A 144,179-nucleotide genomic window follows, 5' to 3' on the forward strand; every position below is an offset into this window, starting at 1 on the left:
AATTCGACATTTACTGAGCTCTTACTATCTATAAGGCCCTGTATTAAACACTGACTAGGGGTACAAAAATGAGAAAAATGCAGATCTTCCCCTCAAGGAGTCTCTAGTCTTATAGTCAAGAATGACTTACTTTGAGACCAAAAAAAAAAAAAAACAAAAAACAAACCAAAGATTTTATATGGGAAGAGATGACTAGCCAATAGTTCCTGTGGGAGAAAAAAGACCTGGAGATTTACTGAACTGCAAAGTTAGTATGTGGCAACAATGTGAAATGGAAGCCCCCAAACTGATGTAATTTAGACTGCATGAAGGGGGCATGGGGCCAAAACAAGAAAAGTGAAGGTGCCATTGAACTTGGCCCTCATCAGACCACATATGGAATATAGTGTTCAGTTCTGGTCGCCATATTTTAGAAAAAGCATTAATAAATATGTCCTAGAAAGGTCCCCAGTGATGGTGAGGGGACTTATAGACTTGCTATGGCAGAAACTCCTGCCATATTTATAAGAGCAGTAGTTAATGGAATTAGGTACATTTAGTCTGGGAAGAGAAGATGGGGGAGAAGTCCATGATTGTTGTGAAAGGTTTCCCTGTTTAAATGGGTCTGAACTTATTTTATTTGATCCCAAAGGACAGAATTAGGAGCAAGAAATGAAAATAAATAGTATCTGGCACACAGTAAGTGCTTAATAAACACTTGCTTGATTGTATTATAAAGAGGTGGATTTAGATTCCTAACTATGACTGGGTTACAAAAAGGTATTGTTGCATAGCATAGAACATAGAGCTGGTCCTCTGGAATATAGAAGAAAGATCCTGATTCAAATCCTACCTCTAACATATACAGTTATATAGGCAACTCTCTGACACAATGGATAGAGCCCTGGGTCTGGAGTCAGAAAGATTCATCTTTGGGAGCTTAAATATGGTTCAAGATATTTTACTGGCTATGAGATCCTGGGCAAGTCACTTCACCCTGTTTATCTCAGTTTCCTCATCTGTCAAATGAGCTGAAGGAGGAAATGACACATCGCTCCAGTATCTTTGCCAAAAATACCTCAAATGGGGTAACGGAGAGTCAGACACAACTGAAAAAGACATCTGACCAACAAAACCATGTAGGATTATTGACAGTATAAACTGGTCAAGATATTGGTCTCTCAATGCTCTTGGCAAAATTCTAAGACCAAGGATCAAACTTCATTTGGTGGGGAGAGTTTCCTCATATGAGAATATCCAACAGGAAAGAAGTTTGCTTTTGCCAGTAGTTAAAATAATTGAAAAAGAGAATCACAGGTTTTCAAATGGAAATTAAATGAACACTTGGAGATGAGGAATCCGTTGAAGCAGATGGGATTCTATGTTTCTGTGATTTAGGGCCCTTTTGTGAAAAAGGACTTCAGCCCTTTTAGACTAAGAGAGACTTCAGGTTCTTACAAGATCAACTCAGTCATTAAATCCCACTGACTACCTCCCTCAGCCTAGGCACAGGTATAGAGGGGCATTTAAGTATATTCTCTCAAGTCAGCATTATTCTCCATAGACTTCGGTGAGGGCAGCAGTTTATTAGGGTGGAGTTGTTTTTCCTTGAAACTGCCTATTATAGAACAATGAATGATTAGAACACAACTGGGAGGGATTTTATGAAATATCTCCCTGATAGATCTTAAATGACTGCTTAGGTGCCTAAGGCCTAAGAAGTTGGAAAATTACTTAAGTGCCAGGTGTGACTGTAAAAGTCATGAGACTGATGAAAAAAAAATCCAACAACCCCAGGCAGGAAGGGGACCCTCAAAGCCACACCTTTGCTCAGTTCCCCCTATTTATTATTGCATTTGTACCTTCAAGTTGCTGGGGGGGCAGGTCCGTAACTTTTCTAAGCCTAGTCTCCCCATGGACACTTGCTTTTTTCCCTTTGGCTCACTGGGGCTGGGACTGAGTTTTCCAAAAAAGAATTCCATTCTAGTCACTAAGGGGAAAAAAAAGGAAAACTAAAACAAATTTATAGATAGTGAAATTGACAAATTTGGGAATTGAATTCGAAGAACCTGACTCTGTTATGGACTTACTATCTGGGTAATTTAGGACAGATTAGTTTTTCCAATCTACTTCGTGTTCTACTTCCTGTCACAAGGTATTGCCATCTCTGACCTCCATCCCTTTGCACTTGATGTTCCTCATGCCTAGATCTGCCCACTCATCTCTAATCTTAGTTTACCTGACTTCCTTCAAGACTGAGTTCTAATCTCACCTTTCATAGGAAGACTCTCATTCCTCCCAGCTGCCAATGTCTTCCTTGCTAAGATTTCTTTCCATCCATCCTATATAAATATTGTTATTTCTTTATTTGTGTGTTGTTTCCTCATTGGAATGTAAGCTCCTTGAGGGCAAGCACTGTTTTTTTTTTTACCTTTCTTTGTATCTCCAGTCCTTAGTATTCAGTGTCTGATTCATAGAAAATATTTAACATTTGTGCTTGTTGACTGATTGCTCCTGGGGTTCAGTAAAATGAAGGGGGTTAGGTTAGATAACCTCTTAGATCCTTTCCAGGTCCAAGAATCACAAGTGACATTCATATGGTGCTAAAGTTTGCCAAGACCTTTATTAACATGATTTGATCTAATCCTCCCCATAATCCTGTGAGGTATGGACCATAGGTAGGATAAAGAGGTAAGGTGAAAGGAAGGGACCTGACCACAGTCACATAACTTGTATCTAAGCAATATTTGAACCGATACGGGCACTTCACCTACCACGGGATGTTGCCTCTCTTAAGTCCTATGATCCTATGAAGGAAGGAAGGAAGAATGAGTAAATATCTGAGATGTATTGTAAAGAATTCAACATGGCTTTCAAAATTGGAGGTTGGTAGGGTGAGGATGGAGGAAGCAGTAGGCTTGGAAAGACAAGAAGTTGGCACTCCATTATTTTAAAGGATGTAAGAAAAGTCCGCTCTACAGTGAACATTTATATAAATTGACAAATATTTATTAAATACCTATGCCTTGTCAGATGTAGGGTGATAGGAGCACAATTTCATAGTCAGAAAGGAACTTTGAGGCCATATAATCCAATCTCCTTCATTTTACAGATGAAACAAAGATACTCAGATATGTTACATGACACTCTCATAGTCACACAGTTGGTTAATCAGAGGTAAGATTTGAATCTAAAACTTTCTGACTCCAAGTCAGGCAGATGACCAATGAGAGTCAGCTTTTAAGAAATGTGTTTTTATTGATGTCTTTTGTTTCTTACATCATCATGGTTATCTTCAGTGTTCTTCCCTGAACATACACATGCATGTACATATGCATACATATAGCATACATGTGTACAACACATGCGTTATATACAAGACACATACTCTTCTATTTTATGCCATATGGAAAACCTATATGTGCACAATATACATGCTGTTTATGTACATAACATATAACCTATATATCCCATTTAACAAATAATATCTTTTAAGAGGAAAGAAAATCAACTTGATTGATGCATCGACAAAGTCCCAAAACAATACATAATACCTGTAGATCTTTGAGAATAATTTGTATATGTTATAAGTTTAAAAACTAAATAAATAAATTTACTTTGAGTTAATTAAAGGAGTCCTGGCATCTTAACTCTAATAAGCACTCCTTAATTTGTTAGGAGAGTTAACATTCCTCTAAGTGCCTTCACAGCACCTTTCTTATAATAGTCCTACAAAGTAAATAATGCAAGTTGTAAATAATATTCCCATTTTACAGGTACAGAAACTGAGGGTTGCAGAGGCTGGAAGTGGAACCTAAGTCAAAGTCGAGAGAAAAGGAAAGGAAACACTTGGAAGTCGATAGAATTGGGGCCTTAGTCTCAGTTCTATCTATAACTGCTTGACCTTTTAATTGCAGCTTAACATCTTTGGCCCCAATCTTTCCTTCTGTGCAAGTCAGTTCTTCAAATAAAAGACAGAAACTTTGCAAAGTTTATAAGCATTTTGCAAATTTAATATTATTGTTGGTCTCACCTGTGGCATTAATATACATATATAAAAGCATATTCAACTTCTCAGAGAAATTTCATTTCCAGAAAAATTCAACTCATGATTCTAAGAGCAAAATGATTTCAGTTTGGTCAACTTCAGCATCTTGTCCTTCCTCCACCTATCCCCAAGACCTGGTATTTTAGGCCTTGCAGGGAAAGATTTGCGCTTCAACCTTATTTTATACAGCCCAAACAATGCCTCCTTAGGGGATTTTCAGGCGTGAAAGCAGTAGAGCTTGAAGCCCCCACACAATCATACTCTTGGGGACACTGCTCTGATCTAGGTCTTCCCTCCCAGGGGCCTCTGTTTGCTCTGTGCTGGCCCAGTTTGGAGGAGGAGGAGGAGGTGCACGGGGGCAGAGGCTCCCCAAAGGAGGACAGATGGGCCGGCTGGCCCTAGAGTCAGCTTTTCCAACAACCTTTTTGTTTTTCAGCCAAACATTCAGGCCCTCAGCTTCCCCTCCACCCTCTAGCTCCCAGCAGCTTCCCCCCTCCCCACCCCCCACCATCGACCCTCTCTCTGAGTATGTCCAAAGGAGCCCCTGGTTTAGAGGAGGAGGGGAGAGGCGGGGATGGCTTTCCTTTATGATTGTGAGATGGATGAAAAGAGGCTTTTTTTCCTGGGGGAACGCAACTGGTGTTGGGCAACTGTTGCCATCTGTCCAGTGGGACATCAACAGGGAGGGGCTTTGCTTCACTCCTTCATGCACTACTGGGCTTAGACCTTTGGTCTGGTTGGGCCTGAAGGGAAGGGGTGGGGGTGGCAGCTAGGCAGCCCCTGGGAAGGGGGCCTGGGGGGAAACCTGTGAGAGCCAGGCTCTTTGTGTCTCTATTTCACACAGGTCGGGGCCAAACTTTTGGTGACTCACCACGATAATTTGCATGAGGAATCTGCCTCAGACCTAAATAGCCCAATGATTGGCAGCCCCAGCCCCCCATTCTCCTGAACTCTCCCCTCCCCCTCCAACCCAAATAACCCTCTGGGGTTAAAGGGAGTGGTCCCAGTTCCCCCAGCAGAGCTGAATAGCAGGAAAAGCAGCTCTGGTCAACTCTCTTCCCTCCTCCTTCTCTCCATCCCCTCCCCCTTCCCCTCTGTCTCCTTCCTGGTAGATGCAAGCACAGTGGTGATGGATAGGCTCTCCTAGCCCACTCCTCTCCTTAGGATGCCGTGCTTAGAGTCCTGCTTCCTCTCCGCCCCCAGCAGCTTCACACAGATCCTTCTCTTTTTGTTTTGTTCTGCTGGGAGAGGCCCATATGAGTAGAGGGCTAAAGGGAGGAGAAAGGGACCATTAGAAGCCCAGCAGCTGAGCTGGAAAAGAAAGACACTGAATAGAAATGCTGCCATTGGCAGCTAGCCAGACTTGCTCAGGGTCTTTGAATAACACCCCAGGAGAGGGGCCAGGGATTGGGAGCAGGAGAAGGTTTGGGCCATTTAATTATTTAAAGGGCTCAATAAAAGGATCTGAGTCCCTGGGGAGTGTTGAGGGGTGAGCAGGCAGATGGTGTGCCCAGGGAGTCAGGGAATTGGGTGCAAAGTGGGCGTAGGATGAGAATGGGAGAGGCTGGTAGGGGTTAGTAAAAGCTTTCAATGTGAGAGGAAGGGGAGAATCTGTCTTCTCAAAATGAGGGGGGGGAGGGATGGGGGGGCAGGGACTACTCTTCTGATCCAAATAGATATCATCAGGTACCTTTTTCTCCATGGCATATCCCTTCTTCCTATTCCTCTATTTCTTAAATTGATAGCAGGGTCCAGATGCATGAGAACTGGAACTGATCCTAGCTCTCTCAAGGATTAAACCTTGAGATTTAAGATTCTATTCTCTAGAATGAATATATATTTAAATTTTTTCCTGAATTATTTATTTTTTGAACGATTATTAAATTTTTTCTGAATAAGAGTTAATATAACATTCTAGTAAAGCTAAATCTCTGAATGTCCAACCATCCATCTAGCATAATTCGGTATACTGAGGATTTTGCTAAAACACTGTGGGAATACAAAGAATATTACTCTTTGTCCTTGCTTTTAGAGAACTTGCAACCTAATTGGGGAGACAAGATTTACAGATATGAAGAATTAAATAGTGATAAAAAATTAAATAGCAACCTGAGACAATGATATAGAAATACCTGACAAGGAAGTCACAGTATGTAAGATTCTGATCCCAGTTCTGCCATTCCTATTGTATGACCTTAGGTAGAACACTTCCTTTTCTGGACCTCAGTTTATTTAGCTCTGAAATGGGGAAAGGAGGATTAAACTAGATGACTATTGATATACTTTAATGACTTCTGAATTGATTCTGTAATAAAACAGCATGATATTACACTACCATTTCTCCACTTAACTAGAATTCTAGTGATGCCCCAAACTGGATTAAAATGATTAGGTTAGGGATAGATGTTTTTCATTTTTTTTTTTTAGCATGAAAGTGTGGGGCAGTTTTATTGGAAGAAATAGATTCTGAATCTTGCAGTCACTTAGAATGATTCCTTCCTGAGGTTGAATTGGCCAAACCAAGCTAATTGGACATTACTGGGACTTGGTGATTAATGGTATCTAGTGTACTCTGTGGATGTTTGAATCCATAAGCAAAAGAAGAAAAGCAGGAAAGATGGTAGAGAAGGAAGCTGAGGGAGGTAAAGGAAGTGAGAGTAAACTTTTGGAAAGAGAAACTGTTTTTGTTGTCATTGTAGCCTCAGGGGTTAGTAGTATGTCTGGCTCCGTAGTAGACAAAAAATATTTGTTGAATATTGGATGAATGAATGAAGTATTTCATATTTTTATTATGACTGTTTTTATGCAGTGCTTCCTAAGCCTTGAATGTCGACCTTTTCTCCCCTTCTGTGCCTGCTGAATGCCCATCCATCCTTTTTTAAAAAATTTTTTACTTAAGGCAATGGGATTAAGTGACTTGCCCAAGGTCACCCAGCTAGGCAAGTATTAAAGTGTCCTGATTCTAGGGTTAGTGCTCTATCCACTTTGCCACCTAGCTGATCCACACCTATCCTTTAAAATCCTCATCAACCATGTTAAAAGTTTCCTAATCCGTCCTGTCCTGATCCCTCATGTTTCACATAGACTTTGCTTTGTAACACCCTCCTTGTTTTAATGTGTATCATAGACATCCATGTCAGACCTGATTCCCTTTATAAACTGTGAGCTATAAGTTAATAGGTCCTATCCAAACTTTGGACTTTTCTGATGTCTAAGACAGGGCTCTGCTCTGGTTTATTGTATTTAAGTGAATTGTGTTGTTTAAGCATTAACAAGGGCAGTCACAGAATAGAGGGTGATAGCATGGACACACAGAATAGCCTCAGTTTTAGAAACAAGGGAGAAAGCCCAGCCTGCAAAGTTCCTTCTAGGAGGGTTATCTTGGCCCGGTTTATGGAGGCCTTCCCTCCTGGATCCTAAGTCCCAGGATCTTTGGTCCCCGCCTCTTTGAACGGGGAGGAAACCTTGAAGGGAAGGCATGGGGATGTTCTCAGGACCATCAAAAGTTGAGGGAAAACCAGGTTGAAGGTATGAAAATGTGTGTGTTTATAGGGGACAAAACATCAAGCTCCCTGGGCTAGACTCGGGGGTCGGAGAGGGGTTTGGGGGAAGGAGGCTTCCTCTCCTTGCCTTCTCCTGTGCCCTCTCCTCCCCCTTAAGTCCGGGGGTCCACATTGACAACGTTTCTCCAGTCTCGGCTCTTTATTTTCTTTAGAGATAAAAACCTTGGAGGTCTTTAGGCTCAACTTTTCTACCAATTCCTTCCCGCCCTGCCAGACAGTGAGGGGGTCCCAGATTCCTTTTTCTCCCAACTGTTAAGCTTTGGTATCTTCCCCACCTCCCCCGACCCCCCATCGGCGTTTTCCTCGGTCTGCACCCCATTTCCTAGGTGGCTATTGTCCGTAGGACGACCCCAAACAGAACGGCAACCCCGCTTTCCTTGGAGACCAGAGGCTGGCGGGGGCACGTCATGGCATGAATGAAGGGGCTTTACTGCTTCTGCATTTCTTACACTCCTAGCTTCACTTGGCACCCCCCCCCAGTCTATCAATCCCCTCAGGGTAACTGAGCATTGATCTCCAGTCTGTTGGTGGGGTTTTCACCCCCTCTTTACTTGAGTTGGGGCAATTAAAACGATTAATAGTAATGATGATGATGGTGATGGTGATGATGATTAAGTCCAGCGCTTTATAAGCCCTTCTCCTCCAAGTGCTTTTTTCAGAATAAACTTGTATGGGAGATGATGGTGGAGGAGGTTTTGCCCACGTCACAGGGCAGGGGCTCCTTTCCTGGCAGGAAGGGCCCCCCAGCCCGGGGCGCCTGGCATCTTCATGAGGAAGACTCCCGGGCGGCTTGGCCAGCGCCTGGGCCGCGGGCCGCGGGAGGAGGGGCGGCGATGCCGGAGGCCGGCAGGTGCCCGAGCTCCTGCCCGGTGGCAGGCGGGGGGGGAGGGTGGGCAGGGGTGCGGCCTCTGCCCAGATCTGCCCGCCGCCCCGGCAACAGGCCGCAGCCGCCCCCCGCCGCCTCCTCGGGAGCCCGCCTTGACAACAAGCCTCTGGTTGGCCGGCGGCGAGACCCGGAGGGCCAATCAGGACGTGCCTCGGGGTGCGGCGGCGATAAAAGGCGGGAGCCGGGCTCGGCCCGCAGGGGCGATGGTGTCGGGGCGCCCCGGGTCCCCGAAGTCTCCCCGCCCTTCCTGCGCCGCCGGGGCCTCCGTCGGGCCGCCTGGGGGCTCCACTGGGCCGGACTGGAGGTCTGAAGCCCGGCCCGCCCGGGCCCTCTGTGGGGGGCAGCAGGGGGCCCGGGCAATGCCCCCTCTGAGACTCCGCAGAAGGCAGCGGACCTGGCCGCGCCTCGGAAACAAGGCTGTGGCCTGTGCTTGCTTTACGGTGCCTAGCAAACGGGCCGCAACTGTGCCACTCCTGCTTGCTCATGGCACTTTATTAATATCTCATTTTTCGTGTGTACTCTGTCTCCTCTCTTTTTGTCTCCGTCTCCTCTGAGTGTCTTGTCTCTTTTCTCTGTTTCTTTGTCTCTAAGTCTGTCACTCTGTCTGTCCCTCCCTATCCCATCCTCCCCTCCCCAAACAGAAACTCTCCCTTACATTCATACTCATGGAAAACAAATGTACGCATGGGCTGAACTTGAAGCCCCAGGCTTAATCCTTCCCCTTCAGCCTATCACTTCTCTGCCAGGAGGCGGCACGCATCACACACAGCAGCTTTCTGCCATCATCACTAGTTATTACATCACCTTCCAAGTAATCTTCCTTTACATTGTTGTGCTTATTGAATAAATCTTTTTTCCTCTTTTTCATTCTACTTCGTGTTAGTTCATACAAATCTTTCCAGGATTCAATCTATTTTGTAATTTCTTACAGCAGCATAAAATTCCGTTCCATTCATATAGCTTGACGTGTTCGACCACCTTTCAATTTATGGGTACCTACTTTGTTTTCAGTTCTTTGCTTTAACAAAGAAAAGGACTGCAGTAAATATTTTTGTACATGCGAGCCCTTTTCCTCTGTCTTTGACCTCAACACTACTTGTTGCTGGTTCCCCTGGGGAAGACTCCAGTCTGTGACTGACTAGATGATCCTGAGTCTTGTTCTGGATCCAATATATCACAAGAAGACAATCTTGATACAATTTAAAACCAACACTAAATTTGAGTTTGGAACCAGTGGTTGAAATTGTATATATATATATATATATGTAATATATATGTATTATATATATATATTTATGTGTGTATGTATATACATATATATATATATATCTATATGAAATAAATATTCAAAAGATTCTTGGGTACAGAGCCCTATTCTAGACATTAGGGGAGAGATGCAGGGAGATGAAAAGTTTAAATTACAAACTTGTTAGCGCAGTATGCAAAGCCCTTTTCACCTTGGACCATTTATCCTTCTAACCATTTTTGCCACTATTTCCCAGTTCCAGAATCCTGTGAGTACTCAGTGACAGTGGTTGATCAATATATATTTGTTGAATTTTCCCTCACTAATTCTTTATCCTAAGGAAGACATTTTTTTGCCTCTTCTTTTTTTAATTGTTGTTTGAATTTTACAATTTTTTCCCTCAATCTCACTTCCCTCCCCCCTACCTCCCACAGAAGGCAGTCTGATAGCTTTTACATTGTTTCTATGTTACACATTGATCAAAATTGAATGTGTTGAGACAGGAATCATATCCTCAAGGAAAAAATAAAATATAAGAGATTGCAACATTACATAATAAGATACTTTTTTTAAAAATTGAAGGTTAAAGTCTTTGGTCTTTGTTTAAACTCCACAATTCTTTCTCTGAATGCAGATGGTATTCTCCATCACAGACAGCCCCAAATTGTCCCTGATTGTTGCACTGATAGAGTGAGCGAGTCCATTAAGATTGATCATCAACTAGGGAAGACATTTTAAATTACCATTGGTAAGTAAAAGAAGATTTGAACTAATGAATGAATGAATGAATGAATGAAAGAGCATTTATGGTAGCTACTTAATGAAGTTATCATGAGAAAAGTTGAGACAGAAGCTTATATTCTCACAGGAGAGACTGCATATTTAGAAAAGCAGTAGCCAGGAAAGAGTTCTTGTCTGGTGAATCACAGAAATGGTTAGTGGAACCAGAGGGTAGTTAATGGGCATGCCCTTCCCAGACACAATGGTAGTATTGATTTGATTATTGTTTCCAGAACAAATAGCAGAGAGATTCAAAGTTTCTGATCCTAGCACCAATTCACCCCATTTTTGGAGGGGGAGAAAGTGGGAACAGATCTTTTGTTTCATCCATATTCATCCAGTGCAAACTAGTAAGAACCTGCTCTACAACTTAATGGTCTTAAAGAACCATTTTAGAAGACATTTCAAAGAAGTTAGGTGACTTGCTCAGGGTCATCCATCTAGTATGTGTCTGAAATAGGACTTGAAGTCAGGTATTCCCAACACTAGGGCCAACTCTATCCACTCTGCTTCAGCTGCCTCTCTTGAATTTCATAATACTTTTTGTTTGTATGATGCTCTATAGTTTTAAAAGCAATTTTTAATATACTAGAACAATTATGTCCTAGACAGTGGTGGTGTTACTTACTTGGGTGTGTCCTCAGGACTTGCTTATCTGGAGACATTTATAGGGATATTTAAATATCCTTTAATTATTTGGAGATATTTAAACCTCATTTACTGGGTTATTAGATTGGGATCTTTGTGGTTTTGAAGATGAAAAGGAGAAGGGACTGAATGTTGATCCATCATTGTGAACACTTGTGCTGTGACTATTGTACTGCAGCCATATTTGGTCATTTTTTTAAATTAAAGATATTATTTGAGTTTTACAATTTTCTATTTGGTCATTTTTAACCTTGACTTAGGAGGGTGGTATGGACAGCCAGACAGAGTGGATGTTCAGACCAAGAGCAGTGGTATTCACAAGCAGAAAAATAAACTAGGGCAGAGACCAGTGAGTACACATATATTAAGACATGATTAGACTTTTCAGTAATCTCTGAGTTGCTCCTTCATGGCTATCCAAATACTCACAACTTAAATCTACCCCCCCCCATTTCCCTATCCTAGTGTCAGCGCCATCATAAACACATAAATACAGAGCCTCATACATTTCATCTTTCATTGGTAAAGAAAATAGAGATATGCAATCCTCTGTGGTCCCTGATCCTGCTGGCAGCACTTTCTAGACCCTTGGCCTGCCTGCCAGAGCTGATGCTGAGAGTAGTGTCTTAAGACTTGTTTCCCAGGAACAAAGAGGATGTTGTGTTTGAAGCATCACAGTAACTTAGGAAGGTGGGGGCCACATGAAAGAGAGGAATTCCACTGGGATATGAACTGCCCAACAGGAGAATCTTGAACTGGAATTCAGGGTATCTGTCTTCTTGTTCCAATACTATGATTTGGGGAGAAAGTCACTTTTTCTCTCTGTTTTTCCTTTTTTTAAAAAAAATGGAGAAAGAGGCAGCTAGGTGGTGCAGTGGGTAGAGCACTGACCCTGGAGTCAGGAGGACCTGAGTTCAAACATGACCTTGGACTCTTAATAATTGAGTAGCTGTGTGACCTTGGGCAACTCACTTCCATTGCTTTAAATAAGAAGAAATTTAAGAATAGAGAGAATCTTCTTACCTTCTGGGCATTTGGGGCAAGGAAATGAGGTTGCAGACACTTATGGCACTCCTTGGAAGTCTTCTTGACTCCTGGTCCAGCACACTAATCATACTAACTACCTGCTTAACATATATTTATCACCTTAAGTAGACAATCATGTATTTGGAAATATAAAACCAAAATAATTAGAAAAATTATGGAATATAGCAAATGGTAATAACCATTCCCCTGCTAATTGTTTGGAAGCAGCTAAATGACTCAGAGGATGGAGCACTGGATCTGGAGTCAGGAAGACCTGAGTTCAAATCTGATCTCAGGAATATACTACTCTGTGACCCTGGACAGATCATTTACCTTCTGATTGCCTCAGTTGCCTCATCTGTAAAATGATCTAGAGAAGGAAATGGCAAAATACTATAGTATACTTGCCAAGAAAACCTCAAATGGGGTCAAGAAGAGTTGAACATGACTGAACAAGAAATAAACAAAAGGGAGACAGTGATGTGGGTTGGTATACTATATATAGAAAAAACTACATGGAGGAAACAGGATTTGAGTTGAGCTTTAAAGAATTTATAGGATTTGTCTAGGCAGAGATCAGGAAGGAAGAGGGTATTCCAAGTGGGGGAGAGAAGCCTGACTATAACAACAACAATAACAACATTAAACATTTATATATCATTTAAAAATTCACAAAGTACTTGACATTGAACTATCACAAGCTTGGGATGTAGGTACTATTATTATACCTTTTTTCTAGATGAGGAAACTGAGGCAAACAAAGGTTAAGTAAGTGTCACCTAGAAAGTGTCAGAGGTATAATTTGAACTTAGGTCTTCTGGACTCTAAACTGATTCAGATCCAGGGCTCTCCCTTTTTTACGAAGGAAACAAGGAAGCCTAAAGCCTGGCAAGAGAAGTGTCCTACCTATTTTGAAGATTTCAATTCAATTCAACAAACTCTAGGCATTGGGGAATAATGAAGATGATCAGATAGGTAAAACATTGAATAGTATACTAGGCTAACATAATGAAAATTTGCATCATGGCATGATGGATTGGCTACTGAACTTAGAGTCAGAAAGACTTGGATCCAAAACTTGCCCCGGAGATTTTTGACTCTGGGCTAGTCACTTAGCCTCCCTTAGCCTCAGTTCCTTTATCTGTAAAATTAGGGGGTGGAACTTGATGTCTTTCAGTATCTTTACCAGTTTTAACTCTAAGCTTCTTTGATCAGTTCATCATGGTTTGAAGGGGAAAAGATTAGAGATAAGGTTGCTGTAGCAATAAATAGTTAAGTTCCAGTTGAGTGAATATACAGGAAAAAGCAAATCCAAGAAACATTTTTCAAAGGGAAAAGGCAACCTGGCTTAACGATTGGGTCTAGGGTTTAAAGGAGGTCAAGGACAACTCTACAGTTTTCTGTCCAGAGAGACTGGAAAAGGAAAGGTAGCACTAACTGCAATGGGGATTTTTGAAAGGGAAGCCAGTTTTAGGGGTAAGATGATGAGGTGAGTATTGAGTTTGAAGTGATATTCAGGTTATGTAGCTGTAAGTAGGTGGCAGCATGTTGATCTTGAAGACAACAGAACATAGATGATAATTGAAACCTGGTGAGTAGTTCAAGGTAATGAATGAAGATGAAAAAGAAAAAAGCAAAGGTCCCACAAGGTGAATAGGGAGAAGAAGAGAAGATGAAGGAGAAGTTAGAGAGGCAAAATAGCTAGGCAACTGCCAAGTCATGAGAGCTAAAGGTCCTAAAAAGAAGGAAGATTCAGAAAAGGCTGTTCAAATTGGCAAGAAGGTGATCACTGGCTATCATTTGAAAGACAGTTCAGTAGATTGTATAGAGTTCGACATCAGTAGGAATAATACTAAGAAGGTCATAATAAGCTGAGGTTAAAAAAATACTACAGATAGCCAAAAGGGTTTAAAAAACTTGTGTTTGGTATAGGAAGAGTAAGGAAGGGATAGTTTAATTTTTTGAGGCATAGGACCTAAAGTTTATAGATGGCAAAGAAAAAGTTCAATTAAATAAATATTTATTAGGCACCTACTTTGTGCTAAGATATAAAAAGAGGCAAAAAGATAGTTCTTACCCTCAAGGAGCTTCCTATCTAAAGAGGGAGACAACAAGCAAAGAAATTTGTATAAACAACCTATGTATGGATTAATTAGGAAATAATTAAAAGAAGGAATTAAGAGAGATTGGGGAAGGCTTGGAGTGTTAGTTGGGACTTGAAGTCAGGGAAGTCAGTAGTCAGAGGGAAGGATGGAGAGATTTCCAGGCATCGAGGGACAGTCAGAAAAAGTGTGGGCAGCCAAAAGATAGAATACCTTGTTTGTCTAACAGTCAGGAGGCCAGTGTCACTTGATCAACTCATACATGTGGAAGAGTAAAGTGTAAGAAGATTGGAAAGGTAGGAGGGGACTGGGTTATGGAGGGAAGTGAAATCAGAATTACTCTGCACCTATTTTGTGTACAGAATTATAGAATCTTGGAATCAGAGGGGAGCTTCAGGTTCAGAAATACTTGAACAGTATTTCTTCCATAACATCCTTGACCAATGATCATCTAGCCTCTGCTTACATATCTCCAGTAATAGGGGATTAACTTCTTGAATCAACCTTTTCCATTTATAGACAACTGAAAATGTCAGAAAGTTCCTCCTTATATTTAGTCAAAATCTGCCTCCCTCTAACGTGCACTAATTAGTCATGGTTCTCTTCTTTATAGCTCACTTAATAAGTTGAATTCCTTTTCCATATTATAGCGCTTGTTTTGAAGGCAGAGATCATATTGAACTCATGTCCCTCTAGTTTGAAGACTGAATTAACCTTTGCTCATCTCCAGATGAGCGATGATAAGTTATTCAGCAATCCACATGTTCTTTCAGAGTGTGATTCATTTGGGTCAAGGGAATTGAATACATTTAGCGTTTCCAGTTACTATCTTACTATGACAGTGTTGGTTCTCTTTTGGCCATATTTATTCTACATTTTTGAGTCTGTAACTCATTCTCCTTGATAGAGAATTCAGAAATGATAGTAACATGGAAAAGATGATTGAGCACAAAGCAAGCTTTCCAGATCTTCAGTCTACATAAGGTTTAGAATGAGTTAATACTTTGAGTATCCAAAGAAATCAGCCAGGGCTGAAACAAAGGATCATATATAAAAAAGATCAAATTTAACAGGAACACATGTAAAGCCTTGTGTTAAGGTTCAAAAAGTCTCCAATATTAGCATAGAATTGGGCATTGCTGACTATACACATGGTAGGGTAACAATTGAACATGAGACAGTCATATGATGTGATTGGCAGAAAAGCCAATACTCCTGAGGATGGCATTAGTGGCCAGAACAATTGTGTCACAAGTTTTCTCTGTACTCTTCATTTGTTAGACTGAAATTAGAGTATTGTGTTCAGTTCTGAGTCCAGTTTTTAAGAGGCACATTGACAAATTGAAGTGCCTTCATAAGGAAGGTGACCAGAACAGTAAGGTGTCTTAAAAATCTACCAACTGTTGACAAAGGAGGAAAAACCAGGGGCATCTGGAATGAAGACTTTGGGAGTATGTTGGAATGATTTTGTGGTTGTTGTTCAGTCATATCTAATTCTTTGTGACCTCATTTGTTGTTTTCTTAGAAAAGATACTGTATAGTTTGCCATAACCTTTTACTGGAAGAAACTGAGTTAGACAGGATTATGTGACTTGCTCAGGGTCACACAACTAGAAAGTGTCTGAGGCTGCATTAGAACTCAGGTTTTCCTCACTCCAGATCTGCCACTCTAAGCATGGGCCGCCAAACTGTTTGCTAGGCAAACATAGATTTACTAGGGGCTTCCTCACACAGAGAGACAAAAATGAAAAACAATTTTCAACTTCAGTCTACTTTGGGAACAGCATTTAGGCAGCTAAGAACAATATAATTTGAGGAGAGAGAGAGATAGAGATAGATAGATAGATAGAGATAGAGAGAGAGAGAGAGAGAGAGAGAGAGAGAGAGAGAGAGAGCGCAATAACTACTAGGGAGATTAGGAAAGTCTTTCTTTAGTACAAGGGCTTTCAACCAAAAAAGGCCGCTAAGGGTCAGAATGGATCTAAGTTCAAATTCAGCCTCAGACATTTACTAGCTGGGTGACCATAGAAGAGAGTCATTTAACCTTTACTTGCCTCAGTTTCCTCAGCTATAAAATGGTGTGGATCCTAAAACAGTACCAATCCTCCAGGATTATTGGAAGGATGAAATGAGATAATAAATATTTGTGAAATACTTTGCAAACCTCAAAGCAATATATAAATGCTAGCTATTATTGTTATTTTTTAAATTGTGTGACTGTTTTAATATAATTGATTTTTTTGTATTCCTATATGTTTTATTTTATGTATTTAAAACTATTGTTCTGAGAAGTCCAAAGGGTTACCCAGACTTCATAGGGGTTCATGGCCCCTATGTTAAGAAATGTTAAGAAAGACTGATTTAGGAAGTAATACTCTGGTATTGAGCCCTGATGGAATCTCAGGTTTCTAAGAGGCAGTCATGGAGAGGAGTCCTTTTGGGGCTAGCTAGAATGTCAAATTCACCAAATAGCAAAAAGGGATAGACTTTGAGAAAAACATATTTGATCCCCTCAGAGATGGTTTGTAGATGTATGGAGGAAGGGTGAAGCATCAGTCTTTGTAGATGGTGAGGCACAAGGGTTCGAACTTGCACCTGACTCATGGGGTTCATTCTGCTTGGGTTGTGGGAATACCTGATACCTGTCAAAGGCCACCCCTTCTCCAACATTCTGTATTTCATCAGTACATTCATATCTGGAAAAAGAGTGACCAAATCTTCCCTTCTTTTCAGGATAGTGTGTAGTGACTACATCACTGATACCATATCTACCAACCCATGCTTTCCTCTCTAGATACCTGGCTAGTCCACTGCTGCAGAGAAGTTTGCCCTAATTTGGGTCACATCTTCTTCACAGGCATCTAAGATGCTAAACTAGATTCAAAAAATGTGGCTTCAAGTATTGAATGAAATAAGATTCATAAATCTGGCGGAATAGAATACTTCTCTTCTCCCTTTTCCTTTTAGCAGTAGCAAGGGACAGGAACTTTTGTACATTGATTTTGGTACAATGACTTGTAAACAATAGGACTTAAATTTTTGTTGAATAAAATTAAATTTCATTTAGGCATGACCTTTTCCTATCCTCTCTAATATTAAACTAGTTCACATGTGGTGACTATGTGACCTTGGTCAAGTCACCTTATTCAGTTTCTTCATCTATACAATGAAGGGGTTGGACAAGATAATTATCAAAGTTACTTCTGGATCTCAAAGTCTAGGAGATGTGTAAAGTTATTATGGAAAAAAGATAGCTTGATTTAAACTTTTCACCTATCACTCCAAACTCCATAGAAGGCTTCATCTGTTCCCTATTTCAAAGAATGATTAAAAGTGAGTCATAGCTGCAAAGGAATTCCATAGCAGATTCTTCCCCCCTTTTCCAGAAGGCTTCAGGATGACTCTAACTTTACCTTGTCACCTCCCCCTTGAAGTCTTCTAACCCAATATAGATCTTTTCACCTCTAACTAGGACTCTGACCCCATTTTATACCTTTGCTTCTGTAACTAGGTCAGAAGTAATCCAGGCTTCTATTAGACTCCCTGGACAAGTGGATGGGAATATTCCTTTTATCTCAAGCCCAGGATGACTCAGTTGGGTTGACTTTGGTCCTTGTTTTCTTATTTTTCTCTGTGTCCTAATTTCCCTTTGCCTTAGCTCCATGGGAGGTGCCATCCTGGGCACTGCTAAAGAGCACGTTTCAATGGATTGCAGCAATTTTTCCCAACTCTACATCTGGGCTCTATCCCCAGGATGTGACCTAGTTTCCTGGAAGAATCATTGGTCTGGAAGTGCAGGCTGCCATGGACTTGCACAATATGTTTACCCAACATGGGCACTTCATAGTTAGTGGCTTGGGTTCACCTAGACACTTAGATAGGGATGTACATAAAGCCTTTTCCCCTTCCCATTTATTTCCTTTTATTATTATTTTTATTACATTATATTATTCCCTATTATTTCCTGCTCCTCCTTCCTCAACTTCATCTATACTAATTGGTTTCTCTAGTTTATTTGAGCATGACTACAAGGGCCATATGGGGTAATGTTGAGTAGATCAGAAAAGGTCCCTTGAGACAAAAATCAAGCATCCCTTTATTTAGTTTAGAAAAGAGAAGATGTGGATTGATCTAGGAGAATTTGGAGGGGCATGGGAGGGCAATGGGTAATGCTTTGAATTTGGAAATCATTCTTAAAGTTCAGAAAATTGCAGACCTAGATAGAACCTTCTAGATCTAACCAGGAGTTCTTAAATAAAGTCTATAAACTTAATTTTTTGTTAATTAGTGTATTATAATTGATCTCCTTTGTAATCTTATGCATTTTAAAAATATATTTGAAAAAAGTCTTTTGAGAGGAAGATTCACCAGATTGCTAAAGGGGTCCCTAAGAGATTAGCAACATTTGCCCTAGACCAGAGACAGAATGGCCCTGTATTTGGCGCTACCATGGGAACTACCAGAAGGGACTTGAAATTCAATAAATCTAGGAGCTTTTTAGGGGTGAATTAATTAAGTGTTTGACCAGATATAGCAGGTGAATGATGTTATAAATATCCAAATCACCCTTGGCAAAACAAAAAGGTTCCTCACCCCTGTTCTAGACTAATGCTGACAAAGTCAAATTGAAATGAGGGACCACTAAATTGTATATAAGGATCCCTCCTGGGGTCATATTGACCCAGAACACCACATATTAATAGTTTCTATGTTTTATTGTGTTTTTATTTGTTTTTTAAATAGTTCCCAGTTACATTTTACTCTAGTCTGGTGGCACTCCCAGAGGGTTGTGAACTGCACACAAGGCAATTTTTTTTTGTTATCTCTACTTTAGACTATTTCCCTAATTTTCTGGATGACTAAACCAAGACAGAAAGGTCAAGTAACTAACTAGAGGTCACATGGCTATGTGATAGCCCAGAAAGGACCTAAACCTAGGTCTTTGGGCACTAGGAACAATATTTCCCCTGTGGTCTTACTCCTCTTCCGGGAGGTCAATGAACTTATAGTCAAGGTCTAATTTTTCCATGTAAACTTTATTGGTGATTATGCCTTGGATTGTCAGGGAGAGAACAGGAATAGGCTTAGAGAGGGTGAGTGAGGGATTGTCAGTGAGTCAGTCAACAAACAATTGATAAGTGCCTTTTATGTGCCACACATTGTCTAAGGTCAAAAACAATAATTAGGGGAAAAGTCCATGCATCCATTTCAAGGTCTTCTCTCTAATTACCAGGTCTGGGTGTCTCATATGCCCTTATTTTCATCTGTGTCTGATTTTTCATGACCCCCTTTAGGGTTTTCTTGGCAAAGATACTTCTACAACTCATTTTCCTGATGAGGAAACTGAAGTAAACAGGGTCAAGTGATTTGCTCAGGGTCACACAGCTAGTAAATGTCTGAGACCAGATTTGAACTCAGGAAGAGAAGTCTTCCTGACTCCAGGCCCAATGTTCTATCTATTATGCCACCTAGCTGCCTCATAAGCCCTCAGAGTGATGCCCTCAGTAATTGGTTTGTGAAGGCTTTTCCTGACTACCTTAGCTCATGGCCATCTTCTCTCAGGTCAATTGGACCCCAGGAGGGATCCTTATATACAATTTAGTGATTCCCTCATTTCAATTTGACGTCGGCAGCATTAAGCTAGAACAGGGGTGAGGAACCTTTTTTGCCAAGGGTCATTTGGATATTTATAACATCATTCACTGGCTTTATTTGGTCAAACATTTAATTAATTCACCCCTAAAAATCTCCTAGACTTATTGAATTTCAAGTCCTGTTGGTAGTTCCCATGGTAGCGCCAAATACTGGGCCATTGTATCTCTGGTCTAGGGTAAATGTTGCTAACCTTTAATGTTAGGACCATTAATTTATCACCTGTTTTATGCTGTAATATTTTCTTTTGCAAATCTTCAATATCCTCTACAAATTTATTAATTTCTTTAGGATTGTAGTTTGGTTTGTACCTCTTAGAAATAACTAAAACTATTTTAATAAGCAGGATTTAGAATCAGAAGGAAATTTAGAGATTATTTAGTCATATCCTTTCAATTTTCAGATGAGGGGAATTGAGGATGAAAGAAGGGAAATGATTTGACTACGGTCACAATATTTTGGAACTGGCAAAGATAGAACTGGAACTCAAGTGCTTTGAGTTAACCTAGTGCACAGTGTCATACTTAATTATTCATCTATTCACTCATTATATTAATAAATATTTGTTGGGGGCAATAATGGCCACAAGCCTAGTACAGTGATTTGTATACCACGGACACTCAATCAATTGTCCGTATATATTATATTCTTAAGTGGAATACCCTGTACTGACATCTTTTTTTGCTCTTCCCCTGATTTTGCTAAGACAGTTCTCTCTTCCTTAAAGGCCATTTCAGTGGAGTCTTAAAGGCATTTTATCATGGTATTTAGGAAACTGGGGACTGGCAAAAGCAGCCTCTGAAGTGAGTGGGCATAATTAAAACTTCAAGGATGTGATTGAAAAAGTCATGCTTTTTCATTCAAGGTTCAATGCTGCCCTCTAGTGTTGAATTATTCAATTCGTGACACCATAGCAAGCCAATATTGTCCATGGAGTTTATAGCCATTTCCTTCTCTAGTGTATGAAAGCAAACAGGAATAAGTGACTTTTCTGGGGTCATTCTGCTAGCAAGTACCCTGGACTATATTGGAACTTGGGAAGATGAATATTCCTGCCCAGAACTCTATTCACAGTGCCACTTATTTCATGAACCCTACTTACATCAATAATTCAAAACCCCATGAGAAACAACAAAATTGGAACAGGGAGAAGACTATAGTAGCAATGGAGTACTTCAATGATTCAGATAGCTGTTAGAAATCTTATGCCTCTAATAAATTTCTGAGTTCACTTGGCATTTCCAGTTTTTGGCAAGTTGAGGAAACATCCATTTAGCAAAAGAGACTTCTACTGGGATCCCTAATTGTGAGCAAGAAGAATAAATGGATTCATGGAGTTTGAGAAGAAATAATTGTGATTTCATAGGTTTTGTAATTACTAAATAGAGGAATCCTAGGAATAGTCAGATTTATACTCTAGATTTTAGGAAAATGAAAGAGATCCCTTTCAACAGTAATATGCTACTGCTCTGGTTCCAAGGAACTTTCTTCTTTAAGTGGTTCAATACTTCAAAACAGCTGATTTCTTTCATTGGGGTGGATTCTTTTTCTCAATGACATAAATCACTTCTTCTTCATGCCTCAGTAGTGAGGTTCATGAATTATTTTGGTCAGTACCTGCAGATTCAGACACTGAAGCTGAGAGGGGAAAGTAGATGTGTTCCAATTAAGAGATCATAATTCAGAATTTGAAGGGACCTAAAAAACCCCATCAAGTTCAGCCTTCTGTAGGGAAACTGAGATCCAAATAGTTAAGGAATTTATCCAAGATCACATAGGTGAATGTAAATAGTATCATAGGCAAGATTTGAAACTGGGAATTGCTGACTCTCCATCCATCTTCCTATCTTCTACACCATACTGTTCTGAAGAAGGAAAGCCTTGTCCATTCTGTTCATGACAGGAAGGCTGCAGGGTTGATTGACTGCACTGACAGCTCCCACAGAGATACTCATAAGTGATAGTTAGTCATCAGTCTTTAATGTTTGCAAAGGGCTTTCCTAATAATAACCCTGAGAAGTAGACAGACTTAGAATTTTTCCTTTACATATGACAAAACTGTGTTAAGTAAATTGTCTAAAATCATAGGTAGTAAGTATCTAAGGGAAGATTTGAAATCAGATGTGCTGATTTCAAGTCCAGAACCCTGTCCAGAATGTTTAACCTCCTTCCCTCTTCCCCCTGCCATCTCCTCTCCCCTGTCCCATAAGTAGGGTAAGTAGGAGCATCATCAATAAACTTTTGTGTTTCACTCACTTTTTAGTCACATGGATTTTTAATGACTACATTTGGGATTGTTTTGGCCAAAATATTGGAGTGATATGCCATTTATTTAATTCTCTAACTTGTTTTATAGATGAGGAAACTGAGCTAAACAATGTTAAGTGATTTGGTCAGGGTCACATAGTCTTCCTGTTTCCAGATCCAATTCTAGGCTCTATCCACTGTGCTACCTAGTTATCTCACCTTAATAATTGTCTTTTAATGCATCCATTTATTTATTCAATGAGTGTCATGAAAACTAAGGGAAAAAAAAGATGGAAGAGCAAGGAAGAGGGACAATGCTCCTAGATGGCTCAGAGCAAGCATCATTGGTAAACTCTTGTTTTGTCTCCATCTTCTCTATCAAGGAGAATGATCTTTAGATTATAAAACAAAACGAAACAAAACAAAAAGTTTTGATTCCATCCTAAGTAGTCAGGAGAGAACTAAAGCCCATGAAGAGATCATGAGAGAACAACTTCCCTCAATGAGTTCAAATCAAATGGTCAGCTATTTTTTCAAATGTTATTGCTGAACTGTTACTCTGATCTTCAAATAATCACCTATAATATTCAAATGATCAAAGAAAATAAAATGGGAGAGGATTAGAAATGAGTGAAATTTCTGTTTCAGAAAGGTATGTTCTTTGAACTATAGAGTTTTGAATTTGAAACCTACCCCTAGAAAGTCAGATCATTAAATGAGCAGATTATGAGCATTTAAAAAGGGGAATGGTGATCTTTGGGAGTCAGAATGGGAACCAACTTTCATTGACAGGATTATTATCATCAAATTTCTAAATGTACTTGATACATATTCCTATCAATTTAATTTTAGTTCCTTGTTTCAATTTGTCAAGATATTTTTGAGGTTTTTGTTATAATTTCATCTATTAATCTATTCACAATGAAATGAACTATTAATCATCTATTATTGAATCTTTTAATTGTTATGAAGCAATTAATCTTCATCTTCAATTCAATGATTAAATATATTGAACAGGATAGCACCAAGAGCAGAATCCTGTAATACATCACAAGAATTCTCTCTACATTGAGTTTTGTCCCTTAATCATCACTCTTTCAGCGTCCAACTGTTCAAATAATCTCCAATGCAACTAATTATTTTATCATCTAATCCTAAATTCTTCATTTTACCTACAAAGATACTATGAAAGATTTTTACATGCCTTACAAGGAGGTAAATTTTGGCTCAACCCAAGGAAGATCTTCTGACCAATGGTTGTTTAGTCATTTTTCAGTCATATCAGATTCTTCATGACCCTATTTGGGGTTTTACTGGCAAAGGTACTGGAGTGGTTGGACATTTCCTTCTTTAGCTCATTTTGCAGATGAAGAAACTGAGGCAAACAAGGTGAAGTGACTTGGTCAGGATTGCACAACTAGTAAGTGTTTCAGGTTGGTTTTGAACTCAGATCTTCCTGATTCCAAGTTCAGTGCTCTATCCAGTGCTCCCATCCCAATAGAGTATAAGTCTATGAGACTCTCCACTGTGCCACCTAGCTGCCTTCCTAACAATTATTGCTTTACAAAAATGGAGTGGGCCATTTTGGCATCACTGATCCATGGAAGCTTTCTAGACTTGTATGGTACTTAGATACCATAGAAGTCTTCTAGACCAACTTTTCATTTTATAGAACAGAATGAGAGAGGTTCAGTGACTTGCCTATAGAAAATAAATGCCAGAGATCACGTTTGATCTTGAGTTTTTTGACTTAGCTAGAAAGTTCAGTGGATAAAATACTGGGTCTGGAATTAGGAAGACCTGAGTTCAACTGTGACCTCAGGCAATTGCTAACTATATGACCTTGGGTAGGTCACTTAACTTCTGATTGCCTAAATTCACCAGAGAAGCAAATGGCAAACTATTACAGAATCTTTGCCAAGATAACCCAAGAGAGCTAATGAAGAGTCAGACATAACTGAAAGGCACAACAACAACCTTCTGTCTTCAAGTCCAATGTTTATCACCAAAATTGCTCAAGAAGAGAATTGAAGACCACTTACTAGGGATGTAATAGGAGCATTATGCATTATGCTTGGGATTGGAATTGAGTATCTTTGACGCCTTTGCAATCTTGATATTCAATCAATCTATGGCTTTGTCTGCAGCAAAATCCATAAGAGTTTATATAGTCCTTGGATTAGAAAAGAGGAATGTGTTATAATTTTGAAATTTATGAAGCAGGTGTGGATTTTTTCATTTCTTGGACATGACATTCATTGGAACTAATAAACTGAAATGCTATTTTGAGAGATTATATGATAAATTTGTTTGGGTTTTCTTCTCTGAAAAGTGGAATAAATCCTATGGTATCCTTATTATCATCCCCTGGGTCCCATCTCATTCCTCTAGTACTCTATGTGGCCATCTCATTGGCCTTCAAAGGGAGAACTACAAATAAAGTTACCATTTATGCTTTGTATCTGAACATCTTTCCTCCCCCTCCTCCTCCCAAAGGCAAGGTTAGTGGTTCTCACTTTTCTTCTTTTTTTGGATTCAGTTCCTCAAGAAATCTTTTTTTAGGTTTTTTGCAAGGGGTTAAGTGGCTTGCCCAAGGCCACACAGCTAGGTAATTATTGTCTGAGACAGGATTTGAACCCAGGTACTCCTGACTCCAGGGCTGGTGCTTTATCCACTATGCCATCTAGCCGCCCTCCTCAAGAAATTTTACCCTAAAAGTTTCCAGTATAACATAAAAAACAAGAAAAGCATAACATCAATGTGACACATTAGAAAGGGGTTATAAGTTGTTGACACACCCCTTGTACAAGACACATCCTTTCTCTGGGTCTCAGTTCCTCCATCTAAAAATTGAGAGGATTGGATGAGATTCTCTCTAAAGATTTTTCCAGTTCTATGAATGTATGCAAACTTTTTTCTTCCTTTTTTTGTATTATTTGTAGATTGACGATATCTGTAGTCATTTGAATTTATCAGTTTTTTTTTGATTTGTAGACTTCCTCCCTGGTGCTGGAATTGGAGTAATGGTATAATTATTGATGAGGTGATTACTACATGGGTCTTTGGTGAGTCATGGACCTGACTAAAACATTAAAAGAAGGGAGTTTGATGAAAAATTAACTAACCCTGGAAGTGAAAAGGTGAGCATCTGACCTCATTTAGTAAAGCCCAACTTCATTCCCCAAAGGGAGTCAGACAGATTAGTTTAGACGAATTTTGTAACCAGTTTAGTTGGATTAGTCAGTTGGCTGTTTAGCACTTTGTGTATGTTTGGAAACTTTTCTCTTTAGTGTGAATAAATAATCCCTTGCTCAACCCAAGTGTGGTTTAGATTCATGAAAGGGAAAGGAACATTCTTAGTGACAGCATATGGGCTAAGGGAATAGTAAGGGATGAGGATATTCTAGAGATTCCAGTTAAGATTGGTCAGAGAAGCAGAACTGAAGAAGAGATGCTGACAGGTTCCAAGGCCAAACAAGAAATTATTCAAGGTCTCTGGGAACTGGAAACTGTTCTTTCAAAGAGCTTAATAAAAATACCATCACCTTGGATCTTAATCAGTATAGACATACACTATCTAGTCAGAGCACTATTCTTGACTCAGGGAATTATCATGGAAACACAATGCTATAGTGGAAAGAGTTAGTGCTAGTTTGAATCAAAGGACTTGGACTTAAGTCTAAGCTCTGCTATTTACTACTTCTATGATTTAGATAAATCATTTAACTTCCTTAATGCTTATTTTCCTAATCTATAAATAATTATTGTATTAGATGACCTATTTAAAACCCATAGCATTATCCAGCTTAAATCATTTACCCTTTTTAAGACTCACTTTTCTCATCTGTAAAATGATTGATTGAATTAAATGTGATGGTCTTTAACTCCCAGCTCTACATCTATAGAAATAATTTGTGGATTAAGATGCAGATGTGGCATTTTAAGGGCTTATCTATTAGGAAATCACCCCCAGAGAGAAGACTACATTAAAAAAAACAAACCTTAACTTGCTCTCTCCCTCCTGGACCTCATCTGTTTTTATGACTTTCCTGACCCTTTCATTTGATGATGTTCTCTGCTTTTTCAATTTTCCTCGGCCAGTAGTTGTCTGCATATATGCTGCATATACCCCTCCCATCCCAAAAGAGTGTAAGTCTACGAGACTAAAGATCATTCCAGTCCTTTAATCCTCAGTACAGCATCTGAGGTCATATGTCCTTATATAGAATATGAATGTTGGTCTTCCAGCAAATCCTTGAGTTCAGGGGATCAGCCACTAGAGGACAGCAGAACCTCAGGTTTCTACACAGAACTAGGTCTGCTTTTCTCTGTTGTTTCTCTTTCCCTCCGTCCCTCCTCTCTCTCTTCCTTCCTTCCTTCCCAGATCTTGGGTCCCCTTTCCGCAATGGAATTCCCTTTACCAATGAAGGTCAAACCCAATTCTGTAATTTATACCCTAGCAGAATTGACTGGCAACATGAAAATGTTAATGGTCAGGACAGCTAGGTGGTGCAGTGGATAGAGCACCAGTCTTGGAGTCAGGAGGACTTGAGTTCAAATTTGACCTCAGACACTTAATAATTTCCTAGCTGTGTGACCTTGGGCAAGCCACTTAACCCCACTGCCTTGCATAAACCAAAAAAAAAAAGTTAATCGTCAGTGTGCATGTGTGTGAGGTTGTGACTCTTGGGTCAGGTCTCTCTCTAACCCACTACATCATGCTGTCTTCTCAAGACTAGAATTTCAAAGTTGATGATAGAAGATGATGGGGAGGAAAGAGGGTTATTAAAATAGAGCTACAAAACTAGAGATCATCCATCTACTTTCCTTTATACAGATGAAGAAATTGAAGCTCATTAGTGCTGAATGACTTGCCACCCAGGTAGTTTGTGGCAGCACTATTTTTTTTGAGAGTTCTTCAGTCCTCCAACTGCAATCATAAACGGGTTTTATTGATCAGGATAGTTACCAGTCATGCTTTGCCAATAGTACAATGTCCTTTATATGGATGCCATAGAATTTTACATGCAGATGGTTTCTGGGGAGCACTGGATTAGGAGACAGCACTTGCCTCCTCACTCAGAAGCTCCCTGACCAAAATGAGCAGGTTGTTTGGCTTTTGCAGGATTCAGGACCCATAGGCCAAGAATATAATCCAGGTATCTTTCTTATTTTATAAGGCAAACTTGAAAGCAGATACCATGGATGGGGGTGGTGTGGTGGCCATGGGCTGGGGTGAAGGGAATTATGGAAGTAGGAAACAGACATCAGACTACATTTCATTAACTGCACTCTGGAAATAGGCAGCTTAGGGATCTTCTCTCCATTCTCTAAGCCTCACAGGAGAGAAGACACCTCATGTAAGAGAGGAAGCAAGGGGAAGAGCTGGAAAAGAATATTCAATTTAGAATGAAAAGAAATTGCTAATTATATTCTCCATGCCAAACCAGGAATCTTCAGTAATGAGGGCAGCCCAGGGATGCCAAGCCCAGACAAGATTTGACAGTCTGACTTGGGCACAATGAGCCTAATGAGCATTTCCAGATAGGTCTAGCACATTATTCCCAAGCCCTAAGATGACCCAGCTAACATGAATTACCCTTCCCTTCTCAGGAAGCCCTATAGATGGACAGCAACAAGGAGATGTTTAGACTTTTATTCTAATTTCTAGAGAGAATCTGAGAAGTAGGATTCAGTTTAATCCAACTCCCCTGATCTCTGATCCTGAGAACCATAGCCAAGGGGGTCTGCTGAACTTTGTTTCCTATCATGTCTTAAGGATAAACCTTTTTAATACCTGATTCCCAGAGGAACCAGGGGCATCCAAAGCCCCTTCCACTGATCTTCCTGGACATTCTTTTTTCTTTTTTTTCATACTATGTAGATCTAATGTCAGAAAAGAATGCTGGAAGCAGAGGAATGGATGAAACTACTAATGTCTGTGAGGACAGTGGATTTGTTGGCTGATTTCTGTTTGCCTGAAGAACTGAACAATGCCTGTCTGCCTCATGGACCCTGATTATGAGTGGACACTGGTCTTCTCTGAGTAAGATAACCACTGTCCAGTTATGAAAAGCTTATTGTAGTGATAAGGTACATGCCTTTCAGTAGAACAGGAAAATTGCTAGGATGCCAGGCCATTTGGGGGAGGGGATATTTGGGTCTTAATGGCATCCAATGTGTTTTCCAAAGGTTAGAGTTGGAAAGAAATACAATTATTGTTATTTCTTCCCACTTCTGAAAAAGTATATAGGCCTTAAATCGGCTCTCTATAGGCCTTAGAGCATTCCTGGGTTATCTGCCTTACAGCAGAGGGTCTCAAATATGAAAAAGACTTCTATGGGAGGAAGGTTTTGGGAACTATGGGAAATTCAGAAAAGGAAACTAGACAAAAAACATATTCTGAACTAGGTCCTGTAGTGAGTCCCAGAGTTATAAATGCAAAGGAAACCAAACCCTGACTTTGAGCAGAGGCAATGTCAAAGGTTGTTCACTGAAAGAGGAGCAGAATGAAGCCAGGTAGGGAATGTTAGTTATCTCAAGTTTCTGCTTGAGAACCAAATTTAGATTCTTAAACTTTGCTTGAAGAGACTTTGGAATAATTGTTTTCTACTTCCTGAGATGGTTAAGAGTACCAACTGGTCGGCTTGTATCCAAAAGAAAGATTAGCCAACATCTACCCAATAGAAGAGATACATTTCCAGGATCACAGACCCCTGAGTTCAGTTTTGAATGGGTGCAGTGGGTTTTCTAAGAATTATTGATGATGACATTGTTAGCTCTTCCACCAATTTATGACCCTGTCAGAGTGTTGGCTTCCTCATCAGGCATATGCTTAAATCCTGTATTCCATTTCTACCCCCACCCTCAGTAATCTTTGTTTAAAAGGAGACAGAATGAATTAGCAATCCATGGGATGCACATCATGGTAGTGTGAAAAGGGTGGCCATCCAGCCAGCATTTGACAAGTGTGATTGATACTTTATCACAGAGGCTGATTGTTGGTTACTGATGCCTCTGATTATGGCTAGTTTTTTTTTTGTTATGATGTTGGTAACCATAGGTATGACCCTCACACTCACATGGGGCAGTCCTGGATCTTGCTGCAAAAGCCAAACCAAACCATCAAGCCAGACACAGTGGGGCAGTGAGCAACTGCTGTCATCTTGATCAAAGCTCCCTCCCCTGGGCCACTTCTCCCTCCCCTTAGGGCCCAGTGCAGGAACTGGATCAGATCTCAATGAGGCTGGCCAGGCGAAGGCAAAGGGGAGCATCAACAGGTAAAGCGCTGCGTTGGATCTCATTTCCATCAAGTCTCAGCACCTGGAGCTTGGAGAAGTTCATGACATCAACCACAGTGCAGAAGCTACTGATGGAGAACTCTGTGGGGAGAAGAAGTGTGCCCCAGTTAGAGACTTGGATCATTCTGAATTTCTCAAATCCCCATTTTCCTTCTTCACAGGCAGTCTCTCTGCAACTGGTTAGGTAGAACACTAGGGATAGGCAGCTTGAATCATAGGAGATAGTTAATGTTAGAGGTTGAAGGAACCTTAGAAATCATCCACCTGCTTTGTTTTACAAATAAATGGAAACTAACAAAGCTGAGGTGACCTGTGTCACTCATGAAGGAGACCTGAGGTGACCATTGTCACTCATGAAGGAGGCCTGAGGTGACTCGTGTCATTCATGAAGGAGACCTGAGGTGACCACTGCCACTCATGAAGGAGACCTGAGGTGACCTGTGTCACTCATGAAGGAGACCTGAGGTGACCAGTGTCACTTAGAGAGGTGACCTGAGGTGACCATTGTCACTCATGAAGGAGACCTGAGGTGACCCGTGTCACTCATGAAGGAGACCTGAGGTGCCCATTGTCACTTATGAAGGAGAACTGAGGTGACCATTGGCACTTATGAAGGAGACCTGAGGTGACCAGTGTCACTTAGAGAGGTGACCTGAGGTGACCCGTGTCACTCATGAAGGAGACCTGAGGTGACCCATGTAACTCATGGAGACCTGAGTTGACCATTGCCACTCATGAAGGAGACCTGAGGTGACCATTGTCACTTATGAAGGAGACCTGAGGTGACCAGTGTCACTCATGAAGGAGACCTGAGGTGACCCGTGTCACTCATGAAGGAGACCTTAGGTGACCATTGTCACTCATGAAGGAGACCTGAGGTGACCATTGTCACTCATGAAGGAGACCTGAGGTGACCCGTGTCACTCATGAAGGAGATCTAAGGTGACCATTGTCACTCATGAAGGAGACCTGAGGTGACCATTGGCACTTATGAAGGAGACCTGAGGTGACCAGTGTCACTTAGAGATGTGACCTGAGGTGACCATTGTTACTCATGAAGGAGACCTGAGGTGACCATTGTCACTCATGAAGGAGACCTGAGGTGACCTGTGTCACTCATGAAGGAGACCTGAGGTGACCAGTGTCACTTAGAGATGTGACCTGAGGAGACCATTGTCACTTATGAAGGAGACCTGAGGTGACCAGTGTCACTCATGAAGGAGACCTGAGGTGACCCGTGTCACTCATGAAGGAGATCTAAGGTGACCATTGTCACTCATGAAGGAGACCTGAGGTGACCATTGGCACTTATGAAGGAGACCTGAGGTGACCAGTGTCACTTAGAGATGTGACCTGAGGTGACCATTGTTACTCATGAAGGAGACCTGAGGTGACCATTGTCACTCATGAAGGAGACCTGAGGTGACCTGTGTCACTCATGAAGGAGACCTGAGGTGACCATTGTCACTCATGAAGGAGAACTGAGGTGACCCATGTCACTCATGAAGGAGACCTGAGGAGACCATTGTCACTTATGAAGGAGACCTGAGGTGACCAGTATCATTTAGAGAGGTGACCAGAATTGAGAGTTGATCAAGGTGTCACTCATTAAAGTGAGCCGAGTTGACCAGTGTCACTTATGAAGGTGAGCTGAACTGACCACTGTCACTTATTAAAGGTCAGAACCAAATTTAGATTCTTAAACACAGGTTTGATCACATCATCCCCTTCTTTCTTTCTCTCTCTCTCTCTCTCTCTCTCTCTCTCTCTCTCTCTCTCTCTCTCTCTCTCTCTCTCGGCCTTTGCAAGGCAAATGGGGTTAAGTGGCTTGCCCAAGGCTACACAGCTAGGTAATTATTAAGTGTCTGAGGCCGGATTTGAACTCAGGTACTCCTGACTCCAGGACCAGTGTTCTATCCACTGTGCCACCTAACTGCCTCATGTTATCCCCTTCTCAATAAGGTCTAGTGGCTCTTTCTTGGCTTTAGGATAAAATATTCCTCCATGTGGCATTTAAAATCCTATGCAATCTGACTCTATTATTATTTTTTTTTTAAGGTTTTTGCGAGGCAAATGGGGTTAAGTGGCTTGCCCAAGGCCACACAGCTAGGTAATTATCAAATGTCTGAGATCGGATTTGAACCCAGGTACTCCTGACTCCAGGGCCGGTGCTTTATCCACTGTACCACCTAGCCACCCCGCAATCTGACTCTAGCTTACTCTTCCAGTTTATTACACATTACTCCCCTTAACTCTTTGGTACAACAAAGGACTCCAAGTTCCTCATATCTCATATTCCATCCCTGTGTCTCTGCATAGGCTGCCCTTCATTCCATTCTGTACCCATTGCTTGCTTAAAATCTCAGCTGGTCCCACTTCCTCCTGAGGTCCTACCTGAATCCTGTTGCTGGTGACCTCCTGCCCAATCCCTTGGCTATTTATTTTGTGTATGGTTTATATCTTTTATGCAAAAGAGTGACTTCCCCCAAGTTGAATGTAAGCTCCTTGAGGGCAAAAGCTATTTATCTTTTTAGTGCCCAGCTCATAGTAAGGGATTACTAAGAATTTATTGAATGAGTGAAGCAAGGTGAGAGCCTGGAGTCATTCAGACTTCAAGTCTTAGACTCTATTCACCACAAATATAACTTTTTAAAATATGGAATGCTTTATGAATTTGTGGATCATCATGGCAATTTTTTCAGAATTGTTCCATTCTTTTTTATTTGGGTATTGCTGTGCTGCTGCTTGTCCTTTTTTTTTTTAGTTTTTTGCAAGGCAGTGGGGTTAAGTGACTTGCCCAAGGCCACACAACTACAGCTAGGTGATTATTAAGTGTCTGAGGTCAAATTTGAACTCAGGTCCTCTTGACTCCAGGGCCGGTGCTCTATCCACTGTGCCACCTAGCCGCCCCTTGTCCTTTGTTCTTGAAGAAGACCATGACACATACTGAATGATATTATTAAAGTATAAAATTAGGGACAAGATAGAGTTGGAACCCAGGATATTCTTTCAACTTCTGACAAATGGAGAAAGTAGTGAATACATCCTCTGAAATTGCAGACCTGAGCTCCACGAGTTAGGTACCTAAAGACTTCATAGTCCTAGAGATTCTGGTGAGCCACAAAGAGCATTTTTTCCTGCTCTGTCATAAGCATGAAACAGAGAGGGCAGCAAAACAGCAGCTTGGAGGAAAAGCTTGCATATGAGAAACAGTGGTTTTTAGCTTCTGCCTGGGGAAGGGCTCCCTTGCAATGTGCAAGGCGGGAAATGGAGTGATTCAGATCTCCAATCACTCTTGTCATTTTGCAAATCTAGAAAGTGACAGGAATTAGAGGGAGATTGAGTCGAGAAACAAGTGCCTCTAAGCATCAGAGCCTGGTGGGTGTATAAATAAAGAACACTCTCTTTTCCAGTCTGTGCTCTGCCAAAGGAGAGAACAGGGAGTCTTTCATTTTGAAAGCTTGAAAACTTGAAAATCATAGACCACTCAGGTTGCTAAGGACCTCAAGGGGGTCAAAGAAAGAATTCCTTTGCTTCTTGCAGATTTAAAAGCTGTGTATCCCTTTCCCTTTTCTTTACAATCTCTAATGATCTGTATATGTTTATTTAGTGCTTAGGACTTGCCTGGTCATCTGTAGGTGATTAATAAATGCTTATTGATTGATTAAGAAGGATTTCCCTTAGGAATTGAAGGATTCCAGGATTCAATCCAACAATTATTAAGTACCTAAGTGCTGGGAATGCAAATAAGAACAAGAGACAATCCCTACCCTCAAGTAGTTTACAATCTAATGGGGAAAGATTAAATGTCTAGAAGATTCCTTAGAGATTATTCTAGTCTGGTCCTTTACAGATGAGTAAACTGAAGTTTAGCAAATTCACAGAACTTCCCCAGGATCACATAGCTAGTTAGTGATAGGGCAAGGTCTAGAAATTAAGGTATACTGCTTATGAGTCATTTTTTATTCTTATTGTACCATATGGTTTGCCCTAGTTCAATCCTAATAACAACCTGATTCTGTAGGTTTAACTTTAATAATTTTCTTTACAGTCTCATTCTCTCTCTGGTTGGCCTCAGTTGGACAAAATGATCCTGCCCTCTCATCACACTTACTATTTTGGATAAATTTGGCATCTCTTTGCAGTCTTTGAAGTTAGTTGCCTGTTGTTGCTGATTGACATTTGTTCTCTAAGAAGGCTATGACATCAGGGATGCAAGTGAATTGAATTTAAGGGAGGGGATTGCTGTGCTAAGTCACCAACATCACTTTCTCCCCTGGAATCATATGGGTCCTGTGGCCAGAGATGAAACAGGATGACTGGAGATGGCCCTGGATGCAATGAGAAACTTTGAGTTTTTCTTAGTTCTCAATCTGACCTGCTATGTAAACAATCCACAGGGAAAGATCCAAGCCCAGGTCGTTGCCTGCTCCATTGTTGACTAATGTTCTGACAGCCCTGAAAAGCTTCAGTGGCCTCTATGGCCCCTTAAATAGAAAATAGTATACATAAATTTTGGAGAAAATGACTTTGGACCCTCCCTTTAGATGTTGTTTAAGATATTTCCTGTCAAGTGTGGGATGATTTCCATGTAATTAGAGCCTGCTTGGAAAACTGATCTTGAGTGATATTAGAACTGCTTTCCTCAGATTCATTTCCCTCCTCCCCTCCTCCCCCCAGTTAGTGGGGACTTTCTGGCTTTCAAAAGTGATGGAGAGGTCTCAGTTTGGGGACTAGAAAGTAAAGCATGGTGTGTTTGATGGAGCATTGAACTCTGAGGCTGAAGGATCTGAGTTCAAATCCTATCTCAGATACTTATTAACCATGTGACCTTGAACATATGTATTAAATTTTATGTACTTATTTCCCCCCATCTGTAAATGAGGGATTTGGAATCCTAAGTCCTTTCCAACTTTAAATTTATGACTCTATGATCATATAACCCTGAGATATAGAGGGAGCAAAAGGTGTTGCTGTTGAGTTGTTTCAGTTGTGTTAAACTCTTCATGTCCCTATTTGGGATTTTCTTGGCAAAGATACTAGAGTAATTTGTCTTTTCCTCTCTAGTTCATTTTATAGATGAGGGAACTAAAGGAAACAGGGTTAAATGATTTGTTCATAGCTAGTATTTGAGGTAAGATTTCAGTGCTTGAAGATGAGTCTTCCTGAAGGTCTGCACTCTAGTACCAGTTCTGCTACCTAATTAGCTGCATGACCTTGGAAAAAGGTCTGGTCCTCAGTTTCCTTATCTGTCACAATCAGGAGATTGAACTATAAAATCTAAGACCTTTTTCAGCTCTAACATTCTATGAATTTGGGAGAAGGAATTTGAAAGAAGGGAAAGAAATCATTTGGAGAGCAAAAGGGTATAGATGAGGACTCATGAAAATAGAATTGGGGTGGCTAGGTGGTGCAGTGGATACAGCACAGGCCCAGGAGTCAGGAGTACCTGAGTTCAAATTAGGCTGTGGGGCCTTGGGCAAGCCACTTAACCCCATTTGCCTTGCAAAAACTTTAAAAAAAAGAAAATAGTTTGAATCAGTTGCTCAGGAGAAGAGATGGAGGACAATTAATGGGGTTATTTTAATTAATTTCATTAGGTTTCAACTAATATTAATAGAATTATTTTTGATTCCCATGAATAGAGCAGAAGAGTTGAAACTACAGCCCAGAAGCAGAGGATCATAAAAGAACCTTAGAGGCTATCAAGTCTACTTCCTACCCCCATTTTACAGGTAAGGAAACTGAGGTACAGAGAAATTATATAACTTACCCAGGGATAAATATAGCTAGTTAATGTTTGAAGTGGGATTTGAACCCAGATCCTCCCTTAAGGAACTATACTACGTGGCCTCTGGATCTGTACTGAGACATAAGCAAGAATTTCCAGACTACTGAAATTGTTCCAGACCCTGGAAAGAGTTACTGGGGAGGTTGGAAAATATCATTTCTCAGAGATCTTCCAGAAAACAGTGGCATAATCTAAACTATTTTTTGGACTCCTATGACGTTTGGAGAGCTCATCTACTCCCAGAACAGATAAGATAGTACAAGAAAGGACTGTGTCTAGAAAATTTCCTAAGGTTGTCTTAATCTGGGCTGAAGGACTACACTGGGAGCAGAAGGAGTCCAGGGTATGGTGACTCAAACCAAACTGTACTCACGGCTCAATCTGGAACTGGGCTGGAGGCTTAGTAATAGATTCTCTGTCCCAGACCTGGGCAGCCTCAGGTAGGAATGCTTTGTCAAGATGCCCAGACAGTGTTAACCACCTGAGCTACAAATGTTTATATACATAACTATGTGCCCATGTAGATAGGTATATATTTATGTACAGAGCATCTGTAGATTCTTTTCCACATGATAGACATTCAGAGCCCCTCTATTTGCCTCGAAGGAGGGATGATGAATAGGATAGGGCTTCTGCTCCGAGACGGCGGGAAGACATTTCTCAACCCAGATTAAACACTGACCTAAGTCTTTCCAAATTCTTCCTACTGCACCCGCCCTGCTTCAGTGGATCCCAGGGTTTTGGAATAACATTCTGAGCTGTGTTCCTCTGCTGTTGCCAAGCTGGAAAAGCTAAAGGATATGCTGATGGAAGGAGGGGGCAGGGAGAGAGCAGCCTGTCCATCACTCTACCCCATGCCTATTGGGTATTAGAATTTTGATCATCCTCATTCCCCAGGTTGCTGTTTATAAGGTCCATGGATAGAAGGCAAATTAATATAGTTAAAAAAAGACTATATTTGGAGTCAGAGGTCTTATGTTTAATTCCTAACCCTGCTTACTTACTTGAATAAGTCACTTCTTGTCCCTGTGCCTCAGTTTTCCCACCTTCACAATGAGGGGATTGAGCTAGGTAGCCTTTAAGGTCCTTTTTAGCTCTCAGAGCAAGGATAAAGATCAGTCAATAATTCTTTAAGTGCTAAACTGTGGAAACCCATTAAATGAAAATTAGATTCATGGCTTGCTAGTTTTTTTTATAGTCTGTGTAAGCTTGGGTAAACCCTGTCCCTTATCTGGGCCATAGTTTCTGCATCTTTGCAGTAAAAGAATAGTATTCATGTAAGTGGGACCAAAAGGAATAAGGAATTAGAGTTATTTGATCTGGAGAAAATAAAGCTAGGAGTAGTCTCTTTAAATGAGTCTTCAGTCCTGGAAAAGATCAGAGCATCAGAATCAGAGGGAAATTTAGAGTCCCTTGAGTACAATTCCTTCATTTTTCAAAAAAGAAGAACCTGAGGTTGCAAGAGAGTCATAGGACAAGTTTTTTTTTTTTTTTTTTTTTTTTTTTTGGTTTTTGCAAGGCAAATGAGGTTAAGTGGCTTGCCCAAGGCCACACAGCTAGGTAATTGTTAAGTGTCTGAGGTTGGATTTGAACTCAGTTATTCCAGACTCCAGGGCCCATGCTCTATTGTGCCACCTAGCCACCCCACACAGACTAAATTTTTGAGGTAAGATTTGAACCCTGGTCTTTTTGACTTCAAGTCTGGTGCTCTATTTTTCTCATTATTTCCCACTGTCTTTATGTGAGTGGTGGAAAGTAATTTCCATTGATGATAAGAGATATGGTATTTAGTTTTATAATGTCAGAGGGACTTGGGGAAGCAGAAAATTTAAAATAGAAGAGAGATGTTCTCAGAGTATTCAAGAAGGTGATTTCCTTCTCTGGAGAGTTTTAAGGGACACTGGGTATTTGGTCTTACCTAGAGATAGAAGGGATAGAGTCATCCCTTCTACCCTAAGGATTGGACACAGGTTTTTCTGGTCATATATTCAAGGTGAACCCTTGGGGTCAGTCAGAAAACCCAGATAGCTCTGGATGAGGGATGAGAACTCCTATTGAAAATGCTAACTTTAAGGTGGCCCAACATAGCTGAATGCATGAATATTCGGTCTTTTGCAGAATAGGCATCTTGGAAAAAGATTCCTTTGGGTCTTCTGGTCCCAGGAGAAGTGAGAAGGTTTTCATGAAAACTGGCCTGGGCTGAAAGTCAATGGTGAAACAGATTTTTCCCAAACTTTGTTATCTTCTCGCCATCCCACTCTTCCTTCTGTGTTTTGGGGACTAGGTACCCTTCTAAAAAGCCACAAGCTGATTGTGCAGTTCTCTCCCACCAGTCACTGTTTTCAAAATCCTTTGCCTGGGGCCATTGATGAATCCTATTTTCCTCAGGGAGAAGAGAATTTGACTGCTACCAGAAGGGGGGTTACATGCTGGCCCAGTTCTTGGTTTAATCCCAACTGGGATTAAGAACTCTAAAGGTTTCTATAGGGGTTGGGTTCTGTTAAATGTGAGACCTCATTAGGAAAAGAAGTTGAAAAACACCAGGATAATCAATACAAAACTAGGCTTCATTCACTATCTATACCAGTTGTGGTCTCAGAATGAAAGTTCTTAGAGGGCTGTAGGCTGGATCTTTTTACTTTAGATAGCTATGGATATAGAAGCATTTAGGAAAGAGGAAGCTTGTTGATTCACTTGCCTTCTACCCACTAGTTAGGGGGCTAAAGTCACTGTGACTTGTCCACAATAATAATTCATACTTATTTCAATCTTTAAGCTTTACAAAGTGGTTAGACATAATGGTTAGGATTCTGGACATGAGTCAGGAAGACTTAAATGAAAATATCTCTTCAGACAATAATTAATGGTGTGAAACTGGTCAAGTCACCAAATATATATGTATATGATGCAGATGTATATATATATATATATGTGTGTGTGTGTGTGTGTGTGTGTGTGTGTGTGTGTGTGTGTATACAGTTTGTTTTATGAAGTAGGTACTATATCAAATGAGAAAACATAAAATACTTTGCAAGTCTCAAAATCTCCTATAACTATATATTTGTTTTATTGTTTGTATTTTAATTGTTTGTATTATTCTTTTTCTTAAAACAACCCTGTGAAGTAGACATATATTATTGTCTGCCATTTTACAGGTAGGAGGAAACAGGTTCTGAAAAGGGATATATAATTTTAGTTATGACTCTTCCGTGAGTGGTAAGTGGGGTCTTAGAACTGAAGCCAGAATTTAAATCCAGAGCTGATTCCTGATGTAACCAATAAAAATAAATCATTTTACCTTGTGTTTATGGGTCTGGCCTGTTAGATAAACATATTTATTAAGATTTCAAGAAGTTCTAGGAGGGATCCATAATGGATGTGTCCTACCAGGAAAGACTCTCTAAGTAAACAAAGGGCTCTCTGAAGGTTTTTGAGATTTTCAAGGTACTTCTAGAGAATTTAAAACAGATATCTATAATTAGAATACTCTGTCTTAAAGTGCAAATGAAGAATGGAGGTTTATCAGATGGAAAAAAGAAAACAAGTTAAAAGACCCATTTATTAACTGGTGATGATAAATCTGGGACTTATACCCTAAAGGACTGCAGGCTGAGATAAAAATGTTAACAACACACAGAAATCCAAACAAATGCAAATTATGAGACTCAAGAGTTATTGTATTTTGCTATGGTCCAAGGATTCAGCATTTCTTGACACCTTGTAGTATTTTATAATATTGGCCTATAGGTAATTAAACATGACCCGCAGCTAGTGGTCTCAGGAATGTAGCTTCCATATGACATTACAAATTTTCTGTATACTCTAAGTTTGACAAGTAGGGTTCTTTGCTTTGCTTCTAATATAACATACCACTTGTGTTACTTTCTCCTAAATGAATTTCCTCCAACTCCAATTAGGATTGCCAAAAGTCTAGAGCTCTGTAAAGCTTTTTAAAAGCCAGTAATCCACCCAGGATACGGGCACATGATTGCAATCCCTGCTACTAGGGAGGCTGAGGCCAGATGGTCCCTTGAGCCCCAGGAATTCTGAGTTATAGTGAGTTAAGCCCATCTGATGCCTGCACTAAGTCTGGTATCAATATGGTAAGTTCTTGGTGGTGGTGGTGGTGGTGAGGGTGGTGTCAGTCTGTTCTAAGGAGAAGCAAACCACCCCAGTGGGTACTGGGACTGGTCCCATGAGAGGTCACTAAATTTTCAGCCTGGGTAGAAAAAGGAGGACTTAGTCTCAAAACAAATAAAAACAAAAATGCCAATTATCCCTCTTTCACATTCCTAAGGACTCACCATTGATTCGATTTCCTTGAAGGTAGAGATTCTCCAGGTTGGTATTGACTGGTGGTATCTTTTGCAGCTGGTTGTAGGAGAGGTCAAGCTCAAGGAGACTGCTGGCATTGAAGGTGTTGGTGGACAGCCCATTGTTGGTAAGACTGTTGTGAGACAGACGCACATAGAGTAACTTGGGTGACCCCCGGAAATAGCTGTCTGGAACAGTGAAGACATTATTGTGCTCAAGGTACAGCTGTTCAAGGGCTGCAGGCAGTCCATCTGGCAGCCTCCGGAGGTGGTTATAACTCAGATCCAACATGATCAGAGATCGGAGGCCCCTCATGGCAGTCCCCACCTCTTGGATCTCATTGTGCTGGAGATATAGAGCCGTTAGGTTCTCCAACCCCTCCAGAGCATTGTTGGGAACTCGGGAGATTTGGTTATGGTCGAGATGGAGCTCCTTCAGCGATCGGGGCAGGGGGCCAGGCATCCGGGTCAGGTTGTTGTGGTCCAGGTACAGCCTCTCTAGATGCTTCAGCTTGGAGAAGACTTTCCTGCCCACTTTATCACTGGTGATCTGGTTGCCATGGAGAGCGATCCAGAGGAGTCCAGTGGCATTGTCAAAGACAGCTTCCTGAATGGCTGAGATCTGGTTGTTTTGGAAGTAGACATACTTCATTCGGGAAGGGACAAAAGGCAGGTACTTGAGGTTTCTGTTGTCACAATACATAGCAGTGGGGAAGTTGGGAGGGCAGTCACATTCTTGGGGGCAATCTCGGGGCTCTGGGGGAGGCTGACTGCCATAGGCATAGGCAGGACCTTCTTCCACTCCATAGGGATAGGGCTCATAAGGCTCATATGGGTCATAGGGATCGTAATATGTCGACTGCTGGCTTCGGAGGTAGTGGAACCACCAGTGATTATCATCTTCATACTGAGCCCAGGAGATGGAGGAAAGCCCAGCCAGAAGCAGCAGAGACACCCACTGCATTGTGTGTCTAGTACCTGTTAAAGGAGAGAGGACAGAGTGAGCAGGAATGTGACTATTATTTGCTATGATGTCTTCTTTTATTTTTCAATTAATAAACACTCATTTCCTTTCCCTCCCCACTCGTTTCTCCTTCCCTCTATCCAATGGATTGGGGTTGGGGAAGGAAAAGAAAAACAAAACCCTTTTAACAAATGTAGTAGTCAAGTGAAACAAACTCTCATATTGGCCTTTCCAAAAATGTGTGTCTCATTCTACATATTTGTCTATTAGTTCTCTGTCAGGAAATAGGTGGCATACTTCATTATTGGTCCCCTGGAGTCTTGTTTGAACAGTTTGGGGTCTGTAACTAGGGTAAGGTGTGACTTCTGTCTGCCTGTCTGCATCAGATTGGAAGCAAACAAAAGGCAGGGACTATGTCCTTTTTCTAAGACTGAATTTTCTAAGGGTAGAGATCAGGTCTTTCATCAGACTAAGACTCGGTCAAAGCTGTCTTTGACAATGCCACTGGACTCCTGGATCTCTCTCTATGGCAACCAGATCACCAGTGATAAAGTGGGCAGGAACTATACTATGTGCTCTATGTTCTAGAAACTATGATAAGAGGTGGGGGATACAAAATGAAACAAAAGATAGTCCCTGTTTACATGGAGCTCCCAGTCTGAAGGAGAAGACAAGAAGCAAACAAATATGTAAAAACAAGTTTGTTTGTTTTTTTAATATAGGAAAAATAGAAAATGAAAAGAAAAGGAAGGCACTAGAATCAAGAGAGGTTGGGAAAGTCTTCTTTTAGAAGATGGGATTTTAGGAAGCCAGAGAAATCAGGAGATGGACCACATCTTTTCTAAGAGACCAGACCAAATGTTCCCTGTCAGATTGAAAATTCCCCAAGGGCAGGAACTGGATTTCAGTTCCACCAGGATCTCACTGTTCTGGGATCCCAAACAAGACATTGCTTCTCCCTGAATCTTGTCTTCCTTATTTGTAAGAATAAACAGCTGAACTGGATGATCTTCAAATTGGTTTAATGATCTATGGACCTACGCATACTGTTTTTATCTGGCTTTTGTTCTAGTAACTCCATTCAGGTTTTTGTACTGAGAGATATAGACCCAAAGGACACATAGAGTATGGAGCACAAAAGAGGATAAGTTAGAAGGCTCTTCTCCTGATGGCCATAGAGTATTTTATTTTTTATTATTTATTTTTCCAATTATATGTAAGGATAATTTTCAAGGATAATTTTTGTAATGTTTTCTCCCTTCTCCCTTTAATCCCCTAGCCTAGGATAGCAAGTAATCTGATATAGGTTACATATGTGTACAATCACAATACACACATTTTCATATTACTGTGAAAGAAGAATTAGAACAAAAAGAAAAAAAACACGAGAAGGAAAAAGCAAAAAGCAAAATTAAAAAGGTGTATGCTTTGATCTGCATTAAGATTCCATAATTCTTCCTCTGGATGTGGATGGAATTTTTTATCACAGGTCTTAGAGAATTGTCTTTTGCTAAGTCTATTACAGTTGATTATGGCCTGATGTTGCTATTAAGGTATACAATGTGTTCCTGATTCTGCTCACTTCACTCAGCATCAATTCTTGTGAATCTTTCCAGGTTTTTCTGAAATTTGCTGTTCATCATTTCTTATAGAGCAATAATATTCTATTATATTCATATACCACAATTGATTTAGCCATTCACCACCTGCTGGGCATCTTCTCTGTTTCTAGTTCTTTGCCACCACAAAAAGAGCTGCTATGAATATTCTTATACATGTGGGTCTTTTCCCCTCTTTTATGATCCATGGAATATGATTCTTCCAGGTCGGGAAGGACCTTGAAATTGACCCCTGAAACCTGGGGAACCTTTGGAGCCTTTTGGACCCTGAAAGTTTATGTTGGGTAAGATTTTAGTGTCAGGCTTGGAGTTCTCCAGAACTGAGCAAGCTCTTAGGGGAGAGCTTCCAAGGATAGTGATATATTTCCAATGGGGTCCTCTCCAAGACTGCAGGGGCCTCTGAGTTTTTCCTAGATGCCTAAGAATACTTTTGAGTGATTTGAAATGCCTCAAGGGATATGGGGTGCCTCCCTTCTCTGTGGAATCATTTGGATATCTGGAGAAAGAGCCTAGGTATCCTTAGTAGATTAGGGATTTCTTGAGCCCAAACCACTTCAAACTGTGGAATGAGTTTCCTATCCTGATGCCCTTCCCAGTGTTCAGGGTAAACACCTAATTTTTCAGTAGAACAGACATCCTGATGATAAGAAAATTCCTTTGATTAGCAGTTTGTGAAGTGACAGAGGGAAAGGTGGACCAATAGTGAACCAACAAAATGGGAATGGCGCCAGAACACTGACTGTCAGATTTGGGTCTTGGCTTTCTACTCCCCAGGGATATTACCTATGAGCCATCAGGGCCCAAAGAGACAAAAGTGGGAAGGTAATTATATTCAAGTATCATCTCCTTATACATGTTAACCTGTGAATTGGGTTTGGTGTCAGAGGACCTAGTAGCTTACTGCTTGTGTGATCTTGATCATGTTACTTCACCTCAGTTTCCTCATCTGCAAAATGAAGGAATTGTATTGGATTATCTTTCCCAACTCTAAGTTTATGACCACCTGACTATCCCCAGCTCTTCCAGGTAGTCCTGCCCGCCAGCCTGCTGACATCACCCCTTCCAATTCACCCATCTCTTGCCAAGCTACCTGTCTGGCAGAGATGATCTAGGAATGTCATTTTCTCTCCAGAGGGCACTGAATGTTGGCACCTGAGCTTCTCGGCTCCATGCCTAGATCACCCATGGTGCCCCACGGCCCACTGCCACCATGCTAACCACATTGATTGGATGAGAACATTGGAGGAGAACTTGGTGGGCAGAGAAGGTGTGTTACTTTTTAGGAAGTCCCCTAGGTGAAGAAAATGGGCATCAAGGAATGGCACACCAAGTACAATTAAATCAAGAGTTCATTCATTCCAACTGGGTGCCCATCCCAAAACTGAAGGTAGAAACTTTCCTGAGATGGAGAATCAAATCCCTAGAAATGAATCCTCAATCTTCACACACACCCTAATCCTATGTGTTCCTTATCAGATTGGAGGGTCCCTGAGAATGGAAGTTGTAGCTTCAGGGTACTCTCATCACAACTATTCTCTTCTTTAAAATTAGACATTGATGATTCTGAGCTGGGGAAAGATAACAACCTAAAGGATCATATCAGGAAAGGACCACATTCTTTCATTTTGCAGATGAACTAACTGAGACCCAGAGAGAGGAATTAAAATGCCCAAGGTCATAGAAGTACTAAGTAACAGACCCAGGATTTGAATTCAGATTCCCTGACTACAGACTCAACACTGTTCATATTGTATAAATGCTAGTCTCTTAGAATAGAAAACTGAGGAAAGAGCCTCATTATATCTTCTGAAAAGATAGAAGGACTCCAAATTTTGTGTAGCATGGGGTTTGGGGGTATCTTTCTGGGCATATCTTCTCCCTAGGCTTCTCTAGACAAATATATCTGGGGGGAATGGAGGGAGGTCTCCTCAAAATTTTGCTCCTAGGAACCTCCTAAGGAAGGGTCATTGAGTCTCAACAACCCTTGGGGTTGCTGGGGGAACATGATCCCTGGCCTGTTCTTAAGCAGGCTTGAATTTTAGACAAAGAGCTCATAGTATTCTCTAGGAGTAGACTCAGCTGCCCCACTGCCTGGGCATGCTGGCTGGCCCTTGGCTCCAGGCACAAGTGAAGATGGATGGAGCTGCCCACTGCCAACCACATATTTTTCCATGCATAACCTTTCTGCTTCTGCTGGATCAAGGTGGCTGCCTTGGGGGGGGGTGTGAGGTTTTGAGGGGACAGATTGGCATAGAGAAGCTTTGTCTCTATTCCCACTCCTTCCAGACTAGGCACTTTGGTAAGAATTGGTCCCTTTTCAAGAAGCTACTTTTCAGGGCCTGGAGACCTTACTTTTCCCTTGGACAGTTCTCAGGAGCCTCAATCCACCCCCATCTATCAGAGGCAATTCTTTCCTATTTAAGACATAACTCTGGAATGTATGCTCAATAAGAGCAATAGCCCCTGAAATTGAAGCTTTGTAAGGGAAACATATACATAGAACTGGAATTTTTTGGGGGAGGGATCATTCTTGAGTGTGCTGCTTCCCTCTTTTACTGAAACATCCTCTTCCTCTCCCCTCTCTGTCTTCTTTTCTATGATCCTCACCTCACCCCCTGCTTTCTTGCCCTTTTATCTATCACTGAGAAATTAATATCTTCACATCTGTATTAATAGCTACCTAATAACAGAACCCCCTCACTCATATTCCTCCTATGACTGAGAAATTGAGATTTCCTCATCTGGATTAATAAGTGGATTAATAACTACCTAATAGCAGCAGAATCCCCTCATCCACATTCCTCCTGAGGCTGAGAAATTAAAACCTCCAGATATGAATCAATAACTGTCTAATAGCAGTAGAATCCCCTCACTCAGATTCCTCCTGAGGCTGAGAAATTAACATTTTCACATCTGGATTAATAAGTGGATTAATAACTGTCCAATAGCAGAAGAATCCCCTCATACACATTCTCCTGAGACTGAAAAATTAACACTTCCATTACTGGATGAATAAATACCTAATAGCAGCAGGACTCTTTAACCATATTCCTCTTGAGCCTGAGAAACTAATACCTCCATATCTGGATGAATAACTGTCTAATAACAACAGAACCCCTTACCTACATTCCTCCTGAGGTGGGCTTCAACCCACACCTGTTTGCTAGGAAGCAAATAGAATTTTGTTTGGCCTTGTTTAGAATATGCTGCAGGTACTCACAGGGCTGGGGAATAGACATTTAAAAGGACTCAGCTGAATTGAGCAGAACCAGATGAACATTGTCCACATTAACAGCAAGATTAGGTGATGATCAATTATGATGAATTTGCTCATTTCAGCAGTACAATGACCAAAGGTAATTCTAAAAGACTTGTGATAGAAAATAGCATCCATATCCAGAGAAGGAACTAAAGCTTACTTTATTCAATTTTTAAAAGTTGTCTAATGTATTATATTTTCCGCCCCTCTAATGATTTTTCCCTTTTTGATTTGATTCTTCTTTCACAATATGATTAATATGGATATATGTATAAAATAGTTATACACATATAACCCATATTAGATTTCTTTCTGCCACAGGAGGGGGAAGGGAAGGTAGGGAGAAAATATGAAACTCAAAACCTTACAAAAAATGATTGTTGAAAACTATCTTTGCATGCAGTTACAAAAATAAATAAAATATCAAAAAAAAAAAAAAAGAGAAAAGGACTCAGTTGTCCTATGCACTTACCTGGCCCTTCACTTTTCCACAGACAAGAACTTTAGGAGCCCCCAGGTGGAAAAGTCCAAGGTAGACACCCACCAAAGGAAATCCTGCAACCCTTCTCTCCCCACCCCTTCCTCACTTCAGCATCCCTGGAACTATCACCAGCGTTAGTGGCTAGGAGAGAAGATGATTCCTCTCTGACTCATGGCTCTGCTATTCCCCCTTTTTCTCTCTCTTCACCAGGGTATGAAGTACCAAAAGGAGAAAAAAATGAACAAACTTACCTAAAGAGTTGTCTCTCTTAGAAAGCGACCACGTTTCTCCGTCTAGTCTGCTGTGGATTGGCAGATGTGTGTGTGTGTGTGTGTGTGTGTGTGTGTGTGTGTGTGTGTGTGTGTGTGTGTGTAGAAAAAGAGTATTGGAGTGTGTGCCTGTGTATACCAGCCAGGGGTCCCGCCCCCAAATTCCTAATCAAATATTGTAAAGTTGGGGGCTGGTGAGCACTAATTCAGACTCACTAAGGAATCTGCTAAGAGTTTGACTTTGAGGGAGAGTTTTGCAGACAAATGCGCAAAAAATTCTTCTGTTGACTGGCTGCTCTAAACCCACCCTCTTTCCCCTTGGTCTTTCCATTCACTTATCTTCCCTCAAAGTGTTGGCAGCCCTGGGTCTCTCTCTGCTGAATGAGTTAGTGGTTGTCCCAGAAGTTGTTTGTATAGTCACTTATGAGGTGTCTGGGTTTCTCATTAACCCAACCAGGGTATTTGCAGATGCTGGGGTGGGGAGAAGGCCAGGGTTTGGGAGCAGCCCCCTTAACTCCTTCAGCCACCCACCAGTCCCCTAGGAAAATAAAGAGCCTGAATCCTTTGAGAATGAGTTTCAGGGAACCACTGAGAAAGGGTCATGATTGAACCAGTGGTCATTTTGGAAGACTGATGAGGTAGCATGGACACTCAATTTGGGAGGAGACCCTAGAGGAGACTTCAGTTATTTAACCTCTAGGGATGGATGTAGGTTATAACACTTGGTGGGGGAGGTGGCCCTGTAAGTTCATAGGGGTTGGGAACTCTAAGTAAGGAAATTGCCTCAACCAACACAAAGAAGTAACTGTATTAGCAACTTATAGTCTTAGAGGGTTGTCCAAACTACTGAGAACTCAGGGAGGTGGAGGCAGGAACCAGAATTTGAATCTGGGTTTTTCTGACTCTAATGCTTTCTATCTACTGCATTAGAGTTTGTAAGAATATTATCAACTTTACAGATGAGGAAACCAAAACTGAAGTAGGGTGACTGGTTTGAGGTAATCCAGTGAAGTTTTGGAGGAAGGATTGGAACCTAGGTTTTGTAACCCGCCCCCCCCCCACATTATATGGCACCATATTGGACTTTGTTCTGTAATAAGGATAGAGTGATGCCTTCTCAATTCTTACAGTTATGAAGTGGTTAAAAGAGGGGTTGAAGATAAAGATGCCTTGAATAGAAAAATGTCATACAAGTATAATTTAGAAATGATTTAATGAGTCTATCTTCTATTGCACTATATTCCATGTTTTTGCTCTTCTTATCTTAAATTCCTGGAATAAACTTACATTTCTCTCTTTAGAAGTCAAATTCCTATTCAACCTTTAAAATTCAACTCAAACATTAGATATTTTCCTAACTGGTAATGTTCTTCTCCCTTATTCAACTTTACAAATGATTTTGGGTTGTGTCATTATTTACATTGGTGTTTTATGCCATATACATGGACTGATATGTCTTATCTAAACTTTGTTGCTTACCACCCTGCTCTTTATGAAATAGGTGTTTATTAAATATAGAATTAATATGTTCTAAGGCTCAAAGAATCAGGGACGCTAGGTGGTACAGTGGATAGAACACTAGCCTAAGAGTCAGAATGACTTGAATTCTAATCTAGCTTTACTAGCTGCATGACCCTGGGCAAGTCATTTAATCCTATTTTCCTTAATTTCTTCATCTGTAAGATTTACTGGAGAAGGACACGACAAACAATTTCTGTATATCTGAAAAAAATCCAAACCCAGAAACTCACAGTCAGACACAATTGAAAAATTATTGAAATTTCATAGGGTCATGAGATCATGAATTAGGGTTGGACAGGCCTTAGAGATCATCCAGTCCAGTTACTCCCCTCCTTCCCCAAAACTCATCAATGTCTTTTAACATTTAAGTAATTAAAGCCCATGATAGCCCATGATAGCATCTAAGGAACACACAAGGAATCTTTAAATAAAAGAATTTATCTTTATCTAGTGAGTCTGAATTAGTGCTCACCAGCCCCCAAGTTTACAATATTTAATTAGGAATTTGGGGGTGGGACCCCTGGCTGGTATATACAGGCACACACTCCAACACTCTCTTTTTCTACACACACACACACACACACACACACACACACATATCTTCCAATCCACAGCAGACCAGATGGACAAACGTGGTAATAATAAAAGATATTATCTCATTTGATCTTCACAACTGTGATGTGATATAGGCAATGTAGAAGCAGTATCACCATCAAGAAAGCAATTATTCTATGTGACCTTGGGCAAGTCACTTAACTCTGCTGCCTTGCAAAAATTAAAAAAAAAAGAAAGCAATTATTAAAACCTAACTTAATGTAAGCCGAGTGCCGAGGGGTATGAAAAAAAGGCAAAAAACATAGTCCCTGCCTGGCTCACAGTCCAATGGAGGAGACAGTTCTGCCCATACAAGATATATGGGCCATTTCCCAGGAGAGGTACTAGGATTGGGTCTTGGAAAGACCTGTTGCAGGGGGTGCAATTTGGATGGTCTTGAAGGAAGCTAGGGGAGCTCTTGGTGGAAGGCAGCATGCAGGACAGTCTAGGAAAAATCAGTCCCTAGATGAAGGTCATCTATGAGGAACATCAAAAAGACCTCTATAGCTGCCAGAGTAAGAAGGTAGGAAAGGCCCAGATTGTGAAGACTTACGTTTTTTGGAGACAATCAGAATTAAGTGACTTGCTCATGGTCACTTGCCTAGTTAGCAAGTATCTGAGGCCAGATTTGGACTCAAGTCTTCCCTTGACGCTAGGGCTGATGTGCCACCTGGATGGCCCCTGAAAGGCCATCTTTTTCTTTAAAAGACAAACAGGATTTAATATTTGATCCTAGAGGCAAAAGGAAGACAATGGGATTTATTGAGGAGAGGAGTACTGTGGTAAGTCTTGAACCTTAGAATAATCACTTTGATAGCTGAGTGGATAATGGACTGGAGAGAAAGAGAGAGACTTGAGGCAAGCAGACCAAGGGAAAGTTCCATTGGAAGAGAGGTGATGAAGGCCTATGTCAGGGTGTCATTTGTGTGAGTGTAGAGAAGAGGATACAGAGGAGAGATATTGTGAGGGCAATGAATTGGGTGTTTGGGGTGAGTATGAGGACTTTTCTGGGAGACGTGATTTTGCTGCTATAGCAAGTTACAAGAGAGGAAATTTCCTTTATGAAGGAGATTATCACTTAGCTCTGCCACTTATGGCAGCTAGGTAGCTCAGTGCAGGACCTGAAGTCAGGAAGACTCATTTTCCTGAGTTCAAATCTAGTCTTAGACACTAGCTGTGTGATCCTGACAATTCACTTAACCTTGTTTGCCTCAGTTTCTTCACCTGGAAAATAAACTGATGAAGAACATGACAAACCCCTCCTGTATCTCTGCCAAGAAAATTCCAAATAGGCTCACAAAGAGTTGGACATGACTGAACATTTATGACTTTAAAGAGATGGGAGGGGGCTTGAACAATGAAGAGACTTGTTGGGGGTTACTCGGTCAGTCTGTGTAAGAAGTAGGACTTAAACCTGTTTCCTCTTGAGTTTGAGGGTAGTTCTTTATCTTCTAGGACTCCTTGCTTCATTTTATAGTTAAGAAAACTGAAGTTCAGAGACATTCAATCAATCAATCAATCAATAATTAATTATTATGGGCTAGGTGTAGGGATACAAAAAAAAGATAAAAGAGAATCCTTACCCTCAGGGAGCTTATACTCAAAGGGGGAGATGACATACAAACAAATATTTACAAAGCACACTATATACAGGATATAAAGAAAATAACAGAGGGAAGGTACTAGAATTGAAAGGGGTTGGGGCAAACTTCCTGTAGAAGGTGGAATTTTTAGATGGGATTTAAAGGAAGTCAGGGAGGTCAGTAGAGGGAGCAGAGGAGGCAGAGCCATTCAGGCATGGAGGATAGTCAGGAAGAATGCCAGGAGCCAAGAGAGGGAGTATCTTGTTTGAGGAACAGCCAGGAAACCAATATCATTGGATAGAAGAATATACTGGGGAGTGGAGCAGCTAGATGGTGCAGTGGATAGAGCACTGACTTTGGAGTCAAGAGGATGGGAATTCAAATCCAGCTTCAGATATTTACTAGCTGTGTGACCTTGGGCAAGTCACTTAGTCCTGATTGCCTCACATTCATCCCCAGTCATCCTGATTCATATCTGGCCACTGGAACCTGATGGTTCTGGAGGAGAAGGTGAGGCTGGTGACTTAGCACAATAGCCCCTCACTCAAATCCAATTCATGTGCTTGGCATGGCATCGTCTCCCTGATGTCATGGTCTTCTTTGGGAATGAAGAACAAACATTATATATTGGGGAATAAGGTGTAAGAAGACTGAAAAATCAGTAAAGCACAGGTTACAAAGGACTGTGAATGCCAGAAAGAGGATATTTGCTTCTTGAAGCAATAGGAAACCAGTGGAGATTATTGAGTAGGGTGGAGTGACATCATTGGAGTTGCATTTTAGGAAAATCAATGGAGAACTGGATTGGAATGGAGAGAGTCTTGAAGCAGGCAGACCCACCTACGGATTGTTGCAATAGTCAGTACAGGAGGTGGTGAAGACCATGTTAAAGAGGTAGCAGTGTCAGAGGAGAAAAGGGAGCATATCTGAGAGATGTTGCAAAGCGTTGGCAATAGGATATAAAAGAAAATGAGGAATCCAGGATGCTTCCAAGGTTGTGAACCTGGGTATCTGGGAGGATGGTGTTGTCCTCTGTAGTAGAAAGTTAGGGATGGAGGTGGGTTTGGCGGGGGAAAGATAATGCATTCTGTTTTGGACATGTTGAGCTTAAGATGGTTATTGGATATCCAATTCAAGATAACTGAAAGTTGAAGTTGAAGATGCAAGTTTGAAGGTCAGTAGAGAAATTGGGGCAGGAAAGGTAGAGCTGAAAATCTACCATAGAGATGGTAATTAAACTCAATGACCAAAGTAGGAGCATTATGCTCTGAAGCCAGGCCTCCTGACCTCAAGCCGTTTGCCATTCCTCTATATTCTCTACAATTATGATCAGAAAGGAAGAAATCTAGAGATGCAGGACAGAAGGATGATTTCCATCTCCTTGAATTGGTCAAACAAATGATAATTGAGATTTACCAGATTTGAGTTAAAACTCTGGCCTCAGAGACTATTTACTAGCTCTGTGACTCTAGGTAAGTCCTTTAATCTGTCTGCATGTTTCTTTTTTTTTTTTTTTGCAAGGCAAACAGGGTTAAGTGGCTTGCCTAAGGCCACACAGCTAGGTAATTATTAAGTGTCTGAGACCGGATTTGAACCCAGGTACTCCTGATTCCAGGGCCGGTGCTTTATCCACTATGCCACCTAGCCGTCCCAGTCTGCATGTTTCTTAACTAAGGTTGAGGAAAAATGCAATTAATAATATCTACCTCCCATGATTCTTATGAGGATCAAACGAGATAATATTTGTAAAGTCTTGGCACATATTAGGTGATGAATAAATGCTTATTTTTTCTTACCTTCCTTTTTATTTTATTTTTTGAAGGCATTTGGGGTTCAGTGACTTGTCCAGGTTCACAAAACTTGTAGATAGTGTCTAAGGTTAAATTTGAACTCAGGTCTCCCTGACTCCAGGTCCAGTATTCTATCCACTGTGCCACCTATGCTCCCTTGAAACTGTCCTTCACTCTACTTCTCACATACTGGTCATATTTAGTTAAATACTAAAGCATATCCTCTAGCCTATTTTCATTTTCTATTGTCCTTTTGATTATTTGCAACTGATTATTCCAAGATGGTGGTATTTCATTATTTATAATCACACAGTAACATTTGGGCTTCGGTTGTAGAAAGCAGTTTCATTAGAGGTGTCAATGATAAGCTTGAAGATAATAAAGTTGACATTTATATAATACACTACATGTATCATCTCTGAGACAACAACTTTATAAAATTGATTCTAGGGATATCATTAACCCCATTTTACAAATGAAAAAGACAGAATTGTAAACAAGTTAAACAACTTGTCCATTTAAATTTATTTATTTATTTATAATTTTTGCAAAGCCATGGGGTTAAGTGACTCAACCAAGGTCACACAACTAAGTGTATGGTTGGATTTGAACCCAGGTCCTCCTTACTCGAGGGTTGGTGCTTTATGCACTGCAACAACTAGCTGCCCCACAACTTGCCCATTTTCACAAAATTGCAGAACCAGAAAATTTGAACCTAGGACTTCTGACTCCAAGTTTCACTCTCTTTCCACAATGTGTCTATCTATCTCTCTGTGATTCAGAGAAAAAGAAGCAAGCAAACATTAAGTACCCTAGTTCTTGCCCTCATTTAGCTTACATTCTATGGGGAAAATATGTATGCATGTAGATCTATAAAATAAGCACAAATAGATACTAAGAGATTTTTTGGGGGTGGGGAAATATTAGTTTTTTTGAGGTATCAAAAAAGAGCTTCATGTAGAAGTCAGAAATTGAACTGAGTTCTGAAAGAAACTAGGAGTTCTAAATGTTGATGTTTGCTCTCAAAGAAGAACTATTACCTCAGGAAGCTGATGTCCTTACTTAAGTGAACTGGATTTAAGTGAGTCAGGGCTGTGCAAAATGACCAGGTTCACTCTCTTCTCTAGAATCATCTGAGTCCAATGGTAGGACATATATCAGGAGAACTGATGATGGCCCAGGATGAAGACCTTAGGGGCATTCTTGTTGCTGAACATAACTGGTGCAAAGTCAAGGAAAAAAGATATGAAATGCCCTTTTATGAACAGTATGATATAGTCTGACCTCTTCTGTCCCCCCCTGAAAGAATTATTCTGATACCTCCTGTCCCTTTAGCCTCTCAAAACTACTTTTTTGTCATTCCTCTGCTCCAACTTCCCTTTTTTCCATTCCTAGTCTCAGACTTGGAGCTACTCCATTCAAATTTTACACTGTCCTTTAAAATTCATTGCTCTACTGTCCTATCATCACTTATGCCTGGCCAAACTCTAACTCTTTCTCTTCTGCTCCTACTGATGTGCTACTGAAAGGAACTGGAAAAGCTCCCAAACCTGAGCCAACTGGTTCCACTAAAATTTTGTTATCTAACCTCATTTTGACTCTTATTGTAGCAAAGCAATCTTTTTTATTTCCCCCTAATTGAGTCTTTACCTATAATGGCTATTACAAACCTTCTCTTTGCAAGCCTCCCATACCACCTCCTACCCCATCCTTCTCAGTTGAGGACTTCATCTCACTTTTTTTAAACTGAAAAAAATAAGTTCATTTGCTGTGATTTCCTCTTCTCTCTTCTATATCTCAAAAAAATCATGGGTATTCCTCATTCCCCCATCTTCTTCTTTACTCCAGGATCTGATGAGGTGGTCCTTGTCTTTGCCAAGACCAAACCCTCTATGGGTATCCTTGATTGCATCCCTTTTCATTGTTTCTAGAAGACTGTACTCATAATCATCCCCTATCTCTCTTATCTTCAAGCTTCGCATATTTTCTGGTTTCTTCCCTACTGACTACCAACATGTCTAAGACACTTCCTATCCATTAAAACCCCTCATTAAATCCTACCACTGCCTAAGGCTTATCCTTTATCTTTCTTCTTCACAGCCAAAATCCTAGGAAAAAGCTCTCTGATTCTACTTCCTCTCTTCCCACTCTCTTCTCAAACCTTTGCACTTTTTGTGCCATCATTCAGCTAAGTCTTTCTCCAGTAATTTCTAAATTACCAAATCTAGTGATCATTTTGCAATTCTCATCCTTTTTGACCTCTCTGTGGCACCTAATATTGCTGACCTGTCTCTCCCTGCGTTTTTCACTGCTCTCTATCTGTTCTCCTCCTACCTGGGTACCTGCTGCTTCTCAGAATCCTTCTCAATCTCATCATACACACATGGCACACCCTCTAACTGACAGTGTAAACCCAAGACTCTGCATTTGGTCCTTATTCTTCTTCTTCTCTATATGATTTCATTTGGTGATATCATCAGATTCTTTGGGGTTTGGCTATCATCTCTGTGTAAATGATTCCCAGATCAATATATCCAGACTTTGAAATCTCTCATAAACTTCAGTCAAAGAATCATAATTGTAGGATCAAACTTAGAACTGAAAGGGATTTCTGAAGCCATCTAGTTCAACCCCTTGATCTTATAAATGTAAAACTGATTATTGATTTCTGATTGATTAATTGTTAAGAGTTTTTAGTTAATCACTGGAACATATCTATGGATCAGATTTGGATTTAATTGTAAAGGTTTCAGCAGTAGAGTTTAGGTATTCTAATTTTAAGGGTCCTGTCTCATGAGGCGGATAAAGGAAATAAGTGGTAGGTGAGTCAACCTGGTCAGGAGATGTTTTGCCCAGCATTGGGTCTCTCTAGTATAGAGTGGTATTTGGTATAGAACTTTCCAGAGGATGCTGTTCAACTCTGTGTTTTCCCCATTGCTATGGATTCTGAAGACTTCTTCTTGCCAAGTCAATGTGATATAAAGGCATCCTTTGCCTTTATTATAGATTAATCACAGTCTTAGCTTAGTTTGTATCATTTGCCCTTATGAAATCACTAAAGTCCTTAAAAAATTGCTTTGGTTATACAGTATCTCTGGTCACTGAGGGACCATTGACCTCTATTATTGGTAACTGCTGGTCTTACTAATAAATAGATTATGTTTGGAATTTTGTGCCTGAATTTCTCTTCAGTGATGATTTTTATGTGACACAGATAAGGAAATTGAGACCCAGGGTGGCTGATTTGCTCAAGGTCATCAGCAGTATCAGTACCTACTAATCACCAACTTCCAATTTGCTATAGGTATCTCAAACTCAATATATCCAAAACAGTGTTTTCCTCTAAACCCATTACTCTTATATATATATATAATATATATATTTATTCTTTTTATTATTCCACAAAATTATTCGGTACCTATAAATTTAATTATGACATAACTTTTCTTATATAGCCATTCAGAATAACATATTGATTTTATTTAACTCTTTTATTACTTTCTGATTATAATTCAACTTCAATATCATTAATACTGCCCCTACTTTTCCTGAAGGGGAAGCAGTATGTTAAATTTTATTTTATTATTTTTGACTACATTTTTGTTGAAAACTTGGCCAAACTTATGGCCTGGTGGCCACAAGAAGCTGCAAAACTTTTCACCATATTAAAATGGTATGTTATTTTACATAATTCACCATCTATCTATCTATCTATCTAATCTTGGTCAACACGTTTTCTGAATGCAATATATTTTTGGATTTATCTTTTTGTTCCAATCTGTAATTTTCTGTTTTATGAGGAGTTTGGAACTTTTCATTTATCATTCCAACTGTGAGGTTTGACTTTTCTTCACTCATTTTACTGAAAGAAAATTCATTTTTTCTTATTCTTATTTTTTTTTTACTAAACTAGCAAAATCATCCTAATCAAAGTTCTGTCTTATAAGGTAGGTTTCTTTAGCTTAAACTTCTCCTTTATCTGTGAAAGTTAGGACCTTTATCTTTTTTATTAAAGATATTATTTTCCCCCCAATCTTACTTCCCTCCCCCAACCCCCACAGAAAGTAATTTGTCAGTCTTTACTTTGTTTCCATGTTGTACATTGATCCAAATTGAGTGTGATGAGAGAGAAATCATATCCTTAAGGAAGAGACAAAAAGTCTAAGAGATAACAAGGTCTGACAATAAGATATCTTGTTTTTCCTAAATTAAAGGGAATAATCCTTGAACTTTGTTCAAACTCCATGGCTCTTTATCTGGATACAGATAGTACTCCTTTGCAGACAGCCCCAAATTGTTCCCGGTTGTTGCACTGATGGATGAGCGAGTCCTTCAAGGTTGAACATCACTCCCATGTTTCTGTTAGGGTATACAGTGTTTTTTTTGGTTCTGCTCATTTCACTAAGAATCAGTTCATGCAAATCCCTTCAGGCTTCCCTGAAATACCATCCCTCCTGCTTTCTAATAGAACAATAGTTAAACCCATTACTCTTTCAAACTTCCCTGTTTCTGTTGAGAGTATGATTCCATTGCCCAAGTTTGAAACTTTGATGTCATCCTTGATTCTTCATTTCTTTTACCCAAACAGTTGCCAAATCTTGCCTCTTTTCTCCCCTCCCCCAACATATCTCACATCAATTCTCTTCTTTCCATTCACATAGCCACTACTGTCATTCAGACCCTCATCACCTCTAAACCAGATAATTGCCATCACCTCTAAACCAGATAATTGCCATAGCCTCCCAATTGGTTTCCTGAATCAAATTTCTCTTCTATTTCCTCCTTCTGTAAGTTGCCAGCAATTTTCCTAAAGCATAGGCTTGACTATACCATTCTCATACTTAGTAAACTCCAGTGGGTCCCTCTTACCTCTAGGAACAAATACATATATATACACATTACATATGTATGTATATATTATATATACATACACACATATCTAAGCATGTGTGTATATGCATGTATGTCTATATATTTATATATCCTTCTGTTAGGTATTTAAAATCTTTCACATCTTAACCCAACCCTACCTTTATAGCCTTATCTTAGACTATTCCTTTTCATGTACTTCCAATATCAACATGGAATTCTTGTTGTTTAACTCATGATAATTCATCTGTCATTTTTGTGCCTTGTTATAAACTGCCTCTCTTGAATATAGTCATTCTTTATCTCTGTTTCTTAGAATCTCTAGTTTCCTTCAAAGGTGAGCTCTAAGACTAGTTTCTTCTTCCTGAGGAATTTCCAACTTCTGGTGTCTCCCTCTTCAAAAGTACTTTACATCTATTTTGGATCCCCCCCACCTTACATTTATGGAATGTAAATTCTAGAATGAGAAGAGATTTACTTTTGTCTTTGAATCCCTTACAATTTATACAGAACTGAAACATACTAGGTCTCTAATAAATGCCTGTATGATTGATTCACCTACAACTCCACAGGGTCTGCTCTGCTTGAATTCTTCCATTGACATATAGGCAGGCACGATCTTCAACCACCTACAGTTCCATAGGGTATGCCTTGCCCTGCAGAGGTTTCCTCCACACAGCATTTCTTCCATCCTTTTCAGTTACATATAGCTATCTGATGTTCTGGGATAATTCCGTCCAATGATGAATCACTGTGGATAATGATAACCTAGATGAATTAATTCCTTAATGATTAATATATTTTTTACTTCATTATAACCACCCTGTCATACCCACTCCTGTAATTCTGAACCGTTACTTGCTAACACTCAAATGTGTTTCTCCACTGCCAACTTCCTAATTTCTTTCTTTCAACCCAACCCTTTCTGTCCTAAAGCTCCAATACTTTTTCTGTGCTCTCTTTAATACCTGCTTCAATAGGCAATATACTGGATTTCATTTTAAGCCTTTTCCATTCTTGCTTCTTGCACTGTGACCTGACTCCCTCTTGTTGAAACAATTTCCTTGGCCACCCTTTTCAGCATTGGATATGTGTTTATTCAAAGCTCTTACTCTGTTTTGGTGGGGAGTGCAATATTCCTACCTTCTTATTGTGATTTCCAGGCTCTTCCTCTATCACTATCACTTAGTAGCCTCTCCTCATTTGGGGTTCATTCGATTCATATTTATGACTCAACAAGATGCTGGTAACTGTTCTGGTAATTGTATACTCTTCTTTTTTTTCTTAATGAGTTTATTGTCTAGCTCACAACATTCTCTCTTTCTCTATACAAGGAGATTTCAACATATATATGAATATGCCCACAAATACTTTAGCATCCCAATTCCTCAATTTCCTTATTTTCCAAGACCAGGTCTTCTAACCTACCATTGCTATGCAGGTCCTATACTTGGAGCTTGATATCACATAGGAGTTTCACGACTATATTCATAAACTCAGAAATTTCTTTATCTCATAATAATTAGTTGTCCTTACACTTTTTCCTTTGCCTTACAAATTCAAACTGTTCTTTTGTGTTTACCATGATTTTTCAGTCAGCTCCATTTCTCATTTCCTTCTGAGGTCATCATGTTTGCTCTGACTATACACTCTTTCCTTCATCTTCTGGTGAACCAGTTCAACTCCATACTCTTCTCTTTTTTCCAAGACCCTTGACCTTTTATCCTATTAGAAATCTTGCTCTTTAAAAATCTTATTTCTGGATTAGTCCCACCATATACTGAGACTTTATTTCTATTTATATACTGTCAAATAAATCTGGAGAAAATCATGAAACTCTAGTGAATAGTTCCACTGCAAGTTCATGTTACATAATTTCAACAGGGGCCCTTACTGTGGTAAGGAATTCTTTTTGAACCTTCCCAATTGCTTCATTGTCTGACTCATCACAGTAGCTTTCCTAGACCTTTTCATCCCTCCTTGAACCTCCCATAACCTTCCCTTCCCTTTTGACTGAGAAGCTTGTCATATTTCACTGAAAAAAAATAGACCATTTGCTGAAAACTCTTTTTTTCTCCTCTGTTCCTCAACTCAAATCATTCAAATACTTGCAACCACCATTTCTTCCTTCACCCTTCTTTCACATGAAGAAGTTGTCTTTCTCCTGACTAAGGTAAACCACTCTACATACATGTCATCTCATTTCATCTTGCCTTTTTTTAGAAGACTGATTCCTCTATCAACTATCATCTTTCTCCTTCATCTTCAATTGCTTTCTTTCTACTAACCATTTATTTTCTGCCTACTAACATGCCAATGTCTCTCCCAACCTCAAACCTCTCACTTGATCCATCCATCTCTGCTATCTATCCATTCTATCTTCTTCTTTCCTTTTGGGGCAAATCTCCTTGAGAAGGCCACAATAGATACCTTTCATTCTCTTCTTAATTATTTGTAGCCTGGCTTCTGACCTCATAATTCAACCAAAATGTTCAGTACAAAGTTACTGATGATCTCTTAATCATCAAATTTAATGACATTTTCTCAATTCTCATCTTTCTTGACCTCTCTGCAGTCTTTGTCACTGTCAATGCCCGCTTCCCCCTTTTCCTTGATAATCCCTTTTAGGTTTTTGTTATACCTTGTTCTCCCACTTGACTGTTCTTTCTGGCACTCCTTTGCTGAATCTTAATTTGTGCCATTCCTGCTAACTGTGGGGATATCCTAAGGCTTGGTCCTGGACCCCCTTTCTTTTCTTTCTATACTATTTCATTTAGTAATCTCATCAGCTCCGATGGTTTCAATTATCTATGAAGATAGCTTTCAGATTGACTTGTCTTGCTTAACCTTTCTCCCAATCTCATCATGTCTCCCACTGCCTTTTAAGCATCTCAAACTGGACATCTCAATGACATCTTGAACTCAACATGTTCAAACCTGAACTCATTATATGCCTTCCCCTCTTCCTTTCTTCCTTATCAAGAATACCACCAGAGTCACCAGGTTCACCATGTAAATGTCATTTTCATTACTCTTCCACCTCTACATCCAATCTGTGATCAAGTCCTGTCATTTCAAACTTATTTAGCCTTATTCCATTTAAATCCCTTTCTCCAGTTCAATAAATTCCAATTGTTGCCTATCATCCCTTAGGACTGAACATAAAATCTGTTTGCTTTCAAAATCCTTCATAACTTGGTCCCTTCTTACACTTCTGGTTCTCTTATACCTAATTCTTTCCAGGTACCCTGTGGTCTAGTAATATTTTCCTTCTTGCTGTTCCTATCACACTGCACTCTATCTTCTGACTCCTGAGGTTTCCCTGACTGTCCTTTATGCCTATCACACTTCCTTCTTATCTAAGCTTTCTACCTTTCCTCAGTTCTCAGTTAAAGTCCTTCTTTCTGCAAAACGCACCCCCTTGTCCCACTAAAATCTTAGTACCTTCTGTCTGAAATTACTTCCAATTTATCCTGTCTATATTTGTTTGTGCATAATTATTTACATATTGTCTCCTCCCATTAGACTGTGAGTTCCTTGAGAGCAGATGCTGGTTTTTGCCTTTCTGTATATACCCACGGTTTAACACAGAGGTTTATAAACAACAGGTGCTTAATAAGCGCTAGTTGTATTTCATATTTTTGTGACTGTATTTCATATTTTCATATTTTTAACAACCTGTGAGTTTTGTTATTTTTCCTCAACATAATGTGAATTCAAAGGAAGAGGATGCTATTTTTGTCTTAGTACCTCTAGTGTTTATCATATAGTAGTCACATAAATGCTTGCTGAATGAGTGAATAAATTTGGGGTCCAACTTACTGTCTATCTACAAGAGAAAATCAAAGAATTGACAATTGGAAGAGACTGTAAAAGTCATCTATTTTACTCCATACTTACTGTAACGTACTTATCAAGTGGTGGAGTCTCTGCTTGGAGACCTGAAAGGAAGGGCAACCCATCTCACCCCTTCTCTAGGCAACCTATTTCATTTTTTAGTTCTGACCTAAATTGGCAACTTCTATCCAAAGCTCCTAGTACTGCCTTCTGGGCCCAAATCTTTCTGTCTTAAGAATCACAGATCAATAGTTTGATGAACTTACCATCCAGTTGCATGGTATATTCTGAGTAATACATGTTTTTATCTACCTTGTTTTCCTAATAGGGATGGTTGGGCACTGCTTTGAATTTCACTGAGCAGATTTTATAGTGTTCTGGGACCTAAGGCAGTTAGTAGAATATCATTTGTGAAGAAGTAGCAACAAGAAAGAACATTTTGCTGTTCAGAACCTATTATATTCTGGAAAAGGTGAGGAGTGTTATTCTAGATTGCAGGTTTGCTTGAGCAGTGTTAGGAGCTTGGTCTCTTTCTGTGACTCATAAAAATCAAGGAACCCTAGAATGGTAGTATTAGAAGGGACTTTAGAGATCATCTAGTCCAGTTCTATCATTTTCAAAGGGAACAGAGATTCCAGAACCAGGAATAGAACTCAGATCTTCTGAATCTCAATTCACTTCCCTTTCTACTAGACCACATTTTTATTCTTAAATTCTTCTATTCTGGGCTACTTTCCACTACTGGGCAAGTAACACCCAAACATGGCAAGATTTCACTCTTTATTTTTTAACTCATTCTGTTTCAAAAAAACTTTCTTCAAAGTTTGAAACTGTTTAAGAATAGAAAGAGAGAGAAAAGGTAAGAGGAATAGTTTGGTGTCCAGGAAGTGTTATTCTTGTGGGCCCCAGGGAAGATGGAAGAATGTTGGGGGCTGATGAGTCACACATGCTACCGATACATCTTTGAAACTCCCCATAATTTTCTCATTATATCCCTTCATTTGGAAAACATTGGTTTATCCAGTGACTATGTCCTGAATCCAGACTCATAGACACTAGCCTCTTAAATACCAATGTCTTCAAGAGTTCTATGGCTACAAATGGAAGGGTGGTCCAGATGTGGAAAAAGACTTTGGAAATAGGAAGTCTTGGGGGAATGAATGCTATTGACCTCTCGGATCATAGCCTGGAAGATTAATTCAGACACTGTTTAACCTTTATTTCTCTCCCACCACGCATATCTATGTCTTCTTTGTCTGGAAGCTCCGTAGGGTGAGCTCTACCAACATTGAAGGTAAATATCAAGACAATTAGCAGAATTTCCAGGGATTCTAGCCATTTCTTTTTTTTTTGCATAATTGTACAAAACATGTATGGTAACTCATAGGCCATGGGACAAATGTCTGATTGCCTTTGATGGTAGTTCCACCCTGTCTGAATGACTCTTGTATATCCCAGTCCAAATTTCCACCAGTAGTAACATTCCTGTGGCCTTCAGTCCTTTCTTCCTCATTTATCATCTGGTGTCAAATGTCCCCTAATTATCTCTGTTCCTGAATGACTGGGGTGAGGAGAGAAGAAATATAGCATCCTTGTCTTGGAATGTCAAAAAGGTTGAAAAAGGACATTCTGGATGAGATAATCCACCTCCCAATTGCTGGACAATCCTGGACACTGACGCCAGAGAGAATATTTTTACTAGTCTGGCATTTTAGTGAGAAGTCTTGGCTACTCTGTCTACTCTTGATGTCCTAATGTTTCCAAGGAAACCCTCAAAAGCTCAAAGGTTATTTGGGAAGTTCTCCTGCTTCCAGAAGGATGAAGTCGACCAGAGATGAGAGCTTAAAGAGTCAAAGCTTGCTTTTGATCAACTACAGCAGGGTAGTGATGGCAGAATTATAAGGATCTGAAGATACCATGAAGATATTTAGGAGTGTGACAGCTCTTTCCATCTGACCAGTATGTCTTAACAAAGGCACTTAACAAAGTACTTCAACTTCTAGAAAAGTCCTTTCTAGCAGAAAATGACTTTGGTTTTATACTTCTTCTTCTTCTTTTTTGGAAACCAAGGCTTGGAACTAAGACTTATGAACACCTGATTACCTGGTGGGAAGGTAATCCTAGTATGGCAGATAGATGCTGATATATACAATCTTGGTTACCCTAGACAAATCATTTAACTTTCAGTAGATATAGTGATAAGAACTAGACCTGCAATTTTCATTGTTCTAGGGAGTACTGGGATAAGAAGAGCCCTTCATATCTAACAACTTCTTTGCAATTTATAGTTTTAAAGTGTTTCCTAAATAAATCACAGAGAATTTAAGTGATTTGACCAAGTTCACACAGCCAATATATGTCAGAGGCAGGATTGAATCAAGGACAAAGTTGGGCTGGTCACTTCTCAACCTTTCAGTATTCCAAGAAAGTCTTTTAGACTATAACTTGCAGTATAGTTATTAATGTTCACCAATAGAGAGTTTTCTAGACTGATAGAAATCACAGGTCAGTTAGATAGTTTTTTTTTTTATTTGGCATCCCTGGGATAGTTAGGACCTAGGTGACCACCCAGTGTATTATTCACTGTGGGTTTCAAGGGCTGCTCTTGAGTAGTTGGATAATAATATATGGGAGGGAAAAATCCTGAAGATTTTAGTGGATTACAGGCTCAATATAAGTCAATATTATTAAATGGTAACCAGAAAAGGTGATGTCATCTTTGTCAGTATTCAGATAAAGACAGGAACATGATTGCATCACTGTGATTGTCTGTGGTTAGACCACAGATGGAGTATCATATTTAGTTCTGGGACATTTCGAGGATGTGGGCAAACTGGACCTTATCCAGAGGAGATTGATTCAGGAGAGTAAAAGACTACCATCTGAGATTGCTTAAGAAACTGGAGATCTTTAGTCTAGAGAAGAGAAGATTTAGAGAAAACACAAGCTTAGAAATTTAGATTTTAGAGTCTGTTAAGTACATTTTGCAGGTAAGGAAGTTGAGAATGAGGAAATGACTTGCCCAAAGTCATAGAGTTAAGTAAAAATCAGAGTCAGAATCTGAAGCAAGATCCTCCAACTTCAGAGAGAGATCTTTCTACCCTGAAAGCTAGCTGTCTACAATCATTTGAAGGGTACTCTGGTACAAGAGGAAGTAGACAGATTGTTCTTGGCCCCAAAAGGTGAAACCAGGCTCATTGGATAGAAATTGCAGAGAGGTAGATTTTCATTGACTCTATGGGGGAATAAAGTAGTGGAATGGTTACCTTGACTGGTGATGAGTTCCCCATTGGCAGAGATTTTTCGGTGCGGAAAGGGGGGCCATTTGTCAGAGATGTGAAGGGATTCCTATTTTATCTTTAGTACCCAGTATATTGCCTGGTGTCTAGTAGATTTTCAATAAATAAATGTTTATTGAAAGATTAGATGAATGAATGATCCTCTCTGGGAGGCCTCTTCAGACTCCGAGAATCTGGGATTTAGTTGGACTGACATACGATGGAACTCTATCTTGGCAATTGTATTTCTGAAGGGATAGATTCATTCCTCTGCTTCTGTTGCCACAATAGCCCAGGGGAGCAATGCTTCTCCCACAACTTTCCTATGGGGAAAACTGCCAGATGGCTCCCAGCCAGGCTGCTTGATTAACTTTGCCTAAGCATTCGTTCCTTTTCTGATCCCCATGAGGCTATATTTCAGAGGGAATTTTCAAGAATAGAAACTGTTTTGATCTTCAATCAGGATACATATAGATTCAGTCCTATCTTCCCCACCTCCAGACTGCTTAGATCTCCAACTACTTCAAGAAACATAGCCCTGGGGAGAGGGAGGTTGGGGAGAATGTGCTTTCTCTCTTACTTCCCTGGCAGCAGCCAGTCTTTCAGAGTTGTCTGAGTTCATTCTGCTTTAGAAATGTTATTCCACTCTCCTTGCTTTTACTGGCACAGCTCCCATTTTCCAACCCACTCCTCTCCCTTAATATACTACTCATTCTTGTTCCCACCTCTTTGAACCTGAACCTCTTTGAGGCCTGCCACCAGCCAAGGCCCTGATGTTCATTGTAGGAGAGAAGAAGACAGAAGTGTGAAGGGTGGGAGTTTGTAAGTGAAGTGGTGCAGGTGTGAAGGTCAGGAAGCATTGACCCTTGAGTCAGTCTTGTCTCTTCATGAAATACAAGGACTCTGCTATTCTTTGGGGAGATATTTCCATTCTTTTGGATTATGGATCTGCTTTGGAACCTGGAGAAACATATACATGGTATTTCCTACTCTGCTGAGATTGTTTCCCCACTTGTAAACAAAGTTACAGTATGATAGAGGAACTTAATGTATTGAACAGATAATTTTTTTTTCATTGAAATGAGAACTACCTTTGATGGGTTTGGCTCACTAAATCTTTCTGCCTTTTCTTCTCTGTCAAGAAGGAGAAAGAGAAGAAAGAAAGAAGAAAGGAAGAAATAAGGAAAGGGGGAAGGCAGAAGAGAAAGAAGGAATGAGTGATGGAGGGGATTAAGAGAGGAAGAAAAGAAGAAAGGAGGTAAAAAGTAGGGAGAGAGAAGGAGAAAAAATGGAGAGTAGAAGAAAGTAAAGAAGGGAGACAGGGATGGCAGGAAGGGAAAGGGGGGGAAGGAAGAAGAAGCAAGAAGGAATGACAGAAAGAAGGAAGGAAATAAGCATTAAGCAACCACCTAATATGCAATTCAGGTCATCTGATTCCCTATCTATTCTTCTTTCCACTGAATCAGGACAATTCAGAAGATGAATTTCATTAAGTGTTGGGTATCATGGCCTCATGGGAACTTGACTAACTTGCAGGACATAGCTCTCATAGATCTCTCATTCTGTCCTCTCTACCTCCTGGCAATGTTTGTCATTCCTCTTTTCTTCAGCCTAATTCTTACTTTATCTAAGACTTAAACTTCATTTTCTAAAAATTTTCAGTTCCAAATTCTCTCTTTCTTTCTATACCCCTCCTCCCCACTTTGAGAAGACAAAAAATCAAATACCCATTATATAGAGAAGATTGGACTTCTACTTATCAACATGGCTTATAGTATAAAGAACCACCACACAACTGTGTGCAGTCTTCATGAAGGAATGATAATGGGGTGTGTGTGTGTGTGTGTGTGTGTGTGTGTGTGTGTGTGTGAGAGAGAGAGAGAGAGAGAGAGAGAGAGAGAGAGAGAGAGACACACACACACTATGGTTTTCTTCTTATTTCTCCCAGATGGCCATTCTTAACCAAACAGAGGAATAAAAAAGCTGTGGATGAGAAAGGAGGGACTGCAGAAAGGGAGGGCAGGGAGGGGGAAGGAAGTGAAGGTTGGTAGCTTATTCTTGGCAAGAAAGTGCTTAGTCTCAAATTGACTGCTGTGATTTTGTTACAGGAAAGGAGAGTCACCAATTAGAGGGATTATGTCATCATGCAGTAGGAGAGAGACATATGAAAGCTTGAATGAATGAGAACTGTTCTTATCTAACTGTGTTCTTGTTGTCCATGGACTGGTCCTGAAACCCAGCATGGGACAGCCTGCTGGGTAGGGTTATACTCAAGCTATATTTAAAGTAAGTGGAAAAAGTGATTGGGGTTTAGGAACAGAACAGATGCTTTAATTAGCCCCCATCTCCTACCTTGCATGAGTCCCTCAGCTCACACATTATAATGGGAGGCATGAGAGTGGAAAACCAGCTGACTTCTGGTGAAGAAAATCCATTTTTACTAAGTTCAGAGAACAAAACAACCACAGACTAGTACTTTCTGAAGAACTACTTCCTTGGTTGTATATTCTGACCCCATGCTTTCCATACCCATCTCCTGGTCAGTGCAGGTACTTGCCCTTTGTGACTACTTAAATGGTGAGACACAGTCAGGGGTGAGATATGAGTAGCCTGGGCCCGTCTTCTTCCCCCACCCCCAAGGCTTTATTCATGGTGAAATCTGCATAAGGATTGATTGACTACTCAACACACTCAAGAACATGGCCATGGTGATAGGCATGGCCCAAACTTTTGAACCTAGCAGGTCTAGAGCACCAGATGCTCCTGGCACTAGGTAGGAATTACCAAAGGAATTATTAGCATCAAGGAGCTGAGTGAGTTTGGTAACAGACAGAAGAGTAGATGAAAGTTACCGGCAAGATGAGGTCTTTGGTAATTCTAAGCCCAATCATGGGCATCAAAGATTAACAACTTTCTTGCCTTTTAGTCTCAGGACTTGTCTGATTGTATAATTGTTTCTTCACTCATTCTTTTTTTTTTTTAGGTTTTTGCAAGGCAAATGGAGTTAAGTGGCTTGCTCAAGGCCACACAGCTAGGTAATTATTAAGTGTCTGAGACAGGATTTGAACCCAGGTACTCCTGACTCCAGGGCTGGTGCTTTATCCACTACACCACCTAGCCACCCCTTCTTCACTCATTCTTATTCCATCTAGGTCACTTAGGAGTTTCTGGCTGTAGAGATACACCCTGATCCAGGAGGCTTTTGGCCCCTTATGAAATTTATTAGGAGCTCCCAGTATTGAATCCACCTGTGGGAGCCTCAGACTTAGGGATACTTGGATGAAAGAAATATGTATTTTTTTGTCTGAATCTGGTGAAGGGCTTTAAATGCTAACCTGAAGAGTTTCTATTCAAGATTCAATATGGAAGGATTCTTGAGTAGAGGAGTAACTTGGACAGAATCATATTTTTGGTAGGTTACTTTGGCATGGATTGTAGAGGAGGGAGACTGGAAACAGGGAGTTTAACAAGGAGGCTTATGTTGGGAGGTTATGATAGTCTTGGTGTTGAAGGTATAAGATAGAAAGGACTGGCTTTGAGTGATGAGGTATTCATGTCCACCATGTGCTCTTGGATCTTCCTGTTCCCAGAGCCCATTTGATTCCCTAGAGCTAGAGATCCAACAAACCTGATTCTTGTTGACCTTTCCCACCTTTGGCCCTGCTATGGTAGATCCTTGACTCCTGCATTCTAGACTAAAAATAAATTTGCTATGAGTAAGTTGAAAATGAGGCATTAAAATTTGACCTTATGAGGTGAAGAGGTATGGTGAACAGTGATAGGTCCAGCAACCTGGGTAACCTTTAAAAGTCAGAATAAATAGAAGTAGTTTGACTGGAAGAGGAAAGCAGCTCCTGATCAGTTGCATAGACATTCAGAGCTGAAAGAAGGAAGCCTGAAGTATTTGTTTGTTTTTGCCAAAGTACTATTTCTGACTGGGGACTTTGAGCTAAAACAAAACAAAAGAGAGAGAAAATTGCAAGTCCCTTGACACAAATAAGAGAAGGAGCATTTTTGCTGAGAAAACTGTCTAGTCAATGAGTCAATAATGAGCTGATGGGTACAAATAGAAGGGAAGCAGGGAATAAGAATATGTATAGAATCTATTATGTACCATTGTGCTAAATGTTTTGCTGATTTTATTCTAGCTGATCCTTTCAGCACTCCTGGGAGATAGATGCTGGTCAGTTAGTACCTGGGAGATAGTAAATTCCCAGTTACTTTAAATGGAAGCTTGGTGACTACCTGTCAGGTATGTTTTTTAGAGGAAATTTATCTATGATTTAGACTAGACACTCTCTATGGTTCATTTTAACTCTGCTTTTCTGAGGGTCTATACTGCTTCTTTGTATGTCCTTTATGGTATATTTCCAAGGGAAAAGAGACCATGCAGATTTAAGCATAGTATATAAGGGAATAGTAAGTTGGAAGACATGTAAAAGGAACTACTAGGTCTATACTATGTAGTATCTAAATTCCTCAGGATTGCAGATTCTTTTTGCCTGGATCAATTAGAACCCTTGTGACTACCTGTGAATTTGAAATTTGCCTAGGTGAGTCCTCCAGATTGACTATTCATCGTGTCTATAATCTTCAGACTCATTCTCAATCAGGACAATTTTCTGACTTTAGGGTAGTATGAACCTTAGAAGGCAAGGAAAAATTTAAGGCAAGTAGAGCGCTGGGGGAGGGAGATTGTTCCAGTCATGGAGGATGATAAGGTTAAAAACACATTGATGGGAGAGAGCCTTATTTTTCTGACCCTAGGATTATAGATTTTTAGCTAAAAAGGAATTTATTGCTCATCTATCCCAGTACCTCATTTTACATAAGGCAACTCAAACTCTCAGGGGTTAATTGATTTCCTGGAGGTTATACAGGCACTAATTGACAGATTCAGGATTTGAGCTCAAGGGACAGAATGAAGATGGGATACAGAGAGTTTTTTGAAACACTCTGATTAAAGTAGAGTTATATGAGACTGGGCTGGAGAGGTAGATTGGAGCCAGATTATAGATTTACCTTAAACAAAAGCTAACAAATTTATATTTTATCTTATAGTTAATAGGGAGTCATTTAAAGTTACTAAGCAGAGGAGTAACAGATTCTCGCAATAATAGGAAAATTATTTTTATAACTATGTGAAGCAAGAATTGGAAAGGAGAGACTTCATGCTGGGAAACCAATTAGAAGATTATTACAATGGTCCAGATAAGAGGTGATAATGACATTATGTAGGAGGAGGTGACTATATAAATAATGAGAGGGAGAACAAGTGTGGAAATAGAAACAATAGGCTCAGTTGGGGGTGACTGAGAGAGCTAAGATAGTCAAAAAATGGTCAAAGCCCAGATGGACATTGTCATCAACAGATATAGGCAAGTTGGGAAGAGGGTTATTTTATGGTGAATCTTGGATTCTCCAAGGCATTGCAACAAAGCATAAGCTTTGGGAGGACTGGTCAATCTCTTATCTAAGGATGAGTCTGGCTTTGTTCAGAGAACTCAGCAGCAGGTTGAGGACAAAATGATGAATTTTTATGGATGCAATAGCACTTGAAGTTTATTTAGGAAGCCATAAAGGGATTAATGAAGTATACAAATGTGACAAGTTCAGTTTGAGACATTTGGGTCCTTTGTGTCATCAGCATACACAAGAAATATTCAAGCTAGCATTGTCTAGGTGGCGCAGTGGATAAAGCACCGGCTCTGGAGTCAGGAGTACCTGGGTTCAAATCCAGTCTCTGACACTTAATAATTACCTAGCTGTGTGTCCTTGGGCAAGCCACTTAACCCCACATTTGCCTTGAAAAAACCTAAAAAATTGTTCAAGCTAGGTAGTAGAATAATTGAAGAACTAAATTTGGAGGTCATTCATAGAGGAAATTGATAGGAACAACATAGAATACAGGAAAATGAGAAGAGGGTCCAACACAGGCTTTGGAAATCATAGTCACAGTCATAGTCATAGCCATCTTTCTGTGGTTACAGGTTGTTTCCTTGATGTTAAAAATCCAGTAGCTTATAAGATCCTTAGGTTTGGGATAGTTATGTTTTTGTATCCCTAGTATCTAGCACAATATTTAGTTATATAGTTGGTGCTTACTTAATGCTTGTTGAATAATACAATTGGCAAGAACTTAGAAGACCATTTTGTCTAGTCCCTGCATTTTACTAGTGAAGGAAATGAAGTCATGAAGTCCAGAGAGCAAAAATGATTAGCACAAAGTCACACAATGGAGTGTATGTCACTGTTCATTGACAGAATGGGGCCTAGAAGTACCTGCGTAGTTGAGTGGATTGTTGACCATTAGTTACATCATTACTTGTCTTGCAAATGAATTGAATTTAAGTGAGGGAAGGTTGGGCAAAGTCATCAGCTTCATTTTCTCCTCCAAAACTATGTGGATCAAGTGGCCAGATATGGATCAGGATGACAAGACATGCCCCTGGATTGGTAGAATGGATAGAGTGTTGGACTTGAAATGGGAAGACCTGAATTTAAATCTTGGTTCAGGTATTTACCAGCTATGCAACCCTGGGAAAATCACTTAACTTTTCTTGAGGTTCAGTTTCCTTATCTGGAAAAGAAGGATAATGTTAATAACTAATTCATAGGTTTGTTGTGCCATTTAAATGCAATATTATGTATAAACTTTCTTTAAATCAATGCTAGTTATGAGTATTTTGGTCTTGATTCCTAGTTTAAGAAGATCACATCTGATGACATGCTTTTGCATACTGTTCAAGGTCTTGTTTTTCTCCTCTCTTTCTTTTCTATCAAGAGACCCTCATGGGAAGAAGAAAAAAAGGAAAGAGTCTTAGAATCCACAATCCCTGGATGGGTCTCCTCGTTGGCCATCAGTGGTCCTGGTCTGATTCTGTTGTTCCCTTTCTTTCTTATACCATAACACTGGCTCAGTCTATACATATATTATCTTTCATTTTCCAACTGCCAATCAAGTCTTTCCCTCTTACCTATTAAGTATTTAGAGATCAGGGGATGAGAAGCACCAAGAAAGCCTGGTGCATTATTAATCAACTAAATGCAAATACCAGCAGAGCTTTTTTGTTCCCAGTTGCCTTCACAGCCCTCCTACTCCTTGCTGGTCTGCCATTCACTATTGTCTCCCAGAAGTTTCTTTTTCCCTACATATTTTCCCTACATAAGGAATTTTGATTAATATGTGTGTGGAAAGACTAAATATGAATAGATAATCATTGCATTTGCCAATAGTACTCTATGACCTGGGATGGGCTGGCAAATTAGAAGCATGCTGTGTAGACTACACTTGGGTACTGTACATGGTGGGATCATGAGTGTTAATCCACAGAGTGGGTTCACCTGGACTGTGGTCTATAGTCCCTTGGCCCTTATGAAATTTTATTAGCAGCTCCTGGTATTGAACCCATCTATGGGAGTTCTAGACTTGGAGATACTTCAATGAGAGATACATGCATGCAGGCAGGATGATCAGCAAATTGGAGCCAGAAGACCTGGGATACAATGGCAAAGAGGCTGGATCCGGAGCCCAGGAGTATAAGTTTAAATCTGTCTCAGCCACTTCCTTCCTGCTTCATGATAGACTGGTAAGGTCAGTTCATCTGGAGAGCCCTCAATTTCTTCATCTGTTTGTGCCTTCTTCCCTAGGAACATTGTTCTGGAGCTTTGGGGCAGAAATGGTGATATGTAGGAATTAGCCAGTTTCCCCAACTTTCTGAGTTTTTTTTTTACCTTGGGGAGACATTCTCTTACTGAGGAGTCACAAGGTTTAGACAAAGAGAAGTCACTTGGAGAGGCAGAAGAAAAAATGAATGTAGTTATGTGATGGTGGTATCCTTTTGAGAGACTGGGGAAGGGGAAGGTGGTGAGAGGCCCTGGATATTGCCCATGACAGAAAGTGGAGAAAGAAAGCAGCCCTGGCATGTGCATAGAGGCAATGAGAAGTGGGGAGTGTGTATGCTAGCAAATTTGAGCAGGATAAACCAATATCCTCTGTTTGGTGAAAGGACGAAGAATAGCCCTTATATCCTTCCTCCTGTGCTCCCCTAGAACCTTATGAATAAACTCCCTTTGTCCAATCACTTCACTTCCCATTTCCCTTCTGTCTAATGGGAAGAAAGGTGTGGGGAGAAAAATTTCATCCCCTCTGATATAATTCATATTGTAGCTTACTGTTTTATTCTAATGTTTCTTTTGTACAGCTAGATGGTGCAGTGGAGAGAGAGATCAGATTATGGAGTCAGGAAAATTTATGCTCCAATCTAGCCTCAGAATCTTAGTTGTGTGATCCTGGGCAAGTCATTGTAACCCTGCTTTCCTCAATTCCTCATCTTTAAAACGAGCTGAAGAAGGAAACAGCAAATCAATCCCAGTAACTTTGTCAAGAAAACCCCAAATAAGGTCACAAAGAATTAGACACGATTGAAAAGTGATTGAAAAACACTTATCTGTGTGATCCTGGGCAAGTCATTTAACTTCTGCCTTAGTTTCCTTTACTCTAAAATGAGGATAATTTAAGCATCTACCTCCCAGGGTTGTTGTGAGGATCAAATGAGATAATAATGATAGAGCATTAGCATGTGCCTGATCTATAGTAAACACAATTATAAATTAGCTATTAAATTCTTATGCTATTTAAATTTCTATTAAAGAGCAATAGGGAGTAGCACATGCGTAGAATACCTCTAGCAGCATGGAAGAATCTGGAAAGTCTTATTTCCAGAGAATGGTCCTGATATGTAATAGAAGTCCCTTGGAGACATTAGGTATGCAGAAACATTCTTTAATTGGTTCCAGTCAGCTAACTACACGATAAAATGGAGGCTCTTTGATTGATTACTTGGACCATTCAAAAAGGACTACCAACTAGATTCTTGAGCATTTTCCTCTTGGTTGCTGTGATCTTAGCTTGACTTCTACACTGACAGCATCTAGGAATCATGGTGGGTTTTACACATGGCTTGGCATCAATGTCCAGGGAGCAAGAATAAAACCTCTGGAGTGACCTTTGGGATCCAACTCTGCAATAATTGAGACAAAGACTCATCTGACTTTTGAATGTTAACCAAAGTTACGTTGAAACTGTGCGAAATTTGAACCTACTCTTCCTAGAAACTAAAGCAAATTTGGAGAGAATGTACTCCTAAGGTGTTGGAGAAAATGTTGTAATCTTTCTTGATATACTAATTAATTATTCCTTTGTAAAATCTAATCCATCTTAAGTGGTTAAATGAAATTGGGGTGCTAATAAGTGTTATATATTGGGGGGCACAACTGGTTTGGGTTCAAACCTCCATGGCATTAGATAAGAGACAACAACAAATCCCTCAGAGTACTTCTAGAATCCTGAGGAGGAAATATAACAGACCTCCCTCTGGGAGAATGAGCACAGAGTTTATTCATTAAAAAAAAATATAGTTCCTCTCTGTTCCTCAGTTTCATCTTTTGTATGTAACTTTTCCGATAGGGATGTGTGAGCATGGAGACATGGGGTAGGAATGCTGATATGTGAATATTAAAATAATTCAAAAATGGTCATTTAGAATTATTTTGAGGCCTAGTCAATAATTGCTTAGTTTGAGATCAAGAGAGAAGCTAACTTCAAAGGGAAAGGTGGTTTACCTTCCTTCAGTTTGGAGTAGTGATTAGACAAATGGAGAGAAAATCTGGCATTTTAGTCATCTCAGAATGTGTTCCTACCCCAACTTGTTATGGAATCCAGAACTTTAATCCAGCAGCAATGAAAAGTGGAGGCTACTGCATTTAAACGTACATAGAGCCTATCTGAAACCCTACCTGGCTACAGGTAAAATTAGGGCATTGAACTAGATGATATTTCAGGTTTCTTCTAGGTCTCAATCTAGACTTCTATGACTTCGGTTCTATGACAACTCTGTGCCGAGCAAGTCTATTGGAGTCATTTCCCCAATATCATGTGCTTTCATAGTGTTTCTGTATCACATTCTGGAAATTCTTAAAATATTTTAAACTTTGTTAGATCTGTTATGGTCATTTGTGATGCTACAATTGGAATTGTTTTGGGGCAAATTACTTAGAGCTTCCATCATAATACCGTAGAAAAAAACACTGGATTTGAGTTCTAGGGCATGGCTTTGAATTATGACTTCAATCTTTTGTGTAGCCTTGGGAAAGGCCTCAATTTCCTTCTTTGTAAAGTGAGGGGATTGAGCTAGATAACCTCTAAAGATCTCCTCTCCCATGTCTAAATCTATTATCCTTTGTTTCCTCATCTGTAAAAAAGGTATGACAATGCCTACACTATGTAATAAACAGAGTTATTGAAAATTAGAACACATTATAGAAAATTTAATTATTCAGTTAAATGATTATAAGAACTTACTATGTGTAGAGCACTATGCTAAGTGTTGGGGGTTAGGGGCAGAAGGGAATACAATGAATCTCAGTCCCAGATCTTACAGTTTATAGCCCTGGAACAGCAGTGGTAGCAGTCACAACAACAGCTAATGTTTATATAGCACTTTAAGATTGGGAAAGTGTTTTATTATTATTATTATTATGCTTTTTGATCCCCATGACAACCTCTCCTGAAGTTGTTTTATGGGTGAGGAACTGAGATTGAGAGCGGATAATGACTTGCCTGGATCACACAGCTGATAAGTAGCAGAGTCAGAATTCAAAACTAGGATTCAGGACTGTACATCTAGGAGTGTTGCAAACCTGGATGTTTCTGACTCCAAGGACTCTTGATTCACAACGCCTACTAGTTGCACTATGTTTTTGCAATACTGACCCAGTTAGTCAAAGGTATTTCCCATTGTCCAGTTGGTGATTATTCAAATAATTTTAATAAATGTCTACTGAGCAGGCCTTCTGCTTAGTGATAAAAATACAAAGACAAAACCAAGAATCTCTGTTCCTCAGGAGGTTACATGCTATAATGAGAACATGAACACAAAGCCAAAATACATTAGAAACTAATGATTGGAGGAGAGGACACAAAAATTGGCAAAGGGGAAGTTTAGAGGATTAAATCAAATTATTAAATATTTATTAAGTGTTAATTGTTTTCTAGGTACCATGCTGAGGATATAGATGCAAGTGTGATAGTCTCTCGTACCCTCAAAATACTTCTATTCTAATGGGGGAAGTTGAAAATGTTGGGGTGGAACACAGAGAAAATGGAAGACAGAGGTTGGTATGTTTGAGAAGGTCCAGAGAGTCAGCAGTGCAGTCCAAGAAGGAAGAAAGACAAGGCTAGTCTGGAGGCTTTCCTAAAATAGAGGTTCTGGGAGGAATCGGCTAGTCAGAGGAAGGAGCCACAGGGGCAGAACATTCTTCAAGTGTGAGATATTTAAGTGACCTTCCAAGGTGAGGAGGCTGTTCAAGCAAGACTAAAGAAAGACTGGAGAGATAGAGGGAAGCAGAGGTTTAAGCAGAGTTTTGCAAAAACTAGCAATTTTTAGAGGCAGAGGTGAGGTGAAAGTACATACATTCTAGGTACAGAGGACAACAAAGGCAGATGAAATATTATGTGTGAGTGTCAGCAAGAAGACCATGTTGGCTGGACCGAAGAGTTCAGAGGGATAAATAATATACAATAAGCCTGGAAAGGTAGATTGTGAAGACCTTTAAATTCCAAACAGAGAAGTTTATAGTTGATTCTAGAGACAGTAGGGAGCCACAAGAATGTATTAAGTAGGAGAGTGACATGATCAGACCCATATTTTAAGACTATCACTTTAACAATTTAGTAAGAAGCATTGGAGAGAGAGGAGATTTCATTCATGCACCCTATTTATCAGTCAGATTGTAATCCAATCCAACAAAATTCATTTTTAGTACCAACTAATATTTGTTGTTGTTCAGTGACTCATTGTGACCCTATTTGGGGTCTCTTGGCAGAGATACTGGAATAGTTGGCCATTCCCTTTTCGAGCTCACTTAAAGATGAGGAAACTGAGGTACACAAGATTAAGTGACTGGGCTAGGATTACATAGTTAATAAGTGCCTAAGGGCAGATTTGAACTCAAGATGTTGAGTTCCTGACTTCAGGATCAGCACTTTAACCACTAAACCCTAAACCACCTAACTACTAATATATATGTGTGTGTGTGTGTGTGTGTGTGTGTGTGTGTGAATTTGTTTTTTGATATATTATATGTAGTTGTTAGCATGAATTCATAAATGTTTCCTATTTCTATATAAACATATTTATGTATATTATAAATATTGTACATAATTATATAATTTCTACATTTATAAATTCATGCTAACAACTATATAAATTAGATAACATAATTATATATAAATTAGGACTAGCAACTATTTATAAAAATACAATATATAAAAACATTTACATATACATGCAAATGTTAATAGGTGCTAAATAAATTTTTTAGAATTGGAGTAATGCTCATATATCATCTTTCATACATACATGGATATATGTGCATACATATACATTCATAGATACTACTATATATGCATACATACTTGTAGCTAAGTGGCATAGTAGATAGCATATCAGGCCAGAGTCATTAATCCTGTTCAAGTTCAGATTCAACTTCAGACTATGTGACCCTGAGTAAGTCACTTAACCCTCTCTGCCTCAGCTTCTCATCTGTCAAATGATCTGGAGAAGAAAATGATAAACCACTCCAATATTTTTGCCAAGAAAATCCCAAAGGGGTCACAAGAAATTGGACTTGTCTGAAGCAGCTGAATGACAGCAGCTATCTCTTATCTAATCATCTCTTTTTCCATTCTTATATATGTAAATTAATGCTAGCAATTAGCAACATGGTAGTGGATCCTCATCAGGAATGCCACTGGAGTTGAGCTTTAAAAGCTACAGACTCTGGATTGTGCATGAGTGGAATCAGATGATCCCGGTGGTCCTTTCTAATTATTATTGTTCTTTACAGATGGAATGAGTGAATGGATTTGACTTTGCTTATAAAAAGCAAAATGGCTTTAGTCTTCCTTTAATAAAGAGTGACTGATTTTTCACCTGATTTAGGTAGATCTGAGGCAATCCGAGGTAGTGTGTGCATACCCCCCTGAGATATAATCCCCCTTTTTCAGGTAATGACACTGAGGCTCAATGAAATTAAGTACAAGAGAATATTTTGTAGCGCTAAAGTCTTGTCTTGGTACTGTCTCACCTCCTTGATATTCTCTCAAATGATCATCTATATGTATGCATCTATAAACTTCTTTATGAGTCCTGAGTGTAAGCTTCTTGTAGGTAGCGTGGGGTGGAGTGACCAGACAAAACTGAAGTCACCCTCATCCAAGCAGAAACTTGTTTTTTTACAACCAGTTAATGTTATTGGTAGAAAGGACCTTTTACAAGTAAGGAAACTGAATCAAGAGCCGAAGTGAATTGTCCAAGTCATGGTATAGCTGTTAAGGGACAGAGCCAAAGGTCTCAGAGCATCAGACCCAGCTTGCCCAGTATAGACACCTTCCCTCACAAGTTTATGGATCTTTATTCCATTGCCCTGAGCAGGTTAGAAGATGCAGAATTCTAAGCCCCAGCCCAATCCTCTCCAATCTCTTGACTCCTCTCGCAGTCTTTCGGAATTAGCCTCTAGTCCTGGAATACAGTTGTGATTTGTGGTGATTGTAACTCACAGGCAGATGGGTTGTCACATCCCCATAAGCACTTTCTCTCCCTCAAACACCCTCTTTATCCTGCTTTACAGCTTAACCACAATGCCTATAACTTTTCCCTGTGCTTACATCTGTCTCTTTAGATCTGTTAGTCTGACTGAGAATTTCATGTCAGCAACAAGGAAAGCTCCCTCTGGCTGGCAAGAGGTAGTTTAGGATCACCTTTGTTCTAGAAAAGGTGACCAAAATCCCAGAGGCTAAATGATTTACTGGGGAAGTGAAAGGATTCAAACTCTTGTTTGTAGTCTGCTGTTTAATCCCACACATTTTCTCTCTGGGTCCATTTGGCCCTTTGTCAAATTCTGTTGCTCACAACTAAGGGAGAAGTCTACTAAGTAGGGCAAGAGTCATAGAATTTATTTATTTTTAAAGGATTTTTTTTGCAAGGCAAATGGAGTTAAGTGACTTGCCCAAGGCCACACAGGTAGGTAATTATCAAGTGTCTGAGACTGGATTTGAATCCAGGTACTCCTGACTCCAGGGCCAGTGCTCTATCCACTATGCCACCTAGCTGCCCCTAAGAATCATAGAATTTAGAGCTGGAAGGGAATCTTAAAGAATATTCAGTCAGATTCTCTCTTTTTTCACAAATGAGAAATGGCTGCCCAGAGGGGAAAAGTGACTTGACCACATAGGAAATAAATTGGAGAGATAGGATTCAAATGCAATCTAACAAGAAATCCAGTGTTTTCCCCACTGAAGATTCAGAACTTTAAAGGAATTTGTCCAAGGTCAAAGAAGAACATTGCTTAACTCTTTCAGTGTGGGAGCATGTTATGTTAAAAAAAAGTTCATGCTTTCTGCAAATTTTATTTGCTTTTTTAGTCGTTTTAGGTTCATTTAAAGGGTAGTTAGGAAGAAACTAGTATGAACTGCAATTATAATTGATCCCTTGTCAAATTCATATTTTGGTCCAAATTTGGTACTGGGATAAAAGGAACATATTTTTTTTTCAGCACTGAAAGAGTTAAACATTCTGATTTTGGTAGAACATATTTTATAGAATCATACTCATAAAATGTTAAAAATAGAAGGGATTTTAGGAATGGTTTAATCCAATCCCCCTACATTACATATGAATACAATGAGCTCCAGAGAGAGGAGTCAAGTTATATTTAGTAAGTCGAATCATTCCTCTAGACCCATTTCCTCATTTACAAAATGAAGTCATTGGATTAGATCTCTAACAGTCAAAGGATCAAAGGATCAAAGAACTATGAGTGACCTCAGAGGCTGCCTAGTCAGAGTGTTTCATTTTACAGATGGGGAATCTGAGACTTAGGTCATAAAAGGTCATAAAAGTAGTAAGGATGAGAGTTAGGATTTGAAACCAAGTCTTTTGATTCCAGGTGGCTCAGAGGATAGAAAGCAGGATCTGGAATCAGGAAGACTTGAGTTTGAATGCAGTCTCACTCATGTACTAGTTGTGTGACCCTGGGCAAGTCACTTACCCTGCTTGTCTCAGTTTCCTCATCTATAAAATGAACTAGAAAAAGCAAACCACTCCAGCATTTTTGTCAAGAAAACCAAAAGGAGGGTAAATAGGTGGCACAATGGATAGAGTATGGAGTCAAGAGGACCTGAGTTCAAATCCAGCCTCAGATCAGCAGTAATTACCTAGGCAAATCACTCAACCCCATTGCTTTGCAAAAACCAAATCAAAACAAAACAAAGCAAAAAAATCCAAAAGAGATCACAGTGAGTTTAATAAGACTGAAATGACAGCAACAAAATAAAAACCAAAAAAACTTTCTGATTCCAGTACCAATGTGCTTTCTGATGTATCCACTCCAGACTCCACTCCTCACTTTTCAGACATCTCCTCCACCATCCTACTCCAAGTTTCTCTCTCGGGAGAAGTGTTCACTTTGCAATCTCCTTTTCTGATAGGTGAGTCTCTGTACTGAATTATCATTTCATGAGGCATAGAGATCATACTCCTTTCACTCTTGGGTCTACTCATGCTCTAGATCTCTTTGTCTCCTTGCCAGAAGTCTTTGTCTCTGGGAAGTATTCTCCTTTCACCCCAAATCTCTCCCCATCTTTCTAAATCCCCTTTATAGGTGTCATACTCCAATTAGAATGTAAACTCCTTGAGGATAGGGATTATCTTTTTTTGCTTGTATTTGTATTTGTGCTTGTAATGTGCTGATTCTTGAATATTAATAAATAATAAAGTTATCTAGATATCTTATCTGCTCTTTCTATTATTATCATCTATCTTTATTTCTATCATCTATTTTTATCCACCATACATCTATCATTTATTATTGTTCTCTATCTATCCATTCCCATCTATTTATATAATCCATTGTCTCTCTGGATGTATGTATTTTTATCTATTCATCTCTGTCTAATCAGTCTCTATTGTTGTCTTCTATATTTATTTCTATCTATCCATCTTTGCTATCACACATCTAGCATTTGTTATTGTCCTCTATCTCTTATCTACTGTCTCTCTAGCTATATGTATTTCTATCTCTTCATATCTATCTGATCTCTCTCTCTCTCTCTCTCTCTCTCTCTCTCTCTCTCTCTCTCCTCCTCTCTCTCTCCCCCCATCTACCCATCTATATACCTGCTCTAAATCTCTACTAAATTATAGATCTAACATTCTGTCTTCTAGAATCCATTGAAAAATCTGATAAGCTATATGAGCAACATAGTCCTGATGAGGGGAGCTCTTTTCAGCCTTCATGATCATTGCTTTGGTTTTTTAACCAGTCCATGATCCTTCCTCCAGTCTGTCCTCCTTCCCTTTCCCTTCTCTTGTTAAAACTCTGTGGCTTTACCACTCAGGAAAGAAAAGCAACCACCACTCCCAGCTTTTACAGCTCTGTAAATGTCAGGACCACTTGGCCAATTGAATGTTTTCTCATGTTGGCTTAGAAGAACCTTGGCTCTCCTATCTCAGGGAAATCTTTCTACCCAAGGGAAGAGAGACTTAAGGGACTGCCTCCACACATCCTGCTCACTGACCTCTGCCTCTTGCCTATTACTTCTCCTAATTCCTGATGCCAAATGATACTGGGATAGAAGAGCTAGACAGAAGGTTTTAAAAGAGAAAGGCTTGATACAAAGGGCAAACCAAGCAAAAAGGAGCAGCCTATGTTCTATGCATTGTGGTCCTTGCCAAGGTGGTACCCTGGAGGAGAAGCTTCTAATCTTGCTTTCACCATTTGTATTTTGGGGTCTTTCGGAATCTTGACCCTCTCAATTGGAAGAGTGTGGAAAACAACCTTCACATCTAGGAAGGAGAATGGGATAGGCTTTGAATTTGGAGAAAGATTTTTTTCTATCCAGATAACTTCATAACTTCACAGGACCCCAAGAGACACAGTTCAGTCCAAGTCTTGGGCAAAGTACTGAGGTGGAATGGCCGGGGGAGGAGAATCTAGAAAACTAGAACTGAAACCTGAGGCCAAAGAAGGGTTATCCCATGGGAAGGATTTGAGAGTATGATCTTCTATATACCTCCCTGTACTCAAAGTATAAAACAACACAATACTATATCCTGATGACAGGTCATCTCACAAAATTAGACTCAATAAAATGTTAAATTTGGAAGGGACTTTAGGGATCAGTTCTTCAACTCAATTCAATAAGCATTAATTAATCACCCACTGTGGACTAGGTACTATGCTAGAAATAAGGGATGCAAAGACAAAATTGCAACTATCTTTGTCCTCAAGTTTGTTTTTTATCAGGAGAAAATCATATATACATAGAAAATAAATCTCAATTTAAAAAAGTCAATTCTAATCTCTTTGTTTTTTAGATGAGAATGATTTCCTCAAGAAGACTCAGTTAGAGGCAGAGGTAGAGATTCTTTTCTTTTCTTTTACTTGTTTCCCATCCCTAAAATATAGTAACTCTTGACTTGTATATGATATGAGCTCCTTGTTACCATCTGTGCATGTTTGAAGTTACTCTTTTTTATCATTGGAAATAATAATATTAACAAAGTTATCAATAATAATAATAGGTCACATTTCTCTAACTCCTTAAAGAGTATCTAGTATCTCATTTTATTGCTTCTATTATCTCATTTTAAGGTCATTTAAGGTTGTATATATATATATATATATATATATATTTATATATATCTTTGGAATATATGAACCTTTTGACCATATGAGCCATGAACCTCTGAGGGGGAAGAAGAGGATGGGTCTATCCACCTTCACAGTATGCTACCTCATTTGACTTTTCTTGGCTTCTGTTTCCTTATCCATAGAACAAGAAGGCTAGTCTAAAATGTAGTGGAAAGAGCAACAGATTAGAGGTCAAAAGATATGGAAAACTTGGGTTCAAATCCAAGGCCTGCCATTTACTTATGTGTGCCTCTCTGGGCTTTAATTTTCTTACCTTTACAAGGAGAGGAATAAACTTGATTTTCTCAGGTCCCTTCTGACTCTGACTTTCTGTGGTTCTAGGATTCTATGTACAGGATACGGAATAGAGATTGATATTTCTAGCCCATAAAATTAGCCCTCCCCCCCAACTGATGTTTCCTCTTCTAGTCCCTTGTTCAGCTTGCCCTCTCCCCAGGGAACACAGGCATTTGGCAGGTGAGAACTGATGCTTGTCTGTTCCCTGCCTTTGTTGGGGTTGGGGCAACATCCTGGAACACCTTTCAGCACTGACCCAGACAGAGAGGAAAGGAAAAAGTTTCCTTGTTTGTTTAACTAACCACTTTGAATTCCACTTTTCAAAGAGACCTTTCCATCGCTGGCTGGACCCAAAAGTTGCAGGAATATGAATCAACAGCCTCATGGAAAGTCATTCATTCCAGCCTTCTCCTCCCCATAAGTTAACAGTCTCTGCCTGACATGACTAACTGAGAAATCTATCTTTTTGTACCTCAGGCTACACCAGAGATCTGTTGAAAATCTCCAGAGGGTCTACATTGTTGAGTTCTAATAAGATCTCTAATAGCTTACTTGAGAATGGTGTGCCTGAGGGTGGGAGTACTCTCTGAAGGATTTGGGATAATTGTCCTGTGGCCTATGGGTGAAGCTCTACCTTCTACACTTTTGGGGGGAGAGCAACCAAGGAGGCTGTAGCAGGGATCAAAATCCAACGACTATGATGTCCAAGTTCCTATATGGATCTATATAGTTCTATAATAGTATAGTTCTATAGTATTATAGGATTTAGATTTAGTCTTAGTATTTCTTGGAAATCTTTGAGGAAAATTGTCCTCCTAGGTAGGTAGGTAGGAAGATGGATCAATCAATAGATAGATAACAGGAAGGGAATAATCATTTGTAGAGTACCTACTATATACCTTTACAAATATTATGTCATTTGATCCTCAAATCAAGGTAGGTGCTATTAAACCAAGTCAAAAGGTGGCTACTATTATTAACCCCATTTAACTTGCTAGTAAGTGCCTAAGATTGGATTTGAAGTCAGGTCTAGTGTTCTATTCACTACACCATTTAGCACTACAGCTGGAAGGGTCTTGAGAGATAATCTAATGTAATCACCTCATTTTTTTTCAGATGAGTAAATCAAGGTACAGGAAAATTAATTGCTGTCTATCATAACAATGTGGTAGGGTCAAAGGTAGGATTTGAATCCAAGTACTTCATAACCAAGGAAATGGTTCTAATGACATATATCATCAATTCTTGGGGACTGGCCAATTTGAATTTCTCAAAAAATTGTTCCAAGGCAGACTGGACTGACCCTCTGCAGCAAGAAAACTATGTTCCTTCAGACATACTCCACTAATGACTCTCTTGTCCTAATCCTCACCCCTCCAGGTTGCTGCTAAGGGACTGCACAGCCTAATGCTTTTTGGGAAGTAGATGAGATCTGACAACTAAGAAAACACTCAGGATCTGGAAGAGACATTTCATATTCCTCTCTCTGTCCTGCCACCTGCTTTTCCAATGGGAAGGAAAACTAGAGATTACTGATTGTCTTTTTGACCCCTGTGGAACTAGCCAGGATTCAGCTTTGTTCTCTTGTCTTTTCCTGCAAAGGAGAACTGAGCATCTGCAAATCCTTGTGTGAGTTCTGTGAGTCTCTGCCTTAGCCACTTAGCCTGCCACATTTCCTGTGAAGGACAGAAGGGGTCGTGATGGGCCTGCAATCAGTCTCAGGGGCTATGTAATGAAGCCAATTAAGCTTGCTCAGACCAGATGAATTTCTAAGTTAGAAGCAGCTCAAAGTTAACTTTAAGTGCCCTTAAAGGTTTAGTATGTTCTGCTGATGAGAACTTGCATTTCCAGCTCATGATTTGTCCCATCTCCTACTGCCATTCTCAGGTTCCATCCCCTTCCTAGGTAGCTCAGTCAGCTAACAGGTGAGAATAAAAGGGAGAGAATTAGGAAGAGGAAGGAAGATAGATTGCTTCCCTTTTGCCTTGCTTTTCTGCACTGGATTATGTGTTGGAACTGGAGAAAGGGGAACAGAGAATTTTAAATGTGTTTAATGACATTTTCTTTGTAGGAAAGAGAAAGTGCTATAGGAAGACAGGATAGGAAAGAAATGTAAATTTATAGTTTTTCTAATACAAATTGGTTTAGGCAGTAAATGAATAAAGGTAACTCTTGCTATTATTTTGTCAACTCTGTGAATGGGAAGGTACAAAGATGACAAGTTAAACTAGAGGAAAGATATTAGAAAACCAAAATTGCTTCTTACACCAGAGGGGCAACTAGTGGCGCAGTGGATAGAATGTCAGACCTAGGGTCAGGAAGATTCATCTTCATGAGTGCAAATTCAGTTTCAGATACTTACTAGCTGTGAGCTACTGGACAAGTCATTTAACCCTGGTTGCGTCAGTTTCCACATCTGTCAAATGAGCTGGAGAAAGAAATGGCAAGTCATTCCAATATCTTTACAGAGAAAACTCTAAATAGTGTCACAAAGAGTCAGAAAAACAACTCATACTAGATCCTAACTACTCCATCCTTAAAAAAATGAAAGAAACCAAAACCCAAACCTGCAACTCTAGCAATCATCCTGTGTCTCTTCCTTTTCCTGGTCAAGATCTTTGAGATAGTTGTCTACACTGACTCTCTCCACTTCCTCTCCTCTCAATCTATTCTTCACTCTCTGTTATCTGGCTTCCAACCTCATCATTCAACTGAAACTTGCTCTCTCCAAAGCTACCAATGATCTCCTCATCCTCAAGTCAATGATCTTTTCTCAATCACTTCATTCTTGATCTCTCTGCAGTTTTTGTCACTTTCAAGTACTCCCTTCTCTTTGATATTTTCTTTAGGTTTTAGTCTTCTCTTCTCCCTCTATGCTATCTCATTTTATGCTTTGATCAGTTTTCGTGGGTTCAATTATTACCTCCATGGAGGTAATTCTCAGATCTAGATAACCAGTCCTAACCTCTCTCCTCCACCCTAGTCTCACTTCACCACCTGCTTCTTATACATCCCAAATTAGATGTAAACATCACAAGCTCAGTATGTCTAAAAATAGAACTCATTATCTTTTCCCCAATTCCTTGTCTCTTCCCTAATACTGTTGTGAGTACCACCACCACCATGCTTTTGGTCCCCTCACAAATGGTATTTCCCTGCTCAACAAACTTCAGGGGTTCCTTATTTCTTGTAGCATCAATTCATACAATCCTCTATTTGACTTTTAAAGCCCTTCACAATTTGATCCTTGCTACCTTTCAAGTCTTCTTACATCTTCCTCTCTTCTGTGTTGTTTATGAACCAGAGATACTACTAACCTTCTTAATGGTTCTCCTATATGATATTCCATTTTCTCATTGCTTTGTCTTTACCCTAACTATCCCTCAGGCCTTGATTTTGCTTCCTTTTTTATCTCCATCTTCTGGCTTTCTTCAAGATTTGGCTCAACAACATTGTGCAATAATTAATTGAGATAGACTTACCTCTTCTCAGCAAGATAGTGATCAAAGACAATACCAAAAGACTTGTGATGGGAAATGCCATCCACATGCAGAGAAAGAACTTTGGAATCTTAATGCAAATCAAAGTACACTATTTTCACTTAAATTTTTTTCCTTCTCATGATTTTTTTCCTTTTGTCCTGATTCTTCTTTCACATAATGACTGATATGTAAATATATGTAATAAGATTGTACATATATAACCTTTATCAGATTACTTGCTATCTTAGGATGGGGGAAAAGGAAGGGTGGGAGGGAGAAGCTTCATAAAAATGAATATTGAATCTTTATATATAATTAGAAAAATATATTAATTATTTTTTAAAAAAGTCAGCTTAGATCTCACCTTCTATAGAAGACCTTCCCTGTTATACCAGCTTTCTCCATCCCATTCTAGTGTTTAGCTTCTATTCTCTCTCTCTCTATCCCCCCAATCCTCCCCCATTCATTTTTCTGTCTCTGGGAGTCCTAATTCCTTTTAAGGCTCAGCTCTTTTTTTTTTTTTTCAGATTTTGGCAAGGCAAATGGGATTAAGTGGCTTGCCTAAGGCCACACAGCTAGGTAATTATTAAGTGTCTGAGACCGGATTTGAACCCAGGTACTACTGGGCCGGTGCTTTATCCACTGTGCCACTTATCCGCCCCTCACTGCACCACCTAGCCGCCCCAAGGCTCAGCTCTTTAAAAAGCCTTATACCAATTTCCTCATTTGTTAGTGCCTCCCACCATCATTGTGCATATATCCTATATTTATTTATTTATTTATCTTTGAACATTTACAATGGAATGACATTTCCTAGTAGAATGGAAGTTCTTTGCAGGCAAGGACTATTTTACCTCTATGAGGTAGAAATTTTGAGGACTAGGCCAATCTCGTGGACCAGACTCAATAGGTGACCTTGAACCTTAAAATCATCTATCTTTATCCTTGAATCCACTAAATACTCTTCCTGAATCCATTCCCCAAAGACCAGAATATTTCCATCAGCTTTCACCCATTATCCCTGGGTAATATTTAGTCCCTGGCTGCAGAAAATTAAATCCCCTCCATTACCTGGGCATCACCCCTGTTCTGATTGCATTTTCCTCCTTTCCCAATTTTGATCCCCAAACTAACTACTTAAGTTCTATACAATTCCTTGAACTCTATTCAATTCCTTTGATCTGACTGAAGTAAAAATTCAACTCTAGATTATTCCCATCATTGTCCTCTTTTACTTCTATTCATGAGTTACTGGAGGAAGAAATCACTGTTTTCTTTTTCTTTAGGGTAGGGGGTTCTGTTCCTACCAGTCTGACAACTTAATCAATCTTTTTTTTTTTGCTTTTTCTTCCTCCACATCATTTCTACTAATTGTAGGCATAACTAAAACTCTTCTGTAAGTACTTCTCTTTTCTCTCTATATTCTCTCACTAGGTGATTTCATCAGTTCCCAAGGCCATGTCCTGAGTCCTATTCTCATCTATCTCTACACTATCTCATTTCATGATCCCAGCAGTTCCCATGAGCTCAATTATTCTCTCCATTCAGGTAAGTCTCCAAATTATATATACAAACTCAAATCACTAAGTGCCAATTAGACATTTCAAATTGGATTTCCCAGACATCCTAAACTCAACAAATCCAAAACAGAACTCATTACTTTTCTCTTCAAATTCTTATCCCTTCTAGTTTTCCTATCATTATCAAGAGTAGCACTATCTTTCCAGTCATCCAGCTAACTAGAATCCCTGATGCCTCATACTCACTTATCCCTCAGTTCTACAATGGTAAAAATCTTGTTTCTATAAACTATCTCTCACATCCATTCTCTTCCACTCAGTTCAGGTCTCATCATTCCCACCTGGACTGTTACAGTAGCCTCCAAATTGGTTTTCCTGCCTTTAGTTCTCCCTCTTCTCCAATTTAACTTCCCTACAACAAAATCTGATGTCAGGTGTCATATCCTAAATATCTCTCTCTCTCTCTCTCTCTCTCTCTCATACATACACACACACACACACACACATGAAAGACCATGTCATGCCTCTTACTTAATATATTTCATGGATTTGCCTTTATCTCTAGCATTTAAATTCTTCATAATCTGTCCCCTTCCTACTTTCTATTCTTATATATTTTTCTCCTTATTATACTAGCTATATTGAACTTGTTCTCTCCCCCCCATCTCTGGAAGGTTGTACATACTGTTTCCCATTTTTGGAATTCACTCTCTCCTCATTGCCACCTTTTAGAATTTCTGGCTTTCTTCAAGAATTAGCTCAAGCTAATGGGACCTTTCTACATGGGACCTTTCCTGGTGGGTCCTCATTTGAAGTGCCTTCTCTTCAATGGTTACTTTGGATCCATTTTATATGTATCATACATAGACTTATAAGTGAGTCATCTGTATTGCAATGCAGACACAAACACAGAGTCTACTGGTTAGTGATGTTTTGGAAATGCATCTCCCAATAGAATATAAATTTCTTGAGGACAGGGAATGGTATATAATGATTGATTGATTGACTGACTGATTGATAGAACTCAAAGACCTAGACATGAACTGAATTCTGTTGTAAAATCAAAGATCTATAATTGGATGTTCCTAAGGGCAAGTCTGAAGGGAGGTACAAATCATTGAATTATAACTGAGACTTCTAAAGATGGAACCTGGTTCATGTAAGCTTGGAGCTATGGTTTTGAACCATGGGTTACTTTCCTAAAACATAGTCTTCAGAAACTCCCTATTGCCTGTGGCACCAATTCCAAATTCCTCTGCCTGGTTTTCTAGGACCTTTAACTTCTGGCTCCACCCTACATAGCTTCCAAGGCTCTGGTTCACATACTCCTCCAGTTAAGTTGTTGAGTTGTTTTCAGTCATGTCTGACCTTTCATAACTCCATTTGAAGTTTTCTTGGCAAAGATACTGGAATTTTTTACTATTTCCTTCTCCAGCTCATTTGTCAGATGAGGAACTGAGGCAAAAAGGGTTAAGTGAATTGTCCAGGGTTACACAGCTAGTTTGTGTCTGAGGCCAGATTTGAACTCTTGAAGAACTCAAGGTCCAGTACTCTATCCACTGCAGTGCCATCTAGTGCTCTCCAGTTAAATGGATTTCCTTTATAATTTATTCTGCTCCCCAACCTCTGCCCTCCTTTCCTCAACCTAGTCTTTCAAAGACCAGTTCAAGCTCCATTTCTTCCATTAAGACTTCTGCCTTTCCCCTTTCTACAATACTTGCTGAAGGCCTGCTATGTGTGAGGACTTGAATCTTGACTATTGCTACTTCAAGTGATTTCTCCAAACTTCTCTTGCACTCATGGTCAATAATGCTCAGCATTTAATTTCTCCTAATTGTTTCACATGTATGTGTTTCTTTAGTTTTCTCAAAGAGATCATAAATTCCTTATGGAATCTATGGAGCATAAAGGATAGAATTCATGATGTGGAGTTAGGAAGACCCGAGTTTGAGTCTTAACTCTAACATTTTTTAGATGTTAACATTCTGCAAGTCATTTATCCTCTAACAATATTATTTCCCTTATTTGTAAAATGGGGATAAACTGTAAAATGGGGTTAAGGGCAGCTAGGTGGCTCAGGGTAGAACATTATCCTTGGAGTCAGGAGAAAAGGAATTCAAATCTGGCCTTGGACACTTGACTCTTACTAGTTATGTGACCTTGAGCAAGTCACTTAACCTTTATTGCCTTGCATCCAGGATCATCTTCAGTTGTCCTGATTTGTATTTGGCCACTGGACCAAGATGGCTCTGGAGGAGAAAGTGAGGCTGGTGACTTAGCACAACATCCCTTTTACTCAAATTCAATTCACCCGCTTGTAATGGCATCACCTCCCTGATGTCATGGTTTTCTTAGAAAAAATGAAGAACATTAATAACTACTATTTAGTAGAGCTATATGTAAGCTTTTTAGCTATGTGCAAAGAGCTGTGAAAACCTTGATGCATCATCCAAGTGTTAGTTATTATTGTTAAAGGCAAGGACCACTCAAGAACACTTTCCTACAAGTCATGAAAGAATGAAAGATCCTTAAGAGAAAGAATTTAACTCTTTCCATTTTATTTTTTTGTATTCCCAGTATCTGGCATTTGATAGATATTTAATAAATACTGGTTGATGGATTGATTTTGTTTGGAGAAAGTCCATTATAGTGGAAAAAGCAAGAATTTGTGCCTATACCTGGGTTGGAGGCCTGGCTGTTAAACATATTAACAATGTGAACTTAGGCATATTATTTTACTTCCCTGAGGCTCTGTTTCCTCATCTATAAAATGAGAATAATTAATAATAGGAGTACTACCTGTCTCACAGTGGTTATAAGAAAAACACTGAAAAAGTTCATTGTGGGTTTTTAATGTAATATTTTGACATCTCTTAAAACTGTTTAACGTGAACTGTAAATGAAAATTTAGCTCCTGCTGCCTTCAACTTCTCAAGTTTAGCATGCCATAAAAGAAAAGCATAGTTTTGCTCTATGTAAATCCTAATATCAAAAGACCTCTCATGTTCTACTAGTCTCCAAGAACTCTTTACTTTACTAAGTGGTATAGAAAACACATTAGAAAATGGTCAAATGATATGAAAAGATAGTTTTCAAATGAAGAAATTAAAGCTATAATATAAGCATATGAAAAAATTCTCCAAATCATTATTGATTAGAGAAATACAAATTAAAACAACAATGAGGTATAATCTCATATCTATTAGATTAGCCCAGATGAGAAAAAGGGAAGATGATCAATGCTGGAGAGAGTGAGGGAGAATTGGGACATTGATGCATTGCTGGTGGAGTTGTGAACAGAACCAACCTTTCTGGAGAGCAGTATGGAACTATGCCCAAAGAGCAATAAAACTGTTCAGACCCTTTGACCCAGCAATTCCAATTCTAGTACTATATCTAGAAGAAATTATAAAAAATGGAAAAAGTCAATATTCGTAGCAGCCTTTTTTGTGGTGGCAAAGAATTGAAAATTGAGGGGATGCCCATCAATTGGGGAATGGCTAAACAAATTATGGTACATGAAGAGTATGGAATATTATCGTTCTGTAAGAAACAATAAATGGTCAGACTCTAGAGAAGCATGGAATGACTTATGGGATTTGATGCTGAGTGAACAGAGTAGAGTCAAGAGAACAATTTACCCATCAACATTATGAGATGAACAACCTTGATGGAAGCAACTCCTCTCGACAGTCCAGAGAGCTAGGACAATCATATTGATAGATTATGGACTATATTATCTCCAACCATAGGAAGAAAAACAAAACAAAATACACAGAGAAAACCCCACCCCTACTGAATCTGATGAACACTCTATAAAAATTATCTTTTATGTATCTCTTTCCCTTAATCCTAATTCCTCATGCCCAAACTACTAATTTGTAAATATTTTTTGTTTTTTTTAGGTTTGTAAATATGTTTTACAAAATATGAATGTAAAATACTAACCTGGCCATTTCCAACTGAGGGGAGGTAGGTGGGGAGGGAGGGTGGGAAACTTTGTAACTTGGGAATATACATGTACAAAAGGATGAAAATAAATTAAAAAAAAGAAAACACATCCGATGTGAAAGTCTTTGCTATGACTTGTGTGATTTTGGATAGGATACTTCCTATGTCAAGCGTTCAGTTTCTTCATCCATAAATTGGGGATAATGTGGACTATACACTTTCCTTGTGGAACTGTTATAAAGGTCTAATGAGACCATGCCTTTAAAAGGCTTTGCAAGCTTTAAAGTATCTTTTAAATGTCTATTATTATTGCTATTATTATCAGCATCATCTAGTGTGTGTGTGTATGCTGTGGAGAATCTGGAAGGGATGTATTAAATGATATGTGATATCTTCCAGCTCTGTGCTTTAACAGGCAACATTGAATAAATTCTATTAAGCATCTACTATGGTTCATGATCTGTGCAAGGCACCAAGAATAAAAAGACAAAAATGAAAAGTTTCTAATCTCAAGGAGCTTCTATTTTATTAGGGGATGGGAGTATATGAGAAATTAAATACAGATGGTTAATAGAATGGGATAGGGACACAGGAAGGATGATGAAGTCAATAGAATGGGTATGGAGGAGTGAGTGGTGATCACCAGAGAAATGAGTTAATGCATTTCAGAGATTTTGAATAGAGGAACAGAACAATAGTTTGTCATATCCTTTGCATTAGTATTCATCATCTTGATTTGACTATCATTCTCTGAGCAAGAGTTTTGATGATGAAGGTGGTGATGGTGGTGATGGTGGTGGTGGTATGTGGTGGTGTGGTGGTGGAGGAAGAATCTGCCTGGCAGATAACTGGTTGATGGTCAAAGGTATGTATGTAGCTGGTCATGGAAGGATGAGATATGGCTGAGCTACTCTTCAGTCATCCATCATTCAGGTTACTCTGTCCCCAGGGTTCACACCAAAGTTGATTAGATTATCTCCCCTGGGTGGGAAGAAGGTTTTGGAAAACATTTGCTTCTGGAATGGTGGTAAGTGTAGAGGGGCTGGTGGGATAGGGCAGGGAAGAAATTGAGGTTCTGTCTTCTCTATGTTCCCTCTAAAACATAGTTTCTGGCTATCTTTTCTTCTTTTATGGAACAACTGGACCCTGTCAACAGCCCTTGGATGAGGAAAATAAAGAAGAAAATAACTGAGTGGAACTACTTGACCTCTAAATGCTCTTTGAAGGAATGCCAACCTCAGGAGAAATTATATAAAACTGAATCAAAAGTTATGTGTGTGAAGTTTTGAATGTACATGAAAATGGCATGCAAATGAGCCTCATTCACTTCTGTTTTGAGTCCTTTCACAAGCACAAGAAAGTTGGAATGGTGGTAAGGGGCCATCTCTGATACTCAACTTAAAAACTCAGGGGAAAATTAAAAATTCTAGGAGAAAAAAGTCTTTAACTCAAGATTCTCTCTGTATTTCTGACTGAAGTTATCTGAAGAGATACAGAAGTACAAGCAATTTTCGGGCAGCTAGGTGGTGCAGTGGATAGAGCACCAGCCCTGGAGTCAGGAATACCTGAGTTCAAATCCGACCTCAGACACTTAATAATTACCTAGCTGTGTGCCCTTGGGCAAGCCACTTAACCCCATTGCCTTGCAAAAACAAAAAAAAGTCAGAAGTACAGGCAATTTTCAATCATGCCAAGCTATAATACAAAGCCAACCCAGTTCTTAGGACTTAAGGAAGTTTTAATATTGGAAATGGAAAGTCCCTCCCCTTTGAGCAATAAAATCATATTCAATAGTACATTGTTCTGCCAACTGGGAGGGAGAGATCATGAAAGCTGGTGTCCTGGAAAGATTTCTGGAGTCTACATAGGATGCTCCCTGCCTTCTTTCTCTGCCTTTGGCTATCTAACTCCTCCTCTGTATGTTGCTGTTATGGATGAATGGAAATGATGACCTGATCACTCAAAACTGGTCATGGGGCAATCAATCGATCAATCAAAAAATAATTCATAAACAGTTATTAGTCCTAATGTGTGCCAGACACTGTTCTAAAGCTCCAGGGATATAATTAGAGGCAAAAATAGTCCCCATTCTCAGACAGATTACAATCTAATAAAGGGGACAATATGTGCCAATAAATAGGCACAAAGAAAAGGGCTCAGACACTAGCTGTTCTCCTCTTAAAAAAGAAAAAAGTGTAGCTATTATGAACTTTCCCCATGATCACCTCTTTGCATTATTACCTTCTGGGGAAATGGTTAAAAGAGAGAAAAAGTCAGAAATTGCTCTTACCATGGGAACTGTACTCTCATGGAAAGTCAAGAACTAAATGAGAACTGGGTTCGTCTGCATTTCTTATGATTTTGGGATGATGAGGATACACCCATTTGCCCTGGAGTCATTTGTACAAAAAGGAAGTTAAAGACAGGGCTTGATAATAGTCTTCAAATATAACAGTAGCCCAGCTGTTTATTATCTTCTGAAGAGTATAAGATTAGAAGAAAAATATGAGATAGTATCAAGAGATGGGAAGATTAGATATAAAGAACAATGTCTCCATCCTCCTGGGAGCTAGCTAGGGAAGAGTCTCTCTTTACTTGGGTAGCTTTCATAAGAGGATCAGCAAACACATTATATAGGGACCATCTTGACTAGAGACAGGGGAGAGTGCAAATGGACCTTTATTGTCTTCTTGTTCTGCTTGTATAGGACCCTTGTATACTTAAAATAATGAGAATTCCATTTAATTAGATAGAGAGATAAAGAGATATTGTCATAATTCCAATAGCCAAGTTTGTATAGACTTAGAGCAGGTAAAGTTGTCGTTGGATGGACTCAACTGGAGCAGAGTAGCCCCACCCTTACCACTCATATATGGAAAATATCAAGAGTATGTGTTTTCCATTGACTCCTGGACTTTGGAGCACACAGGATGTTTTAATATAGAACACTTTTGGGGCATTTAGAAATGAAATATTCTTCTCTAGAGGTCTTCCAACCCATCTCACTGCCTCCAGGCAGGATGATGACTAACCAATCCCAGAGCTGTGAATTTAGCCTGTTCTTAGACATCATTAGGAAAGGAAACTTCACCACACCCTCAGAAAACCATCCTTCTTCTTGTCTAGTCTTACATCAACTGAACTTTGTTTGGTCTCTGTACATTTTGTCAGTAAACATACCAATATCCTTTATTCAATGTGAAAGGAAATATATTATAGAGTTTATCCTGTAGATTCACATAATAAATAAAATACAAATTGAAAAACTCAGTAGATAATGTAGTTATTTGCTCAATATTTTATATACTTTTAACAAGGTTCAAGCTGGGAATTCCTAATAAACTAGAAACATGTCTTCTTAGGCAGGAAGCAAAGATGCTGAATGTAAAATCAGAAGTCTTGAGTTCAAAATACAATTCTCCCATTTACATAAAAAACTGGTCTGTTATATTTGAAGACTATCATCAAGGAAGAGGAGGTAGAAATATATATGATTTCTAAGAGACTTTCATTCTCTAACTTAAAGATCCTAACACCATAAGCCTTGGACCTAGAAGGCTGTCATTGAGTCTAGCTGCCTTATTTTACAGGTAAGGAAACTGAGGCTCTCCTTAGCAAAAGATGAAAAAATAGAACAGGGCCCATCCCTGATAGCAATGGGTCCCCTGTGCCAATGGATCAATAGCTGGTGACTGGTTCCTTTCTTTGGGAAAGTGGAAAGTGTGCCAGGGTATGTCAGGAAAGATAAGAACAGCTGGAACTAACCAAGGGAGACTTATTACATTGAAACCAACTTCTCCAACAGCCTCCTCCTCCTCCTTCTGCCCTTTCTCTAGCAGCCCTCCTTCTAAAAGACATTTGCTTCTGATCTGAGTGGGGGATCTGTCCTTGGATGGAGTCAACAACCCTTATCACAACTTGAAAAATGTAAACAGTTAATGTTTTTCCATTTCACCCAGGGCTCCAGTACATACAGGGAACTTTAAGGAAGAAAACTGTTTAGGAGTTTTTTTTTTTTTTTAAAGGCCCTTTCATCAAAATATTCCAGTTCCTCTATTTTTAGAAACTGATGCCTTTCTCCAAGCATTTCAACCAGGTTTGTGAAAGCCACTGATCTCACTCTTTTACCATTCTAGAAAACCTTCTGAACACAGATTTAGTTCACCAGTACATAGATGCAGACCTACACACACACACACACACACACACACACACACACACACACACAAACACCTAAGAGGAGGGTATTTGTAACTTATTTTTGGATGTAAGGAGAAGCATGAAACTGAGAGAAAAAGGCAAGATTCATTCTCTATTCAGACCCTGAATATTTGTTAGGAGTCAACTTAATGCCTACAAATAAAATTGCTCCTTTGAGCAGGGCTAGGGAATTCAGAAATGCAGGAAAAGAAAGAAGGTCTGGAATCTAGGTCCCTGAAAGAATACTGGGGCTCCAAATGGCCCTTTCCCATAAGCAAAAGGGAAAAAAAAGTGAAAACACTCTTTCAGGAGTCAGGAAACTTTCATTCCCAACACCAGTTTTGACAATGATTCCATATGTGGCACTGGACAAGTCTCCTCATCTCCTTAATAAAAAAAAGTGTGTTGGGGGAGAGGGGGTGTTAGAGTGCACTAGATTGGCTTCAAGGTTTCTTTCACCTGGAAAATTCCATGATTTGATGAATCTATAAAATAGCCAGGACCACGGGACACAGATGTCCAGAAAGCAGTTTAGACTGTGAACAGGGCCAAGACAAAACCAGGTGCTGTTAACCTCTCTCAGAGAGGATGGAGGTTGCAAGCATAGACTGTCCTGTTGCCAAGGGTCTGAGAGTGAAAGGAGGGCTGGAAGGACAAACAGAGGAGGAATTTATAAGCTTTCTCTTTAAACAAACCAGACTCAGAAGTTTTCTTTTTTCAGCTGGAAGGGGTACACAGCTGCCATATTTATTCACCTAGGGGCTGTATTTTCAGAACTGTTTTTTTCCCCCAGTTCAAAAGGAAATTTAGCAAAGCTAGGAAAACTTTCCCCAAGTGAGCTCTTCAGGTCCATAGACTGAGCAAGGCCATGACCCCTAAGTACATGAAAACAGTACTGTTCTCCAGGTAGGGTAAATGGGGAAAGGGGAAAGTGCAAGCCCTTAATTATAGCTCACATTTATATAGCCTAAAGTGCTTTCCTTACAATAACCCTGTGAGGCAAGGTGGACAATTACTATCATTCCATTCTCTATAGGAGAAAACTGAAGCTTAGGAGAATTAAAGGATTTATTCATGATCACATGGCTACTCAAGGAAAAAGTTGGGTCTTAAATTGTAGTTATAGTGCTGTAATGTTCTTTCCACTTCATCAGAATCACCTTGGAAGAGGAAGGAGAGTTTGACCATCTGATTTCTTCCTCTGTTCTAAATGACTCACTTTTTTTCCCAAAAAAGTCTAAGCTTAATTAATCAACCCAAATTTTCATTAGAAAGGAAAGGTTAGGGGCAGCCAGGTGGCACAGTGGATAGAGCATCGGTCCTGGAGTCAGGAGTACCTGAGTTCAAATCCGACCTTAGACACTTAATAATTACCTAGTTGTGTGGCTTTGGGCAGGCCACTTAAACCCATTGACTTGCAAAAAAGAAAACCTAAAAAAAAATTAAAAAAAAAAAGGAAGGGGATGGGGTAATGGAGACTGGGATAGCCTGCTTGTGCTAAAAATGAAATACTGAGAGACTGACAGAGAGAGATACAGCTAGACAGATACAGATAGAGACACAGAGATAGGCAAAGTCAGAGACAGTCAAGGATATAAATGATCAGAGCAAGGGAGTCCTGAGAAGGGAAAGACCTATGTTCTCTATCTGGCCTTGCTATAGAAAGTGCCTCATCAGTGGTCAATCAGAATAAAACTTTGGGTAAACAATTTATGAAGGAGAATAATGATAAGGCTACACAGTTTACTTAGGGTCAGCTTACTAATTGGTTTCTCTGTCTCCTACATTACTTACTTCCAAATAGGACTGAAGATTAGAAGAAACTGCAATGGTCTTCCATCTAGCTTTCATTTCTTGACCTTATACTTCCTTGACTCTGACTATATTGGAGTTTTAAAGAATATATTAAGAGGAACAAAAGAAAAGGGGGAGTGTGACCCTGGGCAAGTCACTTAATTTTGATTGCCTAGCCAAACTAAGGGGGGGGGGAGCAGGGGAGTTAGCTCAGAGATTTGAATATCAGTTCAAATGGGATTGCAGCAAAATAAAAAGCACCAAAAGAGCAATAGTTCTTCTGATCATCCTGTCCCCCATCAAATAGCATTGTTAAGCAATGCCCATTTATTTTTTTGTTTCTTTTCTGAATAATACAGTAAAGGCTGTGAACTTGGAGACAGATGGGCTGCAGACAAATTGAGACTGATCTGAATATATCACTCCACTGCTCCTAAACTTTTAATGATTTTTCACTGCTCATCAAGTTAAGTCCACACTCTTTAGCCTATTAGTTAATTTGACACATATATATTAAGTATGTACTATGTGCTAGGCTACTAAGATACAAAGATAAGAGATGACATCCTGCCTGCTCTTTGGAAGCTTATAGTCTATTGGTGGGGAAGGGGAAATACATTGTGTATATAAATAAATATAAGACAAAATAGACTCCTAGGAGCAAAAGAGAGGTCAGGTCAAGATGCCTTAGGAAACTTTGAGGAATCTTCTAAGAAGAGGCAACACCTTAACTAGACCATGAAGGAAAAGCAGGCTTTTGTGAGGTGGGGAAGAGGAGTTAGTACATTCTGTCAAGGAAGACAATCTATATGAATAGAACTAGAGGATGGAGATTGAATGGTGAGTTTTGGAAACACCCAGGGGTATAGTCTGACTGGAACACAGATTCCCTTGAAGGGAAGGGTAATAATAATAATAATAATAATAATGATAATAATAATAATAATGATGATGATGATGATGATGATGATAATGACACTAATTCCTCACTTGATAAATGGACAAATGATATGAACAGTTAGTTTTCAGAAGAAAAAACTAAGCTTTTAATATTCATATGGGAAAAAAGTTTTAAGTCACTAATCATTAGAGGAATGTCAGTTAAAACAACTCTGAGGTTTCATCTGACACCAATAGATTGGCACATTTACAGAAAGGAAAATAACAAATATGGGAGGGGCTGTGAGGTACATTAATATACTGTTGGTCGAACTTTGAACTGGTCCTGCCATTGTAGAAAACAATTGGAAACTATCTATGCCTCCAAAACTATTAAGCTGTATACTCTTTGACCCAGTGATATCACTTATTAGGTCTATGCCTCAAAGAGATCAAAGAAAGATCAAAGTAAAGGACTACTATAATAAAAAAAATATTTATAGCAGTTCCTTTTGTGGTGGCAAAGAATTAGGAGCAAAGGAGATACCCATCAATTAGAGAATGACTAAACAAATTACATATGAATCAGATTAAATACTGTTGTGTTGCTAGAATGCTAAGAAGGATGTTTTCAGAGAAAGGTTGAGTGAAGTAAACAGACCCAGAACAATTTGTGCAATTTTAATATTGGGAAGACAAGCAATTTAGCAAAATATATGAATTCTGATCAATGCAATAATGAGCCACTATTCTAAAGGGCTCATGAAGAAAAATGCTTCTCACCTCCTAAAAGAAAGTTGATGGATTTAGAGTGAAATGAACTCAGAGTGAAGCCTACTTTTTTTTTAACATAGCCAGTGTAAACATTTGTTTTTCTTGACTATATCTGTATGCATGTGTGTATTTTAAAAATATTTTTATTAGAAGCAATCAGATGAAATGATTTGCTCAAGACCACACAGCTAGTATCAAAGATCAGATTTTTAACCCAGGTTCTCTTGACTCCACAGTTGGTGATTTATTCATTGCACCATTTGACTGCCCTGACTATACATATTTTTAATAGAGATTTTGTTTTTCTTGCTTTCTAAAGGACCAGGGAAAGGGGAAAGAATAGGAGAAAGAGAAGTCAGTTTTTTGTTGAATGAAAAAATAAAATTTAATTTAAAGAAAAGAAAATAAGTAGGTTGGAGTTTGATATAAAGAGCTGTGAGTACTTAAGTAACCAGTTTGTACTTGATTCTACAGATATAGGTTTTTGAGCAGAGGAATTACATCTTTAGACCTATACATTAGAATGATTATTTTGTCTGTTGTGTGGATGATTTAGAGAAGAGACAATATATGAGACAGGGAGACTAATTAGAAAGCCTTCCACAATTGAAATCCAAACTTTTTAATTACTTTATAATATAGTAATTTATAATTGATAATTACTATGTAATTTTGTTATTATTCCCCTTCACATTTTTGTACTCTAGGTGACTTTCCTAATCATCATTCTACCATTTAATGTTCTCTTTAATGCAACTAGATAGCAGTGGATAGAGCACCAGACCTGAAGTCAGAAGGATCTGAGATCAAATCCTGCCTTGGACATTTACTAACTGTATGATCTTAGGTTAAGTCCCTTAACCTTGATTCTCTCCAGTCATTTTGATTTATTTCTGGCTATTGGACCCAGATGACTCCAGAAGAGAAAGTAAGGCTGGTGACTTAGCATAGCAACTCCCTCATTCAAATCTAATTTATGAGCATGTTATGGTATTACCTGATATCAGAGAATGAAGGACAAAAATCATCATCATTTAATGCCTATCTTCCATGAAGCTTTCCTTGATACCCTAGTCTAAACTGAATTTTCCTTACACTGAAGCCACATGGTCCTTAGCAGCCAGGTGGCAAAGTAGATAGAACACTGGGCCTGGTGTCAGGAAGATCTGACCTCAGACATTTACTGGCTGTTGTAACACTGGACAAGTCACTTAACCTCTGTGTAAAAGGGGGATTATAAAAGTAGCTACCTTTTAGGGTTGTTGTGAGAGTCTCAAGTAAGATATTTGTAAAGGTCAACCTAGTCACTGGCACACAGTAGGGGCTATGTAAATATTCCTCTCCCCTTTTCCTATATACTTGAAATATACAATTTTAAAATTTATATTTCTCTGTATCCTTGAACTTCTCTTCTACTGTGTACTGTAAAATGCCTTGACAGCGGGGAATCATCCCAAAATAAATACCTTTCTGGCCCATAAAAAGCAAGGAATTTTCTGGCACTAAAGATATGCATTTATGGAAAAAAATATTAAAAACCAGTTCTCCTGCCCCCTTGAATGGCAGCACAGTATGCTGCCTGGGCAGGTTTGAAGACCTGAATTCAGTCCGACTCCCAACTCTTATTATCTATGTCACTTATTTAACCTCTTAGAGCCCCATTTCATCAAAACAAAATGTAGACAACAATACCTATTGTGCCTACCTCTTGTGAAACCTAAATGAGTTAACACATACTCTTCACTTGGCAGATTTTCTTGCATCACAAAATTATATGTAATTTGCCTATATGCAGATTTGAACATTATAAAATATTTCTTACATAAAAGCGTTCTATAAATATCAGCTAGTATTATTACTTCTTCTTCTTCAAGTACCCTGAATGCCCACCTAGCTTGTTTATTCTTTATCCTCCCTAACCCTTCATCCCTTTCTAAATCCCAGTGGCTTTCTTATGACTTTCTGAAAATACCTCCAATGACCTGTCAATTGATCTGACCCCTCTCTCACCAGGGACTCTGAGACTTGTAGTTCAGAGAACACACCATTTAGCGAAGAAAAAACATGATCTTCACATCTGCCTCTAAAGCTCTAGGAGGCCTAGATTTGTCAAAACAAAAAACATTATCTCTCCTATCTTTTCCCAAAGGAGCAGACCACTGAACAGGATATTACTTGCTTTGCTTCTCTCATTGTCCCACATATTCCATAGAAGTAGGACCATAAATATTCTCAGCATGATGATGTAGAAAATGTAGTTTGCATATACCAGACCAGAGGATTTTTAGCAAGAAGAATTGAAAGAAGTCACTTAGTTTCCTCAACTTCTTATTTTACAGAGAAGAAAAATGAAGCCTGAGAAACACAACTTGCCTAACCTCACACAGGTAACAAATGGCATAGTCATTTGAACCTCAGTTGTCTGACTCCAGTGTTAGACCTGGGAGTCAAGAGTCCTAGGTTCAAATATGATATCTAATATTAGTTGTATGATTTTACTTTTCTAAACCTTGATTTTCTCATCTGTACGTGATAATAATCTGCATTTTACCTTCTTCACAGGGTTACTATGTAGGGAAAATACTTTATAAACCTTAGAGAACTAGGGAAATAAAAGTTGTTATTATCTTCAAACATAAGACTAACAATAGCTTATTAATTGGTTTCCCAGGCTCCACATTTTCCCCTCTCCAATTTGTCCTCTACACAGCTTCCAGTTTAGGAAATGAAATACTTTAAAAAAAATTTGCAGTTCCAAATTCTATCCTTTCTTCCAGCTCCTCCCCCATCCAATTGAGAAGGTAAGCAATATAGTAATCATCATACACGCGGTCAATCAACAAACATTTATTAAGTGGTTGCAATTTGCTAGGTACTATTAAACTTCTAGAGAAACAAAGCAAAGCAAAAACAACCTCTGCTTCTGTTTCTTTATTTTTACTTGGATGATCTATGTGTTTATCCTAACCCTTACCAGTTGGAGAGTTCCCCTTTGAAACAGTGATTTTTCTCCCTTCTTAGTCTAGGTGTTCCCAGAAGACTAAAACCCCAAGAATAGTTCCCAGATGACTCAGTTCAGGAACTACTGAAAGGCAAGAACCCTGATGACAATGACTGTCTTCTCCACCATAAGCTCAAGTCAAAACATCACAAGATGTGATATCAATGGTCCTTTTAGAGAATGAAGGATGAACAACAAAGGAAGCCATCAGTAGACAAGAACCTTGACTATTAGACTGGTAATTTCCTGAGGACACAGATTGTCCACTCCATCTCCTCAACCCCATGAGACTGAAAACTCTCAGAGAGTGGTAATTTCTTCCTCATCAGATTAGGAGGTTTCTGAAGCTAGAAATGGAATCTCCTTCCTCTGATTTCTTCCTTAGCACCCTAGGCAAGACTCTGCATTTGGGGGTTGACTGAGTTGTAACCTAATGGAGATGGAGAAGAGCTGGTTTATATTTTAGCCTCCCTTCAAATATTACTAGAACTCATAGACTCCTTTTTTCGTTCTGTCTTCCTCCCCACAATTCCCACTCCAGTCTGGCAATTTCCCTGAAAAACCAACATGGATCCTCCAAGCTCCAATGTTACTGTTGGCGTCCCATATGGAGCTGTGGGGCCAGGGACTGAAGGAGGTTTTGTTTGATGAAAGGGCGGCCAATAGGATTTCCAAACCACTGAAAGACTATTTTCCCCCCTTTCCCTTACATATTTGTTCTTTGCCCTTTTTCCAGAATGACAATTCCTTATTGGGGGCAGAGGGTCAGCATAGTCCTCATTTGTGGGGTTAAAACTTAAAAGAGAATAAATGGGCCAGAATAGTTGGGGAAGGAAACAGAGTAGCTTCAGCTAAAACCCTTGAAGCCCCTTTGTCCCTTTTTTACAGAAAAGGAAATTCTGAGAAGATATTTTCCTGTCTATAAGGAAATATCAGAAGAGGGGAGATCATAGGGAAATCCAATGATTTTTTCTACAGGATTGCACTGGAAATGTTCTTTCCCTACCTCATCTTTCTTTCACTTTTCCTACACATCCTTTCTTTTTCCTTCCCTATCCTTCCTTTTCCTCTTTCCCCTCTATTTTCTTCTTTTCCTAACTTCTCTTTCCTCCCCTTCCTTTTCCTTTTCTCCTCTTCCTCTCTTTCTTTACCTCCCTTACCTCCCTCTTTTCATTCTGATTCTCTCTTGACTAGGACTCTCTATCCCTCATCTGTTCCTTAGTTCAATACCACAACAGGTAGCTCTCTCCTGATTTAGGCTAGAAGTCTATTTCAGCATGGATTTCACTGTGTAAGCTTGCTCTATATCTCCTAGAGGTAGAAGAGTGGCACAGTAGATAAAGTGCTGGACCTGGAGTCAGGGAGACATGACTTCAAATCTAGTCTTAGATATTAACTAGCTGTGTGTACATCACTTAATCTCTATTTTCCTCAGTTATGTAACATTATCTATTTCACAGGATTGTTAAGAAGATGAAATGAGATAATAATTTGTGAGAATGTTTAGTATAGTGTCTGGCACTTAATGATTATTTCTTTCCTTATCCTGAGAGCAGGATCAGAGGCATGACCAATAATGAAGGACAAATCAGACAATGAGGGAAGTCAGTATCTCACTAAGGGAAGTTGTGGGGTTACCTTCTTGGAGAATAGGGAAATAGCATTTTATTTTTATAAGTGGTTTGGGGTAAACTTTTTATGTAGGAGCTAGGGGATGTGCTAGATGACTTGTTCTGTATCCCTGGCCCATTTTTTGACTTCAGTCCTTGGTTTATCCTTTTTCTTTTTCTTCAAACACAACTCTAAATCTCCATATCTTCTCTGCTCCCAAGTCACTTCTACCAATTTAGAAGCTCCAAGCAGGACAATGATTAGAGAGAATGAGAGCTGGAAGTGACTTTAGATTTTAAGTCCAAGTACTTCATTTTATAGATGAGGAAACTATGACACCAGGAGGTTAAGTGATTTCTCTAGGGCCTCACTGCAAGTATCAGAGAAAGGATTCAAACCCAAGTTCTGGGCTCCAAATCCATGTCCCAGAGTAGCAATAGAATCTCTGAGAAGAAATAGGTCTAAAATTTGGTAGTCTTAGGGGCCTGGGAGGGCGATACTTTCTTTTCTGGCTCTCTGACATTTCATACCTCCACACCCAAGGACGAGCTAGATATGCTGGCTATAGCAGAGCCTCAGGAGCTGGACATTATGAGGTGAGATCTCTCCACCCCCATCCACCCAGGCCAGAAGACCAGTCAGTCCTGGCTCTCACCCCTCTATGCTCCACCCCATCTATCTCTGGGCTCCAAGCTCATCCCCTTAACCCTCCCTGGGCCAGAAACACCCCTGAAGAAACTGCAGGTGCTATTAAGTGCCTGACTTTAGAAAACTTCAGTTTCATGTAGGTCTCCTGGTCAATGCAAGAGAGAGAGAGGAGGTTACCTCCCAAGCAGGACATAGGTGTTTTCTTAAACCCTCTTGAATATATTATTGGGGTATCAAATTGGGAATCATGGGAAAACTCTGAAAAGTGAAAGAAATAAGACCTGAAGATAATGACAGCAGCATCCTCCCTCCTTGATTCTATGATCACAGCTTAACTACTCTCTACCTGACCCACACTCATCCCACCACAGGTGACCTCAAGGAGGACTCTACATCTGCTTAAATAAAATCATCATCTCTTCCAGAAGTTAAAAAGGATCTTAAAAATCAGCTGATCCAGGTCACAACCAGTGAGGATTGCATCCGCGACAAAAATATAGCTCATCTGACTCCAAGGCGAGTATTCTGTCTCTTCTAGAGCTAGAAATATTCATTGAGCATCACTTATGTGCTAGCACTAATGATAGAATTGTACCAAGGAGCCAACATCATGTATTCAGATCTAGGATTCAGAATTTATCACATTATTCTGTGACCAAATCAATCATGTCTTCACAGAGTTTTTCTCTTTTCAAGGATCTGAAGAGAATCTGGAACCACATGTCTTGTATCTCAAAGACCAGGATCTCATTTCCACAAATCTCAGCAACTCAGCTCATCCTGCAGGTAAGGAGAGGTGAGTAATCAATTTCTGCCGATAAGGAGAGTCCCATGCTGTATATAAATAATAATAAAAGTTGTATGCAGCAATTCAAAGAGACTTCATTTTATAGAGGATGTATATACATCATATCAAAATCAAGGTAAAAGTAGCATATTCTAATTATCAAGTGAGTAGCAAGGTGGGACCTCTATAAGTTTCAGGACTCTGACTCCGGAACAGGGAGAACCTTCAAGATCATCTCCAAGAATTCTTAATGTGGAGTCCATGATCACTTTTTTAAATTGATATTTTATTTTTCTTATTATGTTATGAAAGCTTTTCCATATTTCTCCACTTGCATAAATATGTGGAGATTATATATGTATATATATATATATTTACACACGCACATGCACATACATGTTACACATTTTTTCTACCACCCTCCCTTCTCATCCTTCCCCTTAGAGACAAACATTCTGGTAAAAGTTGTATCTGTACTTTTGTAATTAACATATTTACCTTTCAGTCACTTTATTTATGAGAATTAGGACTAAGGGAAAAGAAAGAAAATCATACATTGGAAGGAAAAAACATAAGAGAAGTTTTAAAAAGGTGAACAGAGTATCCATTCAGATGCTGTGGGGTTTTTTTTATTCCTTCTATGGATGTGGATGACAATATACATAACAGGTCTTCCAGGTGTGTCTTAGATTGTTCAGGATCATTTTTTAAAGCAATTATATTTCAGTATATTAGACTTTCTGTGTGATTCTATAGATTTTGTGAAGTTAATAACATTTGTTCTGAAAAGGAGTCCATAGACTTCAAGATGGCTAAAGAGGTCCAAAACATAAAAATAGTTAAAAATACCCGATCTCATCCAACCTCCTCTTACACTGAGGAAAACTGAGGCTGATCAATTGCCTTATTCAAAGTTGCTCAGGGATGGTATCAAATTTTGAATCTAAAAATTGAGTCCTGTGACTCAATATTTACCATTCTCTTCACTATACTATGAGGGCAAGATTAATGTGGGTTCCCATGGCTTGGAACCTGTCTGGCTTAGATGGGTGACCTGGTGAGTGAGGGAGGCAAGGGTATGGGTAGGGAGATAGGCCCCCTTCAAGACTCAGGAATCCCAACTGAGCATCTGGAATGTTCTTCAGTTCCTAAAGCAACTCATGCCAATTTTTTTTTCCAGGAAGCCAGTTCCTTCTGGCAGGAACCCTCTTTGAGAGCCTGAATAAGTCACATCCACGTGGCTAAAGGGAAGGGTGGAGGGCGGGCAGTGGTGGAACCAAGGGTTGGGGCTGGGGCTTTGGCCAGACTAACTGGGGAGCGTGTTCCTGAAAGTCCCTGTCAGGGGGTGGGTGGGCCAAAGCTGGTAATTCTGGGACCAAGCTAACCTGCCATGCAAATTAAAGAATAAACACTCTCCAATGAGAATTCCAGATGCCAATCCATTCCAATGGAACCAGACACTAAATCCGTGCTGGAAATGAAGGAGCCTGAAGACATAGGGTACAGGGCTGTCTCTACATCATGACCTTGACCACCACTCACACCCTGCTCCTGCTAAATAGTTCACAGTATTCTCTAACAATCAGAGAAATCATGACTATGCTGAGTGAAGTGGAGGCATGATAATTTTTACTGGCATTTCATAGGTTTTAATAGCTGACCTGTTTCACCCTTCAGAAATCAAAGAGTTAAAAATATGCATAATGATTGAACATGTATAACCTATATAAATTATTTAACATCTCAGGGAGGAGTCAGGTGAGAGAGGGGAAAAAAATTTGAAACTCAAAACTTAAAAATGAATTCTAAAAATTGTCTTTATATGTAACTGGGAAAAATAAAATATTTACAAAATAAGAAAATATGTACAAAACATGTCAAAGTTGAAAACAAATGTCCACATTGAAAGAAGTATCAAACCACAGATCTAGAATGGGAAGAAACCCTGAAGGACAGTAAGATCAACCCTTTCAAGAGGCTCAGAGAGGTAAAGCAACCTTCAGGGATCACACAGCACTAAGAAGCAGTAGGCAAATCCAATTCATCCTGACTCCCAAGCTTAGCACACTAACCATTATGCCATCTTGCCTCTGAGGCCTGGCCAGAGTAGTAATCATCTAGTCCAATCCCTTTGATTTATAGTTGAGAAAGCTTTTTATGCTCAGCATAAAATAAAACTACTCGCCCAAGGTCACATTCAACAGAGCCAAAGCATGAACATAGGTCTTCTGACTTCAAATCATGGTAGTCTTTTATCTGAACCTCAGATCCTTCATTCTGGGTCTGTTTGGGCTGCATTGATGGAGCTCCCCTGCCAGGGTCCTGTGGCACTGGCAAGATAGGCAGGCATAGTATGGGAGAGACCAGGTGCCTCTTGCAGCAGGCCTCTGAGTGGTAAGGGCCCAGATGGAGCTGGGCGGGGCGCCAGGTGCTTTCTGCAAATATGTCCAGTACTTTTGGCTCCCGGTGGGATGAGGGGAGGGAAGAACCAAATGAAATGCATCTGGTGACCTGATTTTTGTTTTCTCACTCTTGGCTAAGGGCCAGGAACTGCTTCTCGGGCTGTGGGTGCAGGAGACAGACTGGGCGGGCTGAGAAGCCAGGGAGCTGAGTTTTTACCCTGGTTTGGGAAGGTTGTTTCATTTCATAGAGGATCCCAGTTTTCTTACTGGCAAATCAATTCTGGAAGGGAGGTGTGAACACACCCACACAGCCACACACGCATCCATGTGTACACGTAGGCAGACACACACACTTGCCCACACACATTAACAAATCTAAAACACATTTATGGGAATGCCTGTGGACACAAAACATTCATCTATCACATAGACATAAAACACAAAACCATATAATTCACATATTATCATGTAAATATTGTATGCATGTATATACATACATTCATACACAAATATATACATGCATAAATGAATATATATATTTATATATACACACAAGAGAGCTACAACTTTTTCATCTGGGGCAAGGGGGAGCATTAAGCACCAAAATTCAGCTAGGAAGGCCACTATGAGAGGCTGACCTTATTTGGGGTTCAGCCACTATGATTTCCTCATTTAAATAGTTATTTTTTAAATTTAAAAATTTCCCCTAATTACCCATAAAACAATTTTTAAATTTTTTAAAATTTTTATTTATTTTGAATTTTACAATTTTTCCCCTAATCTTGCTCCCCCCCCCCCCACAGAAGGCAGTTTGTTAGTCTTCACAATGTTTCCATGGTATACATTGATCTCAGTTGAATGTGATGAGAGAAATCATATCCTCCTTAAGGAAGAAACATAAAGTTTAAGAGATAGAAAAATTACACAAGATAACCTTTTTTTTTTCTAAATTGAAGGTAATAGTCTTTGGTCTTTGTTCAAAGTCCACAATTCTTTCTCTGGATACAGATGGTATTCTCCATTGGAGATAGCCCAAAATTGTCCCTGATTGTTGCACTGATGGAATGAGCAAGTCCATCAAGGATGATGATCACCCCTATGTTGCTGTTAGGGTGTACAATGTTTTTCTGGTTCTGCTCATTTCACTCAGCATCAGTTCATGCAGATCCCTCCAGGCTTCTCCAAACTCCCATCCCTCCTGGTTTCTAATAGAACAACAGTGTTCCATCACATACATATATCACAGTTTGTTAAGCCATTCCCCAATTGAAGGACATTTACTTGATTTCCAGTTCTTTGTCACCACAAACAGGGCTGCTATGAATATTTTTGTACAAGTGATGTTTTTATCCCTTCTTCATCATCTCTTCAGGGTATAGACCCAGTAGTGGTATTGCTGGATCAAAGGTATACACATTGTTGTTGTCCTTTGGGCACAGTTCCAGACTGCTCTCTAGAAAGGTTGGATGAGTTCACAACCACACCAACAAGGTATTAGTGTCCCAGATTTCCCACATTCCTTCCAACATTGATCATTGTCCTTTTTGGTCATATTGGCCAGTCTGAGAGGTGTGAGGTGGTGCCTCAGAGATGCTTTAATTTGCATTTCTCTAATAAGTAATGATTTAGAGCAATTTTTTTATATGACTATGGATCACTTTAATTTCCTCATCTGTAAATTGCCTTTGCATATCCTTTGACCATTTGTCAATTGAGGCCGTAAAACTATTTTGGGTTCCAAATTCTCTCCCCTTCTCTCTCCTCTCCCTAAATAATTATTCTTGCTAACTAGGTAGAAAACTCAGCTGTTTCTATGCTGTTGAAGGACAAATCTAAATTTCGGTACACCAGAACCAAGCTTCAGTCACCCTACCCCCACTTTATTGACCTCATAAATATACCAACATAGTCATTTATTAATACATAAATCCATACATACACATACACGAAAAAACCACATACACAAAACTACTAATGTTGAATATACATACAAAGAAATATAGATATACATCCTTAGAATCATAGAATATTAAATTTGTAAGTGACCTTTGAGATCATGGCCAGTTTTCATAGAAGAACACTGAGCCTGGACTCATGAGAGAGATCTGGTATTAGGATACATAATAGATGTGAAATCTCATCTCCTAACTGAACCTCAGTTTCCTGATTTGTAAAATGAAGATGATATTTGTGGTAACACTTGAGAAGCATCATGCTTGGCATCAGGAAGGACTGGATTCAACTCTTACCTCTAACACATGATACCTGTAACCTTAGGCAAATTTCTTAGCCTGTCAGTGTCCCAGGTATCTTAAGTTATGGTCTATATCTATGGAAGGAGTTTCTACACCAAGAGATCCCCACAAATGAAATCATAAAAATGAACAAAAAAAAATAGATCAATTTTTACCTTCTCACACTTTTGTTGTGAGGAAGGCATTTAATATACTGTAGAAACATGAATTGCTATCATTGTCATCATCATCATTATCATTGAATGTAAACTCCTCGAGGGCGGGGCTTGTTTCCTTTTTGTCTTTATATCCTCAGCACCTGGTCCTGTGTCTGGTACACAGAGTATGTCTAATAAATTCTGATCTATTATCATTATTATTGTCATTTAGTTCAAATCTTGGTTTTTTTTACAGAGGAGGAAACTGAGTTCTAGTACCAAGACCACACAGCAGCAAAGTCAAGACTAGGACCCCAATCTTGTAACCAATTTACATTCAAGTATTCTCCATATACACCTAATTTAAGTTACAAACTAGCACAGAGATACTACTATAGCTCTTTTTGATCACAGATACAGTAGAATAAACTCATCTATGCTAGTTTCCCTTGGGGAAGTTCAGCATAAACACCTTTTTTCCCAATAACTGTCCATACTTGGTTTCTTAAGCTACCTAGGAAGTTAAATCAATCTTCCTATTATTGATCCCCCTGGGCCTAAAGCAGTAAACATTGTCATTATTCAGTTGTATCTGACTTTTCCTGTCTCATCTGTCGTTTTCTTTGGGGGGGGGTGAGGGTTTGCAAGGCAATAGGGTTAAGTGACTTACTCAAGGTCATAAAAATGAAGTAATTATTAAGTGTCCTGACTCCAAGGTTGGTACTCTATTCATTGAGCCATCTAGCTATCCAAATATTATTTCTTTCTTTTTTAAAAAAATTATTTTTTTCCACTTGTGGTTTGCTTGACAAAGATACTGGGGTGGTTTGTCATTTCCTTCTCCAGCCCATTTTACCGATGAGAAAACCAGGGACAGGTAATTTATCTAGTGTCATACAGCTAGAAAGTGTCTAAGTTTGGATTTGAACTCAGGTCTTCCTTATTCCAGATCTTGTGCTCTATCCACTGCTCTACCTAGCTGCTCACCATAAACTCAAAGAGTAAAAATAGATGCTAGAGATAATTTATTTAATTGCACCATATTACTCATTTGGAAGATGAGTGAATTATGGATGAGGAAACTACTTATTCAATGTCACATAGCTAGTTTATGGAGGACTCAGGGCTAGAACTCAAGTTGTCTAACTTCGTGTCTATGTTCTTTCTACTACATGAATATCTCTCTCTCTCTCTCTCTCTCTCTCTCTCTCTCTCTCTCTCTCTCTCTCTCTCTCCCCCGTCTCTCTGTCTGTCTCTCTCTGTCTCTTTCTGTCTCTCTCTCTCTCTCTCTCTCTCTCTCTCTCTCTCTCTCTCTCTCTCTCTCTTTCCCATTTCTCTGTTGGTCTGTCTCTCTGTGTGTCTCTCTCTTTCTGTCTTTCTATCTCTCTCTGTCTCTCCCTCCCCTTGTTGCCTGCTCCTATAGGGTTCCACTCAAAAAGGAAAGGAACAAAACTATTTCTTCTGCTCTCCAACGTTCACTTTTCAGTGGGCTCCTGGGAATGTTAAGGAGTGTTATAGAGATTTGGGAAGCCTCTTCCTATCTCAGAAATTAAAGTCCAAGGCTAGGAGTTTGAGTGTCCTTTCCTTCCCCAAGGATAGAGGTGCCACTAGTAGAGGCACCCCTTATAGAGATAACCCTTCCTCTAGTGAGTATGACAAGGGGTTCAAGAGAACCCTGTCTTTTAGGGGGATAGAGGCAACAGGGATCAAAGAGAAGAACCTTCTTTGTGGTGCTTAGGTCCTAAAATCGGGGCTAGCAGGCACTAGATACTCTGCTGAGACAGAGTTAGAGGAGACACATTTTCCAGATCTGCTTCTGGGTTGCTCTGTGTGTTTTGATGTCTGATGAACAGCATGATTTTATTTCCTCTATTGAAAACAAGCCCTCCAGACATCCTATTTCTTCTGGGCTGGTACAGTTCTGTTTGGTCTCTAGAAGCCACCCTCCCTCTCTTTGTTCCTAGCCTCACCTTGATAGAAGGCCAGCTGAAGCTTATCCTTAAATCTTAAAAATATTGGATTCTTCAATCCAGGAATACCTTCCGATAATGATCTGGTCTATTATCCTCTTTCATCCCAAACAAATACAAGTCTGAGACATCTCTCTGGTTCATAATATGTCTTGTTGATCTATCTATCATAGTGGTTCTAACAAACCTTTACATAACATTTAGATGTATTATTTCATTTAGGTTAAGTAATATTATTAGTTTATTCCTATTTTGCAAATGAGCAAACTAAGTTCTGAAGATGATAAGAGAAACAACTAAGGTCACACAGAGAGTGCCAGGGCTCAACTTCTGATTCTTGATTAACTGCTTTTCTCATTAAACTTCATTGTCCTCCACCAGGGACTGTTTCCTCAACATCTCTGACTCTCAATAGATCTCTTTTCTTTCCCATTCTGGTTAGAGAAAGGGAATTTATGAAATTAAAATAGTAGAGTTTCAGGTTAGACAAAGGCACTTCCTTGACAAGGTTAATATAATTCTAAGATTTGTCTGGAGAATGAAGAAGGTAGACTGAACACTCCTCCTTGAGCAGATGCCTCTTAGTTTATTGCCATTCAGACTAGGGACAATGAGCCGAGAAGGAGAGGCAGCTAAGTGACGTGGTGGACAGAGCACCAGGCCTGGAGGTCAGAAAGACCTGACTCAAATCCAACTTTAGATATTTAATAGCTAGTAGAAAGTCATAACTCTTTTTACCTCAGTTTCTTTAGCTGAGGAGGAATTGGGGAATGAGTTAGAGTTGTAAATGAGTTGGAGAAGGAAATGACAAACTAATATCTTTGCCAAGAAAACTCCAAACAGGGTCATAAAAAAGCATTGAATACTACTAAACAACAACAACATTGGCCCAAGGGACCCTGGATAGGGGCCAACCTTTGGAGATGGTGGAAGAAGAGGAAGAAGAGACAAAGCACCTTACAGGTACTGCCTACCCTCAAATTTCATCATTAGAAATTCATACTTTTGTCTGGGGTAAAAAAAGAAGGAATAGGAGTAAGGTCCTCTGTCAAAAGTAAACACTCTAGGGAGGCCTAAAGCATTCCTTCTCAAACAATTTAATGTTATTGAGTTGATAAGATCATTTTCCTAATAAAAATTTTTCCTAAAATAAATGCCTCTGAGCTGAATGAGTATACCAAATACCCAGAATCTCAGAAATCTCAAGCCAGCAGGAACCTATCATTACAGTATTATGAATCTCATAATTGGAACCAGGTGGACCCTATGGTCACATGATCCAAGCCATTGGTCTTGTTTTGGTGTGGAACAGACCAAAAATCCTTTTCTATAACTTCCTTGACAAGAGTTCACTTAGCTTCAAAGATTGCTCATCTGAGGGGACATCTATTACTTGAAGCATCTAGGTGGCAAAGTGGATAGAGATCTGAATTTGGAGTTCAATTATGACCTCAGACACTTTCTCAATATGTGACCTGGACCAAGTCACTTAAACTCTCTTTGGCTAGTTTCTTCACCCGTTGTTTGTTCTTTATTTTTGAAGAGTACTGGTGATATCATGGGGTGAGCTTGACTTGTGTGTGAATTGGATTTAAGTGAGGTAGAATTGCATAAAGTTACCCTCACTCTTTCTTCCAAAACCATAGAAGTTCAACAAAGTAAAACAAAAGTCAAGATAACTGGTAATGGGCTGGGATGCAATGAATGACCTTGGTACCTTTGATTTCTGATGAAACTAAGCTCTCTATAACACTTGTTTTAGCTGCTTTCATGGACATTGGAGCAAATAGTTCTCATACACTCATTCCTCTAGGGGGAAGCTTGGGGTAATTATTCCCATTACTCACCAAAGAGTTTGAGGCTTCACAGTTACCTTCAACCTGGTTTAGCCCATCTGCCAAGACAGGTTACTGGGGTATGCAGGCTACACATTCTTAGAGCAGAGGTGAGAGGGTAGCCAGGTAGACAACAAAGGTGAATGAATAGCCCTAAAAAGGGGTCAGTAAGTCCTTCCACAAGTAACTGGGCAGAAACAAGAATTTTCCTCACTTGAAAAATAGAAGTGATAATAGGATCAAATGAGATTACAAGTAGAGAATACATACATATATAATATGTGTATACACACATACATACACACACACATATATATATCATATATACATTATATATAGCACATTAAAAGTAGATATAAAAATCTCATTTGATTCTCATAACTATATATATGCATACATATATTTTAAACAGTTGTCCAACACATAGTAGGTTTTATATAAATGCTAGCTAAAATAATAATTGTTTTGTTATTATTATTATTATTATTATTATTATTATTCCCTTCCAAAACAATTCATTTTATTTTTGGATAGCTCTAATGATTGGGAGGCTTTCCTTATATGAACTCAATATCTGCCTCTCTATAACTTCCATCTATCTTAACTAATTTTGACCTCTGGGACCAAGCAAACCAAATTATTTACTTTCAAATACTTGAAGATAGCCATCCTCTATTACTACAACTAAGCATTCTTCAACTCATCCTATGGCATCATGGTGAGACCCTTCATCATTTTGGTTGCCAGGAATCTATCAATGTCTTTCCTAAAATGTGGTGCTTTGAACTGAATATAATAGATCATAGGAACTCAGTTGTCTCTATTAATGTAGCTTGAGATGGCATTTGCTTTTGTGGCTGCCATATCATTTTTTACATTTCTGTTGAATGTGGAGTCTATTAGATCTCTATGAAAACTCAAAGCCACATCATGAATAGGTCCTGGTGACAGAGAAGAACCTGACACTGTATGTATTCTTCTTGGCTCCCTGACTTCCCCCCACCCTTTCCTTTCCTCTCCCACCCTCCCAATCTCAGCATTCCACTGAATTTCAATCTCTTTCTATTTTGGATAGGACACAGATCTCAGCCTTTGCCTACTCCCACAGATCTCACTGGGCCAGCAATTACTGGCAATTCTCTGGAAAGAAGGTGGGACAGAATGACAATCCAAGGGAGTAAGCAGCTCTGTGAGAAGCCAAATTTAGTTGCCAATGGAGGCTGTGATTGAAGTTAGAAGAGGATGGATCATGCTGAGGTTAGGGCTTACTAATTAATGGTCACTCCAGTAGATCACAGGTTTTACTAAACTCAGGAACCCAGAGTGCCTGGTGGTCCTCCATTGTTCTCTAAATAAACTGACTCATTAAGTCCACCATTTAGACCTCTCGCAGTGGAGCCGAACTTATTATTTCTCCTATTTTATTCCCTCCCTTCCTTCTCTTCCTCCCAGGCTCAAGCACTCTCAGTCAGCAATGACAAACATTGTTTTTGCAAAATAGATAGACTGTGGGAAGAGATTAGCACTAATGATGCTGATCTCAACTCTTCAGAATGTGAATATGTGATGGTCCTTTAAATAATTCTCTTCCCAGGGTTTAGCAAAGCTTCATCTCACAGCTCCAAGGCAACCAATCAATTCAGTCTCCAAATTAGTCAAATCATTGTAGGGGGGAGCAACACTGAGCAACAAATCCAACTAGTTCTTTTACTGTAATGCTGACCTCATAACATCCCCAGTCTTCTCAAAAATTGAGACAGCACGGGGCGGCTAGGTGTAGTGGATAAAGCACCGGCCTTGGAGTCAGGAGTACCTGGGTTTAAATCCTGTCTTAGACACTTAATAATTACCTAGCTGTGTGGCCTTGGGCAAGCCACTTAACCCTATTTTGCCTTGCAAAAAACCTAAAAAAAAAATTGAGACAGCTCATAAGGCATCTAATCTATCCTCAATTCAGAATGTTAAAACCTTTAGCATTTAGATGAAACAACAAAACTGAATGATTTGCCCAGGATCACACAGTCACATTGCTAATGGAACTTAGAACTGTGCCCCTCTTTAAACTGACCAATTAGAATAAAATGGCTCAGTATTAAACATAATCATGTTTGCTCTGAAACTCATCTCAATTTCCAAATTTAAAATTGTTTACTCTTTGGCACACATGATGAATAATCTGCTTGAGTCTTTCAAAGATTGGTTACTTGGTATCATTTGAATTATCAGCTCTGGATATGAGAAAGGGAAAGTATATAGAAGGGAATTTAATATAATACTAATAATAATAACAATAACTAACATATAGGATTTACTATGTACTAAGTACTCTGCTAAGCACTTTATCATTATTATATAAAAATATAATTATGCATTATATTATATAAACATAAGAGTTATATTATATAAAATATTATATATTATCTCATTTCCCCCCTAACAATAATCCTATGAGCTAGATACCTTTGTTTTACAGATGAGGAAAATGAAGCAAATAGAAACTAAGTGACTTGCCTAATTGAGGCTGTATTTGAAACTCTAGTCTTCTTGGCAAAAGGACCAATACTTTATCCACTGTACCACCCAGTTGTCTCAAATTCCAATCTTTAAAATAGAAATCTTTCACTAAAGTCTTTTCCCAGTAGTCCATTATGATGTTAAGGATTCCATGGACTTTTGAAAGTTATACCAGCAGAGCACATACTCTGAAAAACTGTTCCATATTGGGAAGGAAATTCTAGCTAAAATCTGTATCAGTTATTTGAGGGAAAGTCTTGTTAAATCCAGAGGACTTATCATCATCAGTAGACAGGTCATTAGATGATGAACATATTGGTTCATCAATTTACTATTGGAAGGCCTTGGCCATGTCAACTCATGGTAACTCATGAAACAAAAGCCCAAAATGGCCTTTGAAATTGTATTCTATTTCTGTAGTGACAATGGCAGAGAGAAGAAAAAGGGAGCAGTCAGTGTGGAGAATTACACAGGTGTTAGACCATGTAGAAACATTAGCTGTTCATATTATAAACTTGAAATTCTTCCCCACATTTGACAAATTGACATGCTCCAGAAGGAACGCAATCCAAGTTAAACTAATATTTTTACTTATAAATGAAATAGTAAAAATAGTTACAGATAAAGGGAAAGATCACTTACAGTTTGTTCTTGGAGAGGCAAATATGGTAATTGGTAGAATGAATTTTATTCTGTGTCCAAAAGTCAACAAGAAACAATATTTCATAGGATATTTGATCACCTCAGTTTTCAGTGCTTATGACGAATGCAAGGAATAAAACCTTCATGAAGATAACAGCAGTGCCTGAACACTTTTGTTAGAGAGAACAAAGTAGAGAATTTCATTGAAAAACTCAGTAAGACTTATTGTTAAATCAAAATGCACTTTAATGCATGTTTACTTCAGTGTAAAGGTAGGTATGGAGAAGAATATGTTAGATCATAATGCTCAAGATTAAGAGGGGAAAAGAATTTAGAAATTTACAGATGGGGCAGCTAGGTGGTGCAGTGGATAGAGCACCGGTCCTGGAGTCAGGAGTGCCTGAGTTCAAATCCAATCTCAAACACTTAATAATTACCTAGCTGTGTGGCCTTGGGCAAGCCACATTTGCCTTGCAAAAACCTAAAAAAAAAAGAAAGAAATTTACAGACTAAATATCATTGTATTTATATCATGAACACTTTCTCTGAGAAGAACTTTAGAAGGTGATCACAGAAAAACACCTCAAAAATTAAAATCAATTTTATCATAACTGGCAGAAAAATGGCTATTTACCAACACAGAAGTCATTTTGGAATCAACTATGTATTATCACAGCCTTCACAGGTTCAGATAAAGGCTAAAAATGAGAAGATGCAATTAAACAATCTTAATCCAATCTATTCATACAAACTATTGATTCTGAAAAATGAGAAATTATTAAAGGAACTGATACTTGATATGATCTATCATTTCCATTGGAAATGTAATAATCGAATTGTGGTATATGATTTAGTAGAATACTTTTATGCTATGAGAAATAAGAAGCAAGATGATTTCAGAAAAAACAGAAAATTGATGCAAATGAGCAGAAATGAGCGAACAATGTACATAGAAAGAAAAATATTGTTATGAGAATCAATCTAGTCAATAAATGTTGAGACAAATCCAAAGAATTTATGATGAAAAATGTTGCCCATTTCTAGAGAAGGAACTGATGACAACTGAGTGAAGATGGAAGCATTTTTAAGTTTTATTTTAATTGCCTTTTTTAGTGACAATACAGAAATGTTTCGCATAATTATATATATATATATATATATACATATATATATATAATTGAGATCATGGTGTTTGACTTCTCATTGAGTTGAGACAGGATAAAAGGGGAGGAAAGAAGAAAATATTTTAAAGTGAACATTAAAAATAAATAAAGAGTAGATTTGTTTTATAAAAAAGAGTTTCAAATGTAAAGCAATTGTCACAACAAGGAGGCCAAAATTTCCAAGAAACTAACCTAGGCAGTAAATATTTGACTTTCTTGCAGGTAGAGAGATATGTCAGTCTAAAGTTTATTTAAAAAGTCAATTTGTTTACAAACAAAATCATATGGAGCAGGATGGTGAAAGATTGTGAGATGTGGTGGAGAAGAAAAAGGGAAACATAGAATGAGATTCAGTCAAATCAGCTAATCCCCAATTATCTTAAGGATGAAACTAGAAGAATATATTAAAATGAAATAACTGAAAATACCTGTCAAAGTTTCTAAAACAAATGATTTCTTTTCCATTTATGACTGTACAGTTACTACATTTAGAATCTAACATCCATGACTACATCAACAAGTAGAAATGACAGTGAAGTAAACAAAAATGGATTAAACCTGATGTATAAGAGGTCTGTGCTGAAGGTTACTAAAGGTCATCTTTAGCTCCTTGGATTGATTCAAAAGATATCTCTGTAAGAAGGGAGGCTATGAAAAGTCTGAGAAGAAAAAAATCATTTTTACAGTATTATCAAACTAAGGCAATTAAGATAATATTAATAATTACCAAATTATTTGCTGCTTTCTCATCTTTATAATATCTTTGTGAAAATGGTCTATACAAACTGAGAGTATCTTTGCTGAAAGTATAGAAAAGGAAAAGAAAGTTTTTTAAAATTATATTTTAAGGCAGACTACATTTTTACAATCTGAAGGTAGAGAAAATTTTAAAATCTTACTTTGGTTTTTTTGACTTTAGAGAGCTCTCCTAAAAGATATTTAAAACATGTTAAGATTACTACTGTTATTTGAAGATCATTCAGGTTTCACTGATAGAAAGAACAGCCCTGATAATTACTATAAGACAGCGAAAAGCATGCTGATCATGAGCGTTTGTTACTGTCCCAAAAAATATCCAATTCAGGTTTCTAATAGAGGGTTTCTTAACCTATGTGTATAACATACACCTCTTTGGCATTCTGGTGAATCCTGTAGACCCCTTCTCAGAATAATATTTTTAGATGGAATAAATTAAAATATATAGGTTTATGAAGGAAATCAATATATTAAAATATAGTTGAAACATTTTTTAAAAGTTCATGATTAAGATGATATTCTATATGTACATTGTATTAAGCCCTAGGATCCTATAAAATTTTCTAAATAAGATTCACAACCGCTCACAGAAGTTCAATCTATTTGCATAGGGAAAACCAAATAGAAGAAAAAGCACCTTTGTCCAAACTAAGTTAGGTAATTTAATGGACCAGTTAGTAGAGCTGGTCCATTGGTTTTAATAACCATAAAAATGGAAACAGATCAGGGCCTAGAATTAAATAGTAGATAAAAAGCAGGTTTGATGGAAATTGCAAAATTATATATCATTTGAATGCCCTCAAGCTTTTGGACACATACTCCTCCATCATGATTTTCTTTTCTTCCTTCCTTCTTTTTTCCCTTCCTTTCCTTTCCTTTTTTTTGAAACTAAATCTGTCAGTTAAGGTGGCATGATAGAGCTCTGAGCTTGGAGTCAGGAAGATTTATCTTCATGAGTTCAAATCCAGCCTAGGATACTTTTTAGCTATGTGACCTTGGGCATTCACTTAACCCTGTTACCCCTCAGTTTCCTCATCTGTGAAATGAACTGGAGAAGAAAATATTAAAACACTCTGGCATCTTTGCCAAGGAAACACCAAATAAGGTCACAAAGAATCAGACATACTGAAAAATACCTGAACAACAACTATCTCATTAAAGCTGAAAATATATTCACCACTTACAGGTCTGATTACATTGATGATCAGCAAAGGAGGTTTGATTGAACTTGTCTGTTCCTCCATATAGACAGCCTGAAGTTCCCCCATCTTAAGGGCTTACCATATTTATGAAAGACTTAATGTTGACCACTGACTAGTTGAGTTAAACTGTAGCTTAGAACTCCCAAATTCAATCCATTTATTAACCTTAACTTCCAGAAGGGATTAAAGCATACATTACTGTGACCTGATCTCAAATCACCTTCTTAACAGCAGTATTCTTTCTTGAAGAATTGAAATTGCAGATCACTCAAAGGGCAAAAGAAAAATGAATGATTGGCAGAAGTATTATGAACAATGAGATTTGAGTAAATGACATGAAAGATATCTGAAATCTAATGGTAAATGACCTACAATTATCAAAATAGTATGACCAGAAATGGAGGCAGATCAGTCATAGAGTGAGAACAAGGGTTGATGGACAGACTCCTGGATTTTGTTATGCTTGCCCCTATTATCATACCAGAAGAATGACCCCAGTTTGATGGGTTAGATCCCTTGTGGAAATCTCATGGGATAATCATAGGATGAGTAGATGTGGATAAGTAGAAGCTTCAATGGAGCATCCATTTCAGTTAGAGCAGATTCATATTGAGTAAAGAAAATGGGGCTAATGATACTAGTTCTTACTTCACAGGGTCATTTCAAGAGAAGTACTATGCAAATCCCAAAGTTCTACAGAAATTTAAATTATAGGGGCGGCTAGGTGGTGCAGTGGATAGAGCACTGGCCTTGGAATCAGGAGTACCTGGGTTCAAATCTGGTCTCAGACACTTAATAATTACCTAGCTGTGTGGTCTTGGGCAAGTCACTTAACCCCATTTGCCTTACAAAAATCTAAAAAAAAAATTTAAGTTATATTTATGTTGTACATTAAGAAGGTAGAGAAAGGCAAGGGAATGGGGGAACATTTGGGTCCCCCCCCTTCTCTCATATCTAATTGCAGTCATGTTATTCGATTGAGTACTAAATTTGGGATCATGTGGTACTCCATTTTTGCTCTGTTGACCTCATATACTCCTGAACTAGAACTACATTCACCCTGATCTTGTTCTCTCAGGCATGCAGGTTGGCATGGTAAGGAAATTCAACCTTCCCCTAGAAACCATGTTCTGGAAAAACACCCACAGGGGCAGAGGGCAAACAAGGAGTAAGTGTATTAACACCACGTGATGATGACTAGCCACTGGGTGAAGAAAGCCATCTGTTTGGAGAGTTTAGTTGAATTTTCCATAGAAACACTAAGGCCCATTGTTGTTTGGTTGGAAGTCTAACGACATTTACTCTGCATCCTACACATTCCCTGGGTCCCAGTCTCCCCACAGGCTGGGAGAGAATAGTATTCCATATGTCTGTTGCTTCCCACTGTCCTCATTCAAACCGTAGCTCTTTTCCCCTGATAGACAGAACCTCTGGTTGGAGAATGAGATGGATTCAGAAGGATTTCCAGTCCGTTTGGTAGAGTTACAGTCCCTATGCTAAGGGACATCTCAGTCTGATTGAAGGAACAAGACACATATGTGAAAAACAAGACATGTAGATTAAATATATGAAGGTAGGTGGAGACCTAACAGGAAGAAGATAGAGGATATTCCAAACTTAGGAAATGGTGAAGACAAATATGGAGAAAGGAAAGGGGGTGGCTAGGTGGCGTAGTGGATAAAGCACCAGCCTTGGAGTCAGGAGTACCTGGGTTCAAATCCACTCTCAGACACTTAATAATTACCTAGCTGTGTGGCCTTGGGCAAGCCACTTAACCCCATTTGCCTTGCAAAAAACCTAAAAAAAGAAAGGAAAGGAACATTTTGCATGGACTCTAGTCATATTTAAAAATATGGGAAGATACACATTTTAAAGGTTCTTGCACATTTTTTGAACCTTCCTTGGGAGATAATAGTAAGCAATTTAGAACTTTCCAAGAAGAAATTATCTAGATGGTTGAGCAAAAGTAGAGTATAAGATCCTTGAAGCCCGGGATTATTTTGCTTTTATCATTGTATTTATAGCACCTAGCAAGATATTTAACACTTAATAAATGTTTATGGAATTAACTTGAATATAGGTTAGAAGTGCCTTTTCCTTCTCACTACCTGATTACTTTTGGTCAGTGGGGGACCAAACAACAAGATTTGGGGTGAAGGCTTTACAAAAGGAAGATGTTTGGTTAATGTATTAAGTCGTCCTCTGGCAGATTGGGGTGGGGCAAAGAGAGGTCTTAGTAGGGGTGCAAATCACTCATCCATGCACTAAAAAAATAGAACTGAAAGTACTTTGAAATAGGAAGTTTGAAAACTATATAGAAATTCAAAGTCTTAATGGATCCAACTGGAATATCAATGAATCCCTCAGATTGGACTGAAGGTTGAAGGAGCCAGGTGGAGGAATGATTCATTTATTCAGTAGAACTCATTCAAAAAATATTTATTGAATGACTACTATGTGCAACACTCTAATTGACTTTCCCTCTAATTTCTTCCCAACTCTGTCTCATCCCTTTTCTCCCCCTCACAAAACATGAATCTAAATTCTTGCTCTTAATATAGCTCTGGGGAATTAAAGATGAGGAGGGTGGACCAGAGCAAAGTAATGGAAACCTTTTTTTGTCAAGGCCTTTTCTGGTTTATTGATGGAGGTCCTTGACCAGAATCATCAGCCAAAATCTGAATTTCCCTGGAATATAAGGAACCCTTAGCACCAGATTTGTTTTCAAGGCTTTTAGTATCTGGTCCCAGAGTTCCTCCAGACCAGGAATGCAGCAAGGTAATCCCAGACACCTTGGGCACAAGGGGAGAATAGATAGTGGTAGGTTGATTTTCTTTTCCTCTGCTTTTAGTCACCAGGATACTTTCTCAGAGCCAAGAATTCCACTCTGAAAGGACCTACCTCATTCTATGGGAGTCCTCTTTTTCTTCTCATTCACTCTTCTATGGCTCTTTGCACTTCCAAAACACACACAGCCTAGAAAAGCTATCCAATTAAGAATCTGGCAGGGGTGCTGTCTGCAAACTGGCATCAGTCAGGGCTCCATCTTCAATCTGTCTGAAGTAGCAGTTTACAGTTATTGATAAAAACCGGCTTAAAAGAGATAAAAAAAAGCTTGAAGTTGTTGGGCAACAGATATCCACTGAGATGTCTAGTTCTGGGAGAGGTGACCAGACAGGCTTTCAAGGGTATAAGGAGGCTGGATGGGAGAGGGTTGGAATAGGAAGGAGACAGAGGGGGGAAAAGCAGCCAAGAACGAAGATGAAAGGAGAGGAACAGGCCACTGGGAGCAGGTGGTAGTGGTAGAGGGGAGTTAGAGATGGACATCTTTTATGTCTAGGTATCTTTTGCAAGGGCAGAATGAAAGGAAATGTGTTACACAGCTTGATAACAACTCATATTTACATAGTACATGGTTTTCTTAATTTGTAGTTACCCTCAAGGGAAATATGACTAGATTTCAAGGGGTCCTGGCTAAGAATAAACATTTTCACTAACCTGTGGTTTCTTTTGTAATTTTATTTATTTTATTTGATGCATTCTTCTGAGAAAGGACTCACAAGCTTCATTAGATTGTCCAAGGGATCCAGGTTACTGGATGCTATAGAACTTTAAAATTTACAAAGAATATTCCTCACAAATAACTCTGCAAAGCAATGAGTGTAGGATTTTACTCATTTTACCTATGAAGATAATGATGCTCAAGAAATTTAAGCAACTTGACCATGATCACACAGCCAAAGACTATTAGAGCCAGGAGAGCCTGGATTTCAACTGCAGTGTCTTTTATTTCTTTTTTCTTTCTTTCAAGTCTCCGAGGTCAAACTGGAACCCAGGTCCTACTGACTATTGAACCCTTGTGCTACCTGCTACCACCTAGTTATCCCTCCTACCCCTAACCCCAAGCAGTGTTCTTTCTAATACATTGTGCCTCCTCTGAACAGCAGTATGAAGGATTTAGGTTAGACATAAAGAAAATCAGCACCATATGACTTCTTGGGAATATAACTTTGGAAAACTATGGGAATTTTCTAAAGGTTTTTTTAAAACTAGAAAATGGAAATAATTGGGATAGTAAATGAAGGGTAAGTCCTGTCTAGAGACACACGGTCTCTTCAGGATCATTGCAACATGAAAAATAAATGAATAAGGAAAAGGGAAGTTGTATGGTTCTACCCCAATGCCTTATGGAGGTGAGCTTTGGTTCTTAAGGGCTAGCTAAGCATAATCTCTAGTAGGTCCTACCAAGCTAGAAAGGCTTTGAGTGTGACCTTGGTAATGAATTGGATGTCTATTGACCAAACCTGAACAAGGGAGGCTCATTACCAAGTTAGCCCTCAACAAATACCTCTATACCCTTGAGTGGCTCTCCCTTTTTGATTGGAGGATAGGAAGGTAGAGCAATAAATACCTCTCCAAATCTTCCTTTAAAAAGAACTCAGAATTTTCCAGATAACTTCATTTCCCATCATTTCCTCTGCTTGGTTTCCACAATCATCATGCCTTCTTGCTCCAAGATGACTACCCTGGTCCCCTCCCTCACAAAAGTTTCCTTTTGTGCATCTTGTAATCTTCCTCTATTAAATTTCAAGTTCCTTGAGGGAAGGAACTGTCTTTTTATGATTTGACTATTGCTTATTGACTATTATTGAGTATTTATTGACTTGTTAATTAGATCTCTTTTCTGTAAAGGAAGGGTGTAGCAACAGGGCCATATGGCTGCATTGGAAATCCCTATGATTCCGAGTCATAGACTGTGAAAATTAAAGTCTCATTTTCCCACCACTAATACTAATTTTCTGCTCCTTCACTCCCATCCATGTCAGTGCCATCCCTCCAGTATAGCTATGCCATACTTTACTAGACTTTCATTGAACCCAATGAAACAAACCCTCATTCTTCTGCTCAGAAATTTCCTTTCCTTATCTCATCTCTCAGAGTGCTAAATAGTCTTTAACAAAAGATAAGGGTAAGACAAACATGATTTTCATAGTTAAATTTGTACTAATGAGAAAGATTGTGTTTAACTGAAATAAGTAATCAAGTTGATGTGACATTTACTGTCACTTTAAGGGTCTGGATTTTCAATAGGCAACTTTCACTTAGGCAACTTTCCAAATGTTCAGGTCCCATCTCCTCCATGAAGCTTGTCCTCATCAACCTGATCCATGGCAGAAAACAATGTCTCCAAAGTAGTAGATGCAGTTCAAATCTTGTCTCTGTATAATTACTAGTTGAGTGATTCTGGGGAAATTATTTCATTCTCTGGGCCTTGGTTTCTTCATCTGCCAAAAGAAGAGATTGGGCTAGATGTCTTCTGAGGTCCATTCTAGCTCTTAAACTTGATCATCTGATCTCTTATTAGATTGAGTATGCCATTTAGGAAACAAATTATTGTTGTTGAATCCTTTTTTCAGTCACATCTGACTCTTCATGACTATGTTTGGGGTTTTATTGACAAGGATACTAAAAGTGGTTTGTCATTTCCTTCTCCAGCTCATTTTACAAATGGGGAAACTGAGGCAAACAGGGGTAAGTGCTTGTCCAGGGTTACACATCTGAGGTTGGATTTGAACTCAGGAAGAAGAGCCTGGTATACTATTCCCTGTGTCATCTATCTGTTCCTTAGGGAATAGGAGGAATGATAGAAAGACTGATATTTCTTGCTAGGTTGAAGGCCTGGTACTAACTGGGTGACTATAGCCACTCAGGACCAGTTGAGCTCTTTATACTTCTGTAGGCTTCAGTTTCTTCATCTGTAAACTGAACATACTCATACTGACATTTCTGACCTTATAGGGCTATTGCAAGAAGAGTACTTTATAAAAGGTCAGTTATTGTTATTATCTTTTGTTTAGCCTTTAGCATACCCTGCCTATTGTTTTTCATTGTTTTTTTCTCCCTTATTGCACTCTAAGTAAGAAGGCATGTCTTCTGTATCTTTTCATCTCCTGTAACAACTTCTCCAAGTTATGGAAGGAAGGAATGTTCAGTAGGCATTTTGTTGACACCTACTCCATCCAATAAAGCAATGGGTATCCTTGTTTATTGAATCTTCCCCTTGTGATGATATATCTTCTCCCTTTCTATTAGTGAGAATTGTATGATGCTCAGTTAGGTCCTAAAAAGAGTCAGATCCTCTGCAAAGAGGACATTGTAAGTATTGTTAATCTTGTTGATTACTTTGGCTTAACTTAAATTTTGTGGTACTGATCTTGGCCCCAGAAAAGAGATGTCAACATGAACCTCCCATTTTCCTTGGCAAGATGAGAACTATGGGTGCAAAGTATTGCCTGTTCTATTAGGCACAGTCACTGGATGAAAAGAAGCAAATAATGAAAAATAAAAACTTGGTTTTGCTTAATCAATTGGCTATAATGTAATAAGTGCCTAACCCTGAAGGAAGGACTAGAAAAAATATCAAAAACTGTTTTCCTTTGTTACAAGAGAAAACCGTTCACAGAATGAATGTGTGAGAGGAACAATTGAGGGGAGGTCAATGTATGATTGATCACAACAGTTTTGTAAAAACAGAAAATATTAGTAAAACTTTCATGATAGTAATAACAATTAAAGGAAAATGGGTGGTTTTATTGCTCCATATAGGATTTTCTGGTATCATAAAATGATAAACCAATATCTGCATGGCTGCTTTTCCCTGGAACAGGGCAACCGGTGGAATGAATGGACAGCAGTTCCTTTAAAGGAACATGTGTGAAATGTTTGATGGATTCATTCAGGGTCAGTTCTGTAAACAGGCTTAGAATAAATGATTCCCAGAAACTATCACTTGGTGACAAGTACAATGGCATTTAAGAGTAGGTGAAAAGTTTGAAACCACCAAAGAAAGTGAATAGCCCTGCTAAGGGTGACTTTTACATGATGACTGGCAATATGGTGATATGGGGTAGTGGGAAAAAAATACTGAATCTGAATTCTTGAGACTTCAGTTCACATTCCAACTCTGCTTTTTAATGTCCTTGTAACTCTGAGTAGATCACTTAATTTCTCTGGGCCTTGATCGCCTCATTTACAAAATAAGGGAATTGGATCAGATGCCCTCTGAGATCCCTATGACCTTGGATAAAATCATTTCATTTCTTTGGGTGTTGTTTTCTCTTCCTTTAACTGATTGAAAAATGAGAGGGTTAGACTAGATGGTGCCTATGACCCATTCCAGCTTTCAATCCTCTCTATGACTACGGATAAGGTTTTGGAGCATTTTAAACTAAACAAAGGAAGAAAATACTTTTCCTTTTTAGTTGCTATTAAATCCTTTTTGGAAAAAGAAGGACCCATGTCTTTAGTACCTGCTCATTCCCTTTGCCCTATCCCAGGGAAAAGCACCCATGCAGATTCTGGCTAAGTGTTATGGAGTCCAGATAAGGACTAGCAAAAATGGTAGATGAGGGGTGCTATCATCCTAAAATTTCTGGGATATGGAAATTCAGACAGAATTATCCAGGGTTTGTTCTCTTTCCTAAGTTGGATATTTCTTCATAGTATCCAAATACTGCATAATTATATCTGAGGACAATGATCCCTGAGCCATACCTGAGGTGCCAAAGGTGCCAGATGGAAGAGTTTAAAAGGGAGAGAGAATAAGCAAGAGAGCACAGCAGTGAGGCAGATTAGAAGAGAGGAAATGGTCAGGATGGATGCCAGTCTCTCCTGGCTTAGGCTAAGACTGGAGCTGGAAATTCTCTAAACTTCTGGAATGTGACAAGTGGACTTACAGAAGGGCCTCTGAGGTCTCTGCTCCTCTACTCAGATGCATCAGGGACTACCCAGATTCTCCCTCCTGGCCCTTCCTGACAGTGCACTGGTGCCCCATGGTGGACAGAAAAGAGGACCTGGCTTTCATACCTTCCCCAAGTCTGCAACTAGGACTTGGGCAGAAGGCTTTGTGTTCCATTTCCATTGGATATTATTAACTCTTTGAAACAGCATAGAAAGATCCTCAGGCTTGAATCCTGATTTCACTGAATTCCCTCCTTTAAATCTTTTAATTTCTCTAGGTCTGAATAGTGAATGATACTTTCGTTCAAGGTGGTTTAATTGTGGAAATTGTCCCCAAGCTTCTGGAACCCACTTTCCTCTCCTTGATGTTGGAGGGCAGCCACTTTCAGGGGGTTGTTGCATTCTGGTATTCCTTGGAATCATTCTCATCATGGGACTGTCACAAAGCAAGTTCCCTAAAGGTGAAGACTAATTTAACTCACTTTCTGGACTTTTCCATCAACTCCCCAGCAGATTTCCATTCTGGAGGGCCACCTCCTTAAGATCTAGTCTCTTGTTTTGTGAGTCCCTAACCTGGACAACCCTTTCATGAGATACACCAACCATTCTCACTTCACTCTGGCTCATAATCCTTCATCTCTTTGCCAGCATCCTTGCCCACCCTGGTTAATCTTCCCTCCCCAAAATTACATGTCCCCTTTATATGTGAACTTTTCCCATTAGGAAAAAAAACTTTGAGAGGGTAGGGACTGTCTTATTTACCTGGCACATACTAAGTATGGAATAAATACTCTGTTTGACTCTACTCAATACCTTCCTCTCTGAAGTTACTTTCTATCTATTGAGTACATAACTTGAGGTACCTCCTTATTTACTTATTTATGTCACTACCATTAGAAAATATCTTTATTGAAGGTAGAGACTGTTATTTTTTCCCCTTTTTTTATTCCCAGCACTTAATTTAGTGCCTGTCACTTAAAAGTGTCGACTGATTGAAAATACAGTTAAACAAATATTTATTAAATATCTGCCTATGTTGTAATGAACAGAATGCCAGGCTGTCAGGACAACTGGAGTTCAAATCCAATCTCAGGCACTTCCTAGCTGTATGACCCTGGGTAAGACTTTTAACCCTGTTTGCCTTACTTTCTTCATCTATAAAATGAGCTGGAGAAGGAAATTACCTCTCCAGTATCATTACCATGAAAACCCCAAATGATGTCATGAAAAGTCAGACATAACTGAAGTGGCTGAGAGAGAGAGACAGAAAAAATCACATATGACATGTGAAAATTACAATATAATGAGGGATAAGATGCAAACATGTAACTAAAATCCACAGTTGTTGCCTCTGGGTCACTTAACTCAGAAAATATAACTTTTCAACAAGAAAATATAACTCTCAAATTACTCTAGGGATCAAGATATTCTATGTTTCCAAGTCTGTTCAAAAACCATACTCTAAGCCCCCATCAATGTGTTACCTTTATTAGTTAACTAGAGGTTTGTGATTAGAAAAACCATTTCATAAAATAGCATAGGAAAAGGAGTAATATTTTCTCTAAAACCCTTTGCTACATGCTCTCACAAAAACAAAACAGAATTAGGAAGAGTAGACTCATGTAGGACTTATGTAGAGGAACACATCTAGGGAACAGATGTGGTTAGAAAATTGGAGGAAGGGAAAAAACCTTTCCTTTCCCACAATGATAGACCTGTCCATTCTTTTCAGAGTCTGGGGTAGGCCAGGATTTCATTTTCAGATTCTGAACACCTGTACCGAGATCTTTAGAATGCAGAATGGAAACACTAACAGCTAAATAGCTAGGGTCCTCAGTATCTTTTGAACTAAATTCTACAATGATGGTTCTGATAACTTAGTATTAAAGTGCACCCTGCTACAATATACTGTTCCATTATTATTTCACAGGATTCCCTTTTATAGTTCTTATAATTTGGCATGAAGGAACTGCTTACCATTCCCCCTAAACTTCTCTCACCAATTTTGTGCCATTTCTCAGCAATGTAGTCTCTCCTTGGAATAGCCTCTCCCTCCAATTCCATCACTTGAAATTCCACATCCTTCTGGGTTCAGGTGACTGTGGTCTTCTTAGATTCTCCCAGACAAAAGTTCTTTCTCTTTTGATCTGCCATTGAATTCTGTTGGTCTCAGAGTACTTAACAGAATCTGCTATAAAATAATCATTTATGGAAGTCTTCTCTCAATCAATCATCAAGCATTTATTAATAATTATGAATAATTATATAGTACTTCAAGGTTTTCAAAGTATTTTACACATGTTCACTAATCTGATCGAATTGAGTATGTACTATTATTATTCTTATTTTACAGAAAAAGAAACTGAGGCTTAGGGAGGTTAAGTGATTTACCCAGGACTACCAGCTAAGTAAATATCTGAGGCAAGATTTAACTTCAGGTCTTCCAAATTATGGTATCTAGTCATCTTCTAATGTGACAACTAGGGGTTCAATATTATTCTAGGCACCAGGAATACAAATAACAAAGAATGAAACAATCCCTTATTTACAAGGATTTAGCATTCTAATCTTCAGTCAGATGGTAAACTCTCTGAGGGCAAGAGCCCCAACTTGTTCTACTTGTTTCAGGCTTAATACAGTACCCATAGAAAGTGCACAATAGATATTGGTTAAATTGACGATGATCATTATATTGGCAAGTTAGATGCCATTCTCCTCTTAGAGAGGAGTCCCTATCTCTAGTGAAAGTCATGGGAGGCAGTGACAGAAAATAGGCTGGGAGAAGGGGCAGGAGTAAGAGTGGAGTGGAGGGACAGGAAACTGGAAGGGGGAGGATGTTCTCCAGAGGTTGAGGCAGTTTCTGGAATGCAATGGAATGTTGGAGCTCCCTTTGTTTTCCTGGCAAACAGTTGGCTGTGTGCAGCTGCTGAAAGGAGCCAAGCCTTAACCCCCTGGAAGCCAATGGGAAACGGTTTCCCTTCTGACTGAGAAGTTCCCACCATGTATCCTCACCCCCCAGAGCTCAGACATCCACTGGAGAGGGCCAGAGGCATGGCCCTTCAACTCTTGTCCTTGGAAAGGAAAATGTCACTGTTTGAAATAAACAGGTCTTGGAGAACAGATGGTAACAAAGTCTGGAAAAAGTTAGGCATGGAAACAGAGCCAAAGATAAAGGCAGAGATGGGAAGGAAGCTGGAATGGGATGAAAGGACAGAGCAGATCAGCAAAAGGGGAGCATAGCTGCAGCAGTACAGTATGGGGACAGCCACAGACAGCTAAGACTGGGACTCTGGGACTGGGGGAACAGAATAGTCTCAGAATTCTAACCCTAGAGCTGGGATTAGATCACCTGTACCAACCCCATCTCCAGGCAGAAAGAAACCAGACTTCAGACAGGACAAAGTTGCCTCCTTCTCAGAGGATCAGATCACAAATTTTGATGCTGGATGAGACCTAGGAGATCATCTGGTCCTAGCTCCTTATTTCATAGATGAGGAGAGTGAGCTGGCACATAACCACCATTGTAGGATTAGGAAAGATTCTACATGAGTTATTATTATCAATTTGTTGATTGTTTTTGTTTTGTTTTTTAGGTTTTTGCAAGGCAAATGGGGTTAAGTGGCTTGCCCAAGGCCACACAGCTAGGTAATTATTAAGTGTCTGAGACCGGATTTGAACCCAGGTACTCCTGACTCCAAGGCCGGTGCTTTATCCACTATGCCACCTAGCTGCCCCTTTTTTGTTTTGTTTTTTATTGTTGATTGTTATTATTGCCAGAACCTTGTGTAATTCTCTCAATGGACTTATCTTTGTGTTGGGGAGAAGAGAAATATATATCCAGGGAGAGAAGAGCTTTTAAGCTATCTACCAAAATGAAGGTCTACTAAGTCATTGTGCTGACCTCATTGTTGTATGCCTGTAAAATGTGGACATTACACCTGCACTGTGCTAAGAAAAAGAATTGCTTCCATATGAATATTCTTAGGAAGATTCTAAAGATCATTTGACAAGATAATGTACTGGACACTGAGACCCTTTCTTGGGCAGGCATTCAAACTCTACTACAAAGAGTGTAACTCCAAAGGGATGATCATGTTCAAATACCAAATTTACATTTGCCTAAAAGACCATTTTATGGTAGAACCTTCTGAGATCATAGTATTCTGTTCAACCACAGCTGGACACACTATACTTTAACCATGACATGTGACCCTGTGTAATTCTGTCCTCTTGTCCTTGAATATGAAGTATAACATTGAGCATATCCAGTTCCCAAAACTCCTGTAGTGTTGGTTTCTGGAAAGTCTTTACTTAATACAATTCAAATAATGATAATAATAATAATAATTAATGTTTAAATAGCATTGTAAAGTTGGTTCATAGCTTTACACTTTTTCATATTTGATCCTCAAGTACATGAAGGAATACCCTAGAGAAATGGGAGAATGAAAACAATGTGTTCCAAAGCCATGATGCTTAGAATTTGGTCAGACATTAAAAACACCAAGTTAATCCACTGCACCCTGGACTATTGTCAGTCATCTTGACTTTGTCTTGCCATTGGACTTGGATGACTTTGGAAGAGAGAGATGAGGCTTTTCTGTAGCTCTACCCTTAAATCCAACCACAAATAAGCCAAGATGTCAGCCATGAGATCAATTTGTCCTCTTTCCCCCACTAGAATGTAAGTAAATTCCTTGAGATCAAAAACATTTTTCTTTGTTTGTTTTTTGCTTTTTCTTTGTTTAACCAGGTCATAGAATAATGATTATCACATAATAAATTTATAAATATGCTTGTTTATTGATATGGGCTCAGCATCAACTTTGTGACTTTAAACAAATCTCTTAACTTTTTTGAATTTACTAAAGTCTATTATGTGCCAAGAAACTGGAAATACAAAGGCAAAAATAAAAAAGTCCCTGGGAGTGGCTTATTAAGAAAACAAACAAGTATATATACATAAATATATGCAGATTATGTCGCATGAAAATGAATATAAGAATAGCCTTTATAGGGGTAGCTAGGTGGTGCAGTGGATAAAGCACCAGCCTTGGAGTCAGGAGTACCTGGGTTCAAATCCGGTCTCAGACACTTAATAATTACCTAGCTGTGTGGCCTTTGGCAAGCCACTTAACCCCGTTGCCTTGCAAAAAAATCTAAAAAAAAAAGAATAGCCTTTATAAAATATGTGGGTCCTTATCTCAACTCCCACTGTCACAGATAAGTTGACTCCCCCAAAGTAAGACTAGCTATATTTTGTTCTCCTGGATTGGAAATGAGTCCCAAAAGTTAATTAATACCTCCCTTGTATCATTGACATGTTCACTGATTAATGATCAGTGTCATTTGGCAACTAAAAAAATTTTTGACAAAGGGATACTAAGAAGCTAGGTGAAGAACAGAAGTACAAAATATCACCCTAAATTGGAGGCTCACTCTTCTCTGTGGCACCTCAGTCCTTCCAAATAATTTTCAAATATGGCATAGGTGTCTAATGAAGTCATTCGAAAAATTATCTTGTTCCTGATTTGATTCAATGCTCTGGTAGGTCAAGCAGATCAATCTTTGGGTCTGCTCTTGGAGGTGGATTGGGAAGGACTCACATCTCTGGAACTTTTCAGATCTCACAATTCATCCTTCACACTCATTCACATAAAAACAAGAAGAACAAAGAGGCAAAGAATCAGGGTTAGTATGCTTATGGTCAGAAGTCGGTCTGGGTGAGAAGATAGGTTTATACCAGCAAGAAACACTGCTTTCATTGCTATTACCTCCAACTCTTCTTCTCTCCCATACCTCCTACCCACTACCTAGCCTTACAGTAGTAAGTCAGGCAGGAGTCCTGAGCAGTCAGGCAGGAAAGAAAAAGGTTTGCTTTGGCAGGCTCATGTCCTTTTGAAATCATGCTCAGTTCTGGCTCAGTAATCAATCAAAAAATCTCTTCCTTCACCATGAAGTAATAGGACAGGAAACCAGTCATAGAATGCCTGCTCATGCTCAGTAGACCATGTGGTAGATTTCATCAGGTAGAGCCCCCTACATATGCTTTTAAGAACTAGGCTTTTATTGACCAGTCCCCCATTGCACAAGGAAGCATCTGGGGTGGGAGAAATCGGGAGATTTCATATGGAAGATGTATGAGGAACAGTGAGCGGGCCAATAGGACCAGACGAGAGGAATATGTAAAAAGATTAGAAAAGGAAGTCCAAGTTAGATTGTGAGGAGCTTTAAAATCCAAAGAAAGAAGTTTATATTTTATTCTAGAGGCAGTAGTACCAACTAAAGGTCAGTGGCTTTGGAGTGGCTTTTAGCTGGGTAACCTTGGGCAAATCATTTAATTTCACCAGGTTTCATTTTCCTCATCTGTAAATAGAAAGATTTGGACCAGATGGTCTCAAAGGTCTCTTTCAGGTCAGAGCTATGATTTTATCATCCATGAAACATCTATCAGCAGAGCTTATATATTTGATCTTAAAGAGAATAGGTATTTATTGAAGTTTATAGAATAAGGCTAGGGAAATGGTAATTTAGGAAAATCATGGTGGCTCCTTGGAGGATGAAATAGAGTGAGTATAGATTTGAGGCAAGGGACCAAATAAGAAGTAATAAAGACTTGAATTAACATGATGCTTCTGTGAAAAGAGAGAAGAAAAGTAAACTGATTTTTATTGACTTGTGAGAGCTGGTTGTTAAATTTTCAGCATGAGTATTTACATATCAGAAATCTGCAAACATTAGAAATCAAGGCTTGGTTTATTGTTTTGATTAACCAGACTTGAGATGTATTAGAGAAAATCTTAGGTATGCAGATTAAACTTAAATATGTGTTGCACATATGTCTTACCTCCTTAGAGAACCAGTTGCTAAATATTTACCAGTATACTTCTGTATGTATGTAAGAGAAGTTGTTAACTAGAAATGTCATATCTGGTATCTGATTAGATATGTATAGTATAGAAATGAGGAGTCAAGAACCCAGGTTACCAAAAGTATGGTGATGTCCTCTATAGTTATAGGGGAGATTTGAAGAAGGGTGGCTTGGATGGGGCACCATATAATGAGTTCTTTTTTGGACATGCTGAGTTTGAGATTCTTATGGGATAAAGAATTTGAAATGTTGAACAGACAATTTGTTCACAGGACTGGAACTCAGGAACGACAGTATCCATTTTAGAGGATTATTTTTAGGATCAAATTAGATAAAGTAAGCAAATCACTTTGCATGCTTTAAAACACCATTCAAATGCAAACGATCATCAACTGGGGGCTTAAAATCTTGTTAAGTCCCTTTAATGGAAAGAAAAAAATTGGGGGGGGTTGTTTTGTTTTACATGGGGACATGAGGCAAAGGTTGACCTTCTAACTCTTTGATACCGGTTTAGTGAAGAGTGTTTTGATATAGCTGTACATATATGCTTTTAACCTGAATCCATTTTATTCTCAAGCAAGAGACTAATGAATCCAATTAGCAATTTTTAAAATTGAGGCAATAATTTAAGTGGGAATCAAATAAAAGGAAAATCAAACAGTAGAATCATCTCACACCAGCATTACCTCTCCCAGTTCAGAAAGGAGTATTATTTCTCAGAATTTTCCATTTTAGTATTGATAACCTCATACAATCTTGTGTCATAGCCAGAACATTTTGTATAGCCAGCTCCAACTTCCAGTAACTAGATATCTTTGACTACTACTTGTCCCTGCTCCTGCAGCAGTCCTACTGGTGGGGCTTCTTCTTTTTCTTCAAAGGGAGTAATAACTTGTTTTTGTGAAACTATCCAGCCAACATGCCTAGAGGCGGAGCATCACATTTTTAGATAGTTTTAATTAGTCCCACACTCCCATAAAAGACTTTTTAGGCAGCTGCTAAAGGAACAATAAAACTACAAAGAGAAATCAGAATTCCTCAACTCTAATTTTGCTTCTGTTTTTCCAACTAAGAGCTGCACACATGAAATCTTTTTGAGTTTGAGTTTAGTTGAGAAAACTAAAGCATCCATTCTTAATGTTTGATGTAGCTTTGACACCCTAGGGCCTGCATAACCCCAGTTAACTCCTCACTCTTCTTTGGAGAATCAGTCACATGTCCCTTCTTGGTTCTTCCCAGAACCTCCCTGCTCCCTAGCGAGGTCAGGGGAACTGGAAAATGACAAGTTGCTACAGACAGATTGGCCAGAGATCCTGCCTTTCCATCCTCAGTAATGTCTTGGCTCTTCCTTCCTCCTTTTCCCATATCATTCCTTCCATCCATCTACACAGGCTGGACAGTCTTGGCTTCTACACAGGCACTGATGACTGTTTCCCTTTGTGCTACCTTCCCAAGGGTCTGGTTGTTTGGGAACAGCTAGGTATGATCTGGTTCAGGAGGAGGTCAAGGAATAGGAAAAACTAGATCTGGGTCAGGTTGAGGAACAGAGCCCAATCTGGGATAGGGTAGTGGATGAAGGAACAGGTCTACTACATCTATAGGAGGTTATTGGTATTATCAGGATGCTCCAGCTTAATTCATTTAGTCTTTTTTCTGAACGTTTTGTAGACATGAATGGCATCTCCTGGCTCCCTGAGATACCAGAAAATCATCACTTTGTTCCAAGAGCCAAGTAATCATCCTTCCTCAAGTGACATCATCTTTGCTAAGATGGAATGGGATCATTGACTTTGGCTTCATTTAATATATGGGTCCAAATAAAGACCAATTTATCCCCTAAACAGGCTTCTGTTAAACTTGGGTATGGCCTATGACCAGTGTTATTTTTTAGCATATACCCATTTTCTTCTTTCAAAGAGTTCAATCTTCTTTTGGAAGTATGACCCTTATTTGAAGGCAATATATGTATATATATATATATATATATATATATATATATATATGTATGTATGTATATATGCATACATACATATATACACATATACATACCAAGGGTTCTTGAACTTTTTTTTTATCTCATGGATCCCCTTTGGTAGTCTGATGAAGTCTGTGGACCTTTTCTCAAAATAATGCTTTAAATAAATAACAAAATACACAAAATTACAATGGTTGGTGAAGATAAAGATGAATTTTTTTCCCTCCCAAGTTCATGAACCACCTGAAATTTATCCATTAAGCTCAGGCTGTGAACCCTAAGAAGACTAATACAATCTTTTTTTATGGTCACCTCCCCTAATTTGCATAACAATGCAAATGAATGGCTTCATGCTTGTTTTATAGCTTTGATCAGTGTAACATGCTTCATAGTGTAGCAGAGAATTCAAAGGGACTAGCAGAAGACTTGGACTCAAGTCCCCATTTGTTCACTAAGTACTGTGTGACCTTAAACAAGTCACTTACTCTTTAGTAGAAGGGTGGCTGAATTTATTCATCTATAAAATGAGGGGATTTGGACTAGATGACATCTTCTAAGGGTCTTCCTAGTCTTGCAATCTTTGAATCTCTTTGTTCTCAAACTCTTACCAATAAATAGAGGGGTTTCCAATTGTCTTTTGTTTTCCTTTCCTTTCATAAAGGAGAGAAGGTTGGGATCAGTATGGAGGTCAGAATGTGGTACTGAACATGGGGACCTTCATGTTTCTGGATCTCAGTTTCTCGATCTATCAAATAGGAGTGGTAATTTTGCTCCAAGTTTTTTAAGAAAGATCCTAGTGAAGTTCCATATTTCCAAAGTCCTCAACTCCTCCACAGAGGAGCTGAGCTCAAAAATATTCTGATGCCTTTTCCAGGAGATGAGGGTGGACCCATTCCACCCTATGAGAAGAGAAGGATGTAGTATTCATCACTCTTCATCACAGTATCTTTTTACATGTCCTTTCCCTTTTAATCTACTTATCTGTGACAAATATATCTTTGTTTCTTTGTCTCTCTATTTAAGGCAAGAGGAAGAGAACAGTTTCAGAGAGCAATTTAGAGAGCTAAGGGAATAAATATGTATGCTAACATGTGAATTTTCTTTTATACAATAGTAACTGAAATTTTGATGGGCACTTTAAGGTTCATTAAATGTTGTATGGGAAGAAAATAGGGAAAATATTACCAAAATATCTCAAATAGATCTGTGATCTCATCAGTTCATGAGTTTCCTCCAATAAGGCTGATTGCAGCCTGTCTGGTGAAGCCATCCTTGTCCTCCCAAATATTTGCTGCAGGAGGTTGCATCCCCCACCCCTTCAGTTTTCAGACAAAGAAATTGAAACTCAGAGAGTCTTAGCAATTTACTTGATTCATGAGTGGCACCAGTCATGATTTCAACACAGATCTCTTGAAACCAAGACCAGTATTCTTTTTGCTGTTCCATCCTCCTTTAGCTACAAAAAGAATAGGCAAAGTACAGATTAGTTACAGGCTCTTTGTCTACAATGAAGAGAATGAAAGAGAGACACAGATAGATAGATAGATGATAGATAGATAGATAGATAGATAGATAGATAGATAGATAGATAGATATAGATAGAGACAGAGAGACAGAGAGACAGAGAGAGCAAGTTGGAGACAGAGACAGAGAGAATGAGAGAGACATCACTGAGACAGATCACTAAGTCCATCCCCCTGCCTCAGGAAGTCCTGTTCCTTCCCAAATGAAGGCTCTCAAAACTTTCCAGAGAGGGAAGTGAGATCACATCATTGCTCCCAGTGTTTCATGGGACAGTCAGGATGTAGTTTCTGAAAGTCTAACCTGATCCCCTCCTGCTACAGTCAGAGCTTTTTCTTTTATAGAGGCAGTGAGACAGTGAGAAAACAGCCATTCCTTCCACCATCACTTTGGCAAAAAAAAAAAAATGTTCCAAATCCCTTTTCAAAGCTGGTCCCATAAGAGACCTTTTGCAACAGTAGCTTCTATCATACTAGATCAGAAACTGGCAGTGGCCTCAGAGGACCATAGGCAGCCAAGTCACTCTATGGAGGAGCCAGTAGCTCCAGGTGACTTTTTGTATTGACCGTTGTACCATTTAATATGCAAAGGTCAAAAGAGCCTGTGTCTGGAACTTCCTCTAGCCACCCCTCCCTTCAACTGATGCCTCTACCCCAGGAGCAACTAAAATACAACAGCATTCAGGAATCATTACACCATCCAAGGTGGTGAAGGCTGTAAAATTGCAAAACACTTTCCATCCCAAGTCTCTGTACTCATAGTTTTGAGACTTGCTTCTTGGTCCAATTTTTTTCCATGTTTTGTTTTGCCCAGTATTTGAAGAATGAATGAATAGAAGTGAGGTCATTTTTATAGGTGGAATATTTAGGAAAATTCCTGTTGGTTCCCTTAGTACCACAATGATTGTCTTCCCTGTTTCTTGGGGGTTATATTTTGGGGGGGGGGGGACAGGAAGGAAAGAAAATAAGAGAAACTTTCTCATCTCTTTTATTTTAGTGAATGCTTAAGGATTCCATGTTTTCACACAAGGGTTGCCCCAATGAAAAGTAATATTTAATAAAAATTTTCTAAGTAAATGGCACCCAGATTTACTCATTCAACAAAACAGAGCAGTATTTTGTTGGGGGAGAGTGATAGCATTTAGCCAGCCATTTAGGTTGTTTCTTAACAACCCTATTTAACAGATGGGGAAACTGAGGAAGACAGCAATTAAGTGACTTTTCCAGAGTCAGAGATAGAATTTGAGTTCTGATGTTCTTAAGGATCAAGCACCCTAACTACTCTATCACCTAACTGCCTCAAAATAGTTTACTTTTATTTAATACTTTTACATTTTACAAAGTGATTTGTACATATTAGTTCATTTGATCTTCTCAGCAACTCTGTAAGGTAAGTGCTATTCTCATCCCCCCTCCTCCATTTTATAGGGGAGAAAGCTAGGCCAAGAATTGTTATAATAAAATATCAACCATATAAAGAAAACAACATTTTAGGTCCAAATCTTAGCTACAGAGATTAGCTTATAAAATAAGAGTGATTTATCATTTTTGTTTTTATACCATTCCATATCAGCAATGGATTTCTGCTCTTTGGTCCTTGAGAAAACCATGCCCTTTCTATCTCTGGGTACAGATGCTTCCTCAGGGAATGGTCAAAATATCCTAAATATCCTTGTTACTCTATCTACTAAGACTCCTATGCCTAGGAATCACTACTGTGGTCTGCCCTCTTAAGCTCTCCTAAGCTTTCCTTTTCCTTGCCTTTCATCTCTCCCATGAATTACTTAATCCTTTCCCCTTTAAACTCATTATTCTTCCTTGCCATGCTTTTGCCAACCTCCAATTGTCCTTTTCATTACATCTTTCTGTGCAGCTTGTCTGTCATTTTTGTTTCATTCCCATTTATTCTTTTGACCCATAATAATATATTTTGCATAAGTTACTACATTTGAGCCAATTTAAATGTGCCCTAATATATCTGAGCAGGGATTTAGGATCCTATATTATAGAAGAGAAAACAGGTTCAGACATGAAATCATAAGATTTAAAGCTAGGAGGGATCTGAGAAGCTACTTAGCCCAACACTTCAATTTTACAGATGAAAAAATCAAGTCCCAAAGAGTTTGTGACTTAGTCAAGTTTTCACCAATAGTTCAGACTTGGGACTGAGTTCTCAATCTTCTAATCCCAAATCTGCTGTTCCTCTCATAGAACCATAAAATACTAATAATAATAGAAGGAGGAGGAGGATGAAGAAAGGAATGATTTATATAGCTCTTTGAGGTTTGAAAAGAACTTTCTTTTTTTTTTTTTTTTGGCCAATAGTCACATTGCTAGAATGTAGAAAAATTGAGAGAAGAGCTCTTGTCTCTGAACACTCAGACAAGAGCTCTTTTCACTGTCATTGATTGTTTGCTTCTACCAGACTCTACATGCAGATAGGAGCTTCATGATTGTTTTCAGAAGCTAACCTTGAAGTATTACTTGGCTGGATCTTTCCCTGGAGTTTTGTGGGATGGACAGTAACTTTGATGGTCAAAAGGCCCTTAAATAAAAGAACGTGATTCTGATAGGTTGACATTCTTGACCACTGGCCATGTTCTTGAGATCAAAGTTCATTTTTGATGATGACTTCAATCATGAAATTAAGTAAGATACTGTCCCTTGGAAGAAAAGTTATGACAAAAACTGGATGGCATACTAAAAAGCAGAGACATTACCTTGCCAAAAAAAAAGTCTGTATAGTCAAAATTATAGTGCTTCCAGTTTTTCCAGTAGTATGACTGAGAGAATTGGGCTAGAAGGAAAGTTTAGTATTGATTTCAAATTGTGGTGCTGGGTAACTGGTGACTTTTGAGAGTGCCTTGGACAAAAGGAGATCAAATCAGTTAATAATCAATTTAATTCACAATGTTTACTGGAAGGTCAAATACTGAAGCTGAAGCTTAAATACTTTGGAAAGTCACATAATGAGAAGCTAAGACTCACTGGAAAAGACCTGCTGTTGGGAAAAATTGAAGGCAAAAGGGAAAGGGGACAACAGAGGATGGAATGGATAGTGACATGGAAAAACAAACATGAAGTTAGACAAACTGAGAATTAGTGAGAGGCTTGGCATGTAATGGTCCTTGGGATCATAAAGAGTTAGACACAACTGAATAGGATAAAAGTTACTGAGGGACAAATTTATAGAGAGATTTGCAGAGATCGAGGAAGAAAATGATATGTAACAGTCTTCTGCTTCAGAATCTGATGTAGAAACAGAATCCTATAATATTAATGCTTTCAGGGATATTAGAGACCATGGTAGCAAATACCTCCATTTTTGCAGTATATGGTCTAATAATAATTGTGAACTTTTACATACTACCTAAAGTTTTATAGAATGCTTCACATATATCAACTTTGTTATTATGATTCCTATTTAACAGATGAGGAAACTGAGGAAGACAGCAATTAAGTGACTTTTCCAGAGTCAGATAGAATTTGAGTTCTGATGTTCCTAAGGATCAATCATCCTAACTACTCTACCACCTAACTGCCTCAAAATAGTTTACTTTTATTTAATACTTTTGCATTTTACGAAGTGATCTGTACATATTATTTCATTTGATCTTCTCAGCAACTCTGTAAGGTAAGTGCTATTCTCATCCCCCCCCCTCCATTTTATAGGGGAGAAACCTAGGCCAAGAATTGTTAAGTGGAACAGTAGAAAGGGACCTGAATTTGGTGCCAGAAGACCTGGGTTAAAGTTTTTTCTTCGTCATTTAATAATTATGTGATCCATGACAAACGATTTCTCTGAATCTAAGTTTCTCCACTTGTACTACAGAAGAAATAGAATTCACCATCCTCTTCCATTCCTTTGCTTCATTGTCATCTATGAAGATGGTTCTGGAAGGGTATGGACATGGAGCACAAGTTCTAGAAGTTTCTGCCAAATTGGTTTTTATTATGATACCAGAGATTGGTTATTTCAGTCACCCAAGGATAGTACAGTCCTCTTACCTCTAATCTTCCCAGTCCCAAATCCAAGGAATAGAACCTTCCAGAACTGCAGACACAGCAAGTTGTGTGACCCAATTTGGAATCTCTCCAGATGTGAATGATGGGAAGAACATAATCTATGACTTCTTGCATAGTGCAGAAGCATTGTATTTTAGGTTAGCATTGATGACATGATGAGGGTTATGGAGTTAGAGAGACAGAAGAGAAATCAGTGTTTGGAGCAGAAGCTAGTTAGGACAAAGATCCAGAATAGAATCCAACCAATCAACTGATCAATCAATCAATCTTTGTTAAGCACATCTTTGTATTTGGCTCTGTACTAAGTGCTAGAAATACAAAATGAGGCAAAAGACAGTCCCTGCCCTCAAAGAGCTTATAATCTTTTTATATTTTATTTTTTGCTATTATTATTTTTGCTTTATTTATTTTCATATGATTATAATAATCTTGTTGTATAAGTAAACATAAACTCCCTCCTCCCCCCATAAAAATAGAGAAAACTCAAGAGAAATGAAGTGAGAGGAAAAAAGTGTACTTCACTCTGTGTTCAGATTCCATGGCTCTGTCTCTAGGTTGAATTGCCTTCTTTATCATAAATCCATCAGAGAAGTTGCTTCAATATCTTTTCCCACACCTGGAAGGGTTGAATGAAGAGCAATGACCTTTATAAGACAGATTTTACTAACAAGGGGTTTACATTCTAATTGTTGTTGTTCAATTGTGTCCAAATCTTTGTGAACCCATTTGGTGTTTTCTTGGCAAAGGTACTGGAGTGGTTTTTTTTCATTTCCTTTTTCATTTTACAGATGAGGAAACTGAGGCAAACAGGATTAAGTGACTTGCCCAGAGTCACATAGCTATATTTCCCTCAAGTCTATTCCTCCCCATTCACATGTATTCTATTCTCTCTTTCCTTTCACCCTGTCCCTCCTCAGAAGTGTGTTGTATCTGACTACCCTCTCCCCCATTCCCTTTATCCCATCACTTTCCTCTCATTTTTCCCTAGGGTAAGATAGATTTCTATACCCTATTGATTGTGTATGTCATTTCTTCACTGAGCCATTTCTAATGAGAATGAAACCTCACTCATTCCCCCCTCACCTTCTCCACTTCCACTCCACTGAAATACTTTTTCTTGACTCTTTTATGTAAAATATCTTAACCCATTCTATCTCTCCTTTCCTTTTCTCCCAGTATTTTCCTTTATCATCCACTTATGCTATTTTTATACTATATTATACCATTATATTCAATTCTCTTCTATGCCTTATACATGCTCCTTCTAACTGGTCTTAAAAATGAGAAGGTTCATATGAGTTATCAGCATCTTCTTCCCATGCAGAAATACATGCAGTTCAATATCATTAAGTTCCTCATAATTAGTCCTTCCTGTCCACCCTCTCTGTTTTCACCTGAGTCCCATACTTGGATATCAAACTTTTTGTGAGCTCTGGTCATTTCAACAGGAAAGTTTGAAAGTTGCCGGTTTTGTTGAAAGTCCATCTTTTCCACTGAAAGAAGATGTTCAGTTTTTTTAGGGGTTTTTTTGGGGGGGCAAGGCAATGGGGTGAGGTGGCTTGCTGAAGGCCACACAGCTAGGTAATTATTAAGTATCTGAGGTTGGATTTGAACTCAGGTACTCCTGACTCTAGGGCTGATGCTCTATCCACTGCACCACCTAGCCGCCCCCAGACAATGTTCAGTTTTGCTGGGTAGTTGATTCTTGGTTGCAAACCAAGCTCTTTTGCCTTCTGGAATATCACATTTCAAGCCCTATGATCCCTTAATGTAGACACTGCCAAATCCTGTGTAATTCTAATTGTAGCACCATAGTAGTTGAATTGTTTCTTTCTGGTAGCTTGTAATATTTTCTCTTAGACTCCAGAGTTTTGGAAGTTGGCTATAATATTCCTAGGAGTTTTGCTTTTGGGATCTCTTTCAGGAGATGATTGGTGAATTTCCTCAATTTCTATTTTACCTTCTGTTTCTAGGATCTCAGAGCAATTTTGCTGTATTATTTCTTGAAAAATGGAGCCTAGCTTCTTTTCCAGGTCATGACTTTCAGGTAGCCCAATAATTTTTAAATTATCTCTTCTAGATCTGTTTTTTGAGATATTTCACATTTTCTTTTAATTTTTTCTTCTTTTGGTATTGTTTTATTGTTTCTTGACTTCTCTCAAAGTCATCAGTTTCCTTTAGCTCCATTATAGATTTGGAAGAATTATTTTCTTCAGAGAGCTTTTTTTAATCTTCTTTTCCAACTGGACTATTCTGCTTTTTAAGGTATTCTTCTCCTCATTTTTAAGTTGCTTTTTTCCATTTGGCCTAAACTGGTTTTAACATGCTATTTTCTTCAGTATTTTTGTATTTCCTTCACCAAGCTACTGACTTGGTTTTCATGATTTAACTGCATAATTCTCATTTCTCTTCCCAATTTTTCCTCTATCTCCCTTACTTTTTTTAGATTTTTCAAGGCAATGGGGTTAAGTGGCTTGCCCAAGGTCACACAGCTTGGTAATTATTAAGTGTCTGAGGTCAGATTTGAACCCAGGTACTCCTGACTCCAAGGCTGATGCTCTATTCACTGCACCACCTATCTGCCACCCCCTTACTTGTTTTTAAAACTCTTTTCTGAGCTCATGCATAGCCTGAGCCCATTTCCTATTTCTCTTAGAGGCTTTGGATACAAAAGCTTTGACTTTGATATCTTCTGAGTATGCATTTTGATCTTTGATGGGATCAAAGTAATTTTCTTTGGTCAGGTTTTTCTTTTCATGTTGTCGCCCATTTCCTCAGTTTATGATTGATTTTCTGCATTTCCAAGGCTTTGGGTAGTTTTGGGGAC

The 144,179-nt window shown here is 39.1% G+C and overlaps 1 protein-coding gene across 3 annotated transcripts; it reads right to left on the bottom strand.

The window, feature by feature from the left end:
- Positions 1–26,279: 26,279 nt before the first annotated feature.
- FMOD (fibromodulin) lies at positions 26,280–81,740 on the bottom strand. Of its 3 annotated transcripts, none has more exons than XM_074222415.1 (3): positions 81,675–81,740; positions 39,574–40,560; positions 26,280–29,559 (listed from the first exon to the last, which is right to left on the bottom strand). In XM_074222415.1, exons 2-3 carry the CDS (start codon positions 40,544–40,546, stop codon positions 29,408–29,410), a joined length of 1,125 nt encoding a protein of 374 aa, XP_074078516.1. In that variant the 5' UTR covers positions 40,547–40,560; positions 81,675–81,740; the 3' UTR covers positions 26,280–29,407. The 3 variants fall into 3 exon arrangements, with proteins under 3 accessions (XP_074078516.1, XP_074078514.1, XP_074078515.1); XM_074222413.1 differs by lacking the exon at positions 81,675–81,740 and adding an exon at positions 46,157–46,235 and having other exon boundaries at positions 26,281–29,559; XM_074222414.1 differs by lacking the exon at positions 81,675–81,740 and adding an exon at positions 45,897–46,072 and having other exon boundaries at positions 26,281–29,559.
- Positions 81,741–144,179: the final 62,439 nt, after the last annotated feature.

Source organism: Macrotis lagotis, chromosome 2 (assembly GCF_037893015.1).
Source record: "Macrotis lagotis isolate mMagLag1 chromosome 2, bilby.v1.9.chrom.fasta, whole genome shotgun sequence".
Taxonomy (NCBI): domain Eukaryota; kingdom Metazoa; phylum Chordata; class Mammalia; order Peramelemorphia; family Peramelidae; genus Macrotis; species Macrotis lagotis.

Excerpts from the sequence above, each read along its gene's own strand:
- FMOD (XM_074222415.1), bottom strand. The coding sequence starts at position 40,546 with ATGCAGTGGGTGTCTCTGCTGCTTCTGGCTGGGCTTTCCTCCATCTCC. Across the intron at positions 29,560-39,573 it reads TCAAGGAAATCGAATCAATG|AGTTCTCCATCAGTAGCTTC; the intron begins GTGAGTCCTTAG and ends TTCTCCCCACAG.